Genomic DNA, 133513 nt, shown 5'->3' on the forward strand with positions numbered 1-133513 from the left:
GAGCTCGGCCTGGGGGGGTCCGTCACCCCGGGGGGACAGGCCGTGCCCCCCATGTCCCCGGACCCTGCCCTTGGGGGGGGCGCCCGGGGCAGCGCATCTGCATGCGCGAGCCGCCCAGCCAATCAGCGCCCGCGCACCACCCGGCCAATCGGAGCCCGGGGACCGCCGGGCCAGGCGGCACGCGCACAGCATCCGACCAATCGGCGTCCGTAGGGAGCCTGACCAATCAGCACTGACGGGCCACCCAGCCAATCGGCACGGGGACGGCCCAGCCAATCAGCAGTCAATAGGGGCCCTTCCACTCATGCACCGCACAGGTAAGCGAAGTCCAGCCAATCAGCAGCTAAGTACGTAATTCCGGCCAATCAACGGTCAGGACCATCCAGCCCAGCCAATCAGCGCTCAGGCTTTGGGCGAGGGTCGGTAGTGCCGCGGCGGAGCCGGGAGGAGTCGCAGCCAGAGCCGCGGTGCCAGCGCCGCCCGCTGCCGCAGCCCCTCAGCCCCGCACCCGCAGCGGGACCGGCCCCGGGGCGCGGGGAGAGCGGCCGAGCAGCCTCAGCCCCGGGGTGCAGCGTCCCCGGGGTGCCCCTGACCCGCTGCCGGTTGCCCGCCGCAGGTGGGGTGTCAGGGGATGCTCCGGAGCGTTCTCCGCACCCCCAGGAGCGGGGCAGGGCTGCGGCACCCGGCTCAGGGAGCGGGACGCAGCTTACGGGGGATGGCAGGAGACTGTCCCCGGTCCCCTGGCCCTGCCCTGTGCATCTTCTGTCCGCCCTCTGCTCCTCTATCTATGCCACGTCCCTCCACGTTCCCTGCCCGCTGCCCCGTTCTCTGCCCTGTTCTCGCCCCCCTGCCCCGTTCTGGCCCCGTTCCCTGCCCGCTGCCCCGGTTCCTCCCCGTTCCCTCCCCACCGCCCCGTTCCCTGCCCGGTTCCTCCCCGTTCCCTCCCCGCTGTCCCGGTTCCTCCCCGTTCCTTGCCCCGTTCCCTCCCCGCCGCCCCGTTCCTTGCCCCGTTCCCTCCCCGCCGCCCCGTTCCCTCCCCGCTGCCCCGTTCCGTGCCCCGTTCCCTGTCCCGCCGCCCCGTTCCCTCCCCGCTGCCCCGGTTCGCTGCCCCGTTCCCTCCCTGTCCCGCCGCCCCGTTCCCTCCCCGCTGCCCCGGTTCGCTGCCCCGTTCCCTCCCCGTTCCGTGCCCCGTTCCCTCCCCGCTGCCCCGGTTCGCTGCCCCGTTCCCTCCCCGTTCCGTGCCCCGTTCCCTCCCCGCTGCCCCGGTTCGCTGCCCCGTTCCCGCCCCGTCCCGCCCCGGAAGCGCACGTGCTGGCCGCTCATTTCCGCTTCGCCGGTGGCAGCGGGGGGAGGCGGCGGCTGCAGGTACAGGCCGGGCCGGGCCGGGGGCGGTGTGGCCGGGAGCGGGGGCACCGGGGCGGCTCCGTGCGGCCCCTCTGCACGGCCCTTCCCCCGCGGCGGGGGCTGCTGGCGCGATCCGGCCGTGCACGCCCCGGGCCGGGCCCTCCCTGCCCTGTCCCGTCCCGCCGAGCCCGGGCCCTTCCCGCCCCTTCCCCTCAGGGCCGCCTCCGGCCGGCGCCGCTTCCCCCGGGGCCCTCCCGCAGCTCTGGGCCTGTCCCGGCGGCGTGCGCGGGTCGGCCCCGGAGGCAGCTCGTCGCTGCCCGTTCTGCTGCCCCGGGCGGCGTGTCCAGGCCCAGAGCCCAAGCCCCGGTGGGCAGCGGCCGCGGGGACAGCGGGTGGCCGTGCCCGGGGGGAGCTTTGCGGCCTGGAAGCCGTCGCCCCAGTGCGTGCCCGTTCCTCGGGGCCGTGGGGGCCCGTCCGCCGTAGGGAGCTGTGAGGGGGGCTGGACTCTGCTGGGAACCGGTTGCGCTGGGGGCACCTGGTGTGTTGGCCGGTGCTCTGAGCCTCCTGCATCCAGGCTGGAGGAGGGACTGCCCCGAACGGGATGGAAGGGGGCTGTGAACCAGCTTCAGGCTAAAGGAGCTGCCTTATGGCTGTTGCTCTGCTCTGCAGCTGCTTTATGTCGTGTGGGTTTTGCCAGAGCTCTAAAACTCACCGGGGATGCCCTTCCCCCATGGCAGGGGGGCTGCTGGGGGCGTGGGGTCAGCAGCTGGTTCACTCTGGGTTCCTGCCCTCCCAGCCTGGCTGTGGGAGCTGTGGGCTGCCTCCTCTGGGGTCAGGCTGCTGGGCTGGATGGACATGATGACATGTCCTCAGGAAGAGCTTTTCCCCTGAGAGGGGTGGCAGCCCCTGTGCCAGGCTGCCCAGGGAGCTGGGGCAGTGCCCAGCCCTGCAGGGATCCCAAAGCCCTGGAGCTGAGGTGCTGAGGGCTGTGGGTCAGTGCTGGGCTGGGCAGGGAGAGGGGAGGGCTGGCACTGCAGGAGCTGAAAGAGCTTTGTCAACCCAAATGTCTGTGTGATTCTGTGATGCTCTGGAAGGGGCTTTGCAGAGGTGGTGAGGGCTCAGAGCCCCACAGAGCCTGGTTTGGCTGTCGGTGGGGCTGATGCTGCATCCAGCCCCATCCAGAACAAGGTGCTCAGCTGGTGCTTTGGGGAGGATGCTGGAGGTGTTACTGGGCTCAAGGTGATTTCTGTGCTTATGCTGCTTAAAATCCTCCCCTGTCCCCCTGGAGCTTCAGCCCCGTGGTGCTGGGCTGCCTGTGTGCTGCAAGGGCCACCCCAGGGCTCTCCTTTGCCTCTCTGTGAGCTTTATTCCCCAGGTGCTGCCCCATGGGATGGATCATTTGAGTCTCCTCAGCCCTGCTTACAGCTGCTCTCATCCCCCTGCTGCCATCTGGGTTAATTAAGCAGCAGATGCCAGCACTTTGGGCTTTTGGGTTGAAGTGCCACGATTTGGGGCACTTTGCTCACACTGTGGTGAGTTGGGCAAAGGCTTTGCCCAGCAGCCATTGAGAAGGAGGCACCTTAACCCCTTGGCTGATGGGAGATGGAGCCTCTTGGGGAGCAGGTTGGTTGGGTTTGTGAGGGGGTGCAGTGGCCCCCAGCCCATGGGGGTCACAGGCCATCATCTGCTGCTCTCAGTGGGTGAAGGAGGAGTTGTGCTCACTGGCTTTGGGCAGTTCCTTTGAGGCAGGTGCAGGGTCTTACAGCCCTCGAGGGTCACTGCTGTGGCAGAGCAGGTGGGTTGTTTTAGGGATGGTTTTGTTGCACAGGTACCCTTGGGGAGATGGGAGGGTGCATCTCACACCAAGCTAAGGTGCAGGATTGGGCTCCCAGCACTGTGTTGCTGTGTGAGCTGGCTCCAGATAGAATCATGCAATGGTGGGGTGGGAAGGGCCCTGCAGAGCTCACCCAGCCCAACCCCCTGCTACAGCAGGTTCCCCTGGCTCAGGGGGCACAGGAACGTGTCCAGGTGGGGTTGGAAACCTCCTGAGAAGGAGCCTCCACACCCTCCCTGGGCAGCCTGGGCCAGGGCTCCCTCACCTCAGCACCAAAGGACTTGCTACTCCTGAGCCAGGGGCACTGCCTGTGTGCCAGCCTGTGCCTGTTCCCCCTTGTCCTGGCACTGGCCCCCACACAGCAAACACTGATCCCATCCTCCTGACACCCACCCTTCAGGTATTGATCAGCACTGATGAGGTTCCCCCTCAGCCTTCTCTCCTCCAGCCTGAACAGCCCCAGGTCCCACAGCCTTTCCTCACAAGGAAGATGCTCCAGTCCCCTCAGCATCTTGCTGGCCCTGCACTGGCCTCTCTCCACCAGTTCCCTGTCCCTCTGCAGCTGGGGAGCCCAGAGCTGGCCACAGGACTCCAGATGAGGCCTCAGCAGGGCAGAGCAGAGGGGCAGCACAACCTCCCTCACCCTGCTGCCCACACTCTCTTGCTGCCCCCAGGCTGCCATTGGCTCTTGCCCACGAGGGCACGTTGCTGCTCATGGGCAGTTTGTCACTAACCAGCACTCCCAGGTCTGTCTCCTGGAGCTGCTCTCCAGCAGAGTCTTCTGGCAAACTCTTTGCTTAGGGAGCACATGTGTGGCTGGGGTGAGCCCCTGGGGCTCTGTGCTGCCTGTGGGGAGAGATGAGGGGCAGAGGCAGGGTTGAGCTGTGCTCTGGCTGCAGGATGGGAAGTGCTGTGAATGAGAAAGGGTGGAGAACTGGGTTCAGCACTTGTTAGCTGCTGGCTCTCAAACCCTCAGCTGCTCATTCTCCTTTGCACAGTTGGGTTTGTATCTTCCCACACTGTGCCTGCTCCAGGGGCTTATTCAGGGGGCACAGGGATGTGCAGCCCCACTCAGCATTGTGGGGCTCTGTCACTACCTCGTGCCTGCCTGGCCTTTTGGCTTCAAGTTGCTTCCTATGTCCAGAGAGAAGCTGTGTGAAGTCCCTGCAGCCTCAGTTGCCTGTCTCCACGTTTGGGGGTTCTTTGGTGTGCCTGCATTTTGTCTCTCTGTGCTGGGTTTTACCAGCCCACCTCAAGGGCTTCACTCACAGCTGTAGAGGTTGTGTTGCTTGCTCGTGGGAGTTCCCTTCCCCTGCTCACCTTACCCTCTCTTTCCTGGGTAAGCTCACACCTAGAAGCTTACCATTTGAGTTCCTGCTGCTTTTTGGCCTCTGTCTCCCCTTCAGGTTCCAACATATCCCCTTGGATGCACAGGGCAGGGGAGTTGTGCAGGGCTGGAGCAGATGCATCTCCCTGCCTTTGCTTCCTTCCTGAGACTGGGTACATCAAAGCTGACTGGCAGCCAGTAAACTCCTGTGCAGGGTTGTCCCAGTCTGTGGGAAGGTTGGTGGAGCTACAGTGACCATCTTACTCAAACAAACAGGCACCTGGGGGGTGTTGGGCACAGGTTAAATGCTCAGGTCATGCTTAGATGGCTCATTCCTCTGGAAGAGCAGCAGCACTTGGCCCCACATCCCTTCCCAACAATGCTGGAAGCTGAAAGGCTCCCTGTCAGCACCATCTCAGCCTTCAGGGATGGAAGAATTGGCCTAAACCCTGGTGGTAAAAGTAGCTGGGGGTCACTAATGAGTTTCCTTGTTCTGCACTGGTACCAGGGATGGTTGGTTCAGCATCAGTGGCATCCCCAGGAGCCTGTGGGCAGCACCCACCTCAGGGAGCAGCACTGTGCCCTCTTTGCTGCTGCATCTTAGGTTTGGGAGCATCATATTCACCTGGGACAGCTGGATTTGGGAGCCCAGTGGTGTGGAGGCCAGGGAGCAGGGGATGGCTCAGCTCTGCACCATCATGCTGAGGCTCTGAGAGAGCAGCATTGCTCTGGCTCTTCAGGAGCTCTCAAATGGAGTTGTCCCAGGTAAAATGAAGGATAAAGTGCTTTGAGGGAGCTCTTTTCCTCCCAGAGCCTGCCACAGGGGGCTGAGCTCCCCACAGCTCCATCTCTGAGCCTGCAAGGGGGGAGATGCATGGGGGGAGATCCATGGGGGCCTGCCTGCTGATGGCACATGTCCAAAACTGCCCTGAGGAGCCAGGCTGGGCTGGGGATGAGCTCTGGGTGCTCCCTCACCCACTGCTGTGTTACCTCATCCTTGCAAACACTTTCAACTCCTTGAATCCAGTTTGCAAGAGCAGCTTAGAATAAGTTTGGCAAGAAGAATGGGCTGTAGATAGAGGCCAGTGCAGGGATACCAAGATGCTGAGGGGATGGAACATGTGTGTGAGGAGGAAAGGCTGTGGGACCTGGGGCTGGTCAGCCTGGAGAAGAGAAGCCTGAGCTCAGGGGCACCTCATCAGTGCTGATCAATACCCAAAGGGTGGGTGTGAGGAGGATGAGGTGACACTTTGTTGTGTGGTGGCCAGTGCCAGGACAAGGGGGAACAGGCTCAGGCTGGCACACAGGCAGTGCCACTGGCACAGGAGGAGCAAGTCCTTTGGTGCTGAGGTGAGGGAGCCCTGGCCCAGGCTGCCCAGGGAGGGTGTGGAGGCTCCTGCTCAGGAGGTTTCCAACCCCACCTGGACACGTTCCTGTGCCCCCTGAGCCAGGGGAAGCTGCTGTAGCAGGGGCTGGGGCTGGGTGAGCTCTGCAGGGCCCTTCCCACCCCACCATTGCATGACTGAGGCAGAAGCTGAGTCAGCACCAGGTCAGGGCCTTTTTGTGTTCCTCATTTTGCAGCTGCAGATCTTGCATCTGCTCTGGTTCTGGGTGCTGCTCTGCCCAGCCCCTCTGGGAGGTCAGCAAGCACTGGGGAGTGTTCCCTGGTGTGGAAAGGAGCTCAGTGGGAACTGCTGGAGCTTGGGGGGGCAAAGGCCTGTGCCCAGCTCCTGGCTGTGTGCCATGTGCCAGGCACTCCCTGCCATCTCCCTGCCTGCAGATGGGCTCCTGTTGCCTGGTTTTGCTTGCCAGGTGCAGGGTGTTTACCAAGGACAAGAGTCTTTCCAACTCCCAGTAATCTAAGCAGTGAGATCTGTTCTAATGAGATGATCAAAGCTGTTGGCTCTGGAGCTGCCCCCCCTCCCTGCTTATTTACTGCCTTATTTACTGTTGGGCTCCAGCTCTGGGGAGCTGCCCCTGCCCCATTCAGCCCTTTTCCCCCCATCCAAGCTGCATAAAGGTGTGTGTGGAAGCAGATGGGGTGAGGCAAGAGCTGCTCTGCAGTCCCTCAGCTGTTTCCTTTGCTCTCCTTCAGGCTGGAGCCAGGCAGCAGCGTTGGCCCCTGCCCAAGGGCTGAGCTGGGGGAACTCACCTTCAGCAGGGCTGTGGCAGCAGCTGGCAGGCAGCCCTGCCTCCTCACCCTTGCTCAGCCTGGGGGGGACACACAGGGTGCAAGGTGCTGAGCACCCAGCTCTGGTAGGTGTTGGGAGCCCTTGCTCAGCCTCTCATTCCCCTGCTCAGGGTGTTGGGTGGATTCAAGCCTGGTCCTGCTGAGCTGCTGGTGTGGGGAGGGAGGGAGTGGTTGAGCTGTTGGCCTTGGTTCCCCAGCTTGGGCTGGAGGAGGAGGAGGCAGTTTGCTTTCTGGAGGCTGCTGCTGGCACTGCAGGGCCTGGAGGAGTGGGGGAGATGGGGTGCCTGTGTCTCTGGGATGAGTGGGGTCTGGGCAGGCTGAAACAGCCTCTGCAGTGCCTGAGGGCTGAGGGAAGCAGCAGCTGGGATTCACATCTCTGAGCTGGCTGCAGAAACCCCCTGCTAGGCTTCAAGTTTGCTTTCCAGGCACTTCTGCAGAGCAGGGCTGAGTGTGAGCCAGGGCAGAGGGACTGCAGCAAATCCTCCTTCCTCCCTCTGTTGCAGGACAGGATCTGCAGCGAGGTGCAGAGAAGCTGCTGCAGCACAGCCCAGGAGCTCCATCCATCTTGTGGGGGGGAGACAAAAGGCTCTGCCTGAATCCCAGGTAACTGGAGCAGGGAGGAGCCTTGTGCCTTACCCCAGGGGCTTTACACCTTGTTCCCTGCCAGGGGCAGCCTCAGCAGGGCTGGGTTAGCACAGTGGCACACAGATCCCCTCTGGAACAGCGTGGCACCCTGCTGCCAGCACCCAAAGTCAGCCCCAGGCTGCTACAAGCTCTTTGCCTCTGTCTGTGTGCTTTGCCTCCTGGGTTCAACCCCCTGATATTATCCAGATCTTCCTTTTATCCCTGTTGGGGGTCCTTGTCCAGCTTGGACAGGGAGCAGAGGACACAGTTCCTCCCTGGCCATTGCTGCAGTTGGCTTTCAAGATGCTCATTTCCACTTTAAAACCATTTGCAAGCTCTTTTTCTTTCCCTGGCTTTCCATCCTCCTGCCCCCTCCAAACAGCCAGGCCACTGCAGGCTGTCAGAGGTGATCCTCTGGTTCCTTTGCTGTTGAAGGAAAGATGAGGGAAACAGCCATCAGAGACAAATCCCTGGTGACCTTTAAGAAGGGCTGCCTGCCCCTCAGGCTCCCTCAGCCTGCCAAGCTGCAAGTCTGCCCTCAGCTCCCTGGATTATACAACACAGCCCCAAGTGCTGGGTGGAAACCTTGTGTGCTCTTTGAGTTTAAAGCAGCAGTGTCAGAGCAGGGATGGTTTCTGGCAGAGGCTCCTTTTGAGCTTGCTGTGTGCTGCCAGGTCCGTGCCCCACACTCTGCTGTTGGCCTGAGGCTGAGGTTTTGCTCAGTTCCTGGTCCCATCCCAGAGCTGTTCCCTGTGTAGGTGTGGGAAAGGCCTGGGGGGGGAGTTTTCTCTACCCAAGTGTTTCTCAGGTGAGGAGACACAAGCCCAGGGAGGTCACTGAGCCCGTGCTGCAGGGCCCAGGGCTGCCCAGCCTGCTGTGGAATGGGCTGAGCAAAGTAGCTGCTGGTGAGAGAAGCAAGTCAGGGCTGGAGGTTGAGCAGGGCTGAATGCTGCCCTGTTCAGCCACTGCTTCCCTCCTCCACATCCCCTGCAGTGACCCAGCTGATTCCCCACTCCCTCAGCAGAGCCCTTGCTGTGCCAGTGTGGCTGCAAGGTGCTTGTGCTCCCCAGGGGAATGGGCTCCTCTGGCTTCTCCCAGCACTTTATCTCCTTGTAGCTCTTCCCATGAGATCTCAAGCTGTTCCCCTCTCCTGGCTTTTCCTTCCTGAGCTCTCTGTCATGACCCCAGCCAAGAAACTGGCAACCTTCAACCTCTGTGCTCTGTGTCTCCTCCCAGGGACGTGCTGCTAGCTGGAGACCACCATGACAGACTCAAAGTACTTCACCACCACAAAGAAAGGTAAGAGGTGGCTGGGAGAATCCCCCCTCCCCAGCTATTTGGGGAGGGCTGTCCCTGTGATGAGGAGCTGATGGAGGTGCCAGCTCTGGTGGGAATGCCCCAAGCCCACTGTGGCTGATACCTGTGACTCCTGGGCTGCTCTGGGCTCATCCCAGCAGTGCTCAGGCTCTTGGGCTTCAGCTCTTTCCAAAGCCAAGTGGCATCTTCCCTTTGAATCTGCTTGCCCAGGAGTGAATGGAAGCTCCAGGTGAGAGCCCATGTCCTTGGGCTGGGTGCAGAGCAAAGTGCTGGGCTGGGGCATTGCTGCAGAGGGAGGTTTTGGGAGCCACTTTGCCACGCAGGGGCTTGAGGAGCTGGTCTCAAAACCCACTTGTGTTGGCTTCTGTGGGCAGCCCAGGTAGGGGAGGATCTCCCAGCAGCTGTGTGTGGGGCTGGGGCTTTCCTGGGTGCTGTGGTCACTGCCCCACAGACAAAAACTACCTGCTGGAGGACCTGTGTGTCCTGTGCTGGGGGTGTGGAGTGCTGGTGCTGGCCAGCCCTGCGCTGTCTGTGGCCTTTAAAGCCTTCTGGGGTTACATGAGCACATTTGTCCCCAGTGCCAGGGGTAAAAGCTGAGCTGGCAGAGCAGCCCTTTCCCTCAGTGAGACATTTGGGGAGTTCAATCCCCTTTTCCAGCTGCTGGCACCTCGGGGCACCCTGGATGTCAAAGGAGCCCCAGCAGGAGGCTGAGGATGCTCCCACAGGAGGTTGGAGCTGGGCTCACCCTCCCCTGGGAGCAGCATCCCATGGAGGGCTGGCTAACCCTTCAGCTCCCCATTTTCCCTTCCCTCCAGGAGAGATATTTGAGCTGAAAGCTGAACTGAACAGTGACAAGAAGGAGAAGAAGAAGGAGGCAGTGAAGAAGGTGATCGCCTCCATGACCGTCGGCAAGGACGTCAGGTGTGTGGCAGCCAGACCCTCCCAGCGTGGTGCCTGGAGGCTTGGGGAGCTGGTTTAGCTCCTGTTTTACCTCCTGTTTTACCTCTCTTGCCTCTGAGGGGTTTTGCTCTTGGCTGTTGTGCTGGGTGAGGACACAGGGAGCTGCTGGGTGCAGCTCTCGCTGCTGCTGCAGGAGGGGAAGGTGTGTGTGCTGGCCTGGCTTTGGCAGTAAGCTGCCTGAAAGGATTGGGCTTGCCAGGGGATAAACTTGTTGGGATTATTGCTGCTTCCTTCATGTGTTACTAAAACCCAGCAGAAGCCCCTCTGGGGCTTTATGGCACAGGCTTGGTGTTGAGCAGCCATTTGCTGCTGCTCTAGTCCAAAAGGTCAGGTGGGTGGTTGTCATCCTTCTCCTTGGGCTGTGGCTCCTGCAGCCCCTTCTCCCCACACCCCCATCCTCACCCCACAGACCCCTCCCCACACCCCACAGACCCATCCTCACCCCACAGACCCCTCCCCACCTCACACACCCCCATCCTCACCCCACAGACCCCTCCCCACCTCACACACCCCCATCCTCACCCCACAGACCCCTCCCCACCTCACACACCCCCATCCTCACCCCACAGACCCCTCCCCACCTCACACACCCCCATCCTCACCCCACAGACCCATCCTCACCCCACAGACCCCTCCCCACCTCACACACCCTCATCCTCACCCCACAGACCCCTCCCCACCTCACACACCCCCATCCTCACCCCACAGACCCCTCCCCACCTCACACACCCCCATCCTCACCCCACAGACCCCTCCCCACCTCACACACCCCCATCCTCACCCCACAGACCCCTCCCCACCTCACACACCCCCATCCTCACCCCACAGACCCCTCCCCACCTCACACACCCCCATCCTCACCCCACAGACCCCTCCCCACACCCCACAGACCCATCCTCACCCCACAGACCCCTCCCCACCTCACACACCCTCATCCTCACCCCACAGACCCCTCCCCACCTCACACACCCCCATCCTCACCCCACAGACCCCTCCCCACCTCACACACCCCCATCCTCACCCCACAGACCCCTCCCCACCTCACACACCCCCATCCTCACCCCACAGACCCCTCCCCACCTCACACACCCCCATCCTCACCCCACAGACCCCTCCCCACACCCCACAGACCCATCCTCACCCCACAGACCCCTCCCCACACCCCACAGAGCCATCCCCACCACACAGACCCCTCCCCACACCCCACAGACCCATCCTCACCCCACAGACCCCTCCCCACACCCCACAGAGCCATCCCCACCACACAGACCCATCCCCACCCCCAACCTCAGCACTTGGCTGTTCATGGTGTGTTTGAGAGTAGATGAAGGGAAACCTCTCAGCCTGGGTGTGTGTTTGGTGGCTCTCAGAGCACTGGCAGCAGCAGAGAATGTTCCATTGCTGAGGAGGTTTAGAGGGGAGATGGGAAAGAACCTTTCACTGAGAGGGTCAGTTCAAAGAAGAACTTTTTCACTTGAGGGCTGTGCTCAGTGCTGGGCCCCTCACTCACTGCCACAGGGACACTGAGGGGCTGCAGCTCCAGGGCTGTGTCAGTGCTGGGCCCCTCACTCACTGCCACAGGGACACTGAGGGGCTGCAGCTCCAGGGCTGTGTCAGTGCTGGGCCCCTCACTCACTGCCACAGGGACACTGAGGGGCTGCAGCTCCAGGGCTGTGTCAGTGCTGGGCCCCTCACTCACTGCCACAGGGACACTGAGGGGCTGCAGCGTGGCCAGAGCCGGGCACAGAGCTGGGGAAGGGGCTGGAGCACAAGGGGCTGGGGAGGGGCTGAGGGAATGGGGGTGTTGAGCCTGGAGAAGAGGAGGCTGAGGGCAGACAGCAGCACTCTCTGACACTCCCTGACAGGAGGCTGCAGGGAGCTGGGGGTCAGGCTCTTCACTAGTGGATGACAAGACACAAGGAAAGGGGCTGGAGTTGCCCCAGGGGAGGTTGAGGCTGGAGCTGAGGCAGAACTGTTTCCCTGAGAGGGGTGTGAGCCCCTGTGCCAGGCTGCCCAGGGAGCTGGGGCAGTGCCCAGCCCTGGAGAGACCCCAAAGCCATGGGGCTGAGGTGCTGAGGGCTGTGGGTCAGTGCTGGGCTGGGCAGGGGGAGGGGAGGGCTGGGACTGCAGGAGCTGGAAGGGCTTTGCCAACCAAAGGACTGTGATTGTTGTGCAGTGGCTGAGGCCAGGAGGATGTGGCTCAGCCTGGGGTGAGGCAGCTCAGCAGGCAGCAGGAGCTTGCTGAGAGAACTGGCCCCATGCAGTGCTCTGTACTGAGGGGTGCCTGGGGCTGGGGGTGTGGGGCCAGGGCAGCCAGGGGCCATCTGTCAGGGTGGAGGATAACTCCTGCATTAGCCCTCTGATCTTGATTGCCTCTCCTCAGGTGGTTTAATAGTCTAATTGGTCTGTCTGTGTCTTTAATAGTCTAATCTTTGCCAGCCCTGGGGCTGTGTGTCCCAGAAAAGACCCTGAGGGGGCACCTCCCCCACACTGATCAGTACCCAAAGGGTGGGTGTCAGGAGGATGGGGCCAGTGCTTGGTGTGTGGTGGCCAGTGCCAGGACAAGGGGGAACAGGCACAGGCTGGCACACAGGCAGTGCCACTGGCTCAGGAGAAGCTCCTTTGGTGCTGAGGTGAGGGAGCCCTGGCCCAGGCTGCCCAGGGAGGGTGTGGAGGCTCCTCAGGAGGTTTCCAACCCCAGCTGGACACGTTCCTGTGCCCCCTGAGCCAGGGGAACCTGCTGTAGCAGAGGCTGGGGCTGGGTGAGCTCTGCAGGGCCCTTCCCACCCCCATGACTCTGATCCTGTGACCTGATCTCTGCATCACCTGCAGTGAGCCAGTGGCTCTGGCATCCTGCAGCTCAGGGTGTTTGGGGAGGGGAAGCCCCCAGCCCCATGCAGCAGCTTGGCAGCTCTGCTTCATCACAGCACAGCATCATTGCACTGCAGGGTTCACCCAGGGGGTCAGGGCTGTCCCTTCCAGCCACTCCTGGGTGGTTACTTCTCTGAGGTGATGTTTCTCACACAGGATGAGCACTTGGAGTTTGCAGCAGGATGGGTTTAATGGCTGCAAAAGCAGAGGATGGGTTTAGAAGGGTTCTATGAGGGTGAACAGCTCGTTTCCCACCTCCTCTTGCAGCTCCTGGCAGCTTTCACACCATCTTGTGATGGCTGGATGATGTTGCATCTTCTCTCAGGGCACTGGGGCTGGGATACAGCAGTGGCAGAGCTCAGCTTTGGTCATTTTGAGCTGCTCTCAATACAGATCTGTCAGGGAAAAAACCCCCCTGGGGATGGATGATTTCACCACATCTGCTGCAGGGTGCTGCAGGTCCTAGGAGAGCCTGGGGTCTTCTGGCTTCCAGAGTGGTTTGAGTGATGGGGAAGGGATGGCCACAGGCCTGGGGAAGTGCCATCCCCTCCCCTGGCTCAGCAGTGTGGCTGTATTCTGCCTTCACAGAGGGACTTTGTGTTTCAGTGCTCTCTTCCCAGACGTGGTGAACTGCATGCAGACAGACAACCTGGAGCTGAAGAAGCTGGTCTACCTCTACCTGATGAACTATGCCAAAAGCCAGCCAGACATGGCCATCATGGCAGTCAACACCTTTGTGAAGGTGAGAGGATTGTTAAGCCCAGCACAGGCACCTCCTGCTTTCACGTGAGGCCACTGCCTTGAGCTGCTCTGTGCCCCATTCCCAACAGGGCAACGTGGGCAGCTTTGCAGAGCCTCTCCCTTCATGAGTACAGGCTCCTGCAGCTCTAGGTAACTGAGCAAATGTGTGCAGCACTGCAGAAGACAGCTGCACTGTGCCACTTGCTGTGTGAGTGGCAGCTTGGGCTGTGGGCAGCTCTGGCATGTGAGCTGACACACTGAAATCTCTGCAGCTGAGAGCCCTCGTGATCTCCCTGTTGGAGCTGGGAGCTGAGAGCAGGTTTGTTAGGAGCCCAGACAGTGCCAAACAGCTTTGTGGAAAGGCTCAGTGGCCATTAGAGGGAGTTTTTAGGAAGAGATAAACCAACCCCACACAGTGAAGCCAAGGGAAGTGTGTCTGGGGTGAGGTGGCTGTTCTGCAGGGTGACACCTGGATTCTGGGGCTTGGTGGAAGTGATGAAGGCGTCAGAACCCTGGAGGAGTGTTAGCAGGGAGATCTGAGGCTGTGGAAAATCTGTGGGTCCCAGCATGGTGGGGTGGGAAGGGCCCTGCAGAGCTCACCCAGCCCAAACCCTGCTACAGCAGGTTCCCTTTGCTCAGGGGCACAGGAATGTGTCCAGGTGGGGTTGGAAACCTCCTGAGGAGCCTCCACACCCTCCCTGGGCAGCCTGGGCCAGGGCTCCCTCACCTCAGCACCAAAGGACTTGCTCCTGGTGTTGAATTGGAACTTTCTGTGTTCCAGCTTTTGCCATTACCCCCTCTCCTGTCACTGGACACTACAAAATAACTAGTTGCCCCATCCCCTTGACACACACCTTTTAAATACTTGTAAGTATTAATGAAGCCCCCCCTCAGTCTCCTCTTCTCCAGGCTGAACAGCCTTTCCTCACAAGGAAGATGCTCCAGTCCCCTCAGCATCTTGCTGGCCCTGCACTGGCCTCTCTCCAGCAGTTCCCTGTCCCTCTGCAGCTGGGGAGCCCAGAACTGGCCCCAGGACTCCAGATGAGGCCTCGGCAGGGCAGAGCAGAGGGGCAGCACAACCTCCCTCACCCTGCTGCCCACACTCTCTTGATGCCCTCAGGCTGCCATTGGCTTCTTGCCCACGAGGGTATGTTGCTGCTCATGGGCAGTTTCTCATCACCCAGCACTCCCAGCTCTCTCCTGCAGCTGCTCCCCAGCAGGTCACCCCCATCCTGTGCTGACCAAACCTCTCCCATGGCTGACTCCCCACAACCTCTCCCCTCCAGCACAGCTCCACCACCCTCCCAAGACACCTCACCACCCTCACACCCCAACAACACACTCCCAGACCATCTAAACACTCCCTTTTCTCTTCTTCCAAGGACTGTGAGGACCCAAACCCTCTGATCAGGGCTCTGGCAGTGCGCACCATGGGCTGCATCCGTGTGGACAAGATCACCGAGTACCTGTGCGAGCCGCTGCGCAAGTGCCTGAAGGACGAGGATCCCTACGTGCGCAAGACGGCCGCCGTCTGCGTGGCCAAGCTGCACGACATCAACGCCCAGCTGGTGGAGGACCAGGGCTTCCTGGACACCCTCAAGGACCTCATCTCTGACTCCAACCCCATGGTCAGTGTTAGGGGACTGGGTTTTGCCTTGCTCCCCCTTTGCAAGCTCGGTTTGGGGGTTGAGCAGCTCGGTTTGGGGGTTGAGCAGCTCGGTTTGGGGTTGAGCAGCTCACTTTGGGGTTAAGCAGCTCAGTTTGGGGGTTAACCAGCTCAGTTTTGGAGTTAAATAGCTCATTTTTGGGGTTAAGCAGCTCGGTTTGGGGATGAGCAGCACGGTTTGGGGATGAGCAGCTCGCTTTGGGGTTGAGCAGCTCGCTTTGGGGTTGAGCAGCTCACTTTGGGGTTGAGCAGCATGGTTTGGGGTTGAGCAGCACGGTTTGGGGATGAGCAGCACGGTTTGGGGTTGAGCAGCTCGCTTTGGGGTTGAGCAGCTCACTTTGGGGTTGAGCAGCATGGTTTGGGGGTTGAGCAGCACGGTTTGGGGATGAGCAGCACGGTTTGGGGTTGAGCAGCTCGCTTTGGGGTTGAGCAGCTCGCTTTGGGGGTTAAACAGGTCATTTTTGGGGTTAAACGGCTCAGTTTGGGGTTAAACGGCTCAGTTTGGGGTTAAACGGCTCAGTTTGGGGTTAAACAGCTCATTTTTGGGGTTAAACAGCTCATTTTTGGGGTTAAACAGCTCATTTTTGGGGTTAAACAGCTCAGTTTTGGGGTTGAGCAGCTCGCTTTGGGGTTGAGCAGCTCGCTTTGGGGTTAAGCAGCTCAGTTTGGGGGTTAAACAGGTCATTTTCTGGTTAAACAGCTCAGTTTTGGAGTTAAACAGATCATTTTTGGGGTTAAGCAGCTCGCTTTGGGGGTTAAGCAGCTCGCTTTGGGGGTTAAGCAGCTCACTTTGGGGTTAAGCAGCTCACTTTGGGGTTAAGCAGCTCACTTTGGGGTTAAGCAGCTCACTTTGGGGTTAAGCAGCTCACTTTGGGGTTAAACAGCTCATTTTTGGGGTTAAACAGCTCATTTTTGGAGTTAAAGAGCTCATTTTTGGGGTTAAACAGCTCAGTTTTGGGGTTTCCCAGCTCCCTGTGGGGGTTAAGCAGCTCCCTGTGGGGGTTAAGCAGCTCCCTGTGGGGGTTAAGCAGCTCACTTTGGGGTTAAGCAGCTCAGTTTGGGGTTCCACAGCTCAGTTTTGGGGTTTCCCAGCTCAGTTTTGGGGATTAAGCAGCTCACTTTGGGGATTAAGCAGCTCACTTTTGGGGTTTCCCAGCTCACTTTTGGGGTTTCCCAGCTCACTTTTGGGGTTTCCCAGCTCACTTTGGGTGTTAAACAGCTCACTTTGGGTGTTAAACAGCTCACATTTGGGGTTTCCCAGCTCACATTTGGGGTTTCCCAGCTCAATTTTGGGGTTTCCCAGCTCAATTTTGGGGTTTCCCAGCTCAATTTTGGGGTTTCCCAGCTCACTGTGGGGTTTCCCAGCTCACTTTGGGGTTTCCCAGCTCACTTTGGGGTTTCCCAGCTCACTTTGGGGTTTCCCAGCTCAGTTTTGGGGTTAAACAGCTGACTTTGGGGGTAAACAGCTCAGTTTTGGAGTGAAACAGCTCAGTTTGGAGTGAAACAGCTCAGTTTTGGAGTTAAACAGCCCACTTTGAGGTTTCCCAGCCCATTTTGGGGGATAGCTGCCTCTCAGGCTCTGGTGTGTGCCCTGCCACCCTGGCTCCCTCATGGCAGGTCTCTCTGATTCCTTGGCAGTGGGGAGGAGCCTGCCCTGGCTGCCTTGGAGCAGGGGATGGTGGTGGAGAGGAGCTTGGTTCTGCTACCTGGCACCAGTGGCTCTTGTTTCAGGCCTTTGGCCAGCATCAGCCTCACTTGCATGTCCCAGGCAGGACTGACTTTAAAGCCTGCATTCCCCAGGGTGTCTCTTCACTCAGCCTTTGCTGCTCTTCAGGTCTTGCTGTGGTGGGATGGGAGCTGCTGCAGGGAGGGATGGGACTGAGAGCTGCCTGGGCAAAGGGAGTCAGAGCAGAAGGGGATGGGGCTCCTCAGAGCTGCCTGGGCAAAGGGAGTCAGAGCAGAAGGGGATGGGGCTCCTCAGCTGCCTGGGGAAGGAGACAGAGAGCAGAAGGGGATGGGACTGCCTGGGGAAAGGAAGGGAGAGCAGGAGATGAGGCTCCTCCACACTGGGCATGGGGCCAGGGCTGACTCCTGCTGATGTGTGAGGGGTTGGAGCTGTGGTGTGGGTGGTGGGACCGTGCTGGCAAGTGATTGCTCAACCCCCTGAGGATCAGCTGGTGGGGAGAAGGAGCTGGGGCTCAGATATCCCTGGGATGGAAGGTGCAGACACCAAAGGTGCAGCTCAGCTCCTTGCAGCAGCTTTTCCCCCCCAGGCTGCTGGGTCACCTTTGGTGTGAGCTGACTCGTGTCCTGTCCCCTCTGGCAGGTGGTGGCCAACGCAGTAGCAGCTCTCTCTGAAATAGCAGAGTCTCACCCAAGCAGTAACCTGCTGGATCTCAACCCCCAATCCATCAACAAGCTGCTCACAGCCTTGAATGAGTGCACTGAGTGGGGCCAGATCTTCATCCTGGACTGCCTGGCTAACTACATGCCCAAGGATGACCGGGAAGCCCAGAGGTGAGGGAGGCTCTGGCTGCTGCTGGGGTTGTGCTGCCTTCATGGAGAGAGGAGGGAGGCAGGCATTGACAAAGGGCCCCACACAGCCCTTTTGCTCTTCTTCAGAAGCATCTTCATCATCCTGAGCCTTGGAATCCCTCTGTGGGAGGTGGGACAGGGGGCATCTGCTGGCCACCGTGCCTTGGGCACAGCCATCTGGGGACTGCCATGGTCCCAGAGCCCTGTCCCTGTGCTGGTACAGGGATTGTGCTTCTGGAGCTCCTTCAGAATGTGGCCTCACTGTGCTGTGATGGAGGCTGAGCACAAGGGAGCTCTGAAAAGAGGGGCTGCAAAGCTGCCTGGTGGAAAAGGAGCTGGGGGTGTTGGTCAACAGCTGAAGGTGAGGCAGAAGCGTGGCCAAGAGGGCCAAGGGCATCCTGGCCTGTACCAGCACTGGGGTGGCAGCAGGAGCAGGGCAGGGATTGTCCCCTGTGCTGGGCCCTGGGCAGGCTGCAGCTCCAGGGCTGTGTCAGTGCTGGGCCCCTCACTCAGTGCCACAGGGACACTGAGGGGCTGCAGCTCCAGGGCTGTGTCAGTGCTGGGCCCCTCACTCACTGCCACAGGGACACTGAGGGGCTGCAGCTCCAGGGCTGTGTCAGTGCTGGGCCCCTCACTCACTGCCACAGGGACACTGAGGGGCTGCAGCTCCAGGGCTGTGCCAGTGCTGGGCCCCTCACTCACTGCCACAGGGACACTGAGGGGCTGCAGCTCCAGGGCTGTGTCAGTGCTGGGCCCCTCACTCACTGCCACAGGGACACTGAGGGGCTGCAGCGTGGCCAGAGCCGGGCACAGAGCTGGGGAAGGGGCTGGAGCACAAGGGGCTGGGGAGGGGCTGAGGGAATGGGGGAGTTGAGCCTGGAGAAGAGGAGGCTGAGGGCAGCCAGCAGCACTCTCTGACACTCCCTGACAGGAGGCTGCAGGGAGCTGGGGGCTGGGTCTGCTCCCCAGGAACAAGAGGAAAGGGGCTGGAGTTGCCCCAGGGGAGGTTGAGGCTGGAGCTGAGGCAGAACTGTTTCCCTGAGAGGGGTGTCACCCCTGTGCCAGGCTGCCCAGGGAGCTGGGGCAGTGCCCAGCCCTGGAGGGATCCCAGAGCCCTGGAGCTGAGGTGCTGAGGCTGTGGGTCAGTGCTGGGCTGGGACTGCAGCAGCTTCAAGGGCTTTGCTGTCCAAACCAAACCTGATCCAATGGAAGGGGATCCCTGCAAGAGGGTTTTGCAGGGGCTGGGAAATCACCTCCATCACAGCATTTAAGAGCCAGTTTAGCATCTCCTGGGAAGATCCCAGGTACTGCTCAGCCACCCTGCTGCCAACTACCTCCTTGTCCAGGCTGTGATCACTTCTCCCCCTTCTCCCTCCTCTATCCCTCACCCCAGCATCTGCGAGCGAGTGACCCCCAGGCTGTCCCACGCCAACTCAGCTGTGGTGCTCTCAGCAGTGAAGGTGCTGATGAAGTTCATGGAGATGCTGTCCAAGGACCTGGATTATTATGGTACACTGCTCAAGAAGCTGGCCCCACCTCTGGTCACCCTGCTGTCTGCAGAGCCCGAGCTGCAGTACGTGGCTCTCCGTAACATCAACCTCATCGTGCAGAAGAGGTGGGTGCCCCTGGGCTCAGCCCCTGCTCTGCAGCTGCTCAAACCAAAGGCTTCAAACCCTTCTGATTTGGGGCTTTGTAGGGTTTTGTTTTCTCTTCTGTGTTGTTTCAAATGCAAGGGCTGAGGCAGTGTGCAGGGAGCTCAGCTGGGGTCTGCAGGAGGGGGGTGTTTATATGTGGTGGTTACTGGGGGGAGCAGAGGATGGAGAGGCCAAAAGCTGAGGCTTGGCTTTAGTTGTTAAATGTTTAGTTGAGGAATTTCATAGTGAGGGCTGGAAGGGCCCTGCAGAGCTGCTCCAGCCTCTGCTCCAGCAGGTTCCCCTGGCTCAGGGGCACAGGAACGTGTCCAGGTGGGGTTGGAAACCTCCTGAGGAGCCTCCACACCCTCCCTGGGCAGCCTGGGCCAGGGCTCCCTCACCTCAGCACCAAAGGACTTGCTCCTCCTGTGCCAGGGGCACTGCCTGTGTGCCAGCCTGTGCCTGTTCCCCTTGCCCTGGCACTGGCCACCACACAACAAACACTGGCCCCATCCTCTCAACACCCACCCTTTAGGTATTGATCAGCACTGATGAGATCTCCCCTCAGCCTTCTGTTCTCCAGGCTGACCAGCCCCAGGTCCCACAGCCTTTCCTCCTCAGAGATGCTCCAGTCCCCTCAGCATCTCTCACTTTGCCATAGCAGCTTGTTTCTGTGTAGCCATGCCCTTTGTGTGAGTCCTTCTGTCCCTTTGAGCTGCAATTGCTTATGGGCAGGAGGTGTCTGAGGCCCTCACACGTGTGCCCTGAGCAGGAGTGACCAGCTGGAGAAGCCCCACTGTGCCCTGACAGCCCTGCTCAGATGTTCTCCCACCAGTTATCCCTGTGGTTGGCTGTTAAAAATAGCAGCAATTTCTGGGAGGAGTGGAAAGCAATTAGTGTCCCTGGGAGAATGGGGAAGGCAGCTTGGCTCCTTGGAGCTGGCCCTGGCCTATCTCTTTCCCAGCTTAGAGGAGAGATGATGTGATGAGAGAGGTCCAGCCTAGCCCTGAGGTCTGGGTTTGCATCCCTGCTCCCCTCAAGGTGTCCCTTCCACCCTTGGCAGGACAAACATCCCCCATTGCCTCACTTCTGCTCTTTGTTTGAGGCAAGGTTGTGCTCTGTGCCCCACCTGCCACCAAAGGGGAGCCAGGGGACAGAGGCCTGGGGGGATAATCGCAGTGTCTTGGATTCCTTGGCATTGAACAGGCCCCCAAAACCTTGTGCTTGTGGTCAAGGAGCTTCATCCTCCTGGCCCAGAGCTGCTGGCTCTCTGGTTTGTCCCTCAGCATCCTCAGGCCTTCACCATCCCAGCCTTGGGCCAGGGAATGATGATCCATGCTTGGAGCTGGCTAATGGTGTCAGGGCATTGCCCAGACTCAGGGCAGGTGCATGAACCCCCATCCATCCCCTGCCCAGGGTGCAGCTTCCAGGGGAGGACAGCAGCCTTCTGCACCACCACTGTGTGCCACTTGGAGCCTGGAGGTGGGAGCAGAGCTCAGATCTTGCTTCTCCCAGTAGACAAATGATCTGACAGCAATGCTGGCTGGCCAGAAAGCTCTGGAAGGCTTTTGGTGCCTGTGTTTGTGGTGGGAGTGGAGGAGCTGGACCTCACTCCCTCAGTGCCTGTGTGTGCCCTGCAGGCCTGAGATCCTGAAGCACGAGATGAAGGTGTTCTTTGTGAAGTACAACGACCCCATCTATGTCAAACTGGAGAAGCTGGACATCATGATCCGTCTGGCTTCCCAGGCCAACATTGCTCAGGTCAGGAGCTGCCTGGGAACAAAGTGAGGCAGTGCCAGTGGGCTCCAGCCTCATGGGGAGGGCGGCCCTGCAATCCCAGAGCCAGCTTGGCAGGGTGGGGAGGAGAGCAGCCCTAACTCCCCCCCACCAGCCTGCTGCTGCTGGGGCTCTGCTCTGCTTGGCTTTGGGGGCTTTTCTTGCTGCTGGGCTGAGCCTGTGGTGTGTCCCCTGGCAGGTGCTGGCAGAGCTGAAGGAATATGCCACAGAGGTGGACGTGGACTTTGTCAGGAAGGCGGTTCGAGCCATCGGCCGCTGTGCCATCAAGGTGGAGGTGAGGGCTGGCTCAGGCCAGGGCCCCATGGCAGTGGGGGACAGGCAAGGCTCTGCTCCTCAGCACGTGTTGGATGAGCTGCTGGACATCCCACCACAGGAATTGGAGCTGCTCTGGCAAGCCAAAGCCTCCCTGGGCCTGAGGATGAGCCACGGGGTGTGAGGGGAGTGTTTTGCCTCCTTACCCTTTGCTGCTGAGGCTGGTTTAGGATCCCTGCCTGCTCCCTTAAGACCCAGTTACCTGCAGCTGATGGTCCCAGAGGCTTGTTTGGGGACTGCAACATGTGCTGGGAGGGAACTTCTCCCTTACTGAGGGACCAAGAGGCTTTGCCTCCCCTTGGGGGGTCATTTGAAGAGGGGATTCTGAGTAACCTTGCTGTGGCTGTGCCCAGGTCAAGGCAGGCTCAGAAGCAAGCTTTCAGCTCTGGGTTTGCTGCAGAGCATCCTCAGGCATGGGAGACAAACTGCTTGGGAACAAGTGGTGTGGAGGGAGAGGAGGCTCTGGAGCTGTGCAAGGAGGAGGAGCCAGGCCTGGGGTGGGAAAGGAGAGACCACACTCAGGTGTCTCCTGAGCAGGGATGGCTTTGGGGGAGGAATGGAAGGGGGATGAAGCAGCAAGAAGAGGGGATGTGGGAAGGGCAGCAGAGGTTTTGGGATGGGGATGTAAGAGGGTGAGTGCTTGAGTGACCAAATGCCTCTGGCAGCAATCGGCTGAGCGCTGTGTCAGCACCCTGCTGGACCTCATCCAGACCAAGGTGAACTACGTGGTGCAGGAGGCCATCGTGGTCATCAAGGACATCTTCCGCAAGTACCCCAACAAGTGAGCGAGGGCAGCCTGCTCCTGGCCCTCCCTCAGCCCCTCCCTTCCCTCCCTGTGCCTGGGGGAGGCTGCAAACACCCAGCCCTGGGGGAAGGGCTGGGCTGCAGCTCCCTCCTGCTGCCCCGCTGGAGCCTCCCCACAGGGAAAGGGAGGGGTTGGGTTTGTTGCCTGGTAATCATGGGTTGGTGCTGCCCTAAGAGTGAAGTTTGGGGAGAGGAGAGCTGTCCCCAGCCCTGGGAGCATCCCCAGCAGTCCCAGTGCAGAGACACTAATAGCTGCTGGAGACTTGGAGGTCCCTCAGGTCAGTGTGAAGCACGTGTGGCTCTGAGCTCTGCACTGCTGAGGGTGCAGCAGGACAAGGGGGGAGTGTTGCAGCTGAGCTGGGGTGAGCAGGCAAGTGCATGGCCAGGAACTGGTGTGCTACCAGTGCTAATTAGTCCTAATGAGGTGGATTAGTGATGGGAAGGAGCTGCACACAAATAGCCCTGGACTCAGGGCTGCTGCAGAGAGACTGCGTGGGCAGGGCTGAGTGAATGCAGCAGGGGAAGGTGCTGTGGGGCTGGAGAGGGATCAGGAGCTCCCCTGGGGAGAAGAGGGGACAGCCCCAGGCAGGTGACAGGGGCTCTTGGTGCCAGCCCCAGGCAGGTGACAGGGGCTCTTGGTGCCATCCCCAGGCAGGTGACAGGAGCTCTTGGTGCCAGCCCCAGGCAGGTGACAGGGGCTCTTGGTGCCATCCCCAGGCAGGTGACAGGGGCTCTTGGTGCCATCCCCAGGCAGGTGACAGGAGCTCTTGGTGCCAGCCCCAGGCAGGTGACAGGGGCTCTTGGTGCCATCCCCAGGCAGGTGACAGGGACTCTTGGTACCATCCCCAGGCAGGTGACAGGGACTCTTGGTACCAGCCCCAGGCAGGTGACAGGGGCTCTTGGTGCCAGCCCCAGGCAGGTGACAGGGACTCTTGGTACCATCCCCAGGCAGGTGACAGGAGCTCTTGGTGCCAGCCCCAGGCAGGTGACAGGGTCCCTTGGTGCCAGCCCCAGGCAGGTGACAGGGACTCTTGGTGCCATCCCCAGGCAGGTGACAGGGACTCTTGATGCCATCCCCAGGCAGGTGACAGGGACTCTTGGTGCCATCCCCAGGCAGGTGACAGGGGCTCTTGATGCCAGCCCCAGGCAGGTGACAGGGACTCTTGGTGCCATCCCCAGGCAGGTGACAGGGACTCTTGGTACCAGCCCCAGGCAGGTGACAGGAGCTCTTGGTGCCAGCCCCAGACAGGTGACAGGGGCTCTTGATGCCATCCCCAGGCAGGTGACAGGGGCTCTTGGTGCCATCCCCAGGCAGGTGACAGGGGCTCTTGATGCCAGCCCCAGGCAGGTGACAGGGACTCTTGGTGCCAGCCCCAGGCAGGTGACAGGGTCCCTTGATGCCAGCCCCAGGCAGGTGACAGTGACTCTTGGTGCCAGCCCCAGGCAGGTGACAGGGTCCCTTGGTGCCAGCCTCAGGCAGGTGACAGGGGCTCTTGGTGCCATCCTGGTTGTGCTGAGGATGGATGTGGTTTAGAGGTAGAGCTGTGCCTCAGGGTTCTTTGCTTTTGGTGACTGTGTCCTCTCCCTGGGGAAGGTATGAGAGTGTGATTGCCACCCTGTGTGAGAACCTGGACTCCCTGGATGAGCCTGAGGCCAGGGCTGCCATGATCTGGATCGTGGGAGAATACGCCGAGCGGATCGACAACGCAGACGAGCTGCTGGAGAGCTTCCTGGAGGGCTTCCACGATGAGAGCACCCAGGTGCCTGCCAGGGGGGAGGGCTGCCTGCCAGCAGGACCAGCTCACTTGAGGAGTTGTGGTGGTTTAGCCCTGGCTGGGTGCCAGGTGCCCACCAAGTCATTCTGTCACTCCCCCTCCTCAACTGCACAGGGGAGAAACACAACGAGAGGTTTGTGGGCAGAAGATTGCTCAGCAATCAGAGTCAAACTTGGGCAAAACAGACTCAACCTGGGGAGAAATGGTTTGATTGATTGATGAGCCATCAGAACAGGGAGATGAGAAAAAAACCCACTGTTAAAACACCTCCCCTCACCCCTCCTCTGCCCAGGACTCTCCTTCCTCCCCTCCAGCAGCACAGGGGATGGAGGTTGGGGTCAGTTCATCACAGATGGACTCTGCTGCTGCTGCTTCTCAGGGAGAGGCCTCCTCACACCTCCCACTGCTGCACTTGAGGTCCATGAACTTCAGTGTGGCTCCTTCTCACAGGGGCAGCTCCTCACACCCTGCCCCAGCGTGGCTCACCCCCCAGAACAGCCCTTCAGGGACAGGCTGCTCCAGCCTGGAGCCCTCACAGGGTCACAAGCCCTGGCAGCAAAGCTGCTCTGGCCTGGGCTCCTCTCTCCACACAGCCTGCCAGGAGCTTGCTCCAGGGTGAGCTTCCCACAGAGTCACAGCCTCCCTCAGGGGTCTTCCCTGGGCTGTGAGTGGATCTCTTCTCCCCCATGGGCTGTATCTCCCCCCTGCTCCTTCCCCACTGGCCTTGGTGTCTGTAGAGATGTTCTCACATCCTCACTCCCTTCTGCTGCACTTTTACACCTGGGCAGCAACTTCTCCAGTACATCAATCCCAGAGGGGTTACCTCCATCACTAGCTGGCTCAGCCTTGAGCAGCAGCAGGTCCATCTCAGAGCTGACTGGCACTGGCTCTGTCAGCTCCAGGGGAAGCAAAAGCAGCCACCCCTGTAACCCCCCACTACCCCAACCTGCCCACACCAACCTGACAAAGCCTGTGCTGATCAGAGTGTAAGGAAGGAATTAGCTCAAGCAGGGTGCTGAGGATGTTTTCCTTGCAGGGGAAGGCCCCTCACAGGGCTTTTAAGTGTAGAGCATGGCCCATGAAATGCCACCAAGCACCTCTCCTCCTCAGTAGCTGGGAGGGAGCAGCTGGTCACCTGGTTTTTCCTCTGTGCCAGGACAGGATCAGCCCTTTGGAGCTGGAGAACAAGAGTCAGACAAGTGCTGTGAGCAAAGGGGACTGTGCCTGCTCCTACCAGGGCAGCTGTGGTTTGCCTGTAGGGTTTTGGGGGAAGGGTTCCTATGGAAGCTTCTTCCACCCCTACTCTGCAAGACACTGTGCAGCCCCACAGAGCAGGGGGAAGGCTGTACATGACCAGTAGCAAAGGCAGCAGGGCTGGGAGCCCTGTCTCTCACTTCTCAAGGGACTGTCAGGTGAATTGGTGCTGCCAGTCCTCAGAAAAGCCAGAGGGTGCTCCAGCCTTCACCCCTGAGGGACCACTGAAGCCAGCCTCAAGGTGTTGCCCAGTGACCTCTGTGGCTGCAGCAATCAGCTGTGGAGCTGCCTGGGAGCCACCCAAAGTGCCTGACACTTGTCACTGCTGCTGAAGTGATCACCATGGGTTTGTTTCAGGGGGCAAAAGGATGAGGTTTGGCACACAAGGGCTGTGAGATGTGTATCTGTCTCTTCCCTGACCCCCTTTTGCCCACCCCCAGGTTCAGCTGCAGCTGCTGACAGCCATTGTGAAGCTGTTTCTGAAGAAGCCCACAGAGACACAGGAGCTGGTGCAGCAAGTGCTGAGCTTGGCCACACAGGTGGGTGACAGCTCCTGCCCCATGGAGTGGAGGCTTTGCCATCCTCCCCACACCCCTCCAGGTAGCAGGATGGGCTTGGGCATGCAGCAGCTGTGATGGGAGGCAGATAACAGGGACTTGATGCTGGAAAAGCTGAGAGGTGAAGTCCTGGAGAGCAAGGACATTGTCTCCTGTAGCACAGGAGGCATCTTGTGCCATTTCATAGAACCACAGGATTGTTTGGGTTGGCAAAGCCCTTCCAGCTCCTGCAGTCCCAGCCCTGCCCAGCCCAGCACTGGCCCTCAGCACCTCAGCCCCAGGGCTCTGGGATCCCTCCAGGGCTGGGCACTGCCCCAGCTCCCTGGGCAGCCTGGCACAGGGGCTGACACCCCTCTCAGGGAAACAGTTCTGCCTCAGCTCCAGCCTCAACCTCCCCTGGGGCAACTCCAGCCCCTTTCCTCTTGTTACTGGGGAGCAGAGCCTGACCCCCAGCTCCCTGCAGCCTCCTGTCAGGGAGTGTCAGAGAGTGCTGCTGTGTCCCCTCAGCCTCCTCTTCCCCAGCCTCAACACCCCCATTCCCTCAGCCCCTCCCCAGCCCCCTTGTGCTCCAGCCCTCTCTAGTTTCCCTCCTCAGGCTGCTGGAGCCTCTGTGCAGCAGAGATGTGACATAAACAGCTTTGGCTTTTGTCCTCATCATCCCTCCAGCAGCCAAGACTTAGATGGGGCTGAGATGCTCTGAGCTGCTGTGTGGCAGCTGCAGCTTCCCCTGCTCCCTGTGCTCTGGGCCCTGCTCCCTTTGCTCTGGGCCCTGCTCCCTGTGCTCTGGGCCCTGCTCCCTGTGCTCTGGGCCCTGCTCCCTTTGCTCTGGGCCCTGCTCCCTGTGCTCTGGGCCCTGCTCCCTGTGCTCTGGGCCCTGCTCCCTGTGCTCTGGGCCCTGCTCCCTTTGCTCTGGGCCCTGCTCCCTGTGCTCTGGGCCCTGCTCCCTTTGCTCTGGGCCCTGCTCCCTGTGCTCTGGGCCCTTCTCCCTGCTCCCTGTGCTCTGGGCCCTGCTCCCTTTGCTCTGGGCCCTTCTCCCTGTGCTCTGGGCCCTGCTCCCTTTGCTCTGGGCCCTTCTCCCTGTGCTCTGGGCCCTTCTCCCTGTGCTCTGGGCCCTTCTCCCTGTGCTCTGGGCCCTGCTCCCTGTGCTCTGGGCCCTGCTCCCTGTGCTCTGGGCCCTTCTCCCTTTGCTCTGGGCCCTGCTCCCTGTGCTCTGGGCCCTGCTCCCTGTGCTCTGGGCCCTGCTCCCTGTGCTCTGGGCCCTGCTCCCTGTGCTCTGGGCCCTGCTCCCTTTGCTCTGGGCCCTTCTCCCTGTGCTCTGGGCCCTGCTCCCTTTGCTCTGGGCCCTTCTCCCTGTGCTCTGGGCCCTTCTCCCTGTGCTCTGGGCCCTTCTCCCTGTGCTCTGGGCCCTTCTCCCTGTGCTCTGGGCCCTGCTCCCTTTGCTCTGGGCCCTTCTCCCTGTGCTCTGGGCCCTGCTCCCTGTGCTCTGGGCCCTTCTCCCTTTGCTCTGGGCCCTTCTCCCTGTGCTCTGGGCCCTTCTCCCTTTGCTCTGGGCCCTTCTCCCTGTGCTCTGGGCCCTTCTCCCTGTGCTCTGGGCCCTGCTCCCTGTGCTCTGGGCCCTTCTCCCTGTGCTCTGGGCCCTTCTCCCTGTGCTCTGGGCCCTTCTCCCTGTGCTCTGGGCCCTTCTCCCTGTGCTCTGGGCCCTTCTCCCTGTGCTCTGGGCCCTTCTCCCTGTGCTCTGGGCCCTGCTCCCTGTGCTCTTGGCCCTGCTCCCTGTGCTCTGGGCCCTGCTCCCTGTGCTCTGGGCCCTTCTCCCTGTGCTCTGGGCCCTTCTCCCTGTGCTCTGGGCCCTTCTCCCTGTGCTCTGGGCCCTGCTCCCTGTGCTCTGGGCCCTGCTCCCTTTGCTCTGGGCCCTGCTCCCTGTGCTCTGGGCCCTGCTCCCTGTGCTCTGGGCCCTTCTCCCTTTGCTCTGGGCCCTTCTCCCTTTGCTCTGGGCCCTTCTCCCTTTGCTCTGGGCCCTTCTCCCTTTGCTCTGGGCCCTGCTCCCTGTGCTCTGGGCCCTTCTCCCTTTGCTCTGGGCCCTTCTCCCTGTGCTCTGGGCCCTGCTCCCTTTGCTCTGGGCCCTGCTCCCTTTGCTCTGGGCCCTTCTCCCTTTGCTCTGGGCCCTTCTCCCTTTGCTCTGGGCCCTTCTCCCTTTGCTCTGGGCCCTGCTCCCTGTGCTCTGGGCCCTGCTCCCTTTGCTCTGGGCCCTGCTCCCTTTGCTCTGGGCCCTGCTCCCTGTGCTCTGGGCCCTTCTCCCTTTGCTCTGGGCCCTGCTCCCTGTGCTCTGGGCCCTGCTCCCTGTGCTCTGGGCCCTGCTCCCTGTGCTCTGGGCCCTGCTCCCTGTGCTCTGGGCCCTGCTCCCTGTGCTCTGGGCCCTGCTCCCTGTGCTCTGGGCCCTGCTCCCTGTGCTCTGGGCCCTGCTCCCTGTGCTCTGGGCCCTGCTCCCTTTGCTCTGGGCCCTGCTCCCTTTGCTCTGGGCCCTGCTCCCTTTGCTCTGGGCCCTGCTCCCTTTGCTCTGGGCCCTGCTCCCTTTGCTCTGGGCCCTTCTCCCTGTGCTCTGGGCCCTTCTCCCTGTGCTCTGGGCCCTTCTCCCTGTGCTCTGGGCCCTGCTCCCTTTGCTCTGGGCCCTTCTCCCTTTGCTCTGGGCCCTTCTCCCTTTGCTCTGGGCCCTGCTCCCTTTGCTCTGGGCCCTTCTCCCTGTGCTCTGGGCCCTGCTCCCTGTGCTCTGGGCCCTTCTCCCTTTGCTCTGGGCCCTTCTCCCTTTGCTCTGGGCCCTTCTCCCTTTGCTCTGGGCCCTTCTCCCTTTGCTCTGGGCCCTTCTCCCTTTGCTCTGGGCCCTGCTCCCTGTGCTCTGGGCCCTTCTCCCTGTGCTCTGGGCCCTGTGCTCTGGGCTCTGCCCCTCTTGCTCTGCAGGACTCAGACAACCCCGACCTGCGGGACCGTGGCTACATCTACTGGCGCCTGCTGTCCACCGACCCCGTGGCTGCCAAGGAGGTGGTGTTGGCTGAGAAACCCCTCATCTCTGAGGAGACAGACCTCATTGAGCCCACCCTGCTGGATGAGCTCATCTGCTACATTGGGACCTTGGCTTCTGTCTACCACAAACCTCCCAGTGCCTTCGTGGAGGGGAGCAGAGGGGTGGTGCACAAGAGCCTCCCCCCACGGACGGGCTCGTGAGTAGCTCTGTCACCCCCTGGGCTGGTTCCACACCCCCTGGGCTGGGCTTGAGGGGCTGAGGGAGGAGGTGGGATGCTGAGGCAAAGGCTGCCATGGCCATGCAGAGCACTGCACAGGAGCTGAACCTTCCCCAGGGGAGGCTCTCCTCCAGCAGCAGGGCTGTGTGGGTTCCACACCAGCCTTCAGGGCTGAAGGAGGCATCTGAGACCTGAGTATGAAGGGCAACTTGAATGTGTTGAAGCCAGGTTGGCATGGAGTGTACCTCTGAATGCCCCCTGCAAAGCCCAGCTGGCTCTACATGTGTCTCTAGTGGGACCTGTTGCTCAGATGGAGCTCCTCAGCATCTTTGTTCTTGCCCTGCCACCCCTCCTCTCCTTGCCCTGCCACCCCTCCTCTCCTTGCCCTGCCACCCCTCCTCTCCTTGCCCTGCCACCCCTCCTCTCCTTGCCCTGCCACCCCTCCTCTCCTTGCCCTGCCACCCCTCCTCTCCTTGCCCTGCCACCCCTCCTCTCCTTGCCCTGCCACCCCTCCTCCCCTTGCCCTGCCACCCCTCCTCCCCTTGCCCTGCCACCCCTCCTCCCCTTGCCCTGCCACCCCTCCTCCCCTTGCCCTGCCACCCCTCCTCCCCTTGCCCTGCCACCCCCTCCTCTCCTTGCCCTGCCACCCCTCCTCCCCTTGCCCTGCCACCCCTCCTCTCCTTGCCCTGCCACCCCCTCCTCTCCTTGCCCTGCCACCCCCTCCTCTCCTTGCCCTGCCACCCCCTCCTCTCCTTGCCCTGCCACCCCCCTCCTCTCCTTGCCCTGCCACCTCCTCCTCTCCTTGCCCTGCCACCCCTCCTCCCCTTGCCCTGCCACCCCTCCTCTCCTTGCCCTGCCACCCTTCTCACCCTGCCACCCCTCCAGGAGTGAGAGCACGGAGAGCCCGGACACAGCCCCGTCGGGGGTTCAGGCCACGGAGCAGCCAGCTGTGATCCCCACCCAGGGAGACCTTCTGGGTGACCTGCTGAACCTGGACCTGGGTCCCCCAGTCAGTGGACCCCCCTTGGCCACCTCCTCTGTGCAGATGGGTGCTGTGGACCTCCTGGGAAGTGGTTTGGACAGCCTGGTAGGTCACACCCCAGTGCTGGGCTGGCTGCAGCTCCTGGGGCTGGGCTGAGCCTTTCTTGCTGCAAGCAGGGGCACTGCACCCCAATTTCTCTTGTCCTTGTCAGATGGAAACCCCTTTGGTGCTGAGGTGAGGGAGCCCAGGCTGCCCAGGGAGGGTGTGGAGGCTCCTCAGGAGGTTTCCAACCCCAGCTGGACACGTTCCTGTGCCCCCTGAGCCAGGGGAAGCTGCTGCAGCAGGGGCTGGGGCTGGAGCAGCTCTGCAGGACCCTTCCAGCCCCCACTGTTCTATGAGTCTATGGTCAGGGCAGGGAGTTAGTGCTTGTGGTCACTTTTTCCTTCAGTCCCTGAGGTCTGTGTGGTTGCTCCCACACCTGTGCCATGCTGCAGGGGTCACTGCTCCTCCTGGACCCCCCTCTGAGCCCCAAAGCTGCATGAAATGGGGCTGTGCCCCAAGCTGCTGCAGGCCTGGGCTGAGCCCCACTCCTGGGCTGCTGAGCAGCTGCCTCCTGAGCCAGGAGACCCAGAGGTGCCACCTTCTCCTCCTGGGCATCCAGCTCAGAAGCCATTTGCCCACGAGGTGGGGAGGATGAAGAGCTCTGCTTGGTTGCCACCACCTGCCCCATGGATGCTGGGGATGGGTTTGGACTTCACTCCTCTGCTTCTGACATCCAGCAGATGCCCCCAAGGGAAGGCAGAGTCCCTGTCTCCTCACCTCAGGCCCCTCCTGGTCCATAAGCCCCCAACTCCAGGCTCTTTGTGGGCTTGGAGGGGTTTGGTCCCAGGCTGCAGGGATGTGAGACCCCAGGCAGGGACAGGCTGTGCTGGCAGTGTGGCAGGACTAACCTCTCTTCCCTGCTCCCCTTCTCTTGTCTCTCTGGTTTTTGTCTCTTCTCTCCTGGCTTCTCTCTGCATGTGGCTGCCTCTTCTCTCCACCTTGCCTGCTTCTGCTTGGAGATGGGGGACGAGACAGAAGGGGTATGGATCAGCCCTTTTCTTGGCCTTCTCCACCACCTGTAGCCCCCATGCCCAGCCTCTGCTCCCTCCTCATGTCCCTCTGGGGACAGCCAGAGCCCCAAACAGCTCTGGGTACACGACCTCTGAGCCCTCCCTACCCCACACTGATGCCTTTAGAGACACCTGTGCCCTTGAAGGGCTGTTTTGTGGCTCCCCTGTGCCCTCAGTGCCCTGGCCCCTGCCCCTGCTGATGCCCCTTTCTTCTCTTGCAGCTGAGAGGTGATGTGGGAGGCAGCCCTGCTGTGAGTGTGCCTTTGTGCTTGAATCCTCCTCCTCCTCCTCTCCCCTGCCCCACGGTGCCCCCCATAACCTGCTCCCTTTGTTCCCCACAGATGGGCAGCAGTGGCAGCTTGGCACCAGCCCCCAGCACTACCATGCCCCCCAGCGTGGGGGCTCCCCTCAGCAGTGGCCTGGGAGACCTCTTCGACCTCACTGCTGGGGTGGGGACTCTGTCAGGGTCCTATGTGGCACCCAAAACGGTGAGTGGGCCACTGAGCCCCAGCTGCTGCCTCCTGGCACCCCCTTGGGCCCCCTCTATGCTGCCAGGCCTCCTGGGGGGAGCTGCAAGGTGAACCCCCTTTGCCTGGGGAGTTGAACAAAGGTCTGCAGGTGGAGAGGAGTCCAGGGCAGTGGTTGTCCTCTGCTCAGCACTGGTGCTGTGCTCAGTGCTGGGCCCCTCACTCACTGCCACAGGGACACTGAGGGGCTGCAGCTCCAGGGCTGTGTCAGTGCTGGGCCCCTCACTCACTGCCACAGGGACACTGAGGGGCTGCAGCTCCAGGGCTGTGCTCAGTGCTGGGCCCCTCACTCACTGCCACAGGGACACTGAGGGGCTGCAGCATGGCCAGAGCCGGGCACAGAGCTGGGGAAGGGGCTGAGGGAATGGGGGAGTTGAGCCTGGAGAAGAGAAGGCTGAGGGGAGACAGCAGCACTCTCTGACACTCCCTGACAGGAGGCTGCAGGGAGCTGGGGGTCAGGCTCTTCACTAATTGATGACAGGACACAAGGAAAGGGACTGGAGTTGCCCCAGGGGAGGTTGAGGCTGGAGCTGAGGCAGAACTGTTTCCCTGAGAGGAGTGTCACCCCTGTGCCAGGCTGCCCAGGGAGCTGGGGCAGTGCCCAGCCCTGGAGGGATCCCAAAGCCATGGAGCTGAGGTGCTGAGGGCTGTGGGTCAGTGCTGGGCTGGGCAGGGCTGGGACTGCAGGAGCTGAAAGGGCTTTGCCAACCAAAGGACTCTGTGTGCATGTCACTGCTGTGCTTGCCTGGCACAGGGCAGAGGCAGTCCCTGTGTTCCCCATGTGCCACAGAGCCCCACCCAGAGGGGAGAGCAGGGCTCTGTCATGTCACAGCTCTGCTTTTGGGGCTGGGCTGTTTCCTAGTGAGGTTTGGAGGACTCAGCATCCCACAGCCCTGGGATGTCAGTACCATGCAACACCCCTGGTCCCAACACTGGCTCTGCAGAACCCCTAAGGGTTCCTTTTGGGGAAACAGCCCAAGAGTTGGTTCTGTCCTGAACCCAGGTGTGGCTCCCTGCCATGAAAGCCAAGGGGCTGGAGATCTCAGGCACCTTCAGCCGCCAGGTGGGCTCCATCTCCATGGACCTGGTGCTCACCAACAAAGCCCTGCAGGTCATGTCTGACTTTGCCATCCAGTTCAACCGAAACAGGTGAGGTGCTGTGGGGCAGGGAGGGGCTGGGGAACAGCCTCCTGTGATGAACCTTCTCTCTCTGATGGCTGTGCTGGTGATGATCATCGAGCCAAAGCCTCTAAGAAGTTGGCTGAAGAGGCTGTTCCTCTGCAGGGTGACCATGGTGGGGCCATGCTTCCTTTTCCCTCAAAGGGACACAAGAAAGGGTGGTGCAGGGATGCTGAGAATGAGTGAGAGGCTGTGCAGGAGGAGAGCTGCTTCAGCAGAGGCTGGGCTGCTCATCAGTGAGACTGTGGCCAGCTGAGAGTTGGGCACAAAGGAACCTCCTGAGGTTCACCAAGGGCAGAGTCCTGCAGCTGGGGAGGAACAACCCCCTGCACCAGCACAGGCTGGGGGTGACCTGCTGGAGAGCAGCTCCAGGAGACACCTGGGAGTGCTGGGTGATGATAAACTGACCATGAGCAGCAACGTGCCCTTGTGGGCAAGAGCCAATGGCAGCCTGGGGGCAGCAAGAGAGTGTGGGCAGCAGGGTGAGGGAGGTTGTGCTGCCCCTCTGCTCTGCCCTGCTGAGGCCTCATCTGGAGCCCTGTGTCCAGTTCTGGGCTCCCCAGCTGCAGAGGGACAGGGAAGTGCTGGAGAGAGGCCAGTGCAGGGCCAGCAAGATGCTGAGGGGACTGGAGCATCTTCCTTGTGAGGAAAGGCTGTGGGACCTGGGGCTGTTCAGCCTGGAGTAGAGGAGGCTGAGGGGGAACCTCATCAGTGCTGATCAATCCCTAAAGGGTGGGTGTCAGGAGGATGGGGCCAGTGTTTGTTGTGTGGTGGCCAGTGCCAGGACAAGGGGAACAGGCACAGGCTGGCACACAGGCAGTGCCACTGGCCCAGGAGGAGCAAGTCCTTTGGTGCTGAGGGGAGGGAGCCCTGGCCCAGGCTGCCCAGGGAGGGTGTGGAGGCTCCTCAGGAGGTTTCCAACCCCACCTGGACACATTCCTGTATGCCCTGAGCCAGGGGAAGCTGCTGTAGCAGGGTTTGGGCTGGGTGAGCTCTGCAGGACCCTTCCCACCCCCCATGCTGGGATGCTCTGGAGGGGTGAGGTGTTGGGCTCCTGTGCTGCTGCCCCAGGGTGAGCAGGGCAGGATCTGTCTGATGTGACTGTGTGGGTCAGTGAGGTGAGCTGGGATGTCCCCAGGGAAAGGAAGATGACAAGTCCTGAGGATAGCCCAGAGCAGGTGGGACATAACCTGACCCCTGCCCTTCCCTGGCTGTCCCCCCCAGCTTTGGCCTGGCCCCAGCAGCTCCTCTCCAGGTCCACGCTCCCCTCGCTCCCAACCAGTCTGTGGAGATCTCCCTCCCGCTCAACACCGTCGGCTCCGTCATGAAGATGGAGCCACTCAACAACCTCCAGGTGAGCACCCCAGGGCTCCCCTCCCTGGGAGCTGGGCACCAGGGCAAGGGCTCCCCTGGCAGGGCTTTGCTCAGGAAGGAGCTGGAGGGGAGGACAGAGGAAACACTCAGCTCTGCTGTCAGAGCTCAGCCTGACTCTGCTTTGACTCCGGCTTCGCTCCTCCCTGCACGGAGGAAGCTCCTCAGTGACTGTGGCTGAGCTGAGCTGGGGCTGAGCATCTGCTCACAACACCCCAGAGATGGTGGAGAGGAGGCTGCAGCTCCCAGGAGAGAACTGGGAGACAAGGCCAAGGGGCTACAGCCCTGGCAGCTCCCTCAGTTGCCTTGCACATGGTTGGATGGTGGCACAGCGAGCTGGGATGGGGGCTGGCCCCTCCAGCTCCCTCAGAAGCTGCCCAAGTGCCTCTGGTGCTTGGGGTGGGATGGGAAGGGGAGGGAAGAGAAGGGATGGATGGGAAGAGGTGGGATGGGAAGGGAAGGGGTGGGAAGGGAAGGGATGGGAAGGGAAGGGATGGGATGGGAAGGATGGATGGGAAGGGAAGGGATGGATGGGATGGGAAGGATGGATGGGATGGGAAGGATGGATGGGAAGGGAAGGGATGGATTGGATGGGATGGGAAGAGGTGGGATGGGATGGAGTGGGGTGGGATGGGATGGGAAGGGGAGGGAAGAGAAGGGATGGATGGGATGGGAAGGGATGGATGGGAAGGGAAGGGATGGATTAGATGGGATGGGAAGAGGTGGGATGGGGTGGGATGGATGGGAAGAGAAGGGATGGATGGGATGAGGTGGGATGGGATGAGGTGGGATGGGATGAGGTGGGATGGGATGAGGTGGGATGGGATGGAGTGGGGTGGGATGGGATGGGATGCTGGGGGTCAGAGCAGCTGGTGGCAGCCCTGTGTTTTCTCCCCTCCCAGGTTGCAGTGAAAAACAACATTGATGTCTTCTACTTCAGCACCCTCTACCCACTGCACATCCTCTTTGTGGAGGATGGGAAAATGGGTGAGTTGGAGTGTGGCTGTTGTGGCTCCTGGCAGGTGCCATCCTGGCCCCTGAAATCCTCCCAAGCCTGGGGACAGCCAGGGCTGAGGAGCCAGGCACCCCTGGCAGTGTCAGCCAGGGCCAGTGCTGTGCCAGCATGACCAAGCTACCTGAGATGGCCTGAAGCACCTTCTGACTCCTCAGTGCCAGGGAGAGCTCTTGGCTTCATTGGCTGCTTATTTTGCCTCTCCTCAGCCTCTCCCCTGAGCCAGCACAGCTTGTGACCCCCCCTCACAGCGAGTGGCTTTGCTGTGGCTGGCTGAGGCTGCTCTTGGGAAGCTGCTGGGCAGTGGCAGGCTGACATCCCTGTGTCCTCCCACCCTCAGGGGCTGGTGGGGGCAGTGGGTGCTGTGCTTTCAGTGTCCTGCTTTGGTTCCTCACTGCAGAGAGACAGATGTTCCTGGCCACCTGGAAGGACATTCCCAATGAGAATGAAGCCCAGTTCCAGATCAAAGACTGTTCTCTCAATGCAGGTGGGTCCAAACCCTTCAGCAAGGACCTGACTCAGCTCATGGCTGACCAGCTGGGGACCACTTCATCCCACTTATCCCAGCCCAGCCCACCCTGTGTGTCCAGCATGGGGTTGCTGCCTTTGCCTTTGATGAGTTGAAGAAACCCAGAGCCTCTGTGCCTGGTGGGGATGTCCCTGCTGCCAGGGGCAGCTGCTGTGCCCTCCTGGGCAGCAGTGCCAGACAGGCTGGCAGTTCTCCTCCTCTTAGTGCAGAGAAGCTGAACTTGAATGCTGCAGCCCTGGCACTGGCCAGCCTGGCAGCAGCCAGGGCCAGGCTCCTTGGCGCCTCTTTTGTTCCCCCAGCTCCTTCTCCAGGAGCTCTGGTGCCAAATGGGATGTGCCAAGCCCAGCTGGGGACAGCCAAGTCCTTTCAGTCCTGCTGGCAGCAGTGACCTGACCTTTGTGAAGTGAAGCGAGGCGGCTCCACTCATGGAATCAGCTCTGGGCTGGTGCCTGTCCTCCCCTGGCTGAACTGAGCCCTGCCCCTGGGGGTGGGGAACAGCATTTGGCTTGGGAGGAGAGAGCTGGGCACAGAGGAACCTCCTGAGGTTCAACATGGACAAGGGCAGAGTCCTGCAGCTGGGGAGGAACAACCCCCTGCAGCAGCACAGGCTGGGGGTGACCTTCTGGAGAGCAGCTCCAGGAGAGAGACCTGGGAGTGCTGGGTGATGAGAAACTGCCCATGAGCAGCAACATGCCCTCGTGGGCAAGAGCCAATGGCAGCCTGGGGGCAGCAAGAGTGTGGGCAGCAGGGTGAGGGAGGTTGTGCTGCCCCTCTGCTCTGCCACATCTGCTGAGGCCTCATCTGGAGCCCTGGGGCCAGCTCTGGGCTCCCCAGCTGCAGAGGGACAGGGAGCTGCTGGATAGAGGCCAGTGCAGGGACACCAAGATGCTGAGGGGACTGGAGCATCTTCCTTGTGAGGAAAGGCTGTGGGACCTGGGGCTGTTCAGCCTGGAGGAGACTGAGGGGAACCTCATCAATGCTGACAAATCCCTAAAGGGTGGGTGTCAGGAGGATGGGGCCAGTGTTTGTTGTGTGGTGGCCAGTGCCAGGACAAGGGGAATAGGCACAGGTTGGCACACAGGCAGTGCCACTGGCATAGGAGGAGCAAGTCCTCTGGTGCTGAGGTGAGGGAGCCCTGGCCCAGGCTGCCCAGGGAGGGTGTGGAGGCTCCTCAGGAGGTTTCCAACCCCACCTGGACACGTTCCTGTGCCCCCTGAGCCAGGGGAAGCTGCTGTAGCAGGGGCTGGGCTGGGTGAGCTCTGCAGGGCCCTTCCCACCCCACCATTCCCTGTGTGAGGAGGAGAAGGGGCAGGAGCAGGACTGCAGCTGCTCTCTCCTCCCACACAGATGCCATCAGCAGCAAACTCCAAGGCAGCAACATCTTCACCATTGCCAAGAGGAATGTGGAGGGGCAGGACATGCTCTACCAGTCCCTGAAGCTCACCAATGGCATCTGGGTGCTGGCAGAGCTGAGGATCCAGCCCAGCAACCCCAGCTTCACGGTATGGCCCCTGCCCTGCCTGGCCCTGCACCAGCCCTGAGCTGCTGCCCCTCCTGCCTTCCCTGCTCTCAGCTCAGAGCCTGGGCTGGCTCAGTGCTGCTGGGACCAGCTCCCTCCCCTGTGCCTGTCCTGCTGTCCCTCTCCCATGGGGTGCCTCACACTCTTGACACCTTGGTGGCAGCTAAATGGAGCAGAGAGCTCTCAGCCCACCCTCCCACCTCTCTGGAGATCCAAACCCCAGCTCCAGCCCCTCCTTGGGGCATCCCAGGCTCTGCCCATGTGCTGGGCAGCCTGACTGCAGGCTGGGCACCAGCCACCCCTGTGTCCTGCTTCCCCCAGCCTGTTTTCTCTGGGGGGGATGAGCTGTGTGGCCCCAGCTCACCTCTCTGTGTCTCTCCCTGCTGCTGCTGCCCGCCCTGGCCGGCCTGTGCCCTCTCTTGCAGGATCTGGAGGTCAGCAGAGTGGTTTTTACCCCAGCTGTGGGCTGTCTCTGGCTGCTGCCTGGTTCTTTTTGCCCCCTCCCTCATGTTTTCACCTGCCTGCTGCCAGCCCCACACGTGTGTCTGTGCCTCTCCTCTCCTCCCTGGCAGGGCTGGCCCCAGCCTTTGTGTGGTGGGGGATGCTGTTGGAGGCTCAGGGTGTTGCCATCACCCTCCCTGAGGATAACTGCAAGCCCTTCCCTCAGCACATTCCCTCTGCCTGCTCAGCAGGGAGCTAATTGAGCTCAGAGCCCTTTCATGTTTAACCTTTGAGCAAACAACCCCCGGCAGGAGAGGAAGATGCCTTTGGGGGGAGGGGAACCGTTCACCCTCAAGCTACCAGCAGCGAATCCAACCCCAGGAGATGAAAGTGTGTGTGTGTGGCTCTGCCTCCTCCCTGCCCCTGCTGCATGTGCATCTCTGCTCCTCAGCCGAGCCATGAGGGGGGCTCAGTGCCTCGGAATGTCTTTTATCCAGCTGGAAGAAGGGGCTGGAGCCCCAGGGAGGGATGGAGGGAGGGATGCTGCAGCATGCAGGGCGTTGTGCACGGGGGCTGGGGGCTCACCGGGGTAGGACCAGGAGCCCTGACCGTCCCTCCTCCTCCTCCTCTTCCTCCTCTCTCCCCACAGCTGTCCCTGAAATGCCGAGCGCCAGAGGTGTCCCAGTACATCTACCAAGCCTACGAAACCATCCTGAAGAACTAAGGTGCTGCTGCAGCCCCTCCTCCTCCTCCTCCTCTCTGCTCCCTGTCCCGCCCAGGACAGGGCAGGACCCGGTTGCATGTGTCCTTTCCATCCTGCCAAGGAGCCAGCCCCGGGGCCAGGGGAGGAAGGCAGGGCCGGCCCCATCCCTGTAGCAGCCTGTCTCTGAGCGCTGCCGTGTCCTCCCTGCTGCTGCTGCCCAGCCCAGAGCTCACCTTCCACCCTCTGCCTTTTGTACTTGGTACCCAGCTGCCACAGGCTGGGGGGCTGCTCCCCTCCTCCTCCTCCTCTCCTCCCTGCACCCACTCCCCTCCTGCTGGTGCTGGGGCTGCCTCGAAGGGGGTGTGGTGAAGGCTTCAGCACTCCTCAGCCCTGGGAGCAGCACCCCAGGGCTCCCTCTGAGCCTTTTTGGGGCCCATGGGGCTGTGGGTTTGGGGGGCTCTTGCTGCAGCTCGCCGTGGGACTGGCTGGGAAATGGCCTCTGCCAGCTCCTTCCTCTCCCTCCTTCTGTCCCCTGGTTCAGGAGAGCCCTGGAGGGGGGGAATGATCCCTGTGGGAGCTACTTCCAGAGGTCCTGGAAGGGTTTGAGGATCACAGATTTGCAGCTGCACTTCAAAGTGCAGGTAAAAAAGGGCTTTTCCAGCCCCATCCCACCCCACCTGTGGAGCTGGGAGGGCTCTGAGCATCACCTCCCACTGCCCTCTGCCCCCTCCTCCCCAGCCCCACAGCTCCCTGTGCTCCCCCACGGGTGCTGGTGGGGATGTGCTGCCTTTCCCTGGGGTGACACACTCCTCCTTTCCCCCCCTTTGCCCCCACACCCCCCCCAACTGAAGCCATGGGTCCCCCCCTCCCTCGAGGCCTTGGGTGCAGGAAAGATCTAATATATAACAGAGACATCTATGTTCTGGTCAGTGCTGTGAAGGGGACACTGAATAAAGGTGACATCAGCCCCCCTGAGCTGCTGTGGGGGGACTGGGGGAAAGCCAGGCTCCGTGCTTGGGGAAGCAGGATGCTGTGAGCTTCCTCTGGGCAGTGCCCTGCCCTTGCAGGGAGGGGAGGGCCATGGCCCCTGGCTCAGCAAAGCCTGAGGCAGCAGCTTGTCTGACACAGGAACAGGGGGGCTGGGGGGGCCTCTCAGGGACAGGATGGGCCCAGGGAGTGCTGAGCAGCAGCTCTTGGCCCTGTGCTCTGCTCCTGCCTGCTGCCAGCATCCCCACCATGGCAGCCCCAGCCCTGTGCAGGATGCAGGGCCTCCTGAGCCCCTCCTGGGCTGGGGGGCAAGTGCAGGGTCCCTGGGAGCTGCAGCTGCTCCCTGCTGGGCACCCCACTTTGGGAAGCTCCCCCCAGTCTCAGGGGCATGGCCACCACCATCAACCCCACAAGCTGCTCAGCCCTGGGGCAGCACCTGCAGGGGCAGGCCCCAAGGGTTGTGGGGACCTGGAGGGATCCCAGATGCAGCCAAGGGCTCCCCAGGGCTCAGTGGGGTGCAGAACTCTGGGGGTCCCAATCCTCCTGAGACCCTGGTTCCCCCAGAGCCTTCCTCCCTTGGCCTTGAGCAGGGGGGGGTCTCACATCTCTCCTCCTCACCCTCAGTAGGTCCCAAACCCCCTCCAGGGTCTTGTACCCCCAGGACAGAGGATGGGACACAGTGGGTTCCACTCCATTGGTCTTTACTGGCATGGGAGGATGTGCAGGGGCTGGGGCAGGGGGCTCTGCACAGCCCCCTCCCCACAGGGACAGGGGCACAGGCCAGGGCCAGTGCTGCAGCTGGAGGGGAGCTGGAGGGGGAAAAGTGACCCCCACACCTGAAATGAAGCTGCATGTTCCCAAGAGGAGACAGAAGGAAGAGACAGAAGAAGAGAAAAGGGAAGGGAAGGGAAGGGAAGGGAAGGGAAGGGAAGGGAAGGGAAGGGAAGGGAAGGGAAGGGAAGGGAAGAAAGAGAGGATAAGGAGAGAAAGGAGAAGAAGGAGAGAAAGAGAAGAGAAGAGAAGAGAAGAGAAGAGAAGAGAAGAGAAGAGAAGAGAAGAGAAGAGAAGAGAAGAGAAGAGAAGAGAAGAGAGAAGGAGAAGCAGGAGAAAAGGAAGAGGAGAGGAAAAGATGGAGAAGGCAGCCAAGAAGACAAGATGCTAAGAGCAAGACAAGGTGGCCAAGGGGAGAAGACAAGAATCACGGCTTGGTAGGGGTTGGAAGGGACCTTTAGAGGTCATCCAGTCCAAGAAGAAAGGAACATGAGAAGGAGAAGCAGCAGCAAGCAGAGCCCCGCCCAGGAGAGCCAGCTGCTCCCCAGGCCTGCTCCCAGCCACCCCCAGCACCGTCACCCCACGGCCACCCCCTGCAGCTGCTCCCCCAGGGCCGGCAGTCACCGAGCGCAGGAGTCGGGGCTGCCCAGCCCCTCACACCGTGTCCCTGGGGCGGGCCGGGCGCTGCTCAGGGCCAGGCGTCGTCCCGCGGCCCCTCGGGCTCCAGCAGCGCCGAGAGGACGCTGTGCAGAGCGCCCCAGGGCTCGGGGCCGCTGCCGGGGCTGTGCGGGGCTGCCCCGCGGCCTCCCCGCGGCGCGGGGATCCTGGACGGCTTCTCGTGCGGCCGAGTGTCCAGCCGGGGCTTGGCCCAGCCCCGCGGCGGCTCCTGCGGCGGCTCCTCCGGCGGCTCGTCGGTGTCGGAGCCGGGGCCGCCGCGGGGCTCCCAGGCCGGGGGGAAGCCGCCGCTGTCCTCGGACGAGCTGGACAGGGCCGCGCGGGCCGGCTCGGGGGGCGCCGGGGGCCCGGGGCCGCCCGCGGCCGGGCCGTGCTTGCCGAGCACGCTGAGGGACGACGAGGACGAGCTGGAGGAGCAATAGGCCGAGTCGGCGGCCGCGCCGGGGGGCGGCGGCGGGGGCGCGGCCGGGCGCTCGGCGTCCTGCAGCCGCTCCATCGCCCTGCTGTTGGCCAGGAACTCCTCCTCCAGCCGGCGGAACAGCCGCTGCTCCTGGCCGGGCTCCAGCCACGCCGGGGCCCGCAGCCGCCGCTCCAGCTCCTCCAGCTCCCGCCGCAGCGCCTCCGCCGCCCCGCCGTCGCTCCGGGGCCCGTCCCCGCGCCGCCGGGCCCCGCGGGCCTCCTCCGGCGAGGCGCGGCGCGGGGCGGGCGCGGGGCTGCGGGCGGCCGGCCGGGAGCCGGGCGTGCGGCTGCGGGGCTCGGCCCGAGCCCACGAGTGCTGCCCGTCCCGCCGCCGGCTGACGAGCAGCAGCGGCTGCGGCTGCGGCGCGGGGCCCCGGCCGTGGCTGCGGGCCCGCGGCGGGGCGCGGCCCGGCCCGTTGGGCACCCGCGAGCGGCCGCGTTCGTCCGGAGCCGTGCGGCCGGCCGGGGAGGCGGCGGCGTCGCGGGAGGGCTGCGACGGGCCCCCGCGGCTGGGCTCGCGGCGGCGGGGGGCGGCCCCGTCCCTCGGGCCCGGCGGGAGGCTCTGCGCCGAGGAGGCGGAGGAGTCGCTGTCGCCCGAACAGCGGCGGGCACGGAGCCTGCGGGGCACGGAGAGAGGCTCAGGGGGGCTGGGGGGAGGGGGAACGTAAGTACACAGTCGTTGCCTTCCACATTGCACCCCCCTAGTGCACACAGCCATTGCAGCCCCCCCTAGTGCACCCCTGCATTGCACACAGCCATTGCACCCCCCATTGCAGCCCCCCTAGTGCACCCCCCCTGCACACAGCCATTGCACCCCCCCAGTGCACACCTGCATTGCACACAACCATTGCACCCCGCCGAGTGCACACAGCCATTGCATCCCCCACAGTGCACCCCCCCCCCCATTGCAAACAGCCATTACACCCCCTAGTGCACCCCCATGGTACACAGCCACTGCAACCCCCCAGTGCACACAGCCATTGCACCCCACAATGCACCCCTGCATTGCACACAGCCATTGCACCCCCACAGTGCACCCCTGCATTGCACACAGCCATTGCACCCCCACAGTGCACCCCTGCATTGCACACAGCCATTGCACCCCCACAGTGCACCCCTGCATTGGACACAGCCATTGCACCCCCACAGTGCACCCCTGCATTGCACACAGCCATTGCACCCCCACAGTGCACCCCTGCATTGCACACAGCCATTGCACCCCACAATGCACCCCTGCATTGCACACAGCCATTGCACCCCACAATGTACCCCTGCATTGCACACAGCCATTGCACCCCCACAGTGCACCCCTGCATTGGACACAGCCATTGCACCCCCACAGTGCACCCCTGCATTGGACACAGCCATTGCAGCACCAGTGAGCTCCCCATTTCCTCCCCCATCAACCTCCAATTGCACACATTGCCCCCACACTTTGTTCCCCACTTCCCCCACTACAACCTCCATTGCCTCCCCCATTCACCCTCCCATTGCTCACCATTCCCCCCACTGCAGTCCCCATTGCCTTCCCCTTGCTTCCCCCATTCCTTCTCCCATTGCTTCCCCATTCACCTGCTCATTGCTTCCCATTCTCCCCCCCATTGAAGCCTCCATTGCCTCCCTATTGCTTCCCTGGTTCACCCCCCCTGCTCCTCCTTGTAGCCCCCCACTGCACCTCAACACCCCCATTACACCCCTAATTTACCCCCATTCCCCCCACTGCTTCCCCGTCACCCCCATTGCCTCTATTGCCTCCCCATGCACCTTCCCATTGCCCCCCATTCTCCCCCCATTGAAGCCTCCATTGCCCCCCTATTGCTTCCCCAATTCACCCCCCACTGCTCCCCCCTGCAGCTCCCCCACTGCACCTCAATACCCCCATTACACCTCCAATTTGTGCCCAATTTCCCCCTTCACCCCCATTGCCTCTATTGCCTCTCCCATTCACCTTCCCATTGCCCCCCATTGCTCCCACCAAAGCCTCCATTGCCCCCCTATTGCTTCCCCAATTCACCCCCCACTGCTCCCCACTGTAGCCCCCCCATTGTACCTCAATACCCCCATTACATCCCCCACCCTTCCCCATTGATTCACCCCCCATTCCCCCCCACTGAAGCCTCCATTGCCCCCCTATTGCTTCCCCAGTTCACCCCCCACTGCTCCCCACTGCAGCCCCCCACTGCACCTCAATACCCCCATTACACCCCTAATTTGCCCCCATTCTCCCCACTGCTTCCCCCTTCACCCCCATTGCCTCTATTGCCTCTCCCATTCACCTTCCCATTGCCCCCCATTCTCCCCCCATTGAAGCCTCCATTGCCCCCCTATTGCTTCCCCAATTCACCCCCCACTGCTCCCCCCTGCAGCCCCCCACTGCACCTCAATACCCCCATTACACCCCCCACCCTTCCCCATTGATTCACCCCCCATTCCCCCCCACTAAAGCCTCCATTGCCACCCTATTGCTTCCCCAGTTCACCCCCCACTGCAGCCCCCCCACTGCACCTCAATACCCCCCATTACACCCCTAATTTACCCCTATTCCCCCCACTGCTTCCCCTTCACCCCCATTGCTTCCCTATTGCCTCCCCATGCACCTTCCCATTGCCCCCCATTCTCCCCCCACTAAAGCCTCCATTGCCTCCCTATCGCTTCCCCAGTTCACCCCCCACTGCTCCCCCCTGCAGCCCCCCATTGCACCTCAATACCCCCATTACACCCCTAATTTGCCCCCATTCCCCCCACTGCTTCCCCCTTCACCCCCATTGCCTCTATTGCCTCCCCATGCACCTTCCCATTGCCCCCCATTCCCTCCCACTAAAGCCTCCATTGCTGCTCTATTGCTTCCCCAATTCACCCCCCACTGCTCCCCACTGCAGCACCCCATTGCACCTCAATACCTCCATTACACCCCTAATTTACCCCCATTCCCCCCACTGCTTCTCCCATTCACTCCCCATTGCCTCTATTGCCTCTCCCATTCACCTTCCCATTGCCCCCCATTCCCCGCTACTAAAGCCTCCATTGCCCCCCTATTGCTTCCCCAGTTCACCCCCCACTGCTCCCCACTGCAGCCCCCCATTGCACCTCAATACCCCCCATTACACCCCCAATTTGCCCCCAATCTCCCCATTTCCCCCTTCACCCCCATTGCCTCTATTGCCTCCCCCATTCACCTTCCCCTTGAACCCTCCACGTTTCTCCCCATTGCACCCCCATTCCCCCCACTGCCCCCCGTTCCCCCTCCCGCCGCCAGGGGGCAGCGCGCCGTGCCTGTCAATCACAGCGCGAGGGGCGGAGCTTCACTGTAGCCACGCCCCCTCCCCTCGGCGTGGCGGGAAAACCCAAACGGGACCCCACACCGCGACCCCTTCAGCGCAAAACCCTTCAGCCCCACGGCAGGCCCCAGCCCCACGGCGGGGTGTTCCCTCCCCACGGGCCTGTCGTGGGGCTGAAGCAGTGCTGAGTTCCCCAGCTGCCTTACTTCCCCCCCAACACCCAGCACCCACCTTTGGGTGCCCCCCGCGGGGCTCCTCGAAGGGCTGCCACAAGGGGCTGCGGACCCCCGTGGGCTTAAAGCCTCTTGTTTAGTGCTGCCGGAGGGTGGTTTAGGGATGCCAGTGTCTTTGAGCTGGTGGTTGCCTCGGTCAGTCCTGCTGCTGTCCCAGGCTGAGGTGGGCACGGCTGCGCGGGGCCGGCGGGGGGCGCTGGGGCTGCTGGAGGGGTGCGGGGCACAGAGGCTGCCTGCGGATGGCTTTTGTGGGGAGAAGCTCGGGGGGCGTGGCTGGGGCAGGCGGTGAGCTGGAAACAGAGGAGTTGGTGGGTGGGGAGAGAGTTGGGAGAGAGAACATCACACACCATTCAGCCCACACTCACTCACGCCAGCACGTGGCTTTTCCAGCCAGGGCAGCCCAGGCTGGGGGGTGGTTAATCACCTCAGGAGTTAATTGGGCCAAAACTCCCACCTTTCATGGAATCATTTGGGTTGGAAAAGCCCTTGAAGCTGCTGCAGTCCCAGCCCTTCCCTCCCCCTGCCCAGCCCAGCACTGACCCACAGTCCTCAGCACCTCAGCCTCACGGCTTTGGGATCCCTCCAGGGCTGGGCACTGCCCCAGCTCCCTGGGCAGCCTGGCACAGGGGCTGACACCCCTCTCAGGGAAACAGTTCTGCCTCAGCTCCAGCCTCAACCTCCCCTGGGGCAACTCCAGCCCCTTTCCTCTTGTCCTGTCATTCCTTACTCATTTTTCTTCTCTTCTTTCAGCTGAATCAATGCCCTGAGGAGCCCAATCCCATGGAACACAGCCCCCAAAACAGCCCAACCTCAGGAAAGAAGCCCCCTGGGCAGCCCAGCCCCAAGGAATGGAGCCCCCTGGGCAGCCCAGCCCCAAGGAATGGAGCCCTCTGAGCACCTCAGCCCCAAGGAATGGAGCCCCCTGGGCACCTCAGCCCCAAGGAATGGAGCCCCCTGGGCACCTCAGCCCCAAGGAATGGAGCCCCCTGAGCAGCCCAACCCCAAGGAATGGAGCCCCACAGAGCCAGGAGCAGCAGGACACGGTGAGGTGAGAAGGCTCCAGCCTAAGGGTGGGGGGTCAGTGGGCTGGGGGTGTTTGGAGGGGGGTCCCCAAGGTCACTCACAGAGGGAGGAGCAGCGGCAGGGGTCGTGCTTGTCCAGGTAATGTTCCAGTGTGTCCCATCCGCCCCCAACACGCACCATCACGTGGCTCCTGAGCACCTGCAGGCAGCTGGTCACCCCCTGCCCCTGGGACGTGGCCCATCCCACTCCTGGGGGGGCAACTACACCCACAAACAGTCCCCCCAACCTGGCACGTGGCCAACAGCCCACCCCACTCCTGAGGGGGCAACTACACCCACAAACAGCCCCCCCAACCTGGGGCAACTGGTGGGGTATCCATTGAGCCCAGTGCCCACCGCCCCAGAGCCCCCTCAGGATGGGTGCCCAGGGTGCTGAGGGGAGGGGGAAGGAGGAGGGTGGGGGTCCTGGTGTAGGGGGGTGGGATGGGGGGAGGGATGGCTCTTACTCGGACGAAGATGAGCGTGTTGGAGTCCCCCACTTTGTATTTGCCCTCGGAGACCTTGACCATGGGGAACTGGGAGGGGCAGGAGCAGCAGCCCAGGATCTCCCGCACCTGCCAGCAGAGAGGGGGGTCGGTGGGGTGCAGACCCCCAGCCCCAGGGCCAGCCCCTAGAGATGGGGCTGTAGAGAGCCCCCAGGGAGAGGGGAGCCGGCTGCACCCCTGTAGTGGGGGATGCTGGGCTCCCCACATCTGTGAGCTCAGGACAGGGGCCTGGGGGGGCTCCCCTGGGCAGGCTGAGAGCGAACACAACTCCTCACCTGCCTCCAGCCCCATGCTGGGGACCCCCGAGGTGGGCACCTCCAGCACCCCCAACAGAAAAGGGTTAAAGGCCCATTTTTCTGCCCCTCCTTCCTCAAACTTTGCCATCTGCTGCTGCCAAAAGGGCAAAGTGTGGGGAGGTGGGGGCCTGCCCAGGGATCCTGCCGGGGCTGATGGCAGGGATTAGGCTGGGAGCAGCGGGGGGACGTGGGGACACGGCCACATCCTGCCCCAGCTCAGTACCATTGCCCTCCCCTCAACATTTGGGGGGGGTTACATTAACAATTCCTCTTCTTCCTCTTCTCCCCCCTCCCCACGTTGTCCCTTTGTGCCCATCCCAGGGCAGCAGCCAGGGCAGGATGCAGCTGCTGGGGTTTCCATGCAGGGCTGGGGAAACTGAGGCACGGGATGGGGGACGGGGAGGGGGGCTTGACCCTGCTGTGTCCCCCCTCCCGGGAGGGGACACGAGTCCCACGTGGGGCCGGGGCGGGACCCGGCTCCTCTGGCTCCTCCCCGGCTCCAGCGCTGCCCATAAAAGCCGATGGCAAAGAATTACACAGCCCGGAAAAATGCAGCCGGGGTGGGCAGCGACGGCGGCGGGGCCTGGGGAGGGGGCTTGGGGGGCTGCAGCGCGGGCTGGGGGTGCGCTGGGTGCGGGGGGGGTGCGGGATGCTCCCTGAGCCCGACCCGAGGATGGCGGCTGCGGGGCTTAATGAGCAAGTTTCAATCAAAAAACAGCTTAGGGAGGCAGGGGAGGGCACATCCCCCCTCCCCCCGTGTCCCCAACCCCCCCCCGGCCCCATATTAATCTGCTGCGGCGCGGGCCGGATCCTGCACCACCCAGCCTGGCTTTAATCCCTGCTGAGCCTCGGGGAGGGAGGGGGGACACGACCCTTCCTGCCCCCCACAAACGGGGGCTGTGAGCGCTTGGCGTGTCCCCCACGTCCCTCTGCTTGTCCCTGGGGTGTCCCCACCTCCCTCTGCTTGTCCCTGGGGTGTCTCCACGTCCCTCTGCTTGTCCCTGGGGTGTCCCCACGTCCCTCTGCTTGTCCCTGGGGTGTCCCCACCTCCCTCTGCTTGTCCCTGGGGTGTCCCCCACATCCCTCTGCTTGTCCCTGGGGTGTCCCCACGTCCCTCTGCTTGTCCCTGGGGTGTCCCCATGTCCCTCTGCTTGTCCCTGGGGTGTCCCTCACATCCCTCTGCTTGTCCCTGGGGTGTCCCCACCTCCCTCTGCTTGTCCCTGGGGTGTCCCCCACGTCCCTCTGCTTGTCCCTGGGTTGTCCCCATGTCCCTCTGCTTGTCCCTGGGGTGTCCCCCACGTCCCTCTGCTTGTCCCTGGGGTGTCCCCCACGTCCCTCTGCTTGTCCCTGGGGTGTCCCCACGTCCCTCTGCTTGTCCCTGGGGTGTCCCCACATCCCCAAGGTGCTGAGAGGAGGAGGAGGAGGAGGAGGAGGAAGAGGCAGAGCCGGGTGGGAGCAGGTTCGTGGGGTGGGGAGGAAGCAACGGGGCTGGAGGTGACACCTATGTCCCATCACCATGGCCACCGAAATAACCCGGCCTGAAGGCAGGAGGCAGCAGGGGCTGGGCTGGGAGGCTGAGCTCGTCCTGTGGAGCGGGGAGAGGGGGGAAGGGACATCCCCTGGGCAGGGACAGCAACAACCTCCCCTGGGCAGGGACAACAACAACAACCTCCCCCGGGCAGGGACAACAACAACCTCCCCCCGGCAGGGACACCAACAACCTCCCCCACGGAGGGACAGCAACAACCTCCCCCAGGGAGGGACAGCAACAACAACCTCCTCCGGGGCTGTGGGGTGGGCAGCTCCGAGGGCTCAGAGCCAGGGGAAGCCTCTCCCCAGCCTGAAGCTGAGCCATGGGGTGGCTGGTGGGCTCCCCAAGCCCCAAGCCCAGAGCTCCCAGGGGAGCATCTCACCAGCTCATCCAGGTTCTTGAGGTCGCAGAGGGCGATGGGCCGGGCCCTGGCGGGGGGTCCCTGGGGGTCCCGGTGTGTGTCGTAGCTTTGGTCCCTCATCTCCTCCTCGATCTCCTCCTCCATCTGGATGAGCATCGGTGCCAACATGCCAAACTTGGAGCCCCTCCTGGCCACCTCCAGCAAGCAGAGGACAAAGTTCTTCTCGTTCTTCTTCAGCACCAGGTCGTTGGTCTCGAACATGAGCACGTCCTGGATGCCCAGCTCCTGGCGGCACCAGCGGATGAAGTTGGAGACGTTGTCCCTGGCCACGAAGGAGCCGGGAGCCACGTTCTTGGCCTGGAAGGTGACGTCTGCCCTGGGCACGGCCACGCGGGCGGCCGCCTGGGGCTGGCGCCGCTGGAAGTCCGACGCGGCGCGGTTGACGTTGTTGGCGTGGCGGCAGAGGTGGCAGCCGGTCTCCAGGCTCTCCAGGAAGGTGTCCACTTGGATGTCCAAGTCGTAGAGGGTGTTGAACCACTCGGCCAGATCCTCCTTCATGGCCTCCAGGTACTCCTCGCTGGAGCGGAACGGCCGGATGCTCTTGGAGGCGGCCGATTGGATGTGGCTCGGGTCGGCCATGGCGAGCGGCCTGCGGGGAGCAGGGGGGTGTCACGGGCTGGGGGCATCCCCCCCTGCCCCAGCCCTGCTGATCCCTCCTTGCCTCAGTTTCCCCTTCCCTTCCAGGGGTGGGCTCCCTTCCAGGACCTGCAGCATCAGCATCCCATGTCCCACCCTCCTCATATCACCCCCCCCTAAACCTGTGGGCAGGAGGCTGGGACCTGCTGCCTCCCTTCCAGGACCTGCAGCATCAGCACCTGCCCGTCCTAGATCCCCTCTCCCAACCCTGTCCCTGTGGGCAGGAGGCTGGGACCTGCTGCCTCCCTTCCAGGACCTGCAGCATCAGCATCCCATGTCCCACCCTCCTCATATCACCCCCCCTTTCCCTGTGGGCAGGAGGCTGGGACCTGCTGCCTCCCTTCCAGGACCTGCAGCATCAGCACCCACCCGTCCTATATCCCCTCTCCCAACCCTGTCCCTGTGGGCAGGAGGCTGGGACCTGCTGCCTCCCTTCCAGGACCTGCAGCATCAGCATCCCATGTCCCACCCTCCTCATATCACCCCCCCCTAAACCTGTGGGCAGGAGGCTGGGACCTGCTGCCTCCCTTCCAGGACCTGCAGCATCAGCACCTGCCCGTCCTAGATCCCCTCTCCCAACCCTTTCCCTGTGGGCAGGAGGCTGGGACCTGCTGCCTCCCTTCCAGGACCTGCAGCATCAGCACCTGCCCGTCCTATATCCCCTCTCCCAACCCTGTCCCTGTGGGCAGGAGAGTGGGACCTGCTGCTTCCCTTCCAGGACCTACAGCACCGGCACCCCGTGTCCCACCCTCCCCATATCTCTCCTCCCCCCAAACCCTTTTCCTGTGGGCAGAAGGCTGGGACCTCCTGTTTACCTTCCAGGACCTGTAGCACCAGCACCCACCCTCCCTATATCCCTCCCCCCCACCCCCCTTCCCCTGTGGGCAGGAAGCTGGGACTTGCCACCTCCCTTCCAGGACCTGCAGTTCCAACACCTCCTGTCGTGTCCCCTCCCCTCGTTTCCCCCCACCCCGTGTGAGTCTCCCCTGCCCCCCATCCCTTCCGTGTGGGCAGGACGCTGGAACCTGCCTGTTCCCTTCCAGGACCTGCAGCACCAGCACCCCATATCCCCCCCCCCCTGCACTTCCCAATGGGCGGGAACCTGCCTGTTCCCTTCCAGGACCTGCAGCACCAGCACCCCATATCCCCCCCCCCCCCCCCCCCGCACTTCTCAGTGGGCAGGAACCTGCCTGTTCCCTTCCAGGACCTGCAGCACCAGCACCCCATATCCCCCCCCCCCCCCCCGCACTTCTCAGTGGGCAGGAACCTGCCTGTTCCCTTCCAGGACCTGCAGCACCAGCACCCCATATCCCCCCCCCCCCCCCCCGCACTTCTCAGTGGGCAGGAACCTGCCTGTTCCCTTCCAGGACCTGCAGCACCAGCACCCCATATCCCCCCCCCCCGCACTTCCCAGTGGGCAGGAACCTGCCTGTTCCCTTCCAGGACCTGCAGCATCGGCGTCCCGTGCCCCCCCTCCCCAAATCCCGCCCCCGCGTCTCTCCGGCCCCGCCGTGCGCCCGAGCCCCCCGGAGGTGCCCGGTCACGGTGGGTGTCACCCCGCGGCCATCCGCGGTCGGCTGGGCCGGCCCCACGGCCGCCGCTGCCCCGCGCTCCGCGGGTCCCTTCTGGGGGGGCCCCGCTCCAGGGGGCTGAGCGTGCTGCGGGGGGGGTCGCGGCGGCACCTGCGAGGCAGACGCCGGCCCGGGTGGGGGTGTCGCGGGGTGGGGGGCAGAGGGACGAGGGGACCCCCCAGCCCTCACTCACCTCCGTGTCCGCGCTGCGCTAGCGCCGGGCCGCGCCGCCCGCTCCCCGCTGCGGGCCGGGCCGCGGCTGTGGGCGCCGGGGGGGCCGCTCCGGCCGGGCCCGCGCTGCCCCCGCCGCCATCCGCCGCCTCACGGCAGCCCCAGCGACCGACCGAGCGAGCGGGAGCGGCGCCGCGGCCGCGGCCGGGAGCGGGAGCGGCTCGGCCGGGAGCCGCCCGAGCCCCGCCGCCGCCGCCGCCGCCGCGCCCCGGCCGGGAAGTTGGAGGCGGCCCAGAAAGGGCCGGGACGGGAGCGGCGGGGGCGGGGACGGGCCCACGCGCGGGACGCGGACACGGGGCGGGCGCGGGGATGCCCCCACCCCCCCCCAACCACTCCCCGCCCCCATCCCCGCACCCGGGGGCGCGATCGGCCCTTCCCGCGGGGGAAACTGAGGCAGGAGGCTGAGCCCGGGGCCGCGGCGGCTCGGGTGGGCCCATCCTGCCCCCTCCCGGGGGTCCGTGCCGCGGCTGCAGCAGCAGGAGGGGGGCAACAGGCAGGGTTGGGCGGGTTTTATTGCCCCCCCTGCCGGCAGCTGGTCGGGTTCCACGCGGGGGGGGGGTAAAAGAAGAGCCCGAGCTCCTGGTGCTAACGTTGGACTTTGTTTTAATGTTTCTCAACAAACGGTGAAAAATACTAAAGTACAGACAAGGGCTGGTCATAATGTTGTGGCCAACATTATAAATATGGAATTATAAAGTTAAAACTTTTGCTTTTTTTTTCTTTTTTCTTCTTCTTCTGGTTTAAAAAATAAATCTGGTAGGAAAGGGGCGGGGGCGGCGGGCGGGGCGCTGCTAGTAGGGCCGCTCTCTGCGCTCCTGGCGGTGCTCACCCCTGCCGAGGGAGAGGAGAGGTCAGGGCTGAGCCCCACGGTCCCCTCCCACCCCTTCAAACCCAGCCCCTCAAACCCTGCCCCCAAACCCAGCTCCCAAACCCTGCCCCTAAACTCACCTCCTCAAACCCAGCCCCTCAAACCCTGCCCCCAAACCCAGCCCCTAAACTCACCTCCTCAAACCCTGCCCCCAAACCCACCTCCTCAAACCCAGCTCCCAAACCCTGCCCCTAAACTCACCTCCTCAAACCCAGCCCCTCAAACCCTGCCCCCAAACCCACCTCCTCCAACCCAGCCCCTAAACTCACCTCCTCAAACCCAGCCCCTCAACTCACCTCCTCAAACCCAGCCCCTCAAACCCTCCCCCCAAACCCAGCCCCTAAACTCACCTCCTCAAACCCTGCCCCCAAACCCACCTCCTCAAACCCAGCTCCCAAACCCTGCCCCTAAACTCACCTCAAACCCAGCCCCTCAAACCCTGCCCCCAAACCCACCTCCTCCAACCCAGCCCCTAAACTCACCTCCTCAAACCCAGCCCCTCAAACCCAGCCCCCAAACCCACCTCCTCAGACTCAGGCCCTAAACTCACCTCCTCAAACCCAGCCCCCCAAGCCTACCTCCTGAAACCAAGCCTGCAAACCTACTCCCCCAAACCCAGCCCTCAAACCCATTCCCCAAACCCACCTCCTGAAACTCAGCCTCTCAAACCCAGCCCCCAAACCCACCTCCTCAAACTCAGCCCCTAAACTCACCTCCTCAAACCCACCTCCTCAAACTCAGCCCCTAAACTCACCTCCTCAAACTCAGCCTCTCAAACCCAGCCCTCAAACCCACCTCCTCAAACTCAGCCCCTAAACTCACCTCCTCAAACCCAGCTCTCAAACCCACCTCCTCAAACTTAGCCCCTAAACTCACCTCCTCAAACCCACCTCCTCAAACTCAGCCCCTAAACTCACCTCCTCAAACTCAGCCTCTCAAACCCAGCTCTCAAACCCACCTCCTCAAACTCAGCCCCTAAACTCACCTCCTCAAACCCACCTCCTCAAACTCAGCCCCTAAACTCACCTCCTCAAACCCACCTCCTCAAACTCAGCCCCTAAACTCACCTCCTCAAACCCACCTCCTCAAACTCAGCCCCTAAACTCACCTCCTCAAACCCACCTCCTCAAACTCAGCCCCTAAACTCACCTCCTCAAACCCACCTTCTCAAACTCAGCCTCTCAAACCCAGCCTGCAAACCTACTCCCCCAAACCCAGCCCCTCCCCGTTCTCCCGTGCTGCTTCGGTCTTGCCCCTCCCCTGCTCCACCTCCGCTCACCGCCCCCATCCCCCCTCGGTGCCCCCGGGCCTGCCCCCGGCCCCGTCCCGCACGCACTTGTCCATCTTGCCGGGTCCTCCGCGCCGGCCGCCTCTGCCTCCGCCTCCCATCTGTTCCATCAGCGGGCCTGGGGGGCCGCCGGGGCCGCCTCCTCCTCCTCCTCCTCGCCGGCCGCCTCCTCCGTAGCCCCCTCGATCCATGCCCCGGCCTCCTCGGAATCCGCCTCTGTCTCCACCGCGGCCGCCTCGGAACATGCCCCCGGGGCCCCCGCGCTCCATGAGGCCGCCGCCGCCGCCGCCTCGGCCGCCTCTCATCCCCCCGGGGCCGCCTCTGCCGCGCTCACCTCCTGCCCACGGGAGAAAACCCTCGCTCAGAGGCCGGGGAGAGCCCAGCCCCGCTGCAGCCCTGCCCTGCCACCCCTCCAGCACGGCCAGCACTGGCACCGGGAGGTGTGGGAGGGCAGCCCCGAGGGCGAGGTGGGAGGGACGGAGCCGGCACGGCTCAAGGTGGGGGGTGGGTGTCTGGAGCCCCGCGGTGAGCTGCAGCTCAGCCCTACCTGGAGGGGGGAAAGGAGGTGGGAGGAAGCCCTCGGGTTTGGGAGCCTTGCACTGGTTACACTCTGTTCTCCAGGCGAAGTTCTGGTTTCCACAGCCCCTGGTGAAAGCAGCAGTTAGTGAGAAGCTGTTCCCAGAGGGAGAGCACCCAGCAGCATCACAACCGAGGCACTAAGCTTGGAAAAGACCTTTAAGATCCGAGTCCAAGGCCTCCCCTCACTCTGCCAGGCCCATGCCTGACTAACCCACGGCCCTCAGCACCCTCTCGGTGCCAAAGCTCCCAGCGCGGCTGCTGGCGGGAGGGCACGAGGAGACGGCCAAAGGGCTCTGCAGGAGCCAGATCCAGCCCCAGCCCACCTCACCCTCCCTCCCCGAGCTCGGGGAAGCCCTGGGGAAGCCCAGGGTGCTGCCTGTGGACGGGCACACTCACGGGTTGGGGCACTGCCAGTCGCCCGCTCGGTGCTGGACGCTGCCGCCAGACGGGTTTCCCCGGGAGCCCCGCGGTCCTCTCGAGGAGAAGCCACCCCTGTCGCCACCTCGGCCTCCCATCCGGCCCATGGGGCCTCCAGGGCCGCCGGGACCCCCTGGCCCTGCAAGGGAGGCTGGGTTAGGAGGAGGAGGAGGGGAGGGTGTGGGGAGGAGGAGGAGGAGGAGGAAGGGGTGTGTGTTACCTCCACGGAGAGGGGGCGGCATTCCCCGCTGCTCCCGGGGGGGCATCCCGCCCCGCAGGCTGTTCATGGGGCCCTTCTTCCGTGCCAGGGTGACTTTGAGTTTGCTCCCCTGGAAATCTTTCCCTAGGAGGAACAACACAAGGGCATTGCTTTTCTGCTCACCACCTGCAGCCTGGTGTCACACACACACACACAGCCTCAGCCGGGTGCCTGGCACAGGCAAAACTGCACCCACGGGCAAACAACTGCCACTGCAGGGGGTGCCAGACGCTGCCTGGGCAGCTGAGGGCAAGCACAGCCCCAGCACCATCCCATGTGCCCCAGCACCATCCCGTGTGCCCCAGCACCATCCCATGTGCCCCAGCTGGGACCAGGGCTCCCAGGGCAAATGCCTGAGCAGCTCGTGTGCTGCTGCAGTGAGCCAGCATGGAAACACTGACACAACAGCGCAACAGCATTGAGGCTTGCCATCTGGAACCAAGCCACTGCCCCCCAAAACGGCTCCCACTGCCCCCAAACACCCCCCACTGTGCCCAAACACTTCCCACTGCCCTCAAACATCCCCCACAGTGCCCAAAGACACCCTATTGCCCCCAAACACCCCCCACTGTGCCCAAACACTTCTCACTGCCCTCAAACATCCCCCACCGTGCCCAAAGACACCCTATTGTCCCCAAACACCCCCCACTGCCCCCCCAAACACCCCCCACTGTCCCCAAACACCCCCCATTGCCCCTCCAAACACTCCCCACTGTCCCCAAACACCTCCCACTGCCCTCAAACACCCCCACTGCCCTCAAACACCTCCCACTGCCCCCCCAAACACCCCCCACTGCCCCCAAACACCCCCCACTGTCCCCAAACACCCCCCACTGCCCCCCAAACACCCCCCACTGCCCCTCCAAACACCCCCACTGCTCCCAAACACCCACTGCCCCCAAACACCCCCCACTGCCCTCAAACACCCCCACTGCTCCCAAACACCCCCCACTGCCCCTCCAAACACCCCCACTGCTCCCAAACACCCACTGCCCCCCCAAACACCCCACACTGCCCTCAAACACCCCCACTGTTCCCAAACACCTCCCACTGCTCCCAAACACCCTCACTGCTCCCAAACACCTCCCACTGCCCTCAAACACCCCCACTGCTCCCAAACACCCCCCACTGCCCCCCAAACACCCCCCACTGCCCTCAAACACCCCCCAGCGCTCCCAAACACTCCCCACTGCTCCCAAACACTCCCCAGTGCCCCCAAATACCCCCCAGTGCCCTCAAACACCCCCCAGCGCTCCCAAACACTCCCCACTGCTCCCAAACACCTCCCCACTGCTCCCAAACACCTCCCCAGTGCCCCCAAATACCCCCCAGTGCCCCCAAACACCCCCCAGTGCCCCCAAACACCCCCCAAAGCACCAGCCCCGTGCTCACCATCAAACCACTCGATGGCTGTTTTGGCGGTGGACGGGTCATCGTAAGATACCGTCGCGTCTCCCTTGGGCTTGCCGGTCTCTTTGTCGATGTAGAGGTTTATCAGAGGCTGCCCAGTCCTCTTGTTTATCTAACAGGACAGCAAAATGTCACCTCTACTCCACAAGGGATTTACTCTCCTCTGTTTGGCTTTTGACTCCAGACAACCCAACAGTCATTTTGGCTGAGCCAAAGGGCCCCTCTGGCTGAGCGTGGGCAGACCATGGGGCTGGCCTGACAGCACAAGAACTGAGCTGCAGCTCCCAGCACCGTGGTCCTGCCCAGGGAAGGGCTACAGGGGGCAGCCCCTTCCCCTGTGCTCCTCACCTTGACAACACCACACTGTTTGAAGAAGTCAGTGAGATCCTCCAGGGTCACGTTCTCATTGAGTCCCTGCACATAAACCGAGCTGTTGTCCGAGTCCTCCTCGGGGTCCATGGGAGGGCCTGTGGGAGACAAGTCCCGGGGTCAGTGTGGGGGGACAGTCCCTCACCCACCCATGGCTTCACTCCAGGGCTGCATCTCTGCAGGGACAGGAAAACCCTTCCAACCAAGCAGAGGGAGAGGTCACCATCCTCCTCATCCAGCCCCATCCCATTCCCAGCTGCTGAGAAAAACCTTTGTGTCCCTTGGGACACCCCGCACTGCACCAACCCCCCTTCCCACTGCACTGAGGCACTGCTGGAAGCTGACACACAACTTCCAGAGCTGCCTGAGCAAGAGGAAGGAAAGAGCTGGGAGGCAACAGGCCAGGGGTGACACAGCAGGTTCCTGGGCCAGTGGGGCTCAGCTCCAGGCTATGGCTGCTTGCCAGAGGGCTTGTTGGTGGGAGCTCTGGGCTACAACTGCCTGCCAAAGGGCTTAGAGGTGGGAGCTCTGGGCTACAGCTGCCTGCCAAAGGGCTTGTTGGGAGCTCTGGGCTACAGCTGCCTGCCAAAGGGCTTGTTGGGAGCTCTGAGCTACAGCTGCCTGACAAAGGGCTTGGTGCTGGGAGCTCTGGGCTACAGCTGCCTGCCAAAGGCCTTATTGGTGGGAGCCCTGAGCTACAGCTGCCTGAAAAGGGCTTGTTGGTGGGAGCTCTGGGCTACAGCTGCCTGACAAAGGGCTTGGTGCTGGGAGCCCTGAGCTACAGCTGCCTGAAAAGGGCTTGTTGGTGGGAGCTCTGGGCTACAGCTGCCTGCCAAAGGGCTTGTTGGGAGCTCTGGGCTACAGCTGCCTGCCAAAGGGCTTGTTGGGAGCTCTGAGCTACAGCTGCCTGACAAAGGGCTTGGTGCTGGGAGCTCTGGGCTACAGCTGCCTGCCAAAGGCCTTATTGGTGGGAGCCCTGAGCTACAGCTGCCTGAAAAGGGCTTGTTGGTGGGAGCTCTGGGCTACAGCTGCCTGACAAAGGGCTTGGTGCTGGGAGCCCTGAGCTACAGCTGCCTGAAAAGGGCTTGTTGGTGGGAGCTCTGGGCTACAGCTGCCTGCCAAAGGGCTTGGTGCTGGGAGCTCTGGGCTACAGCTGCCTGAAAAGGGCTTGCTGGTGGGAGCTCTGGGCTACAGCTGCCTGAAAAGGGCTTGTTGGTGGGAGCTCTGGGCTACAGCTGCCTGCCAAAGGGCTTGCTGGTGGCCTGGCTACAGAGCAGCTCCCCCAGATCCCCCGAGCTCGTGCAGCCCAGGGTGAGCATCTCCCAAACACACTTGCTGATGAACCAGGTGTCACGAAAGCGGTGTGGAGCTGGCGGGGAATCGCCTCCTGCCCTCCCAGCTCCGCTTCCTCAGCCAATTACCTAAATCAAGGTCCGGTCCTTCCTCCATGTGTCCTGCCAGGTGGGAGAGAATGACAAGGAGGGGTGTTAGTGCATGCCTGGGGGGCCTGGGCACCGACACACACACGGCTACACCTAAGCACACCGTTACGCTCCGACCGCCCCGCGCCGCACAAGCGGCAGCGTCGCACCTCTACGTGACGATCGGCTCCTGCTCTTTCGAGCAGCTTCGGCTTTGTTTATTTTTCCAACCATTTTTAAACCCCTGGCAACTCTTTTTCTTTCTTTTCTTTTTGCCTTTTTCTTTTCCCTTGCCATTTTTTAAAACCTCTTTACCAAACCCAAGCTGTTTGGTGCTTTATTTAACGCTCGTTAAAGCAAAAAGTTACTTTACCAAAAGAAAATATCTAGATCTATAGAAAACAAACAAACAAAGCAAACAAAAAGCTGATTCAAATCCAAACTGGGAGTTTTTTTGGTTTGGTTTTTTTTTTTTCCTCCTCCTCTTTTTCCCCAAATTACACAGGTGGGTGCTGGATTCTTCCCAGTTCCCCTGTGTCCTGTCACCGCGTGGGCATGGCCGGCAGTACCCGTTACAGCCTCCTTGCAATACATCATTTTAAAACCACTTGGAAAACAAAAAGCCACTTAATTACAAAATTACACTGACTTTGCAAGTCTTTTTTTTTTTTAACACTATCCATTGTAATGCTCAAAAACTTACCACCAGGCTTATTGAAGCCACCTCGCTCTCCAGCGCTGCTGGGGGGATAAACGAAGAAATGAAGGCCTTTCCCTTTACAAAGCCAGTGCCGCTCAGAGCCTCTGCGGCTCACGGGGAAGAAGGGCACTGGCTAAACATCTCCAAACAATGCATCTCTCTCTTTCTGTTTTTCTCTCATCACAGCACTAGGCCTTTTCTTCAGGGCAGCTGGCTCAAAAATTTCCTTTCCATTATTTTCCTTCCCATGTAGGCAAGGTGTGGGGCGGGACCTTGCGCTACTGTGCAGGGTATTAGCGGTGCAATACTTGGCTCCAAACAAAAGAGACAGAACAAAGCATCGTTGAAAGGGGGGGAGGTTTGCTTCTGTGCAATGGTGGGCTTGCTGGTTAACTCCCTCCCCTGTGTGTGTACACAAAGGTGCACCCTCAGCCCCTGGGGGTCCCTGTGAAGGGGATAAGCACACGCCTCGGATGCCCTACGCCACGCTTCAGCTGGGACGGCCGCTGGGGAGCTCGGGGAGGAAGCCACACGCTCGGGTCGCTGCTCAATTCAACGAGGCTTTGCAAGGGGAAAGGGGCACAACTGAAGAGGAGGTGTGGGGTGCAGCTTTGTGGACACAGGCAGTGGGATGACCCACCTGAAAACAAGCCCTGGGGGTGTTTCTCACTCTTTGGGTTGGGGTTTGTTTTGGAAGGAGGAAGGAGCAGGGGAGGGAGAGCACCTTGTTTTGTAGCAAGTATTGCACCTCTAATAGTGGAAATGAACAGGCATCAGTACAAGAGTTGGAGCTGTTGCATGCAGCTGGGCCTCCTGCCGTTACACACCGCTTCTCTCTTGTCCAAACATTTACACTTTTGGTAAGGTTACACAATTCTAAAGTAGAATATACCTCCTCTGGCTTTAATACCAAACAACAAGTAGGCAGTTTTACCAAAGTTACAGAAGGATTCCATTTATACAATTGAGCACATTGGGGTAAAAAAGACTCTATGTGTCTATTTTTTTTCCTCTCCATATGGACACCGTGTCTAGTCCCACTTTTCATTATGCTGCCGGCTGAGTACTGAGTACGGGGACTTTCTAAGTACTGAAGTGTATACAAGGCTCTCACTTTGTAACCTGTAGCATATAAATGCGACAAAGCATGTTAAAAAGTTTCCATGTTTAACAGCCAATGAAAATAGAAAAGAATCGAGTCAATGACATTAGAGATATATATATATATATATAGAAAGGGCACTTGGAATAACATCGAGGTCCTTACCTGCCAGAGACACTGAAATCCATCAGCACAGCCTGGCAACCGGGGCCGAGTTCCCCTAGCTGCCCCCTTGGGGTGGGCACCCCCGGGAGGGGGGTGTGAGCTGATGTGAGCTGAGGTCAGGGTGGGCAATGGGCAAGGAGGGAGGTGCCAAATCTTTTTTGTAAAGGGATAGTTCTGAAGGGGGCTAGAGATTTGAAGATGTGATGATGGAGATTTCAAGTGCCTGTTGTCTACTTCAAACCGTTAACAAGAGATCAAAGAGGTGGGTGGGTGAAATCTTTCTGTGGAGTTTGGTTCTGCCCCGAGCCAATTGCAGCCGAGCTTGGCCCGGCTCTTGCTCCCATTCCCACACACCTGGAGGTTGGAGTGCTCCCAGAAAGATTTCGTGCCACTTGGATTCATTTGGACAAGGGCTCTGCAGAGTGGGGACGTGCAGTCACCACAGGCCGCGAGGAGAAGCGGCAGTGGGGGGCTGCCCGGCCGAGGAGGGGGCGAGCGGCCTCGGGGACACTCTGCAGAGCTCTGAGGGTAGGGGTGGAGGGATGGAACACACACAAAGCTTCCTCCTCCTCCTCCTCTTTGGGCTCAGTCCTCCTGCCTCACTGCTACCAAAGTACCCCAGGAGGGAAGTTGTGCTGCCGACCCCGAGGCACCAGAGCTTTCCCAAACCACATTTTGCCACCAGTTCGACCGGCCAAACTGACTGAGGCCACCCAAAAGCTCCGAGGGGAGCAGTTCTGGGAGCCTGCCCACATCTCTTTTACATTCTCAGGGTCTTGTGCCTCAAGCTCCAAGTGAGCTCTGAGCCACTCAGAGTCATGGCCCTGGTGCTGCTGCTGAGGTGAGGAGGCCTGGTAATGCAGCCAAGCCGCCAAGAGCCCCAGCAGCGAGGGGCAGGGAGAGACTCCCAGCCCCAGAACAAGGTTTGTGTGTGTCCCGTCCTCAATCCTCTGTTAATCCTCTGTTAAAACCCCACAGAGTATTTCACTCTGTGCAACCACGAAGGGAGCTGAAAGTTTCCAGGTTTAGCAATCCCCCTGATTTCCCCTCCCAGGGGCCAAACCCAAACCAAACCAAATCCATCCTGCCCCTCTTTCCCCCCCAGTTTGTGTGGCTCAGAAGCAAAGCTGCTGAGGAGACGTTCCCCACGGCAGCACCGTGGGCAACCTCAACCTTTCAGTCCCTTCTTGCCATTTATTCAAATCCTATGGGTAAACCAGAATTAGAGAAAAGGAGAAAAAGATTTGCTCTTACCCCATTCCACCACGTCCTCCTCCCCGCCCACCTCTGCTCATGCCTCCTCGGTCATATCCCCCTCTGCCCCTGCCCCGGCTCTCGGGGCCGCTCAGGTTGCGGTTCTCTCCCGGGCCTGAGAAGCCGCCCGAGTCCTGTCCGTACACGTTCATGCTGCTGGGGTGCTCCTGACGGAACGAGCCTGAGTGGGACACACAGGTGTTAGTGAGCAGGGGTGGGACAAGGCTGGCTGGATTCTTCCTCAGCCTCACAACATGATCGTAAGGAGGGGGTTGGGCTCAGGGAGGCAGCGGAGCCTGAGGGAGAGATGTCGCTTCCCCTGGGGTTTAACCTCGGGGTCTGGCACAGGGGAGCTGCTGAGGGACATGGGCAGAGACGTGGAATCACAGAGTGGTGGGGTGGGAAGGGCCCTGCAGAGCTGCTCCAGCCCCAGCCCCTGCTACAGCAGGTTCCCCTGGCTCAGGGGCACAGGAACGTGTCCAGGTGGGGTTGGAAACCTCCTGAGAAGGAGCCTCCACACCCTCCCTGGGCAGCCTGGGCCAGGGCTCCCTCACCTCAGCACCAAAGGACTTGCTCCTCCTGTGCCAGTGGCACTGCCTGTGTGCCAGTCTGTGCCTGTTCCCCCTTGTCCTGGCACTGGCCACCACACAACAAACACTGATCCCATCCTCCTGACACCCACCCCTTAGGGATTTATAACTGCTGATGAGGTCCCCAATAACTCTGGTTGGCAAAGCCCTTTCAGCTCCTGCAGTCCCAGCAGCAATCCTCCCCCTGCCCAGCTCACCACTATCCCACAGCCCTCAGAACCTCATCTCCACGGCTTTGGGATCCCTCCAGGGCTGGGCACTGCCCCAGCTCCCTGGGCAGCCTGGCACAGGGGCTGACACCCCTCTCAGGGAAACAGTTCTGCCTCAGCTCCAACCTCAACCTCCCCTGGGACAGCTTGAGGCCGTTTCCTCTTGTCCTATCACTTTTTATTTAGGAGAAGGGACCAACCATCACCACTCTGGTGACCATCACCACACCATCACCATTTGCCACCAGTGTATTTTGCAGTGAGGTAGGGCAGAACCCAGCCAGGGCACGTTCTCCCTTCAACCACAAGCTTTAGACCCTCTCCTCTGCAGAGAGCCCACCCTGTGGGAGAGCAGCCCCATCCCCTGGACCCACTGCACTCACTCTGCTGGCCATAGCTGCTGCTCTGCTGGCTGTACTGGTTGGGGGCCTGGCTGTAGGAGCCTGTGGGTGGTGGGTAACTGGTGGGAGGTGGCTGCTGCCCGTAGCTGCTTTGCTGTCCGTAGCTGCTCTGCTGTCCATAGGTGCTCTGCTGTCCGTAGCTGCTCTGCTGGGAGTAAGTGCTCTGGTCGTAACTGCTCGGCTGTGAAGAGGAATAGCTGCAAGAGAAAAGCATTGGGAAGAGGAATCAAGGCTCTGGAGATGTGTTGGGGTGCAGAAGAGACTCACTCCAGGAGGTCAGGCACTGATAAGCCAGATGTAGTGTTGTGAACCCTTTACAAAGGTGAGGGGATCCTACAGATTCTGGTCTGCTGGGAGGAGACAAAACACACCTGGAGACTGCTAAAAATCCATGTGATCATCCACTGTCTGAATCAATCACGTATTGTTCACAGCTCTGGAAAGGGGCAAGTGTGCCAGGGCAACAATCAGGGGCAATGCAAGTCACAGTCTCCCTTTCTGCCTTGGCACTGAAGTGTTATCAGGGGACTGGAACATGTGTGTGAGGAGGAAAGGCTGTGGGACCTGGGGCTGGTCAGCCTGGAGAAGGCTGAGGGGGGATCTCGTCAATGCTGATCAATACCTAAAGGGTGGGTGTCAGGAGGATGAGACCAGTGTTTGTTGTGTGGTGGCCAGTGCCAGGGCAAGGGGGAACAGGCTCAGGCTGGCACACAGGCAGTGCCACTGGCACAGGAGGAGCAAGTCCTTTGGTGCTGAGGTGAGGGAGCCCTGGCCCAGGCTGCCCGGGAAGGGTGTGGAGGCTCCTTCTCGGGAGGTTTCCAAACCCACTTGAACATGTTCCTGTGTCCCCTGAGTGAGGGGAACCTGCTTTAGCAGGGGGTTGGGCTGGGTGAGCTCTGCAGGGCCCTTCCCACTCCCACCATGCTGGGGTTTTCAGCTGATGGATGACAAATCTGTCTCCCCTCATGTAGGTTTTGAAGGTTCACAAGGACAGGCTTTAGGAGTGGGTGTCAGCATATGAAAGCCACCTGAGGAGAAGAGTTGAGCCCCTTGTCAAAGGCAAATGTGTAAGGAGGCAGCAAAGGTGTCTGGAACATACTCCATCTCCAGGAAACCTCTTAAAACCAGTTCTCATCATCTCATCTCAGAACTGCAGGTGTCTGCAGAGACACTCACTGATCCCCTGCCTCAAGGCAGCACCCCAGCCACCCCTCCCTCTATCTCAAGGCACTTTGACATCCCAGCCACCTCAACCCACCCTGAGAAAAGCCCTTGATTGGCCAAGCTGAGGGGGAAGGTGCTGGGGGAGTTACCTGGTAGGAGGGTAGGAGGGAGGTGCGGCGACCGGCTGCATGGGGTAGGTGGCTGGCACCTGGGGGTAGCTGTAGTTGCTCTGCCCATAGCCCAGGCTGGGCTGGCTGTAGCCTGTTGTACTCGATGGGGGTTGGCTGCTCTCTGGTGGTTTGCTGCCATCTGGGGGTCTATGTAGTGAGAAGGAAACATTAGTAGCAGCCAAAAGGCTCAGATGCACCCCCTCCAGGAGAGAACAGCACTACTTGTGCCTTTTGGGGAGTGTTACAGGTGCTCTGGCAGCAGCTCATGAAGCACACAATATTTCTGAAGGCACTGATGGGGTGTTTGCACATTCCCTGTCACTGAGAAAGGCCTGAGCAGCAGCTGGAGCAGAGAGCACTGCAGCTTCTGTCACTGCCTGCAGCACAAAAGCCAAGGTGAGGGATTTGGACTGGGCTGAGGAGGTGAGACAGCCATGGAGGTGTCAGTGGCTCTGCCCCTCGCTCGGGTGGGATCTGCACAACACTCGGGAACCACGAGCTCTGAAGCAGACTGAGAGCCTGCCAGTGCCCAGGCAGGGTGTGGAGGCTCCTTCTCAGGAGGTTTCCAACCCACCTGGACACGTTCCTGTGCCCCCTGAGCAAGGGGAACCTGCTGTAGCAGGGGCTTGGGCTGGAAGAGCTCTGCAGGGCCCTTCCAGCCCTCACCATGCTGGGACTGTGTGAAATGCACTGCTGCTTGATTTAGAATCCAGCACAAGCAGATATTGCTCATCATATGTTACCTGACCAAAGAAATGGGAAGGGCACTGGCCTAAGTGACCCTTAAATGTTCCTCCAACCCAAACTATCTCATGGTCCTATGCTCAGTAGTGACCCACATAGCCTGAAAATAAAGAGAACCCTTTGCCCATGACTCACACATCCCCTTCTTTTGCATCTGTCCTGCACAGCAAAAAGAGTCATTTTTGTTGCACAAGCTGGGGAAACAATCATTTTACACAATGCCAGGATCCATCCTTAAAGTGTGAGCTGATGGATCCAGCCAGAGCTGTGCCAAGCTCCACCACAAACATCTTGGGAGGGACTGAAGCACTTTTTACCCACGACTCAACAAGTCTGCATTATATATTCTAAACCTTTCCCATCTGGAGCAAAACAATTAACTCCAACACACTGTTAACAGTGCCCAGAGATGAGAGATTTAACAAGGAAACTGCCTCCAGCATCTGCAGCCATTCCTGAAGCCACAAGTGTGCTGCTCGGAGTCCTCTCTCCTCCACCATCACTCCAGAGCCCATTTTTAGCTGCTTGGCTGCTCTCTTGCCACGCTGCTGACTCATTATACCAGAGCAGAAGCCACCCTGGGGAGGGATGCAGCAGGGTGCAGGAGGCACAGCTGGGAGGCAGGGCAGCGGTACCTGGCGGGGGCGGCGGCGGGCTGCTGCCCGTAGGCCGGGTAGGCGGGCTGCGTGCCGTAGGCGGCCGGCGCGGCGTAGGAAGCCTGGGTGGTGGTCACTGTGGCTGTGCTGGTGTCGTAGGCGGCTGTGCCGTACCCCTGGACGGGCTGACTGTACGCTGGGGGGGCAGTCGGGGTGGTGTAACCTACAAGAGACAGCCTGGTGGGGTTAGTTTGGTGAGCTCGGAGCTGCTCTCCATGCGTTCTCAGAGCTCGGCAACAGCGATGGTTTGGCATCACAAATACATCCCAGGTAACCTCCAGGCCAGTAACTAACCCTCAGCTTACACAGTCACACAGTCCTCTGGTTGGCAAAGCTCTTTCAGCCCTCCCCTCACCCTGCCCAGCCCACCACTAACACATGAGTGCCTTCAGCACCTCAGCTCCAGGGCTTTGGGATCTCTCCAGGGCTGGGCACTGCCCCAGCTCCCTGGGCAGCCTGGCACAGGGGCTGACACCCCTCTCAGGGAAACAGTTCTGCCTCAGCTCCAGCCTCAACCTCCCCTGGGGCAACTCTAGCCCATTTCCTTGTCTCCTGTCATCCATTAGTGAAGAGCCTGACCCCCAGCTCCCTGCAGCCTCCTGTCAGGGAGTGTCAGAGAGTGCTGCTGTCTGTCCTCAGCCTCCTCCAGGCTCAACACTCCCCATTCCCCCAGCCTCTCCCCAGCACCCTTGTGCTCCAGCCCCAGCTCCAGTGCTCATCTCTGGACACTTCAATGTCCTTCCTGTAGCGAGGGGGCCTAAGCTAGAACTGAACACAGTGTCTGAGCTGCAGCCTCACCAGCCCTGGCTCTACCCAACAGGAGCTTTCTGGAAGCCCCCCTTGCTCTGGCACCCCAGGGCTCTCTGCCTCCAGCCACCCCAGCTCACGACTCGTGCAATAAAGGGCACGTGGCACCTTCAGAGCAGAGAGACTGACAGAGGCCCTGATAGCTCTGAAGGAAAAGAAATGCTCTCAGTTTAAGCAGTGAGGTCCCAGCCTTTCAGCTTTTGTGCACACTAAAAGCAGTGAGTGGCACCAGGCTGACTTGAGAAGCCTTTTCTGAGGCACTTAGGGAGTTTCATTTTAAACCAGCAATTCTGGAGAGAAAAGCAAAGCACTTTCCATTTGCTTCAACTGAAGAGAAAGGCCAACAAAAAGACACGAGGCAGCTCCTGATGTTTTATGTACCTTTGCTTTTCTCAGCATTTCAGTTTGGTTTGGGTACAAAAAGCTCAGTGCTTGGACATCTCCTCTGAACAGTTTCACCAGGACACCCGAGATCCCAGTTCAGCCTTGTCAGAGGTGCTTGGTGAAGCCCATGTTAAGCCCAGATGCCTAGTTGAGAATCTTGTGAGCAGTTCTTCAAATGATGAAACAGAGACTTAAGTGGGGAGGGAAAAAATACCCAAATCAATTAAATTCTCTTGGCAAAAGTTGTTTTGGCCAAACCCATTAAACACTGACTGCCAAAGAGCAGCAGCAACTGCTCTGGGTCTTATTGATGGGATCTTAATTGCATCAATTAAAGTAACAGCTTCTGTATTGCTTCTTGGTTTTAATCAACACAGGGCACTGGGGATGGACTTTTCCTTCTTATTATACAGCACTTGAGACAGATTGTGCTGTAGTTTTATTTCAATGCCCTAAACAAATGTGCCTGCAGCAGGGTGCTGTGTGTCCTCCCAGAGCGCTCGTGGCCATTCCACATCTCGCTGGCCCACCTACAAACTCAGGGCCCTTCCTGATGGCTTCTCTGAATCAGCCACAGGAAAGAGGAAGAGAAGTTAAGAAGAGGAAGTTTGCACAGCACTTTAGTTAAAATCTCAACCTTCTGTTGCTTTCTGGTTAACCTCAGGATCCTGAGGCAGGGGCTCCATGGGGACACTGTCAGCACCTGCTGAAAAGCCCCTCCTGCTCCCACCAGCTTCATCCCTCCTGCCCTGGGCTAATCCACAGAGCAAGGTGTTCTACCTGAAGAGCCCTGTGCTCCTCACATCATCCACAGCCTGGCTTCACAGAATCCCAGCATGGTGGGGGTGGGAAGGGCCCTGCAGAGCTGCTCAGCCCCAGCCCCTGCTAAAGCAGGTTCCCCTGGCTCAGGGGGCACAGGAACGTGTCCAGGTGGGGTTGGAAACCTCCTGAGAAGGAGCCTCCACACCCTCCCTGGGCAGCCTGGGCCAGGGCTCCCTCACCTCAGCACCAAAGGACTTGCTCCTCCTGAGCCCGTGGCACTGCCTGTGTGCCAGCCTGTGCCTGTTCCCCCTTGTCCTGGCACTGGCCACCACACAACAAACACTGGCCCCATCCTCCTGACACCCACCCTTTAGATACTTTAGATGCTAATAAAGCCCACACCCCCCCTCAGTCTCCTCTTCTCCAGGCTGAACAGCCCCAGGTCCCACAACCTTTCCTCACAAGGAAGATGCTCCAGTCCCCTCAGCATCTTGCTGGCCCTGCACTGGCCTCTCTCCAGCAGTTCCCTGTCCCTCTGCAGCTGGGGAGCCCAGAACTGGCCCCAGGACTCCAGATGAGGCCTCAGCAGGGCAGAGCAGAGGGGCAGCACAACCTCCCTCACCCTGCTGCCCACACTCTCTTGCTGCCCCCAGGCTGCCATTGGCTTCTTGCCCACGAGGGCACATTGCTGCTCATGGTCAGTTTATCATCACCCAGCACTCCCAAGTCCCTCTCCTGGAGCTGCTCTCCAGCAGGTCAATCCCCATCCTTCCACCTCCACAGCCAGACAGGAAGCTGCTCTCCCCACCAGGAAATAACACCCCAATCACTAGCAAAGTCACTCTCGTGGCCATTCTTCCTTTCTATTGCTGAGAGGTTCCCTGCAAAGCCAAGTCCTGCCCTGAGCCTGGAGGGGATGATGCTGAGAAAACAAGGACTTTTAGAGCCTCAGACAAATTTAAACAGTCCACTTCAATATGAGCCACCACAGCATTTCCAGGGAGAGCTCTGATGGCAGGAGTTAAATGAATCCTCCTTTGAACTGACCACACACACACACAGCCCAAGTACAGGCTGCAGGAAGTGCTGCTGAAGCCACAGCCTTGCCCTGGGCTCTCCCCCTCAGGCTGGGAGCCCTGCACTAGCCCTCCCACATCTAGGCCTCCTCCTTTCTCAGGACCAGGACAAGCAACCTGAGCTCTTCAGGTGAGGCACAGCAGCAGTTGTTAACACACCTGGCTCTGCACAGCCAGCAGGACACAAGGAAAGGAAAGAAATCCCACCTTGAACTGTAATGCTTGAGCTCTAGATGGAGCATTTCCTTCTGCAAGCAGGAAGGGGCTGTAGCATGGAAGGAGAGCCAGGGATCTAACAGCCCACTGCTCTGCATTTCATTTCAACAGCTTAGTTTAGGTACTCTGAAAATGAAAAGCTGACTTTTTGATGGGAGGGGCATTGCCACTTCTTTCTCCTTCCCCCACCAGTCAGCAGGACAACACAGCAAGGCCACAGAACAGCAACTGTAAGGAGGGGGGAAGAGAAGAACTCTGCAACCTGCTTAAGAAGACCAGTGATGTGGCTCAGTTTCCTCTCAGAAGTACCCAAGCCTGCAAGGAAAAGCCTTAGTGAAGCCTAAGGATTCTCTGGGTGGAAGGAAAAGCTTCCAGGATTTGGTCCTCAGTGACCATCACCTGAAAATACTGGCTTAAAAGAGCTTTCTTCTGAAAGAAGTAGGCTTTGCATTAGCTAGCAGGAGGTTTGGAAGGCTTCTCTTCTTCAACAAGTGTGTTCAAAGCCACCTGGGTGGCCAAGTTGAGTTGATTCCCCTTTGGCTTGTGCATCTCCCACCAGTGAGGGCCTGGAGAAGGGGATGGAGAGGTGACCCTCTCTGCTCTGTTTGGCTGCATCAGGTTACTGTGGTGGCCAGGACAGCTCTGGGGGTATTCATTCCAAACTCTACATCCATCAGGGAGTTAAACCACACTTACATCCTACAGTTCACAGACAAAAAGAGGAGCAAGGGCTGGCTGTCTTTAGAGCAATTCCCATTGCTGTAGACTCACAGTTGAACATTTGCAAGGCTGGCTGTGTCCCTAGATGACACTGTGAGGAATGACCTGAAGAGATGTGACTCCTGGAACTCACACTCCCACACCACAGTGATTACAGAGCAAACCAGGTGTGATGGGGCTGAGAGCCCAAAGGCTCCCCAACCCTTCTTCTTTGTACCAAAGGGACAGGATGACACCAAAACACCTTTTCCTCCAGCCCTGGGGAAGGAAGAAGGAGCCAGCTCCCTCAGGCAGCTCCCCAACCCTCACCTGAGGCTCTGAGGGGATGCAGAGGAACCATCTGCCCTTTCTGCAGAGCCCCAAGAGAGTATTTCTGGAAAGGATTTGCATTTCCCTAACCACAATGGCATCTTACTCAAAAAACCCCAGGCTGTTAAGACAAAAAAATATCACTTTTGCTGTTCAGTAATTGCAGACTACTCTGCTCCAGGGAGGCACTGCCTAGGAAAAAGAAACTCAGCCCTAAAACCAGTCTCTCAGGGCACAGAGATGTGTGCCCCAGGCAACACCCCAGGCTTTCTGTCAGTAGGAAATGAAGAGCAGAGCTGGAGAGAGGGAGGGAGGTTTCCAGCACTATCAGTCTCCCTTGCAGAGCTCCAGCTCCCTCAGGACAGTTAGAGGTAGCAAGAATAAACACAACCTGGCCCTCAGCCTGGAGAATAACATCAGCAGCTCTGCCACAGCCCCCTGCCACGCTCTGACAGCAGCTTTATTCTTCACCACTCCCCAAGTTTTCTTCTTTCTGATGAAAAGAAAGCCCAACATTTTGCCCAGCTGTGCAGAAAAGGTTCTTATTCTCCATAATACTTATTCCTCCAGCAAACACCCTCTTAAGGGACAGGGCAAACAGCTGCCTGTGCCCCCAGCAGGGCTGGAGCCCATGGGAAGGATTTAAAGGGTTCAAAGGTTTCTAAGACAGGGATTTTGGAAGTCTACAAATGCTGTTGTGCTGCCAATTTCTGTCCATGTGCTTGGAAAGAGAAGGCAAAACCACCCCTGTAGATAACCTGCAGCATTAGCTGAAGGGCACTGGCTCTGCAGGATGTGCACTAACTGCCAGGTGGGGATTTTCCTTATCCTTACATTCAATGTTTGGAGTGCTGTGTAACTGGATAAACTCTAGGTTACCACTTTCTCTTCACCTAACACTTCCTAAATGGCTTTTGTCTTCCCCACTGCCTGTCTGTCCTGCTCTCCCCTTGCTTTGGGAAGTATTTAAGCAAGCTGCTGCTCTCGTGGATGTCTCTAACATCTCTCACAGCAAAGGACTAACCTGCAGAAAGCAGTACCTGAGGCATTCCAAGGAGGAACATCTGCTTTCTTTTTCAAAGCCTCCTGAATATTCAGCCTAAACATATCAGCACTGAATTGATGCCTCAATAGTTTTCTCTCAGACATGGGAGACAGTGGCACACACAGAACTCCAGCTGTAAGAGCACAGGCTGGGACAGCTGACAGTGCATTAATGAACACATGATGGAGGTGGCTGCACTGGAAACCCAAAGACAACATGGAACATGCAAAGGTGGTGGTGGTGGTGGTGGGGAGACCTGGATGTGTCTAACCATGCTGGTTACCCTTTAGGAATCATTCCAAACATCTTGGGAGTAGCTGTTGTTATTGCTTGGGAAGTTTAATCCATGAAACATGCCACTTTGTGAGCTGTGGAGGTGGCCAATGGCAGTGCAGCCAAGTAGATTCTTACTGTCACTGTCAGTGCTCTGCTGACAAGAGGCTTTTAGCACTAAACCCAGCTGGCCCCCAAAGGGTTAACCCTGCAAGTTTAGACAGGATGAGACATTATTTTTCCATGCAAGAGTGAGCAGGATAGTCAAACCTGGACTGGTCCCTTCTACTGTGGGAAGCACAAGACAAAAAGTAGAGGGTATACTATCAGAACAGGCATCCTTCACTGATTCTTCAGGCAGATGAGGTGCTGAGGACACAGCTTTGCTCTCAGCACCCACACTTAGTTCCACCACAGCACCCAAAACCTTCCTTGAGGTATTCAAGGGGTATTTTTAGTTCCTCCTCCTCAGCCCACCCTCCACCTCTTCACATCATTCCAATCCCTCTGGAGGAAGGAAGCCTAGGAGTCGTGCAGTCTGGTTTTGGGGATGAGTTTCCCTCCCCAGGGTAAGTCAGGGCCTTGTAAGGGGGGTCTTACCAGCGGGGGGCTGCCCGTAGGACGTGGCATACGCCGTCTGCCCGTAGGTGGTCTGGGGCTGTGTGTAGCTGACGTCCGTGGGTTGGCCGTAGGTGCCGTAACTCTGTTGCCCGTAGGTCTGCTCCAAAGAGGATACAAATGGCATTTGTGATCAGATGTGACTCACAGGGATACAGAGAGGCTGTTTCAGTGATGGCCCCAGGCTGGGGGATCTGTGTTACCTCATGTATTGAAAGCAGAGTCAGAGCCTGTCTAAGTTTTGGTACCGTGGCAGATTTCAGCTCTGATCTGATGCTACCAAGGCAGTTTGGCAGTGCCAGGACCAAAGGGGCAGCCTCTCACTTTTTCACCACATACCTCTGCGCTACACAAAGCAGGACAGGAGAGCATCCAGCTCCTCAGAATCACCTGAGCACTCATCAACATCCACAGGTCCCTCCCCAGGACCAGCCTGGAATACAGGCAGTGGGGCTACACCGAGGGCAAACCTCTACCAGGTGAAACAAGGCAGCCACTCCAGCATAAAACTGCTTTAGTAGTCACTGTTTCATGTTTCTGTGAAGTTGTTCTGAATATTCTTCATGGCTACCTGACAACAGGTTGGAACACAGGAGCTTATGTAGGTGTCCAAGGGTGGGATGGGCAGGAGCATCACCAACCGTCCCGCTTACAGCTGTGTCTGGCCCGTGTCTTTGTGCTCAGAGAGACAGCAGCTCCCAACTTGCCCCCTCCCAGAGCTCAGTTTCCAGCCCAAACCATCACTGAGGCATCACTTCTGCCCACTGCCTGCCTCAAGCCTGTAATGCAGCAGCTCTGAGCAACTCCTCAGCTGTGCTGATGTGGCCAACAGCTCAGTGTGGCTGGCTTGGTGCTGCACCATGGGGTGGGAAGGGCCCTGCAGAGCTGCTCCAGCCCCAGCCCCTGCTAAAGCAGGTTCCCCTCGCTCAGGGGACACAGGAATGTGTCCAGGTGGGTTTGGAAACCTCCCCAGGAATCTCCACACCCTCCCTGGGCAGCCTGGGCCTGGGATCAAGAGCCACCTGAGCCCTGTGCAGGGGAGCAGCTGCCTCAAACTTCAGGCACCAGCCAACTGCCAACAGCTTTGTGTGTGACCAGCAGTTTGGTTTGGGATAAAACTCCAGTTACAGCTCAGGAAGTGACAGCAAGACAGCCCTCAGCTCCAGCTTCTCAGAGGGATTTACTGACTCCTGCAGCAGCCAGGAGCTTTTTGGGATCTAAACCTGTGTTAGTCCTGAGGCAGCCTCCTTGAACTCAAGCCTGAGATCTCAATCAGGAGTAGAAAAGCCCCAGAGCAGGCTGAGTATGTCACTGTCTGTGGAAGCTCACTACATCAAGAGATGCTGCAAACCTCCCATGGCTTCTTACCTACTGCTGAGTTTAGTTGTTTTACAACTACAGAATCACTTGGGTTGGCAAAGCCCTTTCAGCTCCTGCAGTCCCAGCCCTCCCCTCCCCAGCCCAGCACTAACCCACAGCCCTCAGCACCTCAGCCTCACGCCTTTGGGATCCCTCCAGGGCTGGGCACTGCCCCAGCTCCCTGGGCAGCCTGGCACAGGGGCTGACACCCCTCTCAGGGAAACAGTTCTGCCCCAGCTCCAACCTCAACCTCCCCTGGGGCAACTCCAGCCCCTTTCCTCTTGTCCTGTCATTCACTACTGGGGAGAAGTTGTAGTGTCCCACCAAAGGACATCCCCAGGCCTTCCCTTCCTACACTTGGCACAAGCAAAATGAACTGCCTCAAAGCTGCTCAGTAACACTCCGATGCCTTTGATACAGACACACTCTTGGGCTGCAGGATTCTCCCTTCAAAAACCTCTCTGGAGAGCTGAGGGGGGCAATGAACTTAGAGAATCACACAACTCACACTCCTTTTTGAGGCCAGAAGTTTCCCTTAGGAGGGTGTATCCACAAGAGAGAGGATCCACAGCTTCAGCAGCAACACCTCCACGAGAAACCAATCCATTCCCTCCTCCTTTGTCCAACTGCTGCAATCTCACAAGTGGCCATTTCCCCCCTGTTCTATTCCTGCTTTTCTCTCCTCACCACTGAGTAAAACACCCACCAACAAGGTGGTGTCAAACACACCCTGAGAATTAGGCTTTTAGAATCCTCTTGACCACAACCAGCTCAGTCCTCAGTGGGGAATGTTGTGGCTCCTGGGTATTCAGGTTGCTTTTCCTTTGCCAAAGCAACTTGGGGCGTGTGGGAAGCTGAGACAAAACCTTTCAGGACAGATATTGATGCTGGATGGGGAGGTTTTTTGGTGGCTGGCAGAGCCTTGTGTGGTTTACTGGAAGCCACTTGATTTCAGCAGCAATGCTAAAACAGCCTTGTTGTCTTTACCTGGGTGGTCTGTGCATATCCTTGAGCTGGCTGAGGTGCATAGGCGCTGTAGCTGTGAAAGGAAGCGAGACACATGGATAAAACCTCCCCTGACTGGTGTAAAACAGCCAGCCCCAGACCATTTGCATGCATTCAACTGATTGCTGCTCAACTTACTGAGGCAATTCAGTATCTAGAAGCTGGGGGGAAACCCCAGGATTTACAAACAGAGCTAAGACTAAAGCACAATTACTATACACTTCTAGTGCATCTTTTTAAAAGAGAAAGGATGAGCCCATACTGCTACTTACCCCTGCTGAGCTGCTGCTTGGCTATAGGTACTATAATCTACAAGAAAACACAAAGGGGGAAAAAGAAACAAGTTGACAAAGGCTTAACAATTCCAGCACAGCAGCTGGAATTTCCTCCTGCAGCTTGAAAGAGCTGCTATAAAGCCACTTCCAAAAGAGAGTAAGGTAAATGCCACTTTTTCAGTCTTTTGGAAGGGAACAACCCTTTCTCTCTTCCCTTCATTGTTGCAAACAGCAACAACTTTGATCTCAAATGGCCCTGCTTTAATTGAGCTGCCACCTTGGATGACACCCAAGGGGGTTGGGCAAGAGGGTGTTTTGGTTTGGAACAACCTCCCCCTCCTCCCAGCCTGATTTCAAAGGGCCAGGTTGTAAGTTTTGGGGGTCTGGAGAAATCACCACTTCTTTCACTTCTAAGAACATAAACAAATGTCTGGAAAGTTCCAACACTTGTCTCCTGGCAGGGCTGAATTCCCTCCCCAAAGCCCCTGCTCCATGCCAAGGCCCTGATTTAGAGCTGAACGGAAATCCTGACAATCCAGGCAGAGAAATGTCTGCTGGGCTGGGGTGGTTTTTGCTGGCAGGGATGGAAAATTGCATCCACACAGCAATTACGAGGCTGGAGTTGAAATGATTACAGCTCCTACAAGGACATCCTCCCTCCTCCAAGTCACCAAGCAACTCCAGCTCCCAGCCAAACATCCAGAGGGAATGATGAGTTCAGCACTCAGATGGGATTCCAGTGCTCCCAGGACCACAGAAGTCCTGAGGATGGAGAGGAGGAGGGAGCCTGGAGCTTGTGCACCCCTGGCTGAGCCAGAGGAGGAAGCTGGAGGTCAGGAGAGCTTTCCCTGGGCATTGCCACAGGTAGCTGTGTGTGGAAAGAGGTTCAGGTGCTTCTCTCACAATCAGGGTACAGTGACCTCAGTCAGAAAACTGAAGATGATGAATTTGAGGAACCCAACTGACAACTCAGTCACAGAATCACAGGATTGTTTGGGTTGGCAAAGCCCTTTCAGCTCCTGCAGTCCCAGCCCTCCCCTCTCCCTGCCCAGCCCAGCACTGACCCACAGCCCTCAGCACCTCAGCCCCAGGGCTTTGGGATCCCTCCAGGGCTGGGCACTGCCCCAGCTCCCTGGGCAGCCTGGCACAGGGGCTCACACCCCTCTCAGGGAAACAGTTCTGCCTCAGCTCCAACCTCAACCTCCCCTGGGGCAACTCCAGCCCCTTTCCTTGTGTCTTGTCATCCACTAGTGAAGAGCCTGACCCCCAGCTCCCTGCAGGCTCCTGTCAGGGAGTGTCAGAGAGTGCTGCTGGCTGCCCTCAGCCTCCTCCAGGCTCAACACCCCCATTCCCTCAGCCCCTCCCCAGCCCCCTTGTGCTCCAGCCCCTTCCCCAGCTCTGTGCCCAGCTCTGGCCACGCTGCAGCCCCTCAGTGTCCCTGTGGCAGTGAGTGAGGGGCCCAGCACAGGGGACAATCCCTGCCCTGCTCCTGCTGCCACCCCAGTGCTGGTACAGGCCAGGATGCCCTTGGCCTTCTTGCTCAACTGAGCACGCTGCTGGCTGACTTCCTTCAGCCTTCAGTTGTCCCTGGGCTGGCAGGGCTGCTCTAACACCTTCAGCACCAGGAATCACTTTGAACAGACCCTTTTCATGCACCACAACCCCCTGTTTCTTCAGGAAGAAACCTCTAAGAAAGTTTTCTTCTCCTCCTCCCAACCCCTCCACGTGAGCTCAAGCCCTTCCCCCTTGGTGCTCCCCTCAGCTGATGATGCAGCTCAGGAAAGGAACTGTGAGTTCTGACAGCCATTAACTGCTTTTCACCCTTGCACCAGAGCACAGCAACCAGCAGGAGCACATGAGGAAGGCACCTGAAACACTGCACACAACAACTGCTTCCCTGCTCCAAGCAGCACAAGCTGCTCTGGCACCACTCCTGCCTCCTCACAGCCTGTCATGCCTACCACTCACAACTTTGGCTTCTTCAATTCAGGGCTGCTGCTCTTTTCTTCTCTTCTTTGACAGTTTACACGTGCCTCTGAGAAACCCTGAGTATTACAAACCACTCTCACCCATTCCCCCTTGTCCCTCCAGCCCCCCTTAAACCTCCCTGCACACCCTCCTCCACCCCTGCCCCTCCTCTCCTAAACCTCTCCACCCTCCAGCACTGATATTCTCCACTCTCCTCACTCAACCCTCATTTTCTGCACCCCACCGGGTTACCACAGCCTTTCAGGCTCTTTAAAAGCAGCCCAGGATGCCAAGCACAGACCTCCCCAACCTTCCATCCCCACCTCCCACAGAGCTGCCAGGACACCCAAGTCTCCCCTCCCAACCCCCATCCCCCCTCTGAGCCTTCCCCCAGATCCTCCCTAAACGTATCATTTTACCCTTTGGAGGATTTAAACCCAGGTGTCCAAGCTGCAATTTCCCTCTGCTGATCCCTTCCCTTCTTCATTTGCTCAAATCTAATGCTTCATTTACTCAAAAACCATCCCCGAGCCTTTGTTTCCAGTGGGAAATTAAATCTCCATCCTTCTATTTCACGAGGGCTCCGGGGCACAATAGCTCAGCCAAAAATAGCGTCAACATTCCCACCTCCGAGGTCGATTTTTAACCCCCGTTTCGGACGATACCCCCCCGCCACGTGCTTCTTTAGCCACGGGGTTTTGTTTGAAGCCCTCTCCAAGGTGATGTTAGCCACATTCCCTCGCCCTCTTGGCTGTTTCCTCGGCGGAGGGGCCCGACTTTTGCTGCTCGCGGCTGTAGGGCTGATGCCCTGCTCGGTTAAACCTCATTTGCAGGCGGTTGGGGTAAAAAACCCCTCAAAATACCCGCCGGTTTAGGCAAAGGACGCGGCTTTGCGCCAGGCGGAGCCCTGAGCAGCCCCCGGGAAGGCGCAGGGAGCCCCCCGGGAGGGCAGCGAGCTCCCGGGCGAGCATCCCTCGCGGCGGCCGGCCCCGCCGTGGGACGCGGCCCTTCCACAACGCCGTGCGAGGGACCGTCCGGGCGGCGCGACCCCGAGCGTCCGGCCAGCGCGGGGCCGGCGGGGCGCGGGCCGTGAGGGCGCCGAGGCCGGGAAGGCCCCGGGCGGGACAGGGCCGCGGCCCCCGCGCCGCCCCGCCCGCCGTGAGGCGCAGCCCCCGCCTCAGCGCGTCGCGGCCGGCCCCGGCGCGGCAGGACGGCCCGGCTGCGGGCGCTGGCGCCGGCGCGGCCCCGCGGCGAGGCCTCGGCGCGGCCCGTCCAGCCCCCGGCCCCGCTCACCCGTCGACGCCATTTTCTCGCCTTCCTCCTCCGCGCTCCCAACGTCCGGCGGCCGCCGCCGCCCCGCGCTGCGCATGCGCCGCCCGGCCCAGGCGGCACGGACCACGGAGGCGGCGGCGGCGGGGGGGGGGCAGCACCGGCGAGTGGCGGCGCGGCGAGGGCTCGGCTCTCCTCATCCCGCCGCTGCCCGGCGGTTCGCGCTCTCCGCGGAGAACCGCGACTGTCCCGGGCCGCGGAGCCCGCCGCTGGGAAGCGCGGTTCTGCCGAGGCGCCGCGCTCTCCCCCCATCTCCCCCCGCCGGGCCGAAGGGTGGTACGTCCCGCAGCCGTTAGGGACCGTCGCGCAAGAGGCGGTGGCGGCGGGAGGCGGAGCGGGGCGGCCCGCAGCGTGCCCCGGGGCGTGGCGCGGGGGCGACCGTGGGCAGCCTGGCACGAGGGGGTGCTGGCCCTCGGGTGTCGGGGCGCGGCCCGGTGTGCCCTGAGCCTGCCCAGCTCACACCTCCCGGGGCCTGTAGCCCCCGCATCACCCGGCCCAGCCCCCCGCGGCCCCCCGGCAGCGCCCACGGCTGCCCCTTGCCCGCCCCTTGCCCCCAGCAGCCCCTCAGGTGCCCCCTTGCCCCAGCAGCCCCCCAGGTACCCCCTTTCCCCCAGCAAGCCCCCCAAGTTGCCTCTTGCCCCAGCAGCCCTCCCAAGTACCCCCGTTTCCCCCAGCAGCCCCCCAGGTGCCCCCTTGCACCAGCAGCCCCCTCAAGTACCCCCCCGTCCCCCAACAGCCCTCCAGGTGCCCCCTTGCCCCCAGCAGCACCCCCCAGTTGCCTCTTGCCCCCAGCAGCCCCCCCAGGTGCTCCCCTTGCCCCAGCAGCCCCCCGAAGTACCCCCCTTGCCCCCAGCAGCCCCCCAGGTGCCCCCCTTGCCCCCAGCAGACCCCCAAGTACCCCCCTTTCCCCCAGCAGCCCCACTTTCTCTCTTGCCCCCAGCAGCCCCCCCAAGGTGCCCTCTTGCCCCCAGCAACCCCCCCCAGTTGCCTCTTGCCCCCAACAGCCCCCCAGGTACTCCCCCTTGCCCCCAGCAGCCCCTCCAAGTACCCCCGTTTCCCCCAGGAGCCCCCCAGTTGCCTCTTGCCCCCAGCAGCCCCCCCAGGTACCCCCCTTGCCCCAGTAGCCTCCCCAAATACCCCCCTTGCCCCCAGCAACCCCCCCCCCCAGTTGCCTCTTGCCCCCAGCAGCCCCCTCAGGTACCCCCCTTGCCCCAGCAGCCCCCCCAGGTGCCCACTTGCTCCAGCAGCCCCTCCAGGTGCCCCCTTGCCCCCAGCAGCCCCCCCAGGTGCCCCCTTGCTCCAGCAGCCCCCCCAGGTATCCCCCTTGCTCCAGCAGCCCCTCCAGGTGCCCCCTTGCTCCAGCAGCCCCCCCAGGTGCCCACTTGCTCCAGCAGCCCCTCCAGGTGCCCCCCTTGCCCCCAGCAGCCCCCCCAGGTGCCCCCTTGCTCCAGCAGCCCCCCCAGGTGCCCCCTTGCTCCAGCAGCCCCTCCAGGTGCCCCCCTTGCCCCCAGCAGCCCCCCCAGGTGCCCCCTTGCTCCAGCAGCCCCTCCAGGTACCCCCCTTGCCCCAGCAGCCCCCCCAGGTGTCCCCTTGCCCCAGCAGCCCCCCCAGGTGTCCCCCTTGCCCCCAGCAGCCCCCCAGGTGCCCCCTTGCCCCAGGGTGCCCAGGGATGCCACAGGCCACGGCTTCAGAGGCGTTTAATGACCTGGGGGGGTCTCAAAGCAGCGGGACCAAGCGCAGGGCACAGCGAGACCCTTCCCCACCACCCCCCCCAGCCCCTTTGGGGAGGGACTGAAACCCCCCCAGAGCTGCACAGCGGGGTGGGGGCAGAAAAGGGGCAGTGGGGGGTCCTGGCACCTCGTTGCCCCCCTCACCTCGGTGGGGGGGTGTCAAGCAGTAGAATGGGGGGCACAGCGTGGGGAGGGGCCGGTGCCGTGCCACCGGCTCTAGCACCAGGAGCCCCGGGGGGGGCAGTGGAGGGGGGGCATGGAGAGGAGGGGTGACCCCCATCCTGCCCCCACCCCAGGGCCATGCTCCTGCCCATGCCAGCACGGTGGTGGGCACAGGGAGAGGGGTGCCAGGCCCTGTCAGTGCTTGGGGAGGGTCACGATGCGATACTGGGGGTGGCCGCTGCCACGTTTGCCACGGGGGGGCCCGGGTGCCCCTGTGCCAGGGGGGCTGCTGCCCGAGCCAGGCTCTGGCTCTGTGAGGGGAGGAGAGAAGAGAGGTGTCAGGAGGTTGTGGGGTGCCCCACATCCCCCCCACTCCCCCCCAAAGTCAGTGTAGGGAGGGGAATCCCCTGCCCCATGGGAATGGGGTTTGTTGCTCCCTGCCTCTCCCAATGCCTCTGGCTGTCCCCAGGGACCCGTGTGGTGTGTTGGCACCCTGGGACTGGACTGGGGGCAGGACATGCAGCCCCCTGAGCTGGCACCCTGCCTGGCACCCCCACAGCTGGGGACCCCCCCTGCAAGCAAGCACAGCTGGAAGTGGGGGGAGAAGGGGGCAGAGGGTAGGAGGCACTGGCATGGCAGGGGCTGGGCACTGGGCGCTCCCTGGGACCAAAGAGGGGGTCCAGGAGCTCCTCAAGATGCTCCAGGAGCTGCCTTGGTCCATGAGGGTCTCCTGAGAACCTTGGGGAGCTCCAGGGTCTCCCCTGACCCAAGAGGGTCTCCATGGGTGTCCATCTCAATTCAAGAGGGTCTCCATGACCCTGGGGGGCTCCTGGGCCTCTCTTGGTTCCAGAGGGTGTCCCTTGGCTTGAGGAGGACTCCATGGTTCTTCCTTGACCCTTGGAGAGCTCTGAGGTTTCCCTTGACCCAAGAGCATCTGCATGGTCATCTCTCAATCCAAGAGGGTTTCCATGGTTTTGCCTTGACCCTTGGGCTGCTCCAGGGTTTGCTTTGACCCAAGAGGGTCTCCATGGTTGTCCCTCTGAATCCAAGAGCATCTCCATGGTCATCTCTCAATGCAAGAGGCTTGTCCATGGTTGTCCCTCTTAGTCTAAGAGAGTGTCTGTGGTTGTCCCTATCAATCCAAGGTCTCCATGGTCTCCCTTGACTCTTGGGGAGCTCCAGAGTTTCCCTTGGCCCAAGAGGGTCGCCATAGTCATCTCTCTCAACCCAAGAGGGTCTCCATTGTTGTCCCTCTGAGTCTAAGAGCCACCATGGCTGTCTCTCTCAATCCAAGAGCATGTTCACAGTCATCCCTCAATGCAAGAGGCTGTCCATGGTTCTTCCTTGACCCTTGGGGAGCTCCAGGGTTTCCTTTCACTCAAAAGCATCTCCATGGTCATCTCTCTCAATCCAAGAGGGTCTCCATGGTCATCACTCTTAATCTAAGATGTCTCCATGATTGTCCCTCTCAGTGCAAGAGCATCTCCACGGTCATCCCTTGACTCCTGGGGAGCTCCAGGGTTTCCTTTGACCCAAGAGGGTCTCCATGGTCATCACTCTTAATCTAAGATGTCTCCATGGCTGTCCCTTTCAATGCAAGAGCATCTCCATGGTCATCCCTCCATGCAAAACACTTGTTCATGGTTTTTCCTTGACCCTTGGGGAGCTCCAGGGTTTCCTTTGACCCAAGAGGGTCTCCATAGTCATCTCTCTCAACCCAAGAGGGTGTCCATGGTCATCTCTCTTAGTCCAAGAGTCTCCATGGTTGTCCCTCTCAATCCAAGAGGGTCTCCCTAGTCATCTTAGTCTAAGATGTCTCCATGGCTGTCCCTTTCAATGCAAGAGCATCTCCATGGTCATCCCTCAATCCAAGAGAGTCTCCATAGTCATCTCTCTCAACCCAAGAGGGTCTCCATGGTCATCACTCTTAATCTAAGATGTCTCCATGATTGTCCCTCTCAGTGCAAGAGCATCTCCACGGTCATCCCTTGACTCCTGGGGAGCTCCAGGGTTTCCTTTGACCCAAGAGGGTCTCCATGGTCATCACTCTTAATCTAAGATGTCTCCATGGCTGTCCCTTTCAATGCAAGAGCATCTCCATGGTCATCCCTCAATCCAAGAGGCTGTCCATGGTTGTCCCTCTTAGTCTGAGTCTCCATGGTCATCCCTCAACTCTTGAGGAGCTCCAGGGTTTCCTTTGACCCAAGAGAGTCTCCATAGTCATCTCTCAACACAAGAGAGTCTCCATAGTCATCTCTCTCAACCCAAGAGGGTCTCCATGGTCATCTCTCTTAGTCCAAGAGTCTCCATGGTTGTCCCTCTCAACCCCAGAGGGTCTCCATGGTGTCCCTGAGCCCTGGGGGGTCTCCAGGCCCGTGCCCCAGGTGCTGCAGCCCGCTGTGTGCCTGGCTGGTGCAGGGAGGGGGGCAGGAGGCAGGGTGGTTACCTGGCCAGGTGATGGCTTCCAGCAAGGTGACCCTTGTAGCCAGGAGCTCCAGCCGGGCCTGCTGCCGCAGGAGGGTTGGGAAGCTACTGGCCTGGGGGAGAGTGAGAGAGCAGAGCAGAGCGTGGCGTGGCAGGGGGGGCACAGCGTGGCAGGGGGGGCACAGCAGGGGGGCAGCAGGGGGTGCCAGGTCTTCCAGGAGGCTGCCAGGGGGCTCCTGTGGCCCCAGGGGGGTGTGAGGGGCTCAGCCATCCCCATGGGTCCAGGAGAAGGGGGATTGGGGGAATGGATCCATTGCCCTAAGGATGCTCCACCATGCCATGGGGTGGGTGATGGCATCACAGCCCCCAGCCTCACCCCAAACAGAGGGGAAGGGGTGTCATGGGACCCTCCTCACCCCAAACATAAGGGATGGGGAGCCATGGGACCCTCCTCACCCCAAATAGAGGAGAAGGGGTGCCATGGGACCCCCTCCGACCCAAACAGAGGAGAAGGGGTGCCAAGGGACCCCCTCCGACCCAAACAGAGGAGAAGGGGTGCCAAGGGACCCCCTCCGACCCAAACAGAGGAGAAGGGGTGCCAAGGGACCCTCCTCACCCCAAATAGAGGGGATGGGGTGCCAAGGGACCCTCCTCACTCCAAACAGAGGGGATGGGGTTCCATGGGATCCTCCCTACCCCAAACAGAGGGGATGGGGTTCCATGGGACCCTCCTCACCCCAAATAGAGGAGAAGGGGTGCCATGGGACCCTCCTCACCCCAAATAGAGGAGAAGGGGTGCCATGGGACCCCCTCCAACCCAAACAGAGGAGAAGGGGTGCCAAGGGACCCTCCTCACCCGAAACAGAGGAGAAGGGGTGCCAAGGGACCCTCCTCACCCCAAACAGAGGGGAAGAGGTGCCAAGGGACCCTCCTCACCCCAAACAGAGGGGAAGAGGTGCCAAGGGACCCTCCTCACCCCAAACAGAGGGGATGGGGTGCCAAGGGACCCTCCTCACCCCAAACAGAGGGGATGGGGTGCCAAGGGACCCTCCTCACCCCAAACAGAGGGGAAGAGGTGCCAAGGGACCCTCCTCACCCCAAACAGAGGGGATGGGGTGCCAAGGGACCCTCCTCACCCCAAATAGAGGGGAGGGGGCACCATGGGACCCTCCTCACCCCAAATAGAGGGGAGGGGGCACCATGGGACCACCCCCCACAGCTCCCTGCCACCACCCAGCCAAAGGCCACCGTGCCACCATGGAGCCCTGGGGACCTTCCAGTGGGGTTGGGGGGTCACCCCACAGCATGGGGGGGAATCACTCTGAGGGGAGGGGGTCCCCATCCCTTCCCATGGCCCCCCCAACACCCACCTACTCACCATAGAGCCCAATCATTGTTTCCAAGATTAAAACCCTCTCTGCTAGGATCTTGAGAGCCTCCCGGAGCTGGTGCAACCCTTCCCCCTGGGGACAAGAGGCAGGGGCTGAGGGGGGCTGGGGGCACCTCCCCTGGGCTGGGGCACACGTGCTGGGGTCCCCCCCCCACCCACCAGCACCTCCTGGCACTGGGGAAGGAGGGGGGTACCTGGGGAGGGGGGATCTGAGCCCACCCTGTGCCTCCAGCACAGCTTTGTGCCCTCCTCAGTGTGCTGGGGGGGTCTCAGTGCCCCAGATGCAGTGGGGAGGGCAGGGGGGACCCCCCATGGGGGTGCCAGGGACCACATATGGGGCACTGGGCACCTCTGGGTACCCCCAATGCCATCATTGGGGTCTCAGGCATGAAACATGGGGCATTGGGCACCTGTGAGGGACCCTCAGGACCACCAGTGGGGTGCCAGGGGTGAGATGTGAGTGTGGGTCACAGCTGGGGACCCTCCTCATGCCATTTTTGGGGGTCCCAGGGATGAAATGTGGGCACCAGGTACAACCAGGGACCCCCATGGCCAGGGACAAGGTTTGGGACATCTATGGTGACCCCCCCAGTGCCCCCACTGGGGTCCCAGGGATGAGACAAGGGGCACTGGGCACCTGTGGGCACCCCCCAATGCCATTTTGGGGACCTCAGGGATGAAACCAAGAGCACTGAGCACCTCTGGGGACCCCCAAATGCCACCAGTGGGGTCCCACGTTGGGGATCCCATGCATTGGGGGGTCCCCCCCCAGCACCCAGGAGTGACCCACCCCTCTCATCATGCCCCCCAAGCCACTCACCCAAGTGCCCCTCTCTCCTGGCTCCCCCCTGGGGCCTGGCTCACCCTGAAACACAGAGAGCAGAGGAAGGGGGGTGGGGAAAGTGGGGGGCAGCACCCACAGAAGGGGGGTCCCAACCCAGGGAGGGGTCCCAACCCACCAACATACCTGTGCCCCATCCTGGCCTGGGCTGCCTGGGTGGCCCTGGGGACCCTGGAGTTGGGGGGGAACAACCCCTGAGCACCCAGGGGGTGGGCACAGCCACATCCCCCTCCATGGGAGATGCTGGGGGACCCCCTCCCTGACCCCCTCCCTCCCCCCCGAGACCCCAGCTCGTGGCCCAGACTCACCCTGGCTCCCTTCTGCCCGGGGGGGCCGCTGGCACCCGGTGCCCCAGCTCTGCCCTGGCCAAGCACAGGGACAGGGACAAGGGGAGGGGGCATCAGTTGTGGTGAGGGGGGGCAAGGGAAGGAGTTGGGGTGTGTGGGGGGGTCAACCCACCCTGTGCCTCCCCCCCTCCAGCACTTACATCAGGTCCTGGGGGGCCAGGTGGTCCTGGGGGGCCAGGGGGACCTGTAAGGGCAAAGGGGGCAGAGCTGAGCTCAGGCCTGGCAGTGCCCAGCCATGGGGCACCCCCACGGTGGTGCTGGGGGTGGGGGGCACTCACCCATGGGCCCCACAGGCCCCGGGGGTCCAATGGGCCCCACCATGCCCACGGTGGCTTCAGGGAAGGTGTTGGAGAGCAGAGAGTCCCCTGAGGGGCAACACAGTCCCCAGGGGCTCCCAGCACCAGCTGGCCTGGCAGGATCTGGCCATGCTGCCCCCCAGCATGGGCAGTGCCCCCCCACACCCCCCTGCCCACCCCACTGACCCCCCTCAAGGTGGGCTGGGGTAGGGATGCTCTGCCACCCTGCAGCCCCCCCCCCCCCAGTCCCCATCTGTGAGGTCAGCCCAGGGACCCCCACCCCAGCCCCCCCAGCCCAGGGGACCCCCACACTGCAGCCCAAGGGACCCCCAAACTCCAGCCCAGAGAACACCCCCCTCCAGCCCAAGAGACCCCTCCAGCCCAAGAGACCCCCCCAGCCCAGCCCAGGGGACCCCCAAACCCCAGCCCAGGAGACCCCCCAACTCCAGCCCAAGGGACCCCCACACTCCAGCCCAGGGGACCCCCAAACCCCAGCCCAGAGGACACCCCCCTCCAGCCCAAGGGACTCCCCCAGCCCAGCTCAGGAGCCCCCCAGCCCCCCCAGCTCAGGAGACCCGTACACTCCAGCCCAAGGGACCCCCACACCCCAGCCAAGGGGACCCCCACACTCCAGCCCAAGGGACACCCTCCTCCAGCCCAGGGGACTCCCCCAGCCCAGCTCAGGAGATCCCCACACCCCTGCCCAGGGGACCCCCAAAGCCCTGCCCAGAGGACACCCACCCCCCCAGCCCAAGGGACACCCCTGAAGCCCAGGCGACCCCCACACCCCAGCCCAGAGGACACCCACCCCCCCAGTCCAAGGGACCCCACTAACTCCCCCAGCTCAGGAGATCCCCCAGCCCAAGGGACCCCCCCAGCCCAGCTCAGGGGTCCCTCACACCCCAGCCCAGAGGACACTCCCCCAGCCCAAGGGACACCCCTGAAGCCCAGGGGACCCCCACATCCCAGCCCAGGGAACAATCCAACCCCCCAGCCCAAGGGATCCCCCCCAGCCCAGCTCAGGAGACCCTCATTCCCCAGCCCAAGGGACACCCCTGAAGCCCAGGGGACCCCCAGCCCAGCCTAAGGACCCCCCCCAGCCCAGCCCCCCCTTACTGGGCTCAGCTCTGTGGGGTATCAGTGGCCCCACAGGGGCTGGGGGCCCTGGGGGCCCGGGGGGGCCGGGTGACCCCTTTTCCCCAGGGACCCCCCTGGCTCCATCCCGGCCTGGTGGTCCTGGGGGCCCTGGGGGCCCTGCAGGGAGGAAGAGGAGGGTAAAGATGAAGGGGTGCCCAAGGCTGTGCAGCTGCTGGAGCCTTCCTGAGCCCCCCAGATCACTGCACAGCCCCCTAAGATGTGGCTGCCACGAGGTGGGGGGGAAGGGGGGACCCCACTCACCCACTGGCCCCGTTGGGCTCTTCACCCCAGGGACAGCCACTGGCCCCCATCCTCCTGCCTCTGCCTTGGGGCTGGGGGCACCCCACGTCCCTGGTGTCCCTGCAGCCAGGCAGCACCCTGAGAGCAGCCCCCCTGGGCACCTGCCCCCCCCCACCCCCCAAATCCCCACGTGGGCACTGGGGCAACGGTGCCACGGGGTGTGGGGAGAGGGGGAAGCAAGGGGACACACACAGACACACACAGAGACACAGACATAGGGACACAGAGACACACACACACAGACATACAAACACACACAGACAGACATACAGACACACACACAGACACACACAGATACAGACAGACAGACACAGACACAGACAGACACACAGACATACAAAGACACACAGACACACACACAGACACAGACACACAAACACAGACACACACAGACACACAGACATACAAACACACACAGACAGACATACAGACACACACAGACACAGACACAGATACACACAGACACAGACACACAGACACACAGACACACAGACACACAGACACAGACACACAGACACTGACACACACACACACACACACACAGACACACAGACACAGACACACAGACACAGACACACACACACACACAGACACACAGACACACACACACACACAGACACACACACACACACACACAGACACACACACACACACACACAGACACAGACAGACACAGACACGGACACAGACACAGACAGACAGACACAGACACACAGACACAGAGACACAGACACAGGCCAGCAGCCTTACCCTCACCCCCAGGGCTCCCACGGGCAGCTGGAGACCCCCAGAGCTGCCCAGGCTCCGTGCCCCTGCCCACTTTGGCTACTGGGGAGCTGGGGGCTTCAGCCACCGCCAGCCTGGCCACCTGGCAATGAGATGGCAGGGTTGAGGGGGGTCACAGCAGTGGGGTGACCCCCACACCCCCACACACAGGCTCCTGCACCCCTAGGGGGGGATGCCCAGCCCCAGGGGGATGCCCAGCCCCAGGGGGTGCCACAGTGGGGGTCTCACCTGTGCCTCCAGGGTGGCAAGTCGGGCTGTCAGCTCCCCAACATGGCTGCAGTTCAGGCACCCTGAGGAGAGGGGTGAGGGAAGGGTTAAATGGAGGGCAGCCCCCCTTCTTTCTTCCCCCCCACACCCCCAGCGGTGGGGTGACCCCACACTGCCCTGGCTGGGGCAGGGACCCACCTGAGAAGGCCGTGGGGCGCAGGGGGGGGCGGCGGGGGGCAGCGGGGGACCCCGTGTCCTGCAGGGTGAGCGTGGGCTGAGGCTCTGCTGAGGGAAAAGGGGGGTCAGTAAAGTTGGGGGTATCCCCTCAGGGTGCATTGAGTCCAGGGGGAGACCCTTCTCCCTGCACCAGCTGTTTTGGGGTGAAGGGCTCCTGCTGCTGCCCCATCCTGGGTGAGCCTCAGTGTCCCAATGCCCCCCAACCATGGCCCCAGGGCACATCCCCTCCAAAGCCACCCCTGGCTCCCATGTAGGACCAACCAGCTCCCCCAAACACACCCCAAACCCCTCAGCCAGACCCCCACAAACCCCCCATAACCACACACCACAGCCCCCCCAAACCCCTCAGCCAGACCCCCCAAAACCCCCCATAACCACACACCACATCCCCCCCAAACACACCCCAAACCCCTCAGCCAGACCCCCCAAACCCCCCCATAACTACACACCACATCCCCCAAACACACCCCAAACCCCTCAGCCAGACCCCCCCAAACCCCCCATAACCACACACCACATACCCCCCAAACCCACCTCCTACCCCTCAGCCAGACCCCCCCAAATCCCCCCCATAACCACTCACCACATCCCCCCCAAACCCCCCCATAACCACACACCACATCCCCCCCAACTTACCCCATAGCCCTCAACCAGACCCCCCAAACCCACCCCATAGCCCTGAGCCAGACTCCCCAAACCCCCCATAATCACACACCACATTCCCCCCAGACCCCCATAACCACACACCACATTCCCCCCAAACCCCCCCATAACCCTCACCCAGACCCCCCATAACCACACACCACATTCCCCCCAAACCCACCCCAAAACCCTCAGCCAGACCCCCCCATAACTACACACCACATCCCCCCAAACCCCCCCATAACCCTCACCCAGACCCCCCATAACCACACACCACATCCTCCAAACACACCCCAAACCCCTCAGCCAGACCCCCCCAAAGCCCCCCAACCACACTGCAGATGCCCCAACACCCCCCAGCCTTCAGCTGGTCCCTCTCAATCCCCCCACAATCCTGAACCCCGTCCCTCAAACACCTCCCATGGCCCTCAGCCAGTTCCCCCCAGTGAGACCCCCTCCCCAGTCTTGGTTCAGGGGGTGGGTGGCCACATTCCTGGGGTCCCTTCCCCCTTGGGGACAGCAGGAAAGGGGGGTTCTTGTGCCCTCTTGTGCCATGTGCCCCCCCACCCCTCTGCCACCCCACCCTGGCTGCAGGGCACAGCCTTAAACAGGCCCAGATGTGGGGCACGTGGCCAAGCATGCACAGAGGAGGAGGAGGAGCAGCTCCAGAGCCCCTGTGGCAGCTGTCCCACAGGCCCTCAGAGCCACCCTGCTGCCCCCCACCCTGGGTGCCACTGATCTCCCATCCCCCATGTCCCACAGAGCCAGGGAACCCAGAGCTGAGGGGGCAGGGCAGAGGGAAGAGGAGGATGTGGGTGCTGATGGGGACAAAGAGCACCCCTGCACAGGCACAGCCACACACACACCCACCTGGAATGTCCATCCATCCCCCATCCAGCCATGGGAACACCCACCCAACATCCATCCCTCCATCCCCCCACCCACATGGAACATCACCCCTCCATCCCTTGACACAGAAGAACCTCCCTCCCTCTCTCCATCCACACACAGGAACATCCCCTGACCCATTCCTCTGTCCCTCCACACAGAACACATCCATGCCTCGCTCTACTCACGTAGAGGACCAGCCCTCCATGCCTCTATCCTTCCATCCCTCCATCCATCCCTCCCTCTGTCCATCTATCCCTCCTTCCATCCATCCATCCATCCCTCTGTCGCTCCATGAATCCCTCACATAGAACATTCATCTCTGCAACCTTCCATCCCTCCTTCCCTCCCTTCATCCCTCCTTCCCTCCATCCTTCCATCCCTCCCTCCCTCCATCCCACCCTCCATCCCTCCTTCCCTCCATCCTTCCATCCCTCTCTTCATCCCTCCCTCTCTCCCTCCATCCCCCCCTCCTTCCAACCCTCCTTCCATCCATCCATCCATCCATCCATCCATCCATCCATCCCTCTATTGCTCCATGAATCCCTCACATAGAACATTCATCTCTGCATCCCTCCCTCCCTCCATCCTTCCATCCCACCCTCCATCCTTCCATCCCTCCCTCCCTCCATCCCACCCTCCATCCCACCCTCCATCCCTCCTTCCCTCCATCCTTCCCTCCTTCCCTCCATCCCTCCCTCCATCCTTCCATCCATCCATCCATCCCTCTATTGCTCCATGAATCCCTCACATAGAACATTCATCTCTGCATCCCTCCCTCCCTCCATCCCTCCTTCCATCCCTCCCTCCCTCCATCCTTCCCTCCCTCCCTCCATCCATTCCTCCATCCATCCATCCCTCTATTGCTCCATGAATCCCTCACATAGAACATTCATCTCTGCATCCCTCCCTCCCTCCATCCCTCCTTCCATCCCTCCCTCCCTCCATCCTTCCCTCCCTCCCTCCATCCATTCCTCCATCCATCCATCCCTCTATTGCTCCATGAATCCCTCACATAGAACATTCATCTCTGCATCCTTCCCTCCATCCTTCCCTCCCTCCATCCTTCCCTCCCTCCATCCTTCCCTCCCTCCATCCCTCCCTCCATCCTTCCATCCCTCCCTCCATCCCTCCCTCCCTCCTTCCCTCCCTCCCTCCCTCCATCCCTCCCTCCATCCTTCCCTCCCTCCATCCTTCCCTCCCTCCATCCCTCCCTCCATCCCTCCATCCCTCCTTCCCTCCATCCTCCCATCCCTCCCTCCATCCTCCCATCCCTCCTTCCCTCCATCCTCCCATCCCTCCCCCCATCCTTCCATCCCTTCCTCCATCCCTCCCTCCATCCCTCCCCCCATCCTTCCATCCCTCCCTTCATCCCTCCCTCCCTCCATTCTCCCATCCCTCCTTCCATCCCTCCTTCCCTCCATCCTTCCATCCCTCCTCCATCCCTCCTTCCATCCCTCCCCCCATCCTTCCATCCCTCCCTTCATCCCTCCCTCCATCCCTCCCTCCCTCCATTCTCCCATCCCTCCTTCCATCCCTCCTTCCCTCCATCCTTCCATCCCTCCTCCATCCCTCCCTCCATCCCTCCCCCCATCCTTCCATCCCTCCCTTCATCCCTCCCTCCATCCCTCCCTCCCTCCATTCTCCCATCCCTCCTTCCATCCCTCCTTCCCTCCATCCTTCCATCCCTCCTCCATCCCTCCTTCCCTCCATCCTCCCATCCCTCCTTCCCTCCATCCTTCCATCCCTCCCTCCCTCCATCCTTCCATCCCTCCTCCATCCCTCCCTCCCTCCATCCTCCCATCCCTCCTTCCCTCCATCCTTCCATCCCTCCCTCCCTCCATCCTTCCCTCCATCCCTCCATCCCTCCTTCCCTCCATCCTTCCATCCCTCCCTCCCTCCATCCTTCCCTCCTTCCCTCCATCCTCCCATCCCTCCTTCCATCCTCCCATCCCTCCTTCCATCCCTCCCTCCCTCCATTCTCCCATCCCTCCCCCCATCCTTCCATCCCTCCCTCCATCCCTCCCACCCCCGTGCCCCGCGCCCCGCGCCCCCCCGCCCGCGCCCAGCGGCGCAGTGTCCCCGCGCCCGGCTCGGACCTGCGCGGCAGCTGGCACCGCTGTGCCCGGGGCAGCGCCTCCACTGCAGCGCCGTCACCGTCCTGTAGCTCAGCCTGTACAGCGGCCTCAGCACGGCGCGGTAGCTGCGGGCACAGAGCGGGCGGCGCTCCCACAGCCGCCCCCAGCCCCTCGTGGCCGTGAGGGGTGGGCACGGCGGGTGCCCGCTGCCCAGGGGTCCCGGCGCCCTCACCTGCCCCTGCTGCAGCCCGGGGGCCAGCGGCAGCCCTGGAACACGCGCTGCAGGACCGTGCCGTTCTGCACGGGGCACGGCACCGTCCTGGTCACGGCGTAGGGGCACCAGCTGCTGCAAGGGAAAGCGCCGACGTGCCCAGCGCTGCCCAGGGGGGCACCGAGGGGCTGCCACACGGGCTGCCACCGCCTTGCAGGTCTCCTCATCCCGTCCCGGGGGGGCTTGCCCCCTCATCCCAGCCCAGGGGATGCTGTGGAGCTGCTGGAGGTGACAGTGCCATCCTGGGTGTCCCTCTACCCCATCCCAGGGGGTCAAGCCCCAAAAATTGCCCTGCCTGGGGCACACTGTAGGGATGATGCCACACTGCATGTTCCCTGCACCCCATCCCAGGGGGTCTCTCCCCCCAAATTGCCCTGCCTGGGGCACACTGCAGGGCTGGCAGAGGTGACAGTGCCACAAGGGATGTTCTCTCACCCCATTCTAGGGCATCCTACCCCCCAAATTGCCCTGCCTGGGGCACACTGCAAGGCTGATGCCACCCTGCATGTGCCCTGCACCCCATCCAGGGGGTCAAGCCCCCCAAATTGTCCTGCCTGGGGGATACCACAGGGTTGGCAGAGGTGACAGTGCCACAGGGGATGTTCCCTCATCCCATTTTAGAGCATCCTACCCCCCAAATTGCCCTGCCTGGGGCACACTGCAAGGCTGGTGCCACCCTGCATGTGCCCTGCACCCCATCCCAGGGGGTCTCTCCCCCCAAATTGCCCTGCCTGGGGCACACTGCAAGGCTGATGCCACCCTGCATGTGCCCTGCACCCCGTCCAGGGGGTCAAGCCCCCCAAATTGTCCTGCCTGGGGGATACCCCAGGGCTGGCTGAGGTGACAGTGCCACAGGGGATGTTCCCTCATCCCATTTTAAAGCATCCTACCCCCCAAATTGCCCTGCCTGGGGCACACTGCAAGGCTGATGCCACCCTGCATGTGCCCTCCACCCCGTCCAGGGGGTCAAGCCCCCCAAATTGTCCTGCCTGGGGGATACCACAGGGTTGGCAGAGGTGACAGTGCCACAGGGGATGTCCCCTCACCCCATTCTAAAGCATCCTACCCCCAAATTGCCCTGCCTGGGGCACATTGAAGGGCTGATGCCACCCTGCATGTGCCCTGCACCCCATCCAGGGGGTCAAGCCCCCCAAATTGCCCTGTCTGGGGGATACCCCAGGGCTGGCAGAGGTGACAGTGCCACCCTGCATATCCCTCCTATTCCATCCCAGGTGGTCCTGCCCCCCCCGAATTACCCCAGGAGATGCCCACCCCCAACTTTTGGGGTGCCCACCATGATGGTGATGGGGGGAATGCAGCTGGGGCCTCACATTCCTGCCACATTCCCCACCCTGCCCCTGGAGCATTGCCCAGAGCCCCCCCACGCCCCCAGCCCACCCCACACAAAGGCTCCTTTCTTCAGGCGCCCGCCTGCCTCACGCCAGCTCCCCGTGCCAGGCTCTGCCCACCCCCCCTGCCCCTTCCCCCTCGCCTCAGTTTCCCCCCTGCAGAGGGAGGGGCCGCCAGTGCCACCGCAGGGCAGCTCCAGCCTCCGGGACTGTGCAATTTGGGTTAAAAGCCGTGGATTTAGGGCTGCACAGCCCCTGCGAACGAGGGGGGCGGGGAACAGAGGGCACCGCGGCGGGAGGGACAATTGTTTGGGATGTGCCCGGGGGGGTGGGCACGGCAGGGTGGCACAGGGCTTTCCGGCTGGGCAGCCTCCCAGGCAGGCGCCGTGCCAGGGCCACGGAGGCACGGATGCTGGGGTGACAGCCCCTGGCACCGCAGCCCCTCGCCCTGCGGCTGGCACGGGGGGGGGCGTTGGGATGCAGCTCTCCCCGTCCCAGGGGGGATGGAGGGGGGTGAGGGTGCAGCGGCGGTGCCAACCCCATCTGTGCCAGGTGCCCGCGGGGCTGGGGATGCGTCCCGGCCCGTTTTGCCTCCGTGGCTGGCACAAGGGAGGATGGGGGGGGGCTGCTCTCCCGGGGAGAGGGGCAGGAGCTGGCGGGCACCGGCGTGCCAGGGCTCGTATAGCCCAGCCTGACCCAGCCCACCCTGGGCTCTGCTGCCGGGGCATGCACATGCTCCTGGGGGCACAGCCCACCTTGGGGGTGGCTCTGAAGCCCATGCACATGCTCCTGGGGGCACAGCCCACCTTGGGGTTGGCTCTAAAGCCCATGCACATGCTCCTGGGGGCACAGTCCACCTTGGGGTTGGCCCTGAAGCCCATGCACATGCCCCTGGGGGCAAAACCCCCTTGGGGTTGGCTCTGAAGCCCATGCACATGCCCCTGGGGGCACAACCCACCTTGGGGTTGGCTCTGAAGTCCATGCACATGCTCCTGGGGGCACAGCCCACCTTGGGGGTGGCTCTGAAGCCCATGGACATGCTCCTGGGGGCACACCCCCCCTTGGGGTTGGCTCTGAAGCCCATGCACATGCCCCTGGGGGCAAAACCCCCTTGGGGTTGGCTCTGAAGCCCATGCACATGCCCCTGGGGGCAAAATCCCCTTGGGGTTGGCTCTGAAGCCCATGCACATGCCTCTGGGGGTAAAACCCCCTTGGGGTTGGCTCTGAAGCCCTTCCCTTCCCCAAAGCAGCCTGTTGGCTCCGTGCCACCCTGCTCGGGCTCGGGGGAGCCCCAGCCACGCGTTAGCCCAGCGAGAGGGATGGGGTGGGGGGCTCAGGGGATGCCAGCATGGGGTAGGGTGAGGGGATGAGGGGATGAGGGGCAAGGTGCCAAGGCACTGGGGGCTTCCTGGGCTTGGCTGGGAGGGGAAGGGGAAATGAGGCAGCTTCTGCCCGTCGCGCGGTGGAGCCGAGCGGAACCGGGAGGTCCCGGCAATCCGGTGCCGGAGCCACGGCCAGAGGCAAAGATTTCCTGTAAACAACCCCCCCAGAGCCCCCCCAGCGCTCCCTGGGCACGGCACTGTGGGACAGAGACCGCCACACAGCCCCCCAAAGTGGGCAGAGGGCTGTCCCAGCCCCCAGCACCTCCCAGGGCTGGGCAGGATCCTGGGGCCGGGGCTGCTCGCTCTTGCAGTCCCAGTGTGCCCAGGCGGCCCCAGTAGCCCCAGTATAACCCAGTACCTTGCTAGGCCTGGTAGGTCTGATAAGCCCAGCAGGGATGCTGGACCTAGAAAGTCCTGTGAGCCCCAGGAATCCCTCAGGAACCCCCTTGTTAGCCCGAGGACATCCCAGTCATCCCAGTAACCCCCATCCCCAGGAAGTCCTGCTAGACCAATAACTGCCCAGAAAGTCTTACTGGCCCCAGTAACCCCCAGCCCCAGCAGCTCCTGCTACCCCTAGTGAGCCCCAGTAAATCCTACTGGCCCCAGTATGCCCCAGCAGCCTCCAGCTGTAGCATCCCCAGTAACACCCCTGCAAGTCCCAGTATATCCTGCTGCTGCCCCAGTATCTCCCAGTAAGCCTCAACAGCCCCTCCCTCAGCCATTGCAGCCCCAGTAGCCTCCCTGTAAGTCCCAGTATCCCCCAGTAAGCCCTGGCAGCCCCTGCCTTGCCACCCCCAGCAGCCGGTACCCCCCCGGTACCCCAAACCTGGTTCTCCCTCCCCCCGCCCGGTGCCCACAGCCCCCCGGTACCCAGAGCCCCCCGTGCCCATCGCTCGCATCTCCCCCTCACTCCGTGCCCCGCTCTCCCCGTGCCCAGCGCGCCGGTGGTGGCGGTACCTGCGTGCGGGGGATGGCAGCACGGCCGGGCTCCAGGCGGCGGCGGCGGGCAGCAGCAGGAGCGGGAGCAGGAGCAGGCAGCAGAGGCAGAGCCCCGGGGCTGCGGGCAGCGCTGCGGGCAGCGGGGGGCAGCGGCAGAGCCCCCGGGCACGACTCGCCATGCCGCTGCGCTGGGCCCGGCCACCGGCACCGGCACCGGCCGACAGGGATGGGAGGAGGAGAGATGGAAGAGGAGGGATGAAGGAGGAGGAGGGATCCCCCCCCCGCTCCACCACTAACCCCTCCCCGCCGCCTTCCGCCCCGCCAGCCCGCGAGTCCCGCCGGCGGCACGGACACGGGTGGAAGTGGGGGGCAGAGCTGTGGGGGACGCACGGACTGGCCCCAAGGTCGAGGGCTCAGAGGAGGGAGAGGGCAGGATGCGGGGATGGAGCCCGGTGCGGGCCCGTGAGAGTGCCCACGCGTGTGCGCGGCGCCGGGTGTGCGCGGCTCTGTGTGTGCGCGGGGGTGCACACGCGTGTTTCTGCGTGAGCTGGGACACGTGTGTGCGTGGGTACATGTGTGCACGGCTGCGTGTGCATGGGCACACACCTCTGTGTGCTTCAGTGCATGCAGGGCTGCACACACAAGTGTGTGTGTGTGCATGGATGCACGTGTGTGTGTGTGGATGGATGTACATGTGTGTGTGTGCATGGATGCACATGTGTGTGTGCATGGATGCACGTGTGTGTCCCTGTGTGTGTGGATGCACGTGTGTGTGTGTGTGTGTCCCTATATGTGCATGGTTGCATGTGTGTGTGTGTGTGTGTGCATGGATGCACATGTGTGTGTGTCCCTGTGTGTGCATTGATGCATGTGCATGTGTGTGCATGGATGCACGTGTGTGTGTGTGTACATTGATGCATGTGCATGTGTGTGCATGGATGCACGTGTGTGTGTGTGTACATTGATGCATGTACATGTGTGTGTATATGGATGCACGTGTGTGTGTGTGTGTGTGTGGATGTACGTGTGTGTGTGCATGGATGCACATGTGTGTCCCTGTGTGTGTGTGTGGATGCACGTGTGTGTGTGTGTGTGTGTGTCCCTATGTGTGCATGGATGCACATGTGTGTGTGTGTCCCTATGTGTGCATGGATGCACATGTGTGGTGTCCCTGTGTGTGCATGGATGCACACGTGTGTGTGCGTGGATGCACACGTCTGTGTGTGTGTGTGTGTGCATGGATGCATGTGTGTGTCCCTGTGTGTGTGTGTGGATGTACATGTGTGTGTGCATGGATGCACGTGTGTGTGTGTGCATGGATGCACATGTGTGTCCCTGTGTGTGTGTGGATGCACATGTGTGTGTCCCTGTGTGTGCATGGATGCATGTGTGTGTGTGTGCATGGATGCACACGTGTGTGTGCGTGAATGCACACGTGTGTGTGTCCCTGTGTGTGTGTGCATGAATGCACATGTGTGTGTCCCCCTGTGTGTGGATTGATGCATGTGCATGTGTGTGCATGGATGCACATGTGTGTCCCTATGTGTGCATGGATGCACATGTGTGGTGTCCCTGTGTGTGCATGGATGCACATGTGTGTGTGTCCCTATGTGTGCATGGTTGCATATGTGTGTGTGTGTGTGTGTGTGTCCCTATGTGTACATGGATTCATGTGTGTGTATGTGTCCTTTTGTGTGCATGGATGCACATCTGTGTGTGTCCTTGTGTGTGCATGGATGCATGTGTGTTTATGTGTCCCTTTGTGTGCATGGATGCACATCTGTGTGTATCCTTGTGTGTGCACGGATGCATGTGTGTTTATGTGTCCCTTTGTGTGCATGGATGCACATCTGTGTGTGTCCCTGTGTGTGCATGGATGCATGTGTGTGTATGTGTCCCTTTGTGTGCATGGATGCACATCTGTGTGTGTGTGTGTCCCTGTGTGTGTATGGATGCATGTGTGTGTGTCCCTGTGTGTGCATGAGCACACACACACATGTGAGCTTCTGCATGTGCTGGGGCACATGTGTGTGTGTGTCCATGCTCATGTGTGTACATCTCTGCACGTGCATGGGCACACCCATGTATGTGGCTACATGTGTGTGTACATCTGCATGTGCATGGGCACACAGCTGTGTTTCTGTGTGTGCACACAAGTGCTTGTGTGTGTGTGTGCACATGGATCACACATATGTGTGTCTAGATGTGCCCCTACATGTGCATGGGCACACACTTGAGTGTATGCATGAGTCACACACGTGTGTGCATGGATGCATGTGTGGACACATGCATGGGCACAGGTACATGTGTGTGCACAGGCACACAGCTCTGTGTGCATCTGTGCATGCATGGGACATGTGTGTGCATGCACATGTGTGTGTTGCTGCACAGCTGGGTGTGCATCTGCCTGTGCACGAGTGTACACGTGTGTGTGCACATCAGTGTGTCCTGGTGCCCACACACTGCAGGTCTCTGCACACACACATGTGTTTGTGTGTGTGTGTACATCCTCCTGTCTGTCTGGGGCTGTTCTTGCAGCTCTCTTCCATGTGTGTGTGTGTGTGTGTGTGTGTGTGGTCCCTGTGTTGGGCTGTGCAAGCAGGCTGTGGGTGTGCATGGGTGTGTGTGGGTGGTCCCTGCCTGGGCTGTGGACCCTACAGGCAGCGTGTCTGGCTGGGATGGCTGTGTCTGGGGACATGTCCCTGCACCAGGCAGGACCCCCCACCTCTCTCCTCTGGGAGCCCCCTGATCAAGGCTGTCAGCACCCCCCACCCTGCCCAGGGGATGCAGGCACTTGGGTGGTTGCCCTCAGCCCATCTGTCAACCCCCTGTGTCCCTTCCCACAGAGTCAGCTGGGAATTTGGGTGCCTGGAACCCCCCACTCAGACAGGGGTTGGGGTGTGCATGAGAGACCTGTGCTCTGCCCCTGCCCCCCACCCCAGCACGGGGAGAGCCCTGGAAGGGCAGGAGCTGGGTTTGGGGAGAGTGGCCAAGCAGAGCAGGACTCTGGGATGAAGCAGATGAGGGAAGCACCCATGGAACCCCCCGCCCACGGGTGCCACCTTCATCTGGGCAAGGGGTAAATGGGGAGTGGGCTGCACTGGGGGGAGGGGATGCACCCCCAAAACACGCACCCACAGTCGGGGACCCACTGCCCCGACTGGTGTCAGGGAGCTCTGCAGCCCCCCGGCTGGCAGCCACCCCCTTGGTGGGCAGAGCGGGGGTTGTCCCCAAAGCCCTCCCCGCCCCTCCGCCCCGCCCGGCCCCCGCCGTGTCCTTGTCCCTTGCTGGGACGTGCCGCCGACCCTCGTGGGTGCTCGGAGGGAGCCGAAGGTCGCTCACGCTCCTCCTCAGCCTAAACAAGGGGCCGGCGGGGCCGTGGGCAGGGGGCGGGTGGGCATCGCACCCCCTGAGGCACGGGTGTCCCCCACACCGGGTGCCCACGCTGGGGATGGAGCTGGGCTCCCGTGAGGGCTCAGCGCCGGCAGGATGGGTCCCACTTGCCTTTGGCAGCCCAGGGGCTGCAGGCACTGGGGTACCCCACTGTGCCCCCCAAAGTAGGGCAGCCCCCCTCCAGCTGCACCCTGAGGGCTGCCTCAGGCTGTCTCCAGCCCAGAGCTGAGCACACAGGGCCCAGGTTTGTCCCCACAGCTCCCCTGGGGGACCCATCCCAGCCCTGCTGTCCCCTCACCCTGCCTGATGGCTTCATTCCCTCCAGGGCTGCTCAGGTGAGTTTCAGACTGGCTCCAGCTCCCTGTGCCACATCCCAGGTCCTCATGTCACAGCCCAGCTCTGGATCTACACCAGCTCCATGTCCCTGCCCCAGCTCCCAGTCCCCACAACAGCTCCCTGCCCTGTCTCCAGGTCCCTACCCTGTGTCCCCATTCCAGCTCCATGGCTTCATCCCACATCCCAGCTCCATGGCTTCACCCACATCCCAGCTCCATTTCACCCACATCCCAGCTCCATGGCTTCACTCACATCCCAGCTCCATTTCACCCACATCCCAGCTCCATGGCTTCACCCACATCCCAGCTCCATTTCACCCACATCCCAGCTCCATGGCTTCACCCACATCCCAGCTCCATTTCACCCACATCCCAGCTCCATGGCTTCACCCACATCCCAGCTCCATGGCTTCACTCACATCCCAGCTCCATGGCTTCATCCCACATCCCAGCTCCATTTCACCCACATCCCAGCTCCATGGCTTCATCCCACATCCCAGCTCCATGGCTTCACTCACATCCCAGCTCCATTTCACTCACATCCCAGCTCCATGGCTTCATCCCACATCCCAGCTCCATTTCACCCACATCCCAGCTCCATGGCTTCACCCACATCCCAGCTCCATGGCTTCACTCACATCCCAGCTCCATGGCTTCACCCACATCCCAGCTCCATGGCTTCACTCACATCCCAGCTCCATGGCTTCATCCCACATCCCAGCTCCATTTCACCCACATCCCAGCTCCATGGCTTCACCCACATCCCAGCTCCATGGCTTCATCCCACATCCCAGCTCCATGGCTTCACTCACATCCCAGCTCCATTTCACTCACATCCCAGCTCCATGGCTTCATCCCACATCCCAGCTCCATTTCACCCACATCCCAGCTCCATGGCTTCACCCACATCCCAATTCCATGACTTCACCCACATCCCAGCTCCATGGCTTCACCCACATCCCAATTCCATGGCTTCACTCACATCCCAGCTCCATGGCCTCATCCCACATCCCAGCTCCATTTCACCCACATCCCAGCTCCATTTCACCCACATCCCAGCTCCATTTCACCCACATCCCAGCTCCATGGCTTCACTCACATCCCAGCTCCATGGCTTCATCCCACATCCCAGCTCCATTTCACCCACATCCCAGCTCCATGGCTTCATCCCACATCCCAATTCCATGACTTCACCCACATCCCAGCTCCATGGCTTCACCCACATCCCAGCTCCATTTCACCCACATCCCAGCTCCATGGCTTCACTCATATCCCAGCTCCATGGCTTCATCCCACATCCCAGCTCCATTTCATTCACATCCCAGCTCCATGGCTTCACCCACATCCCAGCTCCAGCTCCTTGCCCTGGATCCATGTCCCCAGTGCCATGGCCTAGGCAGGTACCAGGGCTCCAAGCTGAGCTTAAGCAAGGCCCTTGGGCCAGAGGACTGTGGGCACTAATAGGCCATAATTGCCCCAAAACCCTCGGGGGTTTTTGAGGCAATTATGGCCTATTAGTGCCCCCAGGTCCCTGCCCTGTGTCCCCACCAGTGTCCCCAGCTTTGCATCTCCCAGACTATCTCTGACTCCTTGGCTCTGCAGACAGCAATGCCTTCCCAGCCTGGCTCCCAGCAAAGCATGGGGCACACTGAGATGGGGACAGGCTGCTGCTGGGGGTCACAGAGCACACACCACCACCCCCCCAGGACCCCCACCCCTGCCTAAGGCATGGCATAGGGTGCCAGCCCTCAGCTCCATCTGCCTCAGGGCCGGCTCCTGCATGAGACCTGGTGCAGCTCATTGCATGGATGGGGCTCTGGGGATGGGAGTGGGGGGCTTGTCCCCATGCTTCACCCTGCTCAGTCCCTGCCTGGCCCTGGGGGTGGGTGCTTGGGGCAGAGACTCTGCTCAGCTGGGACCCCCCAAGGTGCCACCCCTGGGTGCTGAGGCCACTGAATGTCACTGTGAGGCCACTGTGGCCATTGCTGCCTGGTCCCTGGCCACTCCCAGCACAAGCCCTTGTCCCCAGTGGTTCTGCAGCCCATGAGTGTCCCTTTGCCACTTTGGGGGTGTGGGGATGTGCCAGAGCCCAGGAGGAGCAACCTCTCTTTCCCCTAGATCTGTCCCCAGTCTGTCACTCCATGGGCATGGCCTCAGTGACAACCCCTCTGTCCCCAAATCAGTCCCCAAGTCTATCACTCAGGCAGGACTCAAGTGACAACCCCTGTCCCCAAATCTGCCCCTTGGCAGGCAGAGCCATGAGCTGCTGGGCCCAGGGGGTGGTGATGGTGGCAAATGGGGCAGATGCTGGGGTCCCCCCATGGCTCAGAGCCTCCTGCCACCTCCCGTGCCTCAGTTTCCCCACGGGGCTGAGAAGGAAGAGGGGGTGTGTGTCCCCTGCAGCCCCTAGCTCTGTGTGTGTGTGTGTGAGCTCAGGCACTCTCCTCTCTGCCCCTCCTGTGTGCCCATGCCCAGGCCTGTGGCTGCCACTGCCCTGTCCCACGCTGGGTGCAGGGTCCTGGTGCATGTGTTGGGTGCCCAGTGTCGACCCCCAGTGTGGCAGAAGGCCCAGTGCCCAGTGTGGGTGCACACATGGCTGGTGCACTCCATGCCAGGCTGGGTGCCCACAGCAAATGGGTGCCCCTAGGCTGGGTCTAGGCTGCCCCCAGGCTGCCCCTAGGCTGGGTGCTGGCGCTGGGTGCCCATCCCCACCGCAGCTCCCCAGTCCCCTACCAGCACCAAACGCACGCCAGCACCCTGCTGCGGGTACCGAGTGCCAGGGAAGACCCCCGGTGCTGCTCCTCTGTCCCCTCCCGCGTCCCCCGTGCGTGCCACCCGCAGCGTGTGCTCGCTCCCCGGCCCCGAGGCGTGCGGGGATACATCCCGGCGCGGGTGCCCGGTCCCGGTGCGGGTGCCCGCGCGGCCGTGCGCGCCGCCGCCGCTGCCCGTGCCCGCCTGGCGCTGGCGGAGCTGCCGCCGCCCGGCCCCGCTCCCGGTGCGGCTGCGGGTCCCGCTGCGGCTGCGGCTGCCGGAGGTAGCGGCGCGGGGCGCGGGCGATGCGGGGCGGCCGCGGCGGGGCGGGGGGCGGCGGGGAAAGCGGCGGGGGAAGGGGCGGGCGGGCGGCGGCGCGACCGTGCAGCGGGATGCGGGAGCGGGGAGCGGGGGGCTGGCGGCTGCCGTGCGGCGGGCGGGACGGGCACCGTGCGGCGGGGGCTGCCCCGCACCGGGGGCTGCCCGCACCGGGGGTCGGGCCTTTGCGTTTGGCATCCCCCCCCCGCATCTCAGCGCCCCCCGCCCGCGAGGAGCCGCGTATTGGGAGGATGAGGCGGGGGGTGAAGGGGGGGGAAAGGATTGGCACGGGGGGTCGTCCCTACAACCAGAGGGCCTGGGGTTGGGGTGAGGGTCCTCCCAGGCGCTCGGGGTCACGGGGGTGCACACGCGTGTGCAGGGGTGCGGGTGTGCGTGTGCACCGCGCGCGCGCGCGTGTGTGTGTGCGTGTCCCGTGGCGCGGGGGGGGGCGCGGGGGGCTGTTGTTGTCGCGCTGCCGTGAGTCCCTGTGTCTGTGTGTCTGTGTGTCTGTGTGTCTGTGTGTCTGTGCCAGCGGCTGTGCCCGTGCCCGTGCGTGTGTCTCGGTGCCTGTGTGTGCTACAGCAGCTGTGCAGCGAGATCCCCCCCTCCCCTCTCCACCCTCCCCGACCCCCCCCCATCCCCCGTGGGGCTGCCGTGGGGAAGCGAGGGGCTGTGCTGGGCAGCGGGGAGGGGGCAGCAGAGGCCTGGGATCACCCCGAGCCCAATGCCTGCAGTGCAGATCATAAATCAGCCGCTGCTGGAGCGGGCTCGGGGGGCCACAGGTTCCCTGGCACCCTGACCCACCTGGGCACGGAGCCACGCAGCTCCCCGGCTTCGTGGGGCTCCCAGCAGCCCCCTGGGGCTGTGAACAGGGTCACTTGTGTCCCCCACACCCCCTCCTTGTCCCTGCTGTCACGTTGGAGGCCAGCAGCCGGCCGGGGCTGGCAGGCAGCCCACGCTGCCAGGGCTGCGGGCACAGCGGCCTCGCTGCCCGCTGGCCCCGGGGGGGACAATGGGGAGGGTCTCCCAGCTGCCACCTGCGTGGCAGTGCCCAGTGGTGACCAGCACCGTGGCCCTGTTTTGCAGGTGACACTCCCCTTTGTCTGGGGGAGCAGCGGGGACAGCCGTGGAGCCGCCGAGGACACCGGCTGAGCGCTGGGACACGAGGAGGAAGAGGAGGAGGGGGGTGTCTTGGGGACTGCACCTCTGTTGTCTGTCCCCAGCACTGCCAGCCAACACAGCCCAGGGGGGTCCTGCTGGCTTTCTGAGCCCTGCCAGAGCCATGGGGAGGAGGAAGGGCTGAGGAAGAGGTGTTGGATGATGGATGGTCCCAGCCCAGTGCAGCAGCCCCAGGAGAGTGGCATCAGGCAGACTGGGGACCTCAGGGACCTGGCTGGCAGCACCCACCTCTGCAGAGCCCCCCAACATCGGCCCTGCTGAGCTCCACAGCCCACAGCAGCCGGGAAGAGGATTCAGAGGGGCTCCGGCTGAGCCCCCACGTCCCTGTGCCAGGGCTGAGCCACTGTGCCCCCAGCATGGCACGGCAGGGCTCGGGGGCCATGCTGGCAGCGGGGGGGCTGGGCTTCCCCCCCCAAAACCTGGCCCGAGTGGTGGTGTGGGAGTGGCTGAACGAGCACGGGCGCTGGCGGCCCTACTCAGCTGCCGTGTGCCACCACATCGAGAACGTGCTGAAGGAGGATGCCCGAGGCAGCGTGGTGCTGGGCCAGGTCGATGTGCAGCTGGCACCCTACGTCATTGACCTCCAGTCCATGCACCAGTTCCGGCAGGACACAGGTAAGGGGCTGGCACTGAGCTGGGAACGTCCTTCCATTCATGCAAGGTCATCCATCTGTCCAACATTCATCCGTCCATCCATCCAACATCCAACATCCATCCAACATCCACCCATCCAACATCCACCCATCCAACATCCATCCATCCAATATCCATCCATCTGTCCATCCATCCAACATCCATCCATCCAACATCCATCCATCCAATATCCATCCATCTGTCCATCCATCCAACATCCATCCATCCAACATCCACCCATCCAACATCCACCCATCCAACATCCATCCATCCAACATCCACCCATCCAACATCCATCCATCTGTCCATCCATCCAACATCCATCCATCCAATATCCATCCATCTGTCCATCCATCCAACATCCATCCATCCAACATCCACCCATCCAACATCCACCCATCCAACATCCATCCATCCAACATCCACCCATCCAACATCCATCCATCTGTCCATCCATCCAACATCCATCCATCCAATATCCATCCATCTGTCCATCCATCCAACATCCATCCATCCAACATCCACCCATCCAACATCCATCCATCTGTCCACCCATCCAACATCCATCCATCCAATATCCATCCATCTGTCCATCCATCCAACATCCATCCATCCAACATCCACCCATCCAACATCCATCCATCTGTCCATCCATCCAACATCCATCCATCCAATATCCATCCATCTGTCCATCCATCCAACATCCATCCATCCAACATCCATCCAACATCCATCCATCCAACATCCATCCGACATCCATCCGTCCAACATCCATCCATCCAACATCCACCCATCCAACATCCATCCATCCAATATCCATCCAACATCCATCCATCCAACATCCATCCATCCAATATCCATCCAACATCCATCCAACATCCATCCATCTGTCCATCCATCCAACATCCATCCATCCAATATCCATCCAACATCCATCCAACATCCATCCATCTGTCCATCCATCCAACATCCATCTGTCCATCCAACATCCATCCATCCCAACATCCATCCATCCATCCATCCATCCAACATCCATCTGTCCATCCATCCAACATCCATGCATCCAACATCCATCATCCATCCAACATCCATCCAACATCCATCCATCCAACATCCATCCATCCAACATCTATCCATCCAACATCTATCCATCCAACATCCATCATCCATCCAACATCCGTCCAACATCTCTCCATCCTTCCACCTCAGTGTGTGTCTGTTATCTGCCAGTTGTTCCATTCATCTGACTGCCCAGCTGGCCATTTAACCTTGCATCTGTCTCACTGTGTATCTGTCTGTGGTTCCATCCCTGCCTCCCAATGTATCTCTGCTACTTGTCTCTCACTTCATTCCTCCATCCATCCATCCATTCCCCTGTCCATCTGCCCCTCCATCCCATTTCATACACCCTCCTCTCCATCCATCTGGCCCTCCCTGTCCTCTCTTTACCCTGATGGCCTCTGGGGCTCCATGAGTCTCCTCCTTCCCTTTCCCCCTCCTTGCTTTCCCCCTCCACTGTGGATCCCTGTCCCAGAGGGACATCTCCCAAAGTCCCTCCATCCCCTCTCACCCCCCAAGGGGTGCTGTGGTGGGTGTTATGTGCTGCTGTCCCACTCTCCACCCATCTACCCCAAAAAGCTGCTCCATCCGGGGTTCCCAAGGAACTGGGGAGGCCCCAGTTTGCGCACTGGGAGCAGTGGTGGGCACTGGGCTGCAGGCAGCCCTGCAGCTGCAGCAGTTTGTCCCTGCCTGCTGACAGTGCCATGCTGCAGCTCACATCCAGGCCACAGGTCCGTGGGGAAATCAGAGCCAGTCCTGTGGCAGCACCGAGCTCAGACCCCATTAAATGTGTCCCTGTCCCAGTATGACCCATTAAACTGGCACGTGCTGCCTGTGCCACGGGGGACTCACAGGTTTGGGTGCTTTCCTGGCCATCCTGGCAAGTAGAGCAGGCAGGGGAGCTGCCACACTCTGGATGACATCCCCAGCCCCCCTCCAAACTTGCCTGGGGACACACAGGACCCCCATGGCTTGGCTTGGCCCTGCCTGGTCACCAGTGCCAGTGTTGTGGGTCACCAGTGATGGTGAGTGCCCCTGTGTGAGGATGTGGCTCCCACAGTGGGCTGGGCACTGAGGGACCTGCTCCCCTGCCTCTGCCATCAAGCCTGGCTCTGCATCAGTCTCCAGCTGGTCACGGGCTTGGCAAGGGTCAACTTGGCAGCTCAGCCACGCTGACTCAGGGCTGGAGGTGCCACTGGGACACTCTGACTGTCCCTGTGCCAGCTCCTGCCAGCTCCAGCCAGGACCCATCCTCTGAGAGCAGCCACCTGGCATTTCATCCTCTGGCTGTGGTGCCAGGTGCTCCTGGGGAACATGTGGGGCTGCAGATGGATTTAGGGGTGACATATCTCTGCCAGGAACAAAATGACTCTTCCTAGGATGTCCCTGTGCCAGTCAGGCTTGGGGACAGGGATGGTGACATCCCCAGCCCCAGGGATACCATGGGATTACCTTGGCTCCATCCCACAGGTGATCCTTGGCACCATCATCTCTGTGTGCCCCATCCCTGTGTGTGTCTGGGGCAGCTGGCTTTGGAGGCTGACAAATGTCTCTGGAGTCTTGTGGTGCTTGGGGACATGAAGGTCCCCTGTGCTGAGGGTGCAGCTGGTGTCAGCTGTGGCCTGGGGACACAGGGAAGGTGGTTAGGGATGGGCTTGGCCTCGGTGGTCTGAAAGGTCTTTTCCAACCAAACAATTCTGGGGAGGGAGAAATTCAAACTGAAATGACAAGGGTGAGAAATGAGGTGACCCTGTTCCCAGCAGCAGGGATGTGTGTCCCCTCCCTGTGGCCCTGGGGACACTGGCTCAGCCCTGCAGCTCCAGCTGGAGCAGGGGCTGGGGGCAACTGGTGGCACTCGGGTAGCTGGAGCTGCATGTGCCCACATGAGTGTGTCAGGGGGTCTGGTGCCCCTTGTCCACGCAGCTCCCTGGCAGTGGCACGTGGCTGTGAGTGGGCAGCAGGACGTGGGATGCAGGTGTGAGGAGCAGCAGGGTGTGGGATGCAGTTAGAAGGACCAGTGGGATGCAGGGCATGGATGGGAGTGGGATGTGGGCAGGAGTGGGCAGCAGCTTGGGGGGCAGGGAGGTGAGGGCATAGGCAGGAACGTGAAGAGGAGCAGGATTCAGGGCAGGGTTGTGGGTGGGAGTGGGCAGAGGGATGTGAATGGAAAAGAGCAAAGGGCTGTGGATGGGAGCTGGGATTGAGATGTGGATGGGAGTGGGCAGAGGGATGTGGATGGGAGCTGGGATTGAGATGTGGATGGGAGTGGATAGAGGGCTGTGGATGGGAGTGGGCAGAGGGATATGGGTAGCAATGGGCAAAGGGCTGTGGATGGGAGCAGGGATTGAGATGTGGATGGGAGTGGATAGAGGGCTGTGGATGGGAGTGGGCAGAGGGATGTGGATGGGAGTGGATAGAGGGCTGTGGATGGGAGTGGGCAGAGGGATGTGGATGGGAGCTGGCAGTGAGATGTGGATGGGAGTGGGCAGAGGGATGTGGGTAGAAATGGGCAAAGGGCTGTGGATGGGAGCTGGCAGTGAGATGTGGATGGCAGTGGGCAGAGGGCTGTGGATGGAAATGAGCAAAGGGCTGTGGATGGGAGCTGGCAATGAGATGTGGATAGGAGTGGGCAGAGGGATGTGGATGGGAGCTGGCAATGAGATGTGGATGGGAGTGGGCAGAGGGATGTGGATGAGAGTGAGCAGAGGGATATAGATGGAAATGAGGAGAGGGATATAGATGGAAATGAGCAAAGGGCTGTGAATTGGAGTGGGCAGAGGGATGTGGATGGGAGTGGGCAGAGGGATGTGGATAGGAGCTGGCAATGAGATGTGGATGTAGATGGGAGTGGGCAGAGGGATGTAGATAGAAATGGGCAGAGGGCTGTAGATGGGAGTGGGCAGAGGGATGTGGATGGGAGCTGTCGGGGGATTGAGGCAGGGGGCAGGAGCAGGTGGCAGGGATGAGGGGTTCTCCACAGGCTGCTGGAGTGGGGTGAGCAGCCTCTCTCCCTGCCTCCCTCCCTCCCTCCTTCCCTCGGGGCCGCTGGCAGAGCTGCCTCAGCACCGCGCAGCAGCTGTAGCCGGGCTCCTGCTGCCTGATGCAGGCCGATGATTAATGACCGTTAATTAGCATCGTTAATCGGGCTGGGCAAACAGTGCTGGCGAGGGGATAAAAAGGCAGCACGCCGCCAACCGGGCCGTGTGCTGGGGAGGGGGCTGCGATATCTCCCTTCACCATGGAGCTGCGGCATCCAGCTCGGTCACAACCAGGCAGCGAGGGGGCAGGATTTGCCCCGGGGCCAGCGGCTGTGTACCGGGGCTGCAGCAGCTGCGAGGAAACCCATCCTGACCGGGAAATGCCCCCCAGCCCCATCCTGCCCCGGGGATGGTGAGGGCACCCGGAGCAGAGGGAGGGATGGATGGATGGGAAAAGGTGCTGAGGGCTGCTTGGCATCGCCGTTCCCAGGGCGGCTGGGGCCGTGATCCCGCAGCCCGGCCCGTGGCCAAACTGCTGCTGCTGCCAACGCAGAGCTGTTGAGGCTGAGGAGTCCCCGGGGAGGTGCAGCCCTGCAGACACGCTGATCGATCCACCGCTGATGACCCGGCAGCGGGGGCAGGAGCTGCCTCGGGGATGGAGCGTGGCCAGAGCCTCTGAACGGAGCTGGGGAAGGGGCTGGAGCACAAGGGGCTGGGGAGGGGCTGAGGGAATGGAGGTGTTGAGCCTGGAGAAGAGGAGCCTGAGGGGAGACAGCAGCACTCTCTGACACTCCCTGACAGGAGGCTGCAGGGAGCTGGGGTCAAGCTCTGCTCCCAGTAACAAGAGGCAATGGGCTCCAGTTGCCCCAGGGGAGGTTGAGGCTGGAGCTGAGGCAGAACTGTGTCCCTGAGAGGGGTGTCAGCCCCTGTGCCAGGCTGCCCAGGGAGCTGGGGCAGTGCCCAGCCCTGGAGGGATCCCAAAGCCATGGGGCTGAGAGCCAGGGGTTAGTGGTGAGCTGGGAGGGCTGGGACTGCAGGAGCTTTTCCAACCCAAGTGATTCTCTGCTCCCTGCACCCCAGGCTGCTTTGTGATGGGTTCCAATGCGTGTTTAACACCCCAAAGTGCTTCTGCATCCCTATCCCTGGGGGCTACCTGGCTAAGAAGCAGCCACGCAGGTGTGTGTGTGCGGGTGTGGGTGCTCTGCCGGCACCTCGGGGTACTGCAGCCCCCTGGGCACACCCCTGCCCTGTCTCCCCAGGGACCATGCGCCCCGTCCGGAGGAACTTCTACGACCCCTCGTCAGCCCCGGGGAAGGGAATCGTGTGGGAGTGGGAGAACGACAACAGCTCCTGGACACCCTACGACATGGACATCTGCATCACCATCCAGAACGCCTACGAGAAGCAGCACCCTTGGCTGGATCTGTCCTCCCTGGGCTTCTGCTACCTCATCTACTTCAGCAGCATGTCCCAAATGAACCGGCAAACCCAGCGCAAGCGCCGGCTGCGGCGCCGCATGGACCTGGCCTATCCCCTCACCATGGGCTCCATCCCCAAGTCCCAGTCGTGGCCCGTGGGCAGCAGCACGGGGACACCCTGCTCCTGCCCTCAGTGCCTCCTGGTCAACAGCACCCGCGCCGCCTCCAACGCCATCCTGGCATCGCAGCGCCGCAAGCTGTACCCGGGCGCTGTCCGCCAGAGCAGCACCTTCACCGGGGCCACCCTGTGGCCCGTGGGGCCGGGGGCAGGGCAGGGGGGCACGGCCAAGGGCGAGGGGCTGAGGGTGCCCCCCGGAGCGTTCACCCCCGGGCAGAGCGTGGCTGCAGGGGCACCGCTGCCCGGCCTCAACAACCTCAACCAGCCCGGCACGCAGCGAGGGGCCCGTGCCACCGTGCCCCCGGGGTAAGCTGGCTGGGGAAGGGGTGGCAGGTGAGGGGGGTGCAGGAGTGTGCATAGAGTGGGAGGAAGGGTCTCAACCAGCCTGGCATGCAGTGAGGGGCTTGTGCCCCCGGGGTAAGCTGGCTGGGGAAGGTGGTGGTAGGTGAAGGGGGCTCAGGAATGGGCACAGAGTGGGAGGAAGGGCCTCAACTATCTTGGCATGTAGTGAGGGGCTTGTGCCACCGTGCCCCCGGGGTAAGCTGGCTGGGGAAGGGGTGGCAGGTGAGCGGGGTGCAGGAGTGGGCACAGAGTGGGAGGAAGGGTCTCAACCAGCCTGGCATGCAGTGAGGCTTGTGCCAACATTCCCCCGGTGTAAGCTGGCTGGGGAAGGGGTGGCAGGTGAGGGGGGTGCAGGAGTGGGCACAGAGTGGGAGGGAGGTCCTCAACCAGCCTGGCATGCAGTGAGGCTTGTGCCAACATTCCCCCGGTGTAAGCTGGCTGGGGAAGGGGTGGCAGGTGAGGGGGGTGCAGGAGTGGGCACAGAGTGGGAGGAAGAGGAGGTGGAGGTGCCTCAACCAGCCTGGTACACAGCAGTGGGCTCGTGCCACTGTCCCCTTGGGTAAGCTGGCTGGGAAAGGTGATGGCAGGTGAGGGGGGCTCAGGAACAGGCACACAGTGGGAGGAAGAGGAAGGAGAAGTGCCTCAACCAGCTTGGCATGCAATGAGGGGCTTGTGCCAATGTCCCCCCAGGGTAAGCTGGCTGGGAAAGGGATCACAGGCAGTGTGACCAAGGCTGGGGAGATGGCAGGTGAGGAGGGTGCAGGAATGGGCACACAGAGTGGGAGGAAAAGGAGGTGGAGGTGCCTCAACCAGCCTGGCATGCAGTGAGGGGCTTGTGCCAACCTCCCCCTGGGGTAAGCTGGCTGGGAAAGGGGTGGCAGGCAGTGTGACCAAGGCTGGAGGGATTGCAGGCAATGTGGGTGCAGGAAGGGACACATAGAGTGGGGGGTAAAGGGAGGTGGAGGTGCCTCATCTCTGCTGTCACCTTGCACAAGCAGCTCTGGCCCTTCTGGCACTGTGTTGTCCTCCAGCCCCAGCTGGGGCCTGATGCCATCAGGCAGGGCTCTGAGGAGGACGTGGTTGGCAGTGGAGGCCTCAGCTCTGGTGTCTCCTCCATGCATGGGGATAGCTCACTGAGGGAGTGTGAGGGGTGAGCAGACTCTCAGAAGGGTGTCTCTGTGCTGGCACCCAGGCCTGGTGCCCCCTCAGGGCTCTTGGCACTGGGCTATCAGCAGCCAAGGAGCAGGCAGGAGTGGCTGTGGCCCTGAGTCTGCTGTGGTGAGTGGGCTGTGAGGGCACAGCTGGCAGCCCTCCAGTGTGGGAAAGCCCCCAGTGCTGCTCACTCAGGTGGGAACCAGCCCAGATCCTGCCCTGGGGCATTCAGTCAGAGCCACTCTGGCAGGGAACCAGTGCCCAGGGCTGCAGTGAGCCATCCTGAGGGACAAGGGCACAGCCTGTCCCATCCCTCCCAGCTCCCTGCTGTGGGAGCAGGATCTGTCCCAGGGCTGGGGGGGATGGCAGGGGGAGAGCAAGTTTACCCCAGCGTGTTTCCTTCCCCTGCTGATGCTACTTTCACTTCTGTGTGCTGGGCCCTGAGCTAAGCAGTCACTGTGCCCACCCTGGCACGTGGGCTCCATCCCTCACATCCCACACACAGGTAGGAGAGGGGCAGGAAGATGCTGGGGAGGGGGGTGCTGAGACCTCCACCACTGCCCCCACCTCGCTGTGGGTAAGAGCAGTTTTGGGAATGGGATGAAACCCACCCCCATGCCAGGCTCATGTGGGGCTGAGTGCTGCCAAACTCATCACTGCCATGCTTGAGGGGTTGGAGGGGGGGCTTTGGGGATTTGGGGATGCTGCTGCTGGGATGGGGATGGGAGCTGGTGATGGGATTGGGGTGTGGGCTGAGGCAAGTGGCTCTGTGTGGGGTGAAGGCAGTCAGGATGCCCAGGCACTCTGCAGGGCTGTTCTGCTTTGCTGTCTTGCTCATCCCTCATCCCAGTATGTGCCCCATTCCCAACCCATTTGCCCAGCACCAGCTCTGGCTGTGTGCCCAGCCCTCCTGAGTGCCTGCACGGGCACCTGCCAGTGCTGCCGGCTGCACCCCGGCTTTGCACGCACGGGTGCACTCACTGAGCCGCGGGTGCAGAGGCGGCTGGGTGCACACACAGCCGGGGGCGTGCCAGGGCTCTGGGGGTGGCAGGGACGGCAGGGAGGCTCCGTGCCATCGCCCCGGGGCAGGGGTGGGTGCTGGCACTGCTGCTGATGGTTCCGTTGGGGCAAAGGAGCGATGGGTGAGGGGTGGGGAAGGTGAGGTCCCTGGGACATGAGCATCCTCATTGCGACGTCCCCAGGGCCGGACAAGCGGCATCGGGTGACAGAGACCCTGCCCCACGTCCCACGGGGAAGATGCTGCCCTGGGGACATGGTGCCAGCCCGTCTGAGCCCTTTCCCCTCCCGTCTCCGCGCAGGGTGCCAGCGCTCCCGGTCAAGAACCTGAACAGCACCGGCCCCGTCCATCCTGCGCTCGCAGGTAAGGGGGGACCTGGCGGCGGCCGGGTGGCGTCGGGGGGCTGGCGGCTACAGGAGGGGCAGGGCGCGGGGCTGGGGCACGGCCGGGCACTGGCAAGGACGGGCAGACATTGGGTGGATGGACAGACAGCACCTCTTCCCCCCGGCGCAGGGATGACGGGCATCCTCATGTGTGCCGCGGGGCTGCCCGTGTGCCTGACCCGTGCCCCCAAACCCATCCTGCACCCGCCGCCCGTCAGCAAGAGCGACATCAAACCCGTGCCCGGCGTCAATGGCATCTGCAGGAAAACCAAAAAGAAGCATCTCAAAAAGAGTAAGGAGCCGCTGGTGTGCCCTTGGAGGGGAAACTGAGGCACGGCCGCTGCTGCTGGGTGGGATCCCCAGGGGTTTGCCTGAGGGGTTTGAGGTGATGCCCATGGCTCCTACATGTTGGTACCCCCCCTCCTTCTCATGCTGTCTCCATGCTGGGGCGCTGTGGGCAGGCTTTGATGGCATCCCCCTCCCCTCTGCCCGTGCCAGGCAAGACCCCCGAGGACGTGGTGCGTCGCTATATCCAGAAGGTGAAGAACCCCCCGGATGAGGTGAGTGGGCATCCCAGGGCACCGTGCCCCAGGGCTGCTGCAGGCTCGTGGGCCATGAGGAGAAGTGAGAGGGGATGGGCAGCCAGCCCCCCACAGTGGGCAGAGAGGCAGGGGTGGCTTCCCCAGCCCAGTCCCCATCCTGTGCCCGGCAGGATTGCACCATCTGCATGGAGCGGCTCGTCACCTCCTCGGGCTACGAGGGCGTCCTGAGCCACAGGGGCATCAAGGCAGAGCTGGTGGGCAAGCTGGGCAAGTGTGGGCACATGTACCACCTCCTCTGCCTCCTGGCCATGTACAACAACGGCAACAAGGTGAGTTGAGACCCCTCCTGTCAGGGAACACACGCTGCCCACCATCAGCCATCCCCACGGGTGGGTGGGTGCTGTGGGGTGGATGCTGCTCCTGATGCCCATCTGGGTGCCCACACAGGATGGCAGCCTGCAGTGCCCCACCTGTAAGGCCATTTATGGGGAGAAGACAGGTACGCAGCCCCCTGGGAAGATGGAGTTTCACCTCATCCCCCACTCCCTCCCGGGTTACACCGACTCCAAAACCATCCGGATAGTCTACGACATCCCCACTGGCATCCAGGTGAGGAACCTGTGCCCTCTGCCCCTGGGACCCCCACCAGGCTGGGTGCCCTCACACTATGCCACCCACTCACCCTGTCACCCTCCCACTCAGGGCCCAGAGCACCCCAATCCAGGCAAGAGGTTCACGGCCCGTGGCTTCCCACGGCACTGCTACCTGCCTGACAACGAGAAGGGCAGGAAGGTGAGTGACCCCCACGGCACCAGGGGGTGGGGTGGGATGGGATGGGATGGAAGAGGAGGGAGAGGATGGGATGGAATAAGATGGAAGGGGAGAGAAGGGATAGGATGGCATGAGGGGATAGAAGGGGGTAGGGACAGGATTGGGATGGAGTGAGATGGGAATGGAGAGAAAGGAAGAGAGGGGATGGGAGAGAAGGGAAAGGATGGAAAGGGATGAGATGGGATGGGAAGAGATGGGAGAAAAGAGAGAGGATGGGATGGGAATAATGAAAAAGGATGGTATGGGAAGGGATGGGGTAGGAGGGAATGGAGTGGGAAGAGAGAATGGATGGGATGGAAAAGGATGGGGAAAGATGGGATGGGATTGGAAGGGATGAGAAGGGGCAGGGAGGGGATAGAGTAGGAAGAGAGAATGGATGGGATGGGATGGGAGAAAAGACAGAGGATGGGAATGGAATGGAAAGGATGAGATGGGAGAGAAAGGATACAATGGGATGGGATAGAGTGGGAAGTGAGAGAAAGGATGGGATAGGAAGGGATGGGGGAATGCAGCAGTGCCAGGGTGGGGTGTGCCACAGGGAAGGGGGGCACAATGAGGGTACCGTGCTGGGGCTGAATCCTGCACCTGGGTCCCGGGGCTGGGCTGTGCTGGGTGGGAGGAGGGCTAGGGGTACCAGATGATGACCATGCCCACCTCCTGCAGGTGCTGAAGCTGCTGATCGTGGCCTGGGACCGGCGGCTCATCTTCACCATCGGCACCTCCAACACCACGGGGGAGTCGGACACGGTGGTGTGGAACGAGATCCACCACAAGACCGAGTTCGGCTCCAACCTGACAGGCCACGGTTACCCTGACCCCAACTACCTGGACAACGTCCTGGCCGAGCTGCTGGCCCAAGGCGTCTCCGAGGCCACCCTGAAGGACTGAGGCAAGAGGCCGGGGGGGGCTCCCCGGTGCCCCCTCGCCGCCGCGTCCCCGCCCGCGCCGCCGCTGCCGCCCGCGCCGCTTCGCTGCCGATGCCGCAGCTCTGCCCGGGGGGGGTCGGGAGCCACCCGCCGCGCGTCCCCGTGTCCTCTCCCCGCCCTGCCCCGCTCCCGTGGCGATAGCATCGTGGGCTGGTGCTTTTCTTTTCTACCCGTGGCCTCTTCGTGCGTGAGCCGCCCGCCGCCGCCCCGCGGAGCCGCGTACAGCTGGTGCCATGTGTGTACATCTCTGTGTTACAGAATACACCCCGCGCCGGGACCGTGTCCCCGCCGTGTCCCTCCCCCCTCGCGTCTCCGCACCCGCCGCAGGATTGGTCCCCAGGGAGGTGGTGCTCAGGGTGGGTGTCGCTCCCCGGGGGGTGCAGGGTTGGTGGGAGGAGGGTTGGGGTCCCCCCTTCTCGCATGGTGGACGGAGAAGCGGTGGTGGGTGAATGTTTACGGAGCGGGAACCCACCGAGGGGTGGGATAAGCTGGGGGGTAGACACAAGGGAGTGAGGGGAGGGCGAGAACTACGACTCCCGGCATGCACCGCGGCGCGGGCAGCCCCGGCTGGGCGGCATGGGAGCGCAGAGCATGCTGGGAGATGTGGTCCCAGTCGCCGCCGACGTTCAGAGGGCGGGGGATGGGGGCGGGACGGGGCTCGGGGGCTGGTGTGGGCTCGAGGGGGGACCCCGGACGCTGTCTCGGCGGGCGAAGGCCTCGTGGGCGATGTCAAGGTCTCGCAGCACCGTCTGCAACCGACTCCTGACCGTCTCGCCTGCGCCCCCCCGGCAGAGTCAGCGTCACGTCCAGTACCCCCCAACCCGATACCCACCCCCCCCATCTTCCCCGGCACCCACTCGCGGTACATCCCCGGCAACACCTTCTGCCATCCCCCCTCCAGCCCCTCTCCCCGTCTCCGGAACACACCCCGGCACTGCCCCCCCCTTCCCCATCCCATCCGTACCCCCACGTCTCCCCCCGTCCCCCCAGTGCCGTGGATGGTGTGCGTGGGAGGATGTTTGGGAGGGGTTTTGGGGGGTGTGTGTGTACATGTGCGGTTCTATGAGTGGATGTCCAAGCGTGTGCCAGCGGCCCCCACTTCAGCGTGTCCCCCCCTCAGTGCAGGGGTCCCGCGCCCGCCTGCCCCCCGCAGCATTGCTGCCCGTACCTGCCTGCCCCAGGCACGGGGGCTCGGCTCCCGCGCAGCCCTCGGGACCCTCAGCCTCTGCTGCCCTGCACAAGAGGGACCCTCAGCACGCTCCCCCGCTGCCCACCGGCACCCAGGGTCCCGCGGGACCGTCCCCCCCCGCCCGAGCCTCACCGCGCCCGGGGCTCTGCCTGCCGGAGGTGCCCGTAGAGGGTCTGTGCCGCTGCGGCGGGGTCCAAGGGGTCACTCCACTCACTCAGCACCACGGTGCTGTGGGTCCGGCTGCACCCAGGCGCTGCCAACAACAGCCACAGTGAGGGGGGGACCCCAACATTCCCTTCCCAGGGGTTCCCCCCACCCTGGGGCTGCCCATCAGCCTTACCGGTGCAGGCAGGCTGCAGGCAGCAGCTCCAGCAGCCAGCACGGAAGGTGCCCGGGTGGTAAGTGGGCAACATGGTCTCGTTGGTGCTGCTGGCCTGCCGCAGTGCCCAGAGCCACTGGCACAGCTCCTGAGCGCTCTGTGGGCACAGGGAGGGGAGGGGGCATCTCACCGGGCACCCACGGGACCCCTGCGCTGGCACCGCCCGAGGTGGGCAGGGGGAGGTGGGCAGGGGTGATGTGGATGGGGTGCCCAGCAGGGGTGGGCACTGGGGATGGTGGTGGGCACTTGGGATGATGGTGGGCACCGGGAGCAGGGAACTGGGAGTGACAATTTGATGGCAAAGCTGCCCAGGTAGGACATGGTGGGGAGGTGGCACCATGGGAGGCAAAGTACCCCAGTGACCCCAGGGGAAATAGGGCTGAGACCCCAGTGATCCCAGTACAGCCAGGGCTGGGACAACAGTGACTCCAGAGCAGATATGGCCAGATACCCCACTGGTCCCAGTATCCCAGGGCTGGGACACCAGTGACTCCAGAGCAGATATGGCCAGATACCCCACTGGTCCCAGTATCCCAGGGCTGGGACACCAGTGACTCCAGAGCAGATATGGCCAGATAACCCACTGGTCCCAGTATCCCAGGGCTGGGACACCAGTGACTCCAGAGCAGATATGGTCAGATACCCCACTGGTCCCAGTATCCCAGGGCTGGTAGCCCAGTGACACCAGTACAACCAGAGCAGGATATCCTGATCTTCCCAGTATAGCCAGGGCCAAGATACCTCCTTGATCCCAGTACAGCCTGAGCTGGGCATTCCAGTATTCCCAGTATAGCCAGTACCTGGATCCTGGATTTGGGACCAGGACCATTCCCATTATCCCCACAACTGGGTGCTGGGGAAGAGGCTCCCAGGCTGTTGGGATGGGGGGTTCCTGGGGTGCCCAGGGCAGGGTTGAGGGGCACCCACCTTGCACTGGATGTAGGTGGTGTGGAGCTGCCCAGCATCATCCTGTGCCACGATCTGCATGACGTGGGGGTGCTGGAAGGTGCCCTCGTCCACCCTCTCCACCGCCCGCATACGGGGCACGGGGATGGAGCAGCGCACCTGGGGACCCCCAAACACCACAGCTCACTGACCTCACCATCCCCTCCATGGGCACCCAGCGTGGGGCAAGGGGGTAGATGGGCAGCACCCACCTGCCACTCAGGGGATTTGGAGTAGGTCAGGGCCTCGCTGCTGAGCCAGAAGTACCTCTTCTTGAAGGCGAAGCGGGGCAGCAGGGTGGGCACTGCCCCCGCTGCCCGTGTGTGCAGGTACCCTTCCTTGATGGTGGCAGAGGGCTGGCAAAGTGCCACTGGCACCAGCCCCTCGCTCGCTGCAGCTGTGGCACAGGCAGGCAGGGAGGCAGCAGTGTCACCCCAAGTGCCACCCACCACCTCCCCCAGCCCAAGGATGCCCATCCTGGCAGCATCCCAGCGGGTTTCCCTCCCTGGGATGCTCCCGGGATGTGGGGGACAGCAGGGCTGATGCCACCTCTCCCTGTTGGGCATCCCCACGGTGCTTGATGTGCCCTCTCACCCTCAGCACTCTCCACAGTGACCAGGCTGTCCAGGAAGGCTCTGACACGGGTGACACTGGGCAGCAGGACGGCGTGCAGCGGGGCCATCCATGGCTCCTTGCCCTGGCCCGCCTGCAGCCCCAGGTTGCCGATGCTCTGCAGCGCCTGCCCCGTGCAGGGAAGGGCTCAGGCTGCAGTTCCCCTTCCCCCCGGGGCCTGGGGGCTGTAGGGGTGGGGAGTCCCCCTCTGGCTGCTCCCCTGAACCAACCACAGGCTTGGGAGTTGAGGAGGAAAGTGGAGCAGCCCAGAGATGATGGGACCTCACTGCTGCCTGGCATGGTGGCACAGCCTGGTGGCTCAGGGGCAGGAATGGCTCTGCCCCATCATTCCCTAAGGTCCCTGTCTCTCCCCTGTGTCCCTGTTCCCCTGCTCTGGGACTCCCATCCCTCCCTGGGCTCTCTATCCCTTATGAGTCCCCATCTCTTGACAAGGACCTGCATCCCTCCCTGAAGCTTCTGTCCTGTCTGGGGTCCCTCTCTGGAGCCCCCATCCCTCCTGGGCTCCCCATCCCTCCTCGAGACCCCTGTCCCTCCCTTGGGTCCCCAACCCTCCCCAGCATTCCCAATGGTCTCCCTCTCTCCCAGTGGTCCCCATCCCTTACCAAGGTCCCCATTTCTCCTCATTGTCCTCATTCCTCCCCAAGGTCTCATCTCTTCCAGTTGTCCCCATCTCTCCCAGTGGTCCTCATCCCTCCTGAAGGTCCCCACCTCTCCCAGTGCTCTCCAGTGCTCCCTACTTCTCCCAGTGCTCCCCATCTCTCCCAGTGCTCTCACCTCTCCCAGTACTACCCATCTACCTCTCCCACTGCTCCCCATATCTCCCAGTGCTCCCACCTCTCCCAGTGCTCCCCACCTCTCCCAGTGCTCCCCATCTCTCCCAGTACTCCCATCTCTCCCAATGCCCACCTCTCCCACTGCTCCCCATATCTCCCAGTGCTCCCACCTCTCCCAGTGATTCCCATCTCTCCCAGTGTTCCCACCTCTCCCAGTGCTCCCCATCTCTCACAGTACTCCCATCTCTCACAGTGCCATATCTCCCAGTGCTCCCACCTCTCACAGTGCCATCTCTCCCAGTGCTCCCACCTCTCCCAGTGCTCCCCATCTATCTCTCCCAGTGCTCCCCATCTCTCCCAGTGCTCCCACCTCTCCCAGTGCTCCCCATCTATCTCTCCCAGTGCTCCCCATCTCTCCCAGTGCTCCCATCTCTCCCAATGCCCATCTCTCCCAGTGTTCCCACCTCTCCCAGTGCTCCCATCTCTCCCAATGCCCACCTCTCCCAGTGCCATCTCTCCCAATGCCATCTCTCCCAGTGCTCCCCTCTCTCCCAATGCCCACCTCTCCCAGTGCCATCTCTCCCAATGCCATCTCTCCCAGTGCTCCCCTCTCTCCCAATGCCCACCTCTCCCAGTGCTCTCACCTCTCCCAGTACTCCCATCTCTCCCAGTGCCATCTCTCCCAGTGCTCCCACCTCTCCCAGTGCTCCCCATCTATCTCTCCCAGTGCTCCCCTTCTCTCCCAGTGCTCCCCATCTATCTCTCCCAGTGCTCCCACCTCTCCCAGTGCTCCCCATCTATCTCCCAGTGCTCCCCATCTATCTCTCCCAGTGCTCCCCATCTATCTCTCCCAGTGCTCCCCATCTCTCCCAGTGCTCCCCATCTCTCCCAGTACTCCCATCTCTCCCAATGCCCATCTCTCCCAGTGTTCCCACCTCTCCCCGTGCTCCCATCTCTCCAATGTCCACCTCTCCCAGTGCCATCTCTCCCAATGCTCCCCATCTCTCCCAGTACTTCCATCTCTCCCAGTGCCATCTCTCCCAGTGCTCCCACCTCTCCCAGTGCTCCCCATCTATCTCTCCCAGTGCTCCCCATCTGTCTCTCCCAGTGCTCCCACCTCTCCCAGTGCTCCCCATCTATCTCCCAGTGCTCCCCATCTATCTCTCCCAGTGCTCCCCATCTATCTCTCCCAGTGCTCCCCATCTCTCCCAGTGCTCCCCATCTCTCCCAATGTCCACCTCTCCCAGTGCCATCTCTCCCAATGCTCCCCATCTCTCCCAGTGCCATCTCTCCCAGTGCTCCCACCTCTCCTAGTGCTCCCCATCTCTCCCAGTGCTCCCCATCTCTCCCAGTGCTCCCACCTCTCCCAGTGCTCCCCATCTCTCTCTCCCAGTGCTCCCCATCTATCTCTCCCAGTGCTCCCACCTCTCCCAGTGCTCCCCATCTCTCCCAGTGCTCCCACCTCTCCCAGTGCTCCCCATCTATCTCCCAGTGCTCCCCATCTATCTCTCCCAGTGCTCCCACCTCTCCCAGTGCTCCCCATCTATCTCTCCCAGTGCTCCCCCCTCTCCCCGCAGTCCCTGCCCCACCTTGGCGAGCAGCAGGAGCGTGCGGCCGGTGCGAGGGTCGGCGTGTTGCTCCCGGAGGCTGAAGAGCTTGGGGGTGAGGACAGCGGGGGCGAAGAAGCGGAGGAAGAGGAAGCCACTGATGGAGAAGTACCTCACCTCCTGGCCAGGGCAAGGGCCAGCTCAGGGCTCGGGCTGGTGGTGTCAGGGGTTGCAGACCCCCAGCCCCAGCAGCTGCCCCACCTCGTGCTGCTGCGAGGGGAATCGCTCCTCTGCCCGCCTGCGGAGCTGCTTGAAGGTCACTCTCATGAGGAGGGGACACTGCTCCACCGAGCCCACGATGGCATCCACCATGTCCCCCAGGTAGCCCTTCAGCAGCTCCAGGCTGCTCTCCCGCACCTGGGCCTCTGTCAGGGACCCCTTGAAGGAGATTCTCCTGTAGAGATCAGTTGTGGAACCATAAAGGAGGGTGGGAAGGGCTCTGCAGAGCTCATCCTGCCCAGCCCCTGCTACAGCAGGTTCCCCTGGCTCAGGAGGCACAGGAATGTGTCCAGGTGGGGTTGGGAACCTCCTGAGATGGAGCCTCCACACCCTCCCTGGGCAGCCTGGGCCAGGGCTCCCTCACCTCCAAAGGACTTGCTCCTGGTGTTTAAATGCAACTGCCTGTGTTCTAGCCTGTGCCTGTTCCTGGCACTGGCCACCACACAACAAACACTGGCCCCATTCTCTCAACACCCACTCCTTAGGGATTTGTCAGCATTGATGTGGTTCTCCTCCAGCCTCCTCTTCTCCAGGCTGAACAGCCCCAGGTCCCACAGCCTTTCCTCACAAGGAAGATGCTCCAGTCCCCTCAGCATCTTGCTGGCCCTGCACTGGCCTCTCTCCAGCAGTTCCCTGTCCCTCTGCAGCTGGGGAGCCCAGCACTGGACACAGGGCTCAGCAGGGCAGAGCAGAGGGGCAGCAGAACCTCCCTCACCCTGCTGCCCACACTCTCTTGCTGCCCCCAGGCTGCCATTGGCTCTTGCCCACGAGGACACGTTGCTGCTCATGGGCAGTTTCTCATCACCCAGCACTGCCAGGTCTCTCCTGGAGCTGCTCTCCAGCAGGTCACCCCCAGCCTGTGCTGCTGCAGGGGGTTGTTCCTCCCCAGCTGCAGGACTCTGCCCTTGGTGAACCCCAGGAGGTTCCAGTGGGTACCTGATGCCCAGGAACAGGCACCTTGAGGCCATGGAGGTGACCCACAAGCTCAGCAGCAGTGTGTGACCCCCTTGTGCAAGGGATTGAGGGGGTGGCTGTGGCCAGCACTCACCTGCCACGGCTCAGCTCCATCTTCCCAGGGTCCAGCTCCACGTACTTCTTCTCCTCACAGATGCGGTTCACCACGGGCTTCAGCACCTCGTGCAGGTAGGGCAGCCCAACCAGCTGCAAGGCATGAGGAGTCACCAGCTCCATCCCCACAGCGTTCCCAGACGCCCTGCTGTGCCTCATGCCATCATGGGAGGGTGAGAAGGGGACAGCAGGCTGATGTCCCCTCCAACAACTCACCTTCATGAACTGCTCCACAGACTTGGAGGCCAACGAGTTGGAGCGGAAAAGGGTGTTGGGGTCCTCTGGAAGGGCACAGAGGCCATGCTGATGCCCCAGCTGTCACCAGTGTGCCCGTCCTCACGGCCATGTGGCATTTGCCCTGCCGTGCTGGGCCCTACTCTTCCCCCCACAGGGCTCTGGGCTGCCCCTGGCCACCCAGTTTCCCAGCTGGAGGGATGTAAGTGGTGCCCCCAGCCCTGGCACTTACTGGTTCTGGCCAGCTCACGGGTGGTGAGATAGTCCAGGAGGGGCACAGCCATGCCCTGCCCCAGAAAGATCTTCACCAGCTTGGTGGCCACGTCCTGCCGGCTCTGCCCCGAGGTCACCTCCTCCAGGATGGCCAGGGCCGTGCCAGCCGAGGGCTGTGGGGAGGGCTGGGTGGGCATGGGGAGGCCTCTGGGTGGTCCTCAGCCACTCCTGAGGGTCTCTCCCGTCCCACAGCACCCACCTGGCCTGGGCAGAGGATGGGCTCCGTGAGGAGGCGGATGAGGGGCTGGTAGTAGGATGGGGGCAGGACCGTGTCCTCCACTAAGCGCACCGCCAGCCGCAGGGCACCCAGCTGCCCCCTGCAACGGCACCACAGCCTGCACCCAGCACCCTGCCGGGCTTGGGGAGCCCTCCCTGTGCTGCCCTGCTCCTGCAGCCTGCAGGCAGCTGCCTCTACCCACCCGTGGGCCTCAGCGCTGCTGGGGAAGGGCAGGAGCTGGAACCAGCCCTTGGTGGGCTCTGTGCAGATGGTGTCCAGGGGGAACTCGACCTGAGGGGCCAGAGGTAAGGGCTGAGTAGAGGGGGACACCCCACCCCCCTTCCCCAGCACCCTCTGCTGCACCCCACTGCTGGGGATCTCTCCTCAGGGAGAGGACATGCAGAGGGGCTCAATGTGGCCCCTGCTCCCCTCTCTATCCTCAGGGGTCATTCAGCCCCCAAGCACAGGGAGGCAGTGGGGGTACAGAGGTGCCCCTGGGGCTCTGCCCCATGCCAGTGCACCCCAAGGTCCTCACCCGTCCCAGGAAGTCATTCTTGCCCACGATGTCCCAGTCCCACACCTCCACGCTCAGCACGGCCTCTCCCGGCTCTCCTTCCACCAGCTGGAACTCCAGCACCTCATCCCAGTGTGGGAAACGGGTTTTCTTAATCACCTGCCAGGGAGAGGGACCCGTGGCCATGGGGAATGGGGTGCCCTGAGCCCCTGGCTCCCAGCACCCCGACTCACGGCCGTCTCCAACGTGCGCCCGCAGCACGACACACGGGCAAAGGGGTCCGAGGTGCCCGAGGGGTCCCGGGGGGCCAGGTCTCTGTGGGAAGGTGGGGGTCAGTGGGAGTGCAGTGGGCTCCCAGCCCCACCAGTATGGTCCTTGCCCCCCTTCCTCATCCTCCCTTTCCCCTGGGGTGCACCAGGCACCTGGGGGGGGATGCAGGTGAGAGCAGGACCCCATGGCTCCTGCCCTCAACCTCTTCCTCCTCCTCCTTTGGTCCCTGGGGGGCAAATGGCACAGCGAGGGGGGACGGCTCTGCTGTCGCTGTCCCTCCCGGCTGTCGCTGTCCCTCCCGGCTGTCCCCACGGCCGTCCCGTTGCCTTGGTACTCGCTTCGGTTGCCATGGCAGCGGGATGCTGCCTCTGCCGCCTGCTCCTCTGGCAGCAGCCTGACGTCTGGCAGCTGCGTGTGTGGGCACACGCACACACACACACGCACACAGACACACGCACACGCACACAGACACACGCACACGCGTGCACACCCCCCCGGGAAGCGAAGCAGAGGGGCAGAGCCCCGGGGCATGCCTCAGTTTCCCCCGATTTTGAAGGCAAAGAGGAGAAACCCATGGTGGGAGCCAGACTGTCTGATGGGCACTGTCCCCAGGCACCCCAAGCACAGCCCTTTGGGCCACCAAGCTGTGCCCCCCGTCCCCCCACTCTCATCCTCAAGCTGTGCCCGAAGCAGCTCATTCCCACTGACACCCCCTGGCATCATGACACGTGGGTGGGCACCGTGGGTGTCCCCAGGGAGGACACAACAACAGCCTTTGGAGAATGAACCCTATGCCATCACCATCTCCATCACGCCCCCTCCCACTGCCCAGAGCCCACCAGGCAAAAGTGAGCCCCTGGGGGTGGGCACACTCGTGTTGTGCCCCCCCAAACACTCACCTGGCCTCGATGAGGTGGCAGCGCAGCACCCGTGGGTGACCCTGCCTGGGGACCCACAGCTCCAGGTGGATCTCACCCTGCACCTCCTCATCGGGGTCCACAGGCACCAGGCTGAGCCAGCTGTCAATACCTACCCAGGGGCACAGGGTGGGTGTTCCGTGGTGCCAGGAGAGGCCCCATTGCCCACACCCCCTCCCCGTGCCCCCCACTCACCCCTGGGCGCAGCTGAGATCTGCTGGCGGCTCAGCGAGATTTTGCCGATGACATCGTCCTGCCTGCCAGGGCAACGACACAGCGGGCACTGAGGCCACTGACTGGGACATGCCACCCCTCAGGGGGCTTCCCCGTGCCCACCCCCATGCCCACCCCCTACCCAATGGTGTCTTCATCCAGCACATAGACAGCGAGGCTGTGGAAGCCACGGGGCAGGCGCAGGGTGTATTCCTCACCCCAAAAAGGGTTCAGGCTCTTCCACACTGTGGCTGTCCTGTGGGTGATGGGAGAGGTGGCTGCACCCTCAGGGACCCCCAGCACCCATGCCCAGCTGTCCCCTCCCCAGAGTGGCACTGTGGTCCCCCATACCTGGCCACCACCTCGTTATCCACTTTGAGCACGCAGTAGGGATCGCTGGAGCCAGACCTGGGCAGAGGTTTATGGGTGTGTGGGGTCAGCCCCTCACCTAGGGGAGGTCTCATCCATCCTGGGGTGCTGCTGCTGGGGGGCTGGGAGCTGGGTCTGAGCATCATGTTGAACCCCTTCAGCAAAGCTGTAGCTCCAGGAGGTGAGATGAGTTGGCTGGTCTCAGCCTGGCCCCACAGCTGACACGGGGATGGGGACAAGGCCCTTTTGTGGCCCCTGCTGGGGGCTACCCTGAGCCATTGCCCCGTGCTCTGTGCCCCCCACCCGTGGGCACTGCTCCTGCAGCACCTGCAGCACAGCCCAGCCTGAATTGCTGTGGCAACCCACGGTGTCAGGGTGACACCAGCCTGGCCCAGGGCTTGTCCCAGGCTTAACCCTTTCTATGGGGGAGAAAAGGATGGAGGGGATGAGGGCTGGATCCAGAGCTCTTCCAGCTGATCCCTGTAAAGCCCCTTCCCTGCTCAGTTATGGCTCTGTGGGCTTGATGGTTCCTGATTCCCTCAAGAGCCCAGCCAAGATTGAGTCACCCCCAGCTCCTACACAGCCCTGGGACCGTGTTTGGGGGTCTCAGAGCAACACTGGGCACCTCATCCTTGTGCCAGTGGGTCTGTACCACCCCACTGTGCCCAGATCCCCCAGGCAAGGCAGCCAGCACAGCACCACGACCATGGTGGGGAAACTGAGGCAGAGAGGCCCCTCTGCCCACAGGCAGCCCATTGCCCAGCCTTGGGAGCGGCTGGCAGTGCCAGGCTGGCACATCCGGGGGAGTCAGGGCTGCCAGCTCTGCCCAGGCGTATCCACGGGGCAGGAGCACGCAGGGGGTCTCCCTGTCCCCCTCCTCAGCTCAGCTCCCCCCTGCTCAAGGCTGTGGGTACCCAGCAGGTATGTGGGGGTGCAGGGGACTGTGCCCCCCCCCAGTGCAAGCTGTAGCTTTGAGGGGATACCCTGTGCCCACCCTGCAGCTAAAGGGATGCTCAAGGAGTTTGGGGGGCTCATGCACTGTCCCCTACCACCCCTAGCCCCTCTCTTTGGGGCAGTGGGTCGCTGTCAGCACGGCTGCAAGCAGGGACCCCTAAACCCCCCCCCCCCCCCGGAGAGAGCAGAGCACCCCGAGCTCCCAGCACCAGCACCCTCCCCTCCACCCCTCCCAGGGCTGGGGTCTGGGGGCAACCGGTGAACCGAGAAGCTCCCCCCGCCCCGTTGCCGAGCCACTCACACGTCCTTGGCGGGCAGGTCCTTCCCCTCCACCACCCGGCAGTGCAGGGAGGTGCTTCTGGCCATGCCGGCGAACTTCGGGGCGAGCACCTACGAGTCCATGGAGGGGCTTCGATGGCAGAGACCCCCCCCCCCCTCCTTTGCTCCCCTCCGACTCCCTTCACAGCTGCCAGCGCCGACCTCCTCCTCCTCCTCCCTCAACCGCTTCTCGCCGTGGCTTCTTCCTTTTTGCTCTGGCGGGTTGTTTTTGTCGCCGTCGTGCCGGGCTCCCCACCTGCGCGGGGCGAGCGGCGGCTGGCAGCCAAGCGAGCCGGAGGGCGGCGGGGAGCTCGGGTGGGCTGGCGCCGTGCCCACCGCCATCGGGACACTCACCCTGGGGGTCCCTGTCCGTCCCCCCACCCTCGCGTAGCAGCGATCAGAGGGGTGGGCAAAGCACCACCCAGCCACCCCCCCAGCTCCCCGCGTCGTTCTAGCGATGGGGAAACTGAGGCACGGAGCCGTGGAGTGAAGAGAGTGTGTGTGTGGGGGGGTATTGTTCTGTCACAGCACGAGGTGGGGGCTCTGCCTGCACCCCAAAGTGCTGGTGGGTGCCGGAGGGAGTCTGGGGTGAGCGCTGAGCTGGAGCAGAAGATGCACCCTAAATGGGGGGGGGGGTGATGGCACAGCGGTCCCCAAGACCCTCCCCCACGAGACCTCGCATCCCCCCGCCCCGGGTGTCCCCTACGCGTTGAACCGGGAGATGCGGGACCCCCGGACCCCCCCCATGCCCCCCTACCCCGGCTTCGCTGCACGGGGCAATGGAAGGGGATGAGCACGGGGGGGGGGTTAATCCCCCACGGGGATGTGTCTGTGTGTGTCCCCCCCCCGCCAGACACAGCGAGGGGTATTGGGGGGCTGGAGGGATGTGAATCCCGGGGGGGTGCGGGGGTGGGCTGGCCAGATGTCTCCTGCACTGACTCACGGTGGGTACTGCCAGGGCACACGTCACCGAGTGGGTGCTGGGGCCCTGGGGTGTCGCTGCGGGGGGGTCACCGGGTGCGGGACGTCACCGAGTGGGTGCTGGGGCCCTGGGGTGTCACTGCGGGGGGGTCACCGGGTGCGGGACGTCACCGAGTGGGTGCTGGGGCCCTGGGGTGTCGCTGCGGGGGGGTGCTGTGGTGGCGGGGGGAGTCACCGTGTGGGTGTCGGGTCTGGGGGTGGGGGTCGCTGACAAGGGGGGGTCGCTGGCAGGGGGATGTCACTGTGTAGATGCCAGGTCCCTTGGTGGGGAGGGGGTGTCACTTCGGGGGGGGGTCACCATGTGGGTATGGGGTCCTGGGGGGGGTCGCTGACAGGGGGATGTCACTGTGTAAGATGCCAGGTCCCTTGGTGGGGAGGGGGTGTCACTTCGGGGGGGGTCACCGTGTGGGTATGGGGTCCTGGGGGGGGTCGCTGACAGAGGGATGTCACTGTGTAGATGCCAGGTCCCTTGGTGGGGAGGGGGTGTCACTTCGGGGGGGGGGTCACCGTGTGGGTATGGGGTCCTGGGGGGGGTCGCTGACAGGGGGATGTCACTGTGTAGATGCCAGGTCCCTTGGTGGGGAGGGGGTGTCACTTCGGGGGGGGTCACCGTGTGGGTATGGGGTCCTGGGGGGTCGCTGACAGGGGGATGTCACTGTGTAGATGCCAGGTCCCTTGGTGGGGAGGGGGTGTCACTTCGGGGGGGGGGTCACCGTGTGGGTATGGGGTCCTGGGGGGGGTCGCTGACAGGGGGATGTCACTGTGTAGATGCCAGGTCCCTTGGTGGGGAGGGGGTGTCACTTCGGGGGGGGGGTCACCATGTGGGTATGGGGTCCTGGGGGGGGTCGCTGACAGGGGGATGTCACTGTGTAAGATGCCAGGTCCCTTGGTGGGGAGGGGGTGTCACTTCGGGGGGGGTCACCGTGTGGGTATGGGGTCCTGGGGGGGGTCGCTGACAGGGGGATGTCACTGTGTAGATGCCAGGTCCCCTGGTGGGGAGGGGGTGTCACTTCGGGGGGGGGGTCACCTTGTGGGTATGGGGTCCTGTGGGGGGTCGCTGACAGGGGGATGTCACTGTGTAGATGCCAGGTCCCTTGGTGGGGAGGGGGTGTCACTTCGGGGGGGGGTCACCATGTGGGTATGGGGTCCTGGGGGGGGTCGCTGACAGGGGGATGTCACTGTGTAGATGCCAGGTCCCTCGCGGGGGGGTCACTGCCAGGGGGGTGGGTGCCACCGCGTGGGTGGCCGGTCCCAGATGTGTCACTGCCGCGGGGGTGTCACGGCGTGGGTGGTGGGTCTCTGGGGGGGTGTCACGTCCTTTGTGTGGGGGGGTCACTGCCCGGGGCTGCCGCCGGTGGGTGCCGGTGCTGGGCTGCAGACGGAGGGGCTGCGTGTGCCGCAGCCACTCTCGGTTCCGCCCCCCTCGCCAGCCCCCGGGGCGGGGAGGGGGCGCCCGGGCATCCCGCAGCACCTGGCCGCGGCCCGGCGCTTTGTTTGCCGTCCGACCTGTTTCCCGGGCGGCCGGTGGCCGCACACCCCGCCCCGGGCTCGGGGAGCGGCAGAGCCCCGGGGCGGGGGAGTCCCCGGGTTCCGGCGGGTGGCGGAGGCGGTGCCGGGGCTGCTCCTGCGCGGGGGTCCCGCCGCCGCCCCTCCCCGGGGGGCGCAGCAGGGGCGGTGCCGGTGCCGGTGCCGGTGGGGAGGAGGCGGCCGGGCTGCCCTCAGCGCGCCGCCGCCGCTCCGGGCCGGGGCCTGCGCCTGGGCCCGCGGAGGCCGCGCCCGGCCCGGCTGGGCCTTGCCGGGGCCGGGCGGAGGCGGCGGGGCCGGGCCGGGCCGGGCGGGTCGCGGAGCCGCCATGAAGCCGAGCGGAGGTGAGGCGCGGCGGGGAGCGGCGGGCGGGCTCCGCGGGGGCCGGGGAAGCGCGTTAACCCCCGGCCCGGGCTCCCCCTGCACGGAGGGCGGGAGGAGCGGGGGCAGAGCCGGGCCGTGTCTGTGTGTCGGGGGGGAGGTAACGTGGCCGCCGCGCTGCCCAGACGAGCCGGTGCTGCTGGCGGAGCTGAAGCCGGGCCGGCCCCAGCGCTACGACTGGAAATCCAGCTGCGAGACCTGGAGCGTGGCCTTCTCGCCCGACGGCACCTGGTTCGCGTGGTCGCAGGGACACTGCGTGGTCAAGCTCATTCCCTGGCCGCTGCAGGAGGCCGAGCTGTGAGTGAGGGGCGGCGGCGGGACCCCCGGGCGGGAGCGGGCGCGGGGAGCCCCGGCGCTGAGCGCGGCCCCGCTCCCGTGTCCCGGCAGCTGGAAAACCTCGGAGCGGAAGAGCCGCGGCGGCAAAGGGGAGCCCAAGAGCCACGGGGCAGCCAAGGAGAAGACGCTGGAGTGTGGGCAGATCGTGTGGGGCTTGGCCTTCAGCGCCTGGCCCGCGGACACGGAGCCGGCCTGCGCCGGGGGGCTGCCCTGCCTCATCCTGGCCACCGGCCTCAACGACGGGCACATCAAGGTCTGGGAGGTGCAGACAGGTGAGCGGCCGTTCCGGCAGCTGGGGCTTGGGGCTGGGGTCTCTGCCCTTGCTCTCCCCCTGCTCTTGCGGGGCTTGTGTCAGGAATAGTGTGGCAGCAGGAGCAGGGCAGGGATTGGCCCCTGTGCTGGGCCCTGTGAGGCTGCAGCTCCAGGGCTGTGTCAGTGCTGGGCCCCTCACTCACTGCCACAGGGACACTGAGGGGCTGCAGCTCCAGGGCTGTGTCAGTGCTGGGCCCCTCACTCACTGCCACAGGGACACTGAGGGGCTGCAGCGTGGCCAGAGCCGGGCACAGAGCTGGGGAAGGGGCTGGAGCACAAGGGGCTGGGGAGGGGCTGAGGGAATGGGGGAGTTGAGCCTGGAGAAGAGGAGGCTGAGGGGACACAGCAGCACTCTCTGACACTCCCTGACAGGAGGCTGCAGGGAGCTGGGGGTCAGGCTCTTCACTAGTGGATGACAAGACACAAGGAAAGGGGCTGGAGTTGCCCCAGGGGAGGTTGAGGCTGGAGCTGAGGCAGAACTGTTTCCCTGAGAGGGGTGTCAGCCCCTGTGCCAGGCTGCCCAGGGAGCTGGGGCAGTGCCCAGCCCTGGAGGGATCCCAAAGCCCTGGGGCTGAGGTGCTGAGGGCTGTGGGTCAGTGCTGGGCTGGGCAGGGGGAGGCCAGGGCTGGGACTCCAGTAGCTGAAAGGGCTTTGCCAACCAAAGTGATTCTGTGATTCTGTTCCCTCTCTATCCTTCCCTCAGCACTTCCTTGGGTTTTGTAGGAGCTGCTGCCTTGTCCCAAGCAGGGCTGCCTGCACCTGAGAGGCAGCTCCTGGTTGTCTGTGAAAGGACAGTGCTGAGCATGGCTCCTCTCCACAGGACATCTTCTCTTCAGCCTCTTGGGACACCAGGATGTTGTCAGAGACCTGAGCTTTGCTCCCAACGGAAGCCTCATCCTCGTGTCAGCCTCACGGGACAAGACCTTGCGTGTCTGGGACCTGAGCAGAGATGGTAGGAGCATACAGGGATCTGGCCAGGGGAAGCCTCCAGCCCCATGTCTGTTCCCTTTCAGGAAGGGGAGAGCAAGGGCAGGGCTCAGTCCTGACTCACCTCTCTGCTATCCCCAGGGCGGCAGGTCCAGGTGCTGTCAGGCCACGTGCAGTGGGTCTACTGCTGCTCCATCTCCCCGGACTGCAGCATGCTCTGCTCTGCTGCTGGAGAGAAGTCGGTGAGTCTGAGCAGAGAGGAACCTCCTGAGGTTCCCCAAGGGCAAGGGCAGAGTCCTGCAGCTGGGGAGGAACAACCCCCTGCAGCAGCACAGGCTGGGGGTGACTTGCTGGGGAGCAGCTCCAGGAGACAGACCTGGGAGTGCTGGTTGATGATAAACTGAACATGAGCAGCAACGTGCCCTCGTGGGCAAGAGCCAATGGGCTCCTCAGTCAGAAGTCTAGTTCTGGGCTCCCCAGCTGCAGAGGGACAGGGAACTGCTGGAGAGAGGCCAGTGCAGGGCCAGCAAGATGCTGAGGGGACTGGAGCATCTTCCTTGTGAGGAAAGGCTGTGGGACCTGGGGCTGGTCAGCCTGGAGAAAAGAAGGCTGAGGGGACACCTTATCAATGCTGACAAATCCCTAAAGGGTGGGTGTCAGGAGGATGGGGCCAGTGTTTGTTGTGTGGTGGCCAGTGCCAGGACAAGGGGAAACAGGCACAGGCTGGCATACAGGCAGTGCCAGAGGCACAGGAGGAGAAAGTCTTTTGGTGCTGAGGTGAGGGAGCCCTGGCCCAGGCTGCCCAGGGAGGGTGTGGAGGCTCCTCAGGAGGTTTCCAACCCCACCTGGATACATTCCTGTGCCCCCTGAGCCAGGGGAACCTGCTTTAGCAGGGGCTGGGCTGGAGGTGCTCTGCAGGGCCCTTCCCACCCCCACTATTGCAGGATTCTGTGAGTCCCATGGGGCAAGTGCCATCCCATCTCCTACTGCATCCAGCACTCTCCACAGCCCTCAGTGTTCCCTCCCTGCAAGGAGAATGGCCCAGGCCAAAGCCATCCTGGTTCTGTGTGGAGGAACTAAGCCCAGAGCCCATGTGCTTTAATCCCCAAGGGGAAGCTGCCCTGGCTGTGTTCCTTTCCCCAGCTTCAGCCCTGCCCTTGTCCTGCAGGCACTGCTGTGGAGCATGAGATCCTACACCCTGATCCGCAGGCTGGAGGGGCACCAGAGCAGTGTGGTGTCCTGTGACTTCTCTCCAGACTCAGCTCTCCTGGTCACTGCCTCCTATGATGCCTGTGTCATCATGTGGGACCCCTACACCGGGGAGCAGCTGAGGACACTGCGGTATGGAGACAGGGGGGCAGAGAGGGGCTGTGGAAGGGGTCACAGAGCAATGCCATGAGGGACTAGTGGGCTGAGTGTGACCTTTCCTTCTAGCTGGGCAAGGACAGCACCTTTCTCCTCTCTCCAGTGGCTCTGGTGTGATGGGTTTGGCCCCTCTGCCAGCCCTGGGGTGCTGATGGCAGGCTGGGGCTGATGCTGGGTTGGTTCTCTGTCCCTGCAGCCACGTCCCCTTGCACTCAGCACTGGACTACAGCAGTGAGGTTCACACCAGCTCCCTGCGTTCTGTCTGCTTCTCCCCTGAGGGGCTCTACTTGGCCACAGTGGCAGATGACAGGTGAGTGAAGCCCCTTGGGGATGAGGACACAGCTTGAGAGTTGGGCAGAGAAGAAGTTCATGAGGTTCACCAAGGGCAAGGGCAGAGTCCTGCAGCTGGGGAGGAACAACCCCCTGCAGCAGCACAGGCTGGGGGTGACCTGCTGGAGAGCAGCTCCAGGAGAGACCTGGCAGTGCTGGGTGATGATAAACTGCCCATGAGCAGCAACGTGCCCTTGTGGGCAAGAGCCAATGGCAGCCTGGGGGCAGCAAGAGAGTGTGGGCAGCAGGGTGAGGGAGGTTGTGCTGCCCCTCTGCTCTGCCCTGCTGAGGCCTCATCTGGAGTCCTGGGGCCAGTTCTGGGCTCCCCAGCTGCAGAGGGACAGGGAACTGCTGCAGAGAGGCCAGTGCAGGGCCACCAAGATGCTGAGGGGACTGGAGCATCTTCCTTGTGAGGAAAGGCTGTGGGACCTGGGGCTGTTCAGCCTAGAGAAGGCTGAAGGGCAACCTCATCAGTGCTGATCAATCCCTAAAGGGTGGGTGTTAGGAGGATGGGGCCAGTGTTTGTTGTGTGGTGGCCAGTGCCAGAACAAGGGGGGACAGGCACAGGCTGGCACACAGGCAGTGCCACTGGCACAGGAGGAGAAGCAAGTCCTTTGGTGCTGAGGTGAGGGAGCCCTGGCCCAGGCTGCCCAGGGAGGGTGTGGAGGCTCCTTCTCAGGAGGCTTCCAAACCCACTTGAACATGTTCCTGTGTCCCCTGAGCCAGGGGAACCTGCTGTAGCAGGGGATTGGGCTGGCTGAGCTTTGCAGGGCCCTTCCCACCCCCACCATGCTGGGATTATGATTCTAAGACACCACCAAAACGAGTCAGGATGTGCCAAGGAGGAAGCAGACCTTGTGTGCCTGGTGTAAATGCAGAGGGCAGGCTGCCTGGGACACCATGGCATGGCTTGGGCAAGAGAGTAATGGGGTAGGGGAGGCTTTGTGTCCCCTCTGAGCACTGAGGCAGGGTCTGTGCCCTCCTGTGTGCCATGATCCCCTCACTGTGTCCCTCAGCACTCCTTAGCTCTGCATCCAGCTTGGCTCTGCAGAGGACAGAGCCTCCTGCCTTGCTGCTGTGTTGTGACACTCTTGGGCTGCTGTAAGCCTGTGGAAAGAAAATGCTCCTCCAGAGTTTGCAGATGCATTCAGGTGAAGCCAGAGGCTCTCCTTTAGCTGCAGGCACTGTCTGGATGTTGGCCTGGTATCCTGTGTCCCTCCCCTTCCCTTTCTCCTTAGGCTCCTGAGGATCTGGGCATTGGAGCTACGGGCTCCTGTGGCATTTGCTCCCATGACCAATGGCCTGTGCTGCATGTACTTTCCCCATGGAGGTTTCATTGCCACAGGGTGAGTATTGTGGGAGAGAGAAACTCAGGCTGTTTCCTCCTTCTGCACCTCTGGGGCTGCTCAGCAAGCTCTGCCCTTCCTTGGGAGTGCAGGCTGGTGTCCTGGGCTGGGGGATGTGTGGTTGCTGCAAGCTGGAGTTAGTTGAGGGGCTGTAGAGCTTTCTGGAGTATCTCTGCTCTGTGCTTAGGGCTTGTTTGGGTCCCTTTTGCAGGACCAGAGATGGCCATGTCCAATTCTGGAGTGCTCCCAGGGTCCTCTCGTCTCTCAAGCACTTGTGTCGCAAAGCTCTACGCACCTTCCTCACCACCTACCAGGTCCTGGCTCTCCCCATCCCCAGGAAACTGAAGGAATTCCTCACTTATAGGACCTTTTAAGGCAGGAACAGGGAGGCACAGATGCCAGAGCCCCTCTGCTCAGGGGGCAGAGGGCTGCAGTGCCACTGCCTGGCTGCTCCGGGAGCTGTGGGGCAGGAGGATTGCTGCTCATCCTCAGCTTGGGGCTGGGGCTGTGAATATGGAGGGAGGGTTGGTGTAATAATACTATAAGCCAGCAAAAAAACCCACCCCTGCATGCAGAGGGTAAGGGGCACAGCTGCCTGCAGGGCACACGGGTCCCTCTGCTGTCTGCAAGTTTGGGGTCAGGTGCTTTTGCTTCCAAGTGCAATGTTGGGGGTTGAAGGTTGGTTGTGCAAGTGTGGGGCCATGAGCATCCCCTGACAAAGGTGACCCTCCTCAGGACCAGCTCATCCTGAGGTTTGGCTCTCAGGTCCCCAGGCATGAGCTGGACAGACCTGAGCTGGATTTATATGCCAGCCATGACAGAATAAAAAGGTTATTCCTCATGTCTTTCCTCTTGGCTCAGGGAAGGGCCTGGCAGGGCAGGCTGAAGCAGGGTTAGTGCTCCCTTGGCTCTGAAGTGCAGCAGATGTGTTCTAAGGAAGATCAGGCTCCTGTGAAGGTGGGTCACAGGGCTTCAGGCAGCCCCCAGCTCCCTTCCCCCTGGTGCTTTCTCTCCCCACTGGAGCTGGACACTAGAGCAGCCCCATACTGTGCAGGAAGCTTGTGTTCCTCCAGCTTAGCCAGTGTCTGGGGTGACAGCACATGCTTTGAATCCCCTGCATGCTCTGCAGCTGAGCCCAAGGCTGTGAGCCCAAGACAGGGGATGTCTCCTAAACTGCTTCCCAGGGCTGTTTCCCCTTTGTTTGGTTTCCCAAACCCAGATGGGTGTCACCCACAACCCTGTTCTCTCTCACTGCTCTGCACTGGGTGCCACAGGCCATGGGTTTCCTCCTCAGCACCCAGCTCTGCCCTGCCAAGAGGGAGATTTTGGGCAGGGGGTCAACTTCCATCACCTCTCTTGTG

The 133513-nt window shown here is 61.9% G+C and overlaps 7 protein-coding genes and 1 non-coding gene across 16 annotated transcripts; 4 read left to right on the forward strand and 4 right to left on the reverse strand.

The window, feature by feature from the left end:
* Positions 1-1315: 1315 nt before the first annotated feature.
* AP1B1 (adaptor related protein complex 1 subunit beta 1) lies at positions 1316-39110 on the forward strand. 3 transcript variants are annotated; one of them, XM_062009944.1, is made up of 24 exons: positions 1339-1365; positions 6601-6761; positions 7200-7299; positions 8557-8619; positions 9453-9558; positions 13075-13210; positions 14592-14837; positions 17202-17392; positions 18804-19025; positions 20682-20802; positions 21017-21112; positions 21816-21931; positions 23549-23714; positions 25424-25522; positions 28493-28752; positions 29659-29860; positions 31089-31118; positions 31209-31355; positions 32398-32543; positions 33798-33927; positions 34847-34931; positions 35357-35443; positions 36833-36987; positions 38095-39110. In XM_062009944.1, exons 4-24 carry the CDS (start codon positions 8583-8585, stop codon positions 38167-38169), a joined length of 2853 nt encoding a protein of 950 aa, XP_061865928.1. In that variant the 5' UTR covers positions 1339-1365; positions 6601-6761; positions 7200-7299; positions 8557-8582; the 3' UTR covers positions 38170-39110. The 3 variants fall into 3 exon arrangements, with proteins under 3 accessions (XP_061865929.1, XP_061865928.1, XP_061865930.1); XM_062009945.1 differs by lacking the exon at positions 6601-6761 and having other exon boundaries at positions 1316-1365; XM_062009946.1 differs by lacking the exon at positions 31089-31118.
* On the forward strand, positions 32570-32674 carry LOC133627142 (small nucleolar RNA SNORD125). Its single transcript, XR_009819962.1, has one exon. It is a non-coding gene; the product is annotated as a small nucleolar RNA SNORD125 (small nucleolar RNA).
* A 709-nt stretch (positions 39111-39819) lies between the features above and the next one.
* On the reverse strand, positions 39820-50836 carry GAS2L1 (growth arrest specific 2 like 1). The gene is made up of 6 exons (XM_062009849.1): positions 50767-50836; positions 48328-48955; positions 46080-46187; positions 45676-45772; positions 44550-44841; positions 39820-41657 (listed from the first exon to the last, which is right to left on the reverse strand). Exons 2-6 carry the CDS (start codon positions 48943-48945, stop codon positions 40595-40597), a joined length of 2178 nt encoding a protein of 725 aa, XP_061865833.1. The 5' UTR covers positions 48946-48955; positions 50767-50836; the 3' UTR covers positions 39820-40594.
* Positions 50837-51390: 554 nt separating this feature from the next.
* Positions 51391-76752, reverse strand: EWSR1 (EWS RNA binding protein 1). Of its 4 annotated transcripts, none has more exons than XM_062009760.1 (17): positions 76681-76752; positions 73417-73453; positions 73127-73178; positions 70763-70880; positions 64550-64733; positions 63150-63317; positions 61819-62033; positions 60637-60817; positions 58119-58153; positions 57416-57448; positions 55974-56092; positions 55608-55737; positions 54177-54299; positions 53936-54095; positions 53508-53605; positions 53009-53297; positions 51391-51635 (listed from the first exon to the last, which is right to left on the reverse strand). In XM_062009760.1, the coding sequence occupies exons 1-17, from the start codon at positions 76691-76693 to the stop codon at positions 51596-51598; spliced, it is 1995 nt and encodes a 664-aa protein (XP_061865744.1). In that variant the 5' UTR covers positions 76694-76752; the 3' UTR covers positions 51391-51595. The 4 variants fall into 4 exon arrangements, with proteins under 4 accessions (XP_061865744.1, XP_061865743.1, XP_061865742.1 ...); XM_062009759.1 differs by having other exon boundaries at positions 58119-58156; XM_062009758.1 differs by having other exon boundaries at positions 53936-54299; positions 58119-58156.
* Positions 76753-78396: 1644 nt separating this feature from the next.
* Positions 78397-94354, reverse strand: EMID1 (EMI domain containing 1). 4 transcript variants are annotated; one of them, XR_009819907.1, is made up of 16 exons: positions 94141-94354; positions 90414-90527; positions 90203-90306; positions 86535-86621; positions 86358-86419; positions 86094-86211; positions 85305-85403; positions 85023-85160; positions 83889-83975; positions 83751-83794; positions 83572-83625; positions 83390-83434; positions 83243-83287; positions 82411-82495; positions 81055-81145; positions 78836-78919 (listed from the first exon to the last, which is right to left on the reverse strand). XR_009819907.1 is itself a non-coding variant. In XM_062009963.1 (15 exons), exons 1-15 carry the CDS (start codon positions 94299-94301, stop codon positions 78804-78806), a joined length of 1356 nt encoding a protein of 451 aa, XP_061865947.1. In that variant the 5' UTR covers positions 94302-94354; the 3' UTR covers positions 78397-78803. The 4 variants fall into 4 exon arrangements, 3 of the variants coding, with proteins under 3 accessions (XP_061865947.1, XP_061865946.1, XP_061865944.1); XM_062009963.1 differs by lacking the exon at positions 81055-81145 and having other exon boundaries at positions 78397-78919; positions 90414-90524; XM_062009962.1 differs by lacking the exon at positions 81055-81145 and having other exon boundaries at positions 78397-78919; positions 86535-86618.
* An 8100-nt stretch (positions 94355-102454) lies between these two features.
* DTX1 (deltex E3 ubiquitin ligase 1) lies at positions 102455-113520 on the forward strand. The gene is made up of 9 exons (XM_062009744.1): positions 102455-102713; positions 108028-108670; positions 111178-111239; positions 111390-111551; positions 111758-111819; positions 111972-112130; positions 112249-112410; positions 112504-112593; positions 113296-113520. Exons 1-9 carry the CDS (start codon positions 102455-102457, stop codon positions 113518-113520), a joined length of 1824 nt encoding a protein of 607 aa, XP_061865728.1.
* A 664-nt stretch (positions 113521-114184) lies between these two features.
* Positions 114185-124698, reverse strand: RASAL1 (RAS protein activator like 1). The gene is made up of 21 exons (XM_062010325.1): positions 124634-124698; positions 123361-123417; positions 123152-123265; positions 122992-123053; positions 122779-122908; positions 121843-121924; positions 121631-121768; positions 121298-121386; positions 121078-121195; positions 120838-120991; positions 120588-120652; positions 120352-120464; positions 119286-119478; positions 119067-119204; positions 116666-116810; positions 116284-116462; positions 116054-116191; positions 115088-115223; positions 114880-115000; positions 114727-114791; positions 114185-114333 (listed from the first exon to the last, which is right to left on the reverse strand). Exons 1-21 carry the CDS (start codon positions 124696-124698, stop codon positions 114185-114187), a joined length of 2451 nt encoding a protein of 816 aa, XP_061866309.1.
* A 2717-nt stretch (positions 124699-127415) lies between these two features.
* Positions 127416-132993, forward strand: WSB2 (WD repeat and SOCS box containing 2). The gene is made up of 9 exons (XM_062010151.1): positions 127416-127499; positions 127662-127833; positions 127924-128144; positions 129005-129136; positions 129253-129353; positions 130280-130452; positions 130673-130786; positions 132045-132152; positions 132364-132993. The coding sequence occupies exons 1-9, from the start codon at positions 127484-127486 to the stop codon at positions 132524-132526; spliced, it is 1200 nt and encodes a 399-aa protein (XP_061866135.1). The 5' UTR covers positions 127416-127483; the 3' UTR covers positions 132527-132993.
* The last annotated feature ends 520 nt before the right edge of the window (positions 132994-133513 follow it).

This window comes from Colius striatus, chromosome 17 (genome assembly GCF_028858725.1).
Source record: "Colius striatus isolate bColStr4 chromosome 17, bColStr4.1.hap1, whole genome shotgun sequence".
In the NCBI taxonomy this organism is placed as follows: Eukaryota; Metazoa; Chordata; class Aves; order Coliiformes; family Coliidae; genus Colius; species Colius striatus.

Bases quoted from the DNA above. Each gene is read 5' to 3' on its own strand.
- AP1B1 (XM_062009945.1), top strand. From the start codon at position 8,583: ATGACAGACTCAAAGTACTTCACCACCACAAAGAAAG. The intron at 9,559-13,074 runs GTGTGTGGCAGC...TTTGTGTTTCAG, and splicing joins ACCGTCGGCAAGGACGTCAG to TGCTCTCTTCCCAGACGTGG. The intron at 14,838-17,201 runs GTCAGTGTTAGG...CCCCTCTGGCAG, and splicing joins TCTCTGACTCCAACCCCATG to GTGGTGGCCAACGCAGTAGC.
- GAS2L1 (XM_062009849.1), bottom strand. From the start codon at position 48,945: ATGGCCGACCCGAGCCACATCCAATCGGCCGCCTCCAAGAGCATCCGG. The intron at 45,773-46,079 runs GTAAGAGCCATC...AGCTGCCTGCAG, and splicing joins ACACGCTCATCTTCGTCCGA to GTGCTCAGGAGCCACGTGAT. The intron at 41,658-44,549 runs GTGGGTGCTGGG...CGTGCCCCGCAG, and splicing joins CCCGCGGGGGGCACCCAAAG to GCTCCGTGCCCGCCGCTGTT.
- EWSR1 (XM_062009758.1), bottom strand. The intron at 63,318-64,549 runs GTACCGCTGCCC...CTCACTACATAG, and splicing joins CCCGCCGCCGCCCCCGCCAG to ACCCCCAGATGGCAGCAAAC. The intron at 60,818-61,818 runs GTGAGTGCAGTG...TGTCCCACTCAG, and splicing joins CAGCAGCTATGGCCAGCAGA to GCTCGTTCCGTCAGGAGCAC.
- EMID1 (XM_062009960.1), bottom strand. From the start codon at position 94,301: ATGGCGAGTCGTGCCCGGGGGCTCTGCCGCTGCCCCCCGCTGCCCGCA. The intron at 90,307-90,413 runs GTGAGGGCGCCG...CTGTGCCCGCAG, and splicing joins CCGGGCTGCAGCAGGGGCAG to CTACCGCGCCGTGCTGAGGC. The intron at 83,976-85,022 runs GTAAGGGGGGGC...GTTGCCCCTCAG, and splicing joins ACCCCACAGAGCTGAGCCCA to GGGACTCTCTGCTCTCCAAC.
- DTX1 (XM_062009744.1), top strand. From the start codon at position 102,455: ATGGCACGGCAGGGCTCGGGGGCCATGCTGGCAGCGGGGGGGCTGGGC. The intron at 108,671-111,177 runs GTAAGCTGGCTG...GTCTCCGCGCAG, and splicing joins CGTGCCACCGTGCCCCCGGG to GGTGCCAGCGCTCCCGGTCA. The intron at 111,552-111,757 runs GTAAGGAGCCGC...TGCCCGTGCCAG, and splicing joins AAAGAAGCATCTCAAAAAGA to GCAAGACCCCCGAGGACGTG.
- RASAL1 (XM_062010325.1), bottom strand. From the start codon at position 124,698: ATGGCCAGAAGCACCTCCCTGCACTGCCGGGTGGTGGAGGGGAAGGAC. The intron at 121,769-121,842 runs GTGAGTCGGGGT...TCTCCCTGGCAG, and splicing joins GGCGCACGTTGGAGACGGCC to GTGATTAAGAAAACCCGTTT. The intron at 115,001-115,087 runs GTAAGGCTGATG...TGTTGTTGGCAG, and splicing joins CCTGCAGCCTGCCTGCACCG to CGCCTGGGTGCAGCCGGACC.
- WSB2 (XM_062010151.1), top strand. The intron at 128,145-129,004 runs GTGAGCGGCCGT...TCCTCTCCACAG, and splicing joins GGTCTGGGAGGTGCAGACAG to GACATCTTCTCTTCAGCCTC. The intron at 130,787-132,044 runs GTGAGTGAAGCC...CTTTCTCCTTAG, and splicing joins GCCACAGTGGCAGATGACAG to GCTCCTGAGGATCTGGGCAT.